Here is a 139,212-nt window from a genome sequence, read left to right as displayed (position 1 = left end):
TGTGCTTGTGTTTCGATGTGTGCATGTGTCTTCATGCTTATATGTGCCCTGGTCTATTTGCGTTTCTGTGCTTTTATGTGCTTGTGTTTCGATGTGTGCATGTGTGTTCATGCTTATATGTGCCCTGGTGTATTTGCGTGTCTGTGTCTCTACTGGCCAGCCAAAGTGAGAACTCAGAGCACACACGCTTCCTGGGAACTCATTGCTCAACGCACACGGACCCGACCGTCACCCTTCACCGAGGCAGAGGGGCTGCCACTTACAATCCCTACCCGGCCTGCTAAGGCGAGGGCTGCAGGAAGCAAACCCTGCATGTTGCAGTATTTGTAGGTGGCGCGCTGGGCGCACTCGGTGAACAGAAGAAAGTGCTTCGACAACACAAGAGTTTGGGAAGCACAATTGCATTTCCTACTTCCTGTACATTTCAGCAGGGAACCATCAGGCCACGACAAAGGCCAAGTAAACAATTACTATTAACCTCTCAGTCAAGCAGTACAACATATTACCGGTCCCACTTCAAAGCCATTTAAATGGAGTCTTTCTCCGCGCCCTAGACGTCTCGCAACCAGCCCACGTGATCAATGACACTAATGGCCTTACACATGTGCATTTTCTGCTTTAATTTCCTTTAAAGCAATAGCCTGTGGGGTCTCTAGTGATTACAGAACGGTCGGAGACCAGTATGAATGCCAAGCCCGCCTTGCGTCTGCAAAGCAAGGCGCCGATTGCATGTTAGATTATAGCCATGCATAGCCAACGGAGGCACAGGTGCCAAGAATACTTTCTGCACGCGGTGCTGTTTGCAGCCGACGCCAGCAACATGCCTATGTGAGAGGGTGGCCCCCTCGCTGCCCTGCCCATCAGGTTACCAAAGCAGGCTTGCTTTCTGTTTGCGAGCACAACACGGCATGCGCGCGCGCAGAAGGGGCCCGGCTGACAGGAAACTCGCGGGCGCGTGACAGCTCTTAAATAGTGCAGTTCACAAAGCATCTACCCATGCCGGGCAAAGCAGCCCGCTGAAGGCAGACTTAGGTGGAACATCACAGTAACATTAGTTTTAAGACCCAGACACTGGTCACTAAGAATGGCTGTACAGCCCAAGACTTTAGTGCTCCTGGCCATACAGGTGCTCTCCCAACCCCGACACCGTATACCAATGACGCAAACGTCTCTAGAAGGGTGGCCGCGGGTTTTACAACTCAGTGACTTACAAACGAATCACTCCTGTTGCAAACTGTGCCCTATCGAGTGCACGGCCACCTCAAGTCTCATTTCCTCTGGGAGAATGCAATAACGCTGACCTCGCTAAAAAGTCTCTGGATGGCCGTCACCTTCCGACCCTACATAGAATCCCATAGACCCGTAACGCTCACAAGTTACAACTAGGCATTGAAACCATGAACCTAGAGCATACATTTCGCCAGGTGAACTTCCACTACAGGCGCCTCGTTCACCAGTTCATTCATTGCATTGTATGGGCGTGCACTTTGGCCAATTAAGATTCAGGGACTCACTGTAAAGAATGGAAGAGAAAGTTTAGTGTTTAGCTCCTCTGGTCTTGGGAGGCAGCAGAGGGTTAGCAGGGACCAAACATTCAACTTGCATTACTCTCCTCCAAAGTAAGGCACTCGCTGTGAAATATACAGGTAGGCAGTGCAATGTACTGAAAACTCAATGCGTCCACTTGCAAAAAGTAACAATGGTATTCAGCACCTGTGCTTCCAACATCTCTTACTACCTGAACCGCATCCACAACTGTGTGAATCCTCAATATAGACTGCAAAATATATTTATATATTATTGATAGACTATCGAGCAACAAAACATCAAAGGTTAAGTGTATATATATAGATTTTCTATACCCAACTGAACGTTAGTGTTCCTTGACAATATATGTTTAAACTGTTGAGGTAGGTTTATTTACACCGAGGCGGGATATGAAGTTTTTTAATTTAAAAGTGCTCGCATTTACATTGCGAGAACAGAACCTGATGCCATTAAAGCGTTTTCTCACTGCCTGCCTGTTTATCACCGCCGCGCGCCTCTCTGCAGACTCCCCCTGCATTCCAGAGAGGCGCGCGACGCGATCCGGTCAGCCCTGGAATGCTGTGGAGACAAGACCTGGCCGCGCGCACAACGTTATCCTATGGGGAAACGCTGCGCGCGGCCAGGTCTTGTCTCACTTCGGTGTTCTCAGACTGCTGAGACGTCGACAATAGTTCTCTGGCGAGAACGCGCTTTTCAGCGCGTTATAGCCGAGACCTAAAAAGGCTACTATGGCAACGGTCAGTACATTGGAACACCTTCCCCATAGTGTGCTGGCGAGATCAACTCGGGCTATGGTTACATCTTGGGTGGAGGTACAGGGAGAATATGTAGAAGAGATGTACAGAGCTACCATCTGGGCATATCCAAATACTTTTCTTTTGCATTATAGATTGGAATTGTTTCTGAATGATACTGTACATTTTGGTGCCTCAGTGCTGAAATCTGCAATGAAGTAATTGCACATTCAAATAATATTTGTTTGAGCAACTTAAATTGTGTCTGTCTCCTTTCTGACTTCGGTATATCCTCACGAGTAAGGACTATGTTGATGAGGATGAGACGTAGGGGTAATGAACCCATTACCTGTAATCTTCATTACCCGTAGCCTGGTTTCCCTTATCATAGTATATCCACTTCTTCCCTCCCAGTTCCTGCGACACAATTTATAACTGGCTAACTAACAAGAAGTGCCTGCGGTGGTAGGGATCTTTATATACCAAGCATGTTTTGCGTGCTTCAAGCAAGCTTAGGTAGTGACCCCATGGTAGGCGGGTTGGCATCACTAGTACTAGTAGGCCTATGACGAGGATGACTATCCTTAGGGTTATGAGGCAGTGCTTAATTTATAAAAGAATAAGTGCCAGGGCCCTCGCCAGAAGGCCGCTGCTGCTTGCTCCACCAATTTACCCTGCCAACGACAGTACCAACACGTCTACTTAGCATCACACTCCTACACTCCTACTCAGACTATTACACACCCTTAAATCTGCAAGAATGGTTTGGGCAGCGGTTATTAATCATTTTAATGTAAACTGAATTAATAAACAACTGTTGTTGTGCTCATCTCTAAATTAGACAGACAGCGCCAGCATGTGGCAGACTGTCATAAGTGCCGGTGTTAATAATTATTTGCTGATGCAGAGCACCGGAAACTACTGGCTCAAATTAAGCTCTGTTATGAGGATTACTGGTAAGTAACAGGTTCATTCTGTTGTTACTTTAACCCCCTCCACCCACTTCCTTACCTCTCTCCACTTATTCCTCTCCCCATCTTTCCTCATACTAGGGTTGCCACCGACTAGTATTTTACCAATTTGGCCAGTATTTTTCTGTTAAGGCCCATAAAAAACAAGTAAAATCAGCAAAAGCACATGTTTTCCCTTTTGAAATATGAAACTAGAACAGCAAACACAAGAAATCTCTTCAAGTGTATTTTAGTGCTGTCTACCCCATTCCTAAATAGACAGATTAAGAAAGACAGCATCAGATTTTTCACATGTTCTTAATGTAGTTTCAACTCTTGGCCCTTCCATAATCTCAAAATGTGAAAAAATCACAGTATTTGTTTGGAGTTTGCCTCCCTGTCATCTTTTTTCACTTTATTGCTCTGTTCTATCTGTTTCCTTTTCCACTCCCTTCATTCTTTTATATTTTTTATAATATCTTTCCCCGCCAATGCCCACATAACCTGTGTCTACACACTGCAGCAGGAAATGCCTGTGCGTCATTCAGGATTGTGTGTGCTTTCTAGAGCAGTGTGCCAAGAGGTGTTTTTAATACCCTACAAAGTTATAATTAGGGCTCCCTGTTTTTGGTTTTTACTGATTTTTACAGACAAATACAGACAGAAAACATTGTGTTTCCTGTCTCTATTTATTTCTAAAAGTGGAACAACACAGATAATTTGTTTTTGTTTTGAGGGACTCTCAATGCAGAGATTAATGACTTTCAGGCCAGTAGCTGTACATTTTGGCAGCATCAGGAGTTAAAAAGCTCAATGAGATTTACTTAAATTACTGCATATCACAGCATGTATTTGTGCAAGAATGCTAATTTTTAAATGTGGGTTTATTATTTTATTAATTTTGACTGTGTAATGTAACCCGGCAGGCAACAAAGTAGGAGTGCACGTTTATCCGTTAAATACATGTGGAAATATATCATTTATCACCTCATCTGTTCAAAACATGCGAAATAAATATGGATAAATACCAATGAGATGGCATAATTTTTATATAGATAATTACAGCTGGAAATATTAAAAAAAGACGTACCATAAGACCTGGAGTCCTAGTTATAATTAGGGCTCCGATTCTATGTATTTGTTTTTTTTATACTTTTTTTGTACAAATTTCATCTGCAGTTATACATGTTTACTTTGTTTCATGTAAAAAAAGAAGGTGCAACTGGTGTTTTTCCACAACTATTAAAGGCTCAACATCCACTCACTCATGGATGCCTCCTTTCTTTTTCTGTAGGAAGACATATATAATGCATCACTCATATGCAATTCACTTGTGAAAATATCAGCATTGTAGTACGAACATGTGCATGTTCGCAGTTGCGTACCTCTTCAGTTCAATACCTCTTCCCTTTTAATATCCTTCCACCCCACCCCCCTGTTGGTCTAAACAGCCATTGGCCTGTCAGTCGTTATTGACATAATTTCAAGTCACTGATATGGTGATCTATTTGAATTTTTTTTCTTCTATATTTCAAAATAAATACACAGATAGTAATAGATGGTTTTCTGCCTGTATTTATCTGTAAAAATCTCTGAAATCTGGGAGCCTTAGAGGTGATATATTTGGGGAGAGGATGTAGCCTAATGGCTAGGGCTGTCTACCTCAAATCTGGGGAACCGGGTTCGAGTCTCAGCAAGGACACTCAACATCCTGTGATTCTGGGCAAATCACTTAATCTCCCCGTGCCTAACAAAAATGAATGTGTCCTCATGCAACGCAACTGGTGCTCCTGTAAAGCGCTCTGATACCCGATTTCAACCCTCTAAAGTACCTATCAGATAAGAGAGGTGACTCTTTGTGAACTTACCGTCAGATCACGTTATATGGTTGGGATAAAAGTGACAGTAAAGGGTGTGCGACAAAACAAGGCATCAGGAAGACAAACAATAAGTGCATTAAGACAATTAAAATCCTGTCGCATAAATACGTACACAAGGACCAATTGTTGAATAACAGCTTTTTATTCCAAATAATCTCTTTTTTACATAAGCATGTCATTTAGCTCTATGCTAGCCAAAAATATAAGTGCTATTTTTACATTATTAAACTATTAAGCCAGATCCCAAACTATATTCGCTGAGCCTGTCGCTTTTAGCGAGGTCAGTTTGCAGAAGCTATAACCCATATCATTTAGTTCGTTATCCAATTAGAGCAAAATAGGTGGTGTCTGATTTTACAATTAGGCATGCTATAACCTTAACAAACAGTGTATTAACAGTGAGGTGCCTAGAAGGCACATCAAAGTATTTGGGTACATAGTAAACACAAATGATACAGCTTTATATTTAAGAGACAATGATCTGAGAATAATTCGTCACAGTTTTGATACACATCTTTGATTTCCATGATTACAGTTAATACATCTTTAGTATTTGCCAGTTCAATACTTCATAAAAATACTCCAAGCCATTTCCCGGTAATACTGGGACACCCTTTGGGGCACATGTTTGCACTTTATATATTCCCTCATTCATTCATAGGAGGCAGCCAACACGTATTTCGTGGAAAACTTCTACATTGTCTAAGCCTGTAATTCACCTACACAAAAAAATTGTATAATGTTTAAGCCTGTACATAAAAGGTTTCAGCTCCACAGCATGGGTAGTGCCAGGGCATTTATGGCAGTCCTAATTATGCGAAAATGTTTCCACAAATGTCTTGCTGGTTTGTAACACTAACTCAATGGTCCTCAGTTTATTCTTTATAAGAAAGACAAAGAATAAAATGTGTTGTGACGCGCGCACAGGCCGTTTGCATCAGGATGCTACCGGCACATGCATCATTCAGTAGGTGCCTACAAGCTTGATGATGTATTTGCTGGTACGCTTGCCTGCTGAATGATGCAAGTGCACTATTATTTTTTTATTTACTTACCAAGATGGCGGACCCCACTTGGTGCAGTAAATTTAAAAATATGTTTTTTAATTGTGCTAAAGCGTTTTGGGCAATTGGAACAGCCAAGTAGCAAAAGGAGCTGCTAGGCGCTTCGAGAAATGTAGAAAACATACATATTAAAAGGACCCGGAGGGATAGGAAGACAATGGAGAAGCGGTTGCGGAGAAACAATAGGGAGTGGGTGCGGGATAAAATAAAACTGAAGTTGGGTGAAAAGGGATAAAGAAGGGGAAAAGCAGCATACAAGGTAGAGAGCAACACAGAGCGCGGGGGAATCTGGCAGAGAGAAGAACACTAGAGCAGCACACAAGGCAGAGAACAAAATGGAGCGTGGGGGACGGTTATTGGTGGAGGAGAAGCACATGAGGGAGAGAGCTGGAAAATAGATGTAGCCTCATGAAAAAGAAAAATGTAGTTCCTTAAATGTGAGCAGTGGAAGGATGCAGGTCAGCCAATCAAACGCATAGTAAAGAGGGTATGCTCCAAGGAAGGGGCTAACACAAGAAGAGTAAGGAAAGCCATCGAGTGACATTAAAGTTAGCCAATGGAAGCTATATAGGGGCGGGCTCTAAGCCCTGTGGAAGTTTTTGGGATAGTCCGCAGGCCTAATTTTATTTATTTATTTATTAAGCTCATAAAGCGCGCAGCTACCCCCAACGGGGGGTGTCCCGGCGCTACGGACAGAGCGCAGTAATGAGTATCTTAGTAAGGCTAAGGGTTCGAGAACAGCCAAGGTTTTAAATTGCACCGAAACAGGCATTCAGATTCAATCATACGAAGAGATAGTGGCAGGCTATTCCATGATTTAGCAGTAATAACTGCAAAAGCTCTGCCCCCCATTCTGGAGCGACGAAAAAGGGGGCGTAGGAGACATAGATGATTTGATCTAAGTGATCGATTGGACTGGACAAGCTTGAGTCTGGCTCTGAGATATGCAGGCCCTTGACCTTTTATCGCTCTAAATCTCAGGACCAGGGTTTTGAACTGTATGCGGCTAGTCACAGGCAACCAGTGTAGCTTCTCAGATGGGGGAGATTGAGTGACGATAGGGGATATTACATATCAGCCTAGCCGCTGCATTCTGTACAACTTGCAGACGGTTAATCAAATAGGCCGAAGCTCCCACATACAGACTGTTTGCATAGTTCAAGTGTGATGTTATAAGAGCGTGAATGACGGTCCTACGTGTGTCCATAGGCAGAAAAGGGAGACATTTACGTTCTTAAGATGAGTTGTATATCTAGACACAGGAGGGCGCTCATGGCTTAGAAATGCATAATGTTCCACCACATTTGACTACAATTCTGGGTGCCACTATAATTCCCCCTCCATGACATGCGATGATATATATAATAACTCTGCACAGCACACATATTGTCAAGTGATGTTGTGCCTAAAGATTGCAAACCAGCAGTGCAATTTCTAAATTAACGGCATTCAATTTTCGGATGGATGGAACACAGAGTTAGCTCTAATCTGAACAATGTTTTCGTTAAAATATTTTAGTGGCATTAAAAACTCAATGTATTCACCCCAGCCCCACCCCCACACACACATACACACACACACATGCACACACATGCAACACACATGCCACTCATAAAGAACAGGCCAGGGGGTGAAACATATATTTCACCTGTAGCAAGAAAATACCCTGACAAGTGGGGGCCCAACTGTAGGCAAAGCATCACCCGGAAGCGCAGTCGGAACATCACTCGTGTCTCTGTAACCAGTCCTGCTTTCAATGGTTACATCACAGATGTGGCCTTAGCGCTTTGAGCCGCTTTGATGGCAGTCTGGGCGCGTTACAAACATACGTCACCAGACTCAGCATGAATGCACCAAGGAGGGCGGGTGCTCAGAAGTCCCCTTGCAGGGCAGCGATGGGTGGTCCTCCTCCCTGCCACCCGCCCCTCCCCTCCCCCCCCCCCCCTCAGTGATGCCCCCAGGGCTTGGCACACACCGGCGGGCTCCAGGCGCTGGCCTCCCCGTAGCCGATGAAGTCTTTGGCGTTCACCTGCACCGCGTGCACCTTCCTCGGCCAGACGCCCTTGATGACCACCGAGGTCTGCTCGTAGGGCCCCCGCTGCGGAGAGAGAAGGAGAGCGTTTACCACAGGCAGCAGGAACACTGGTATTGATTAAGTAACAACAGAGGGGTAATATTCAAGGAAGCGGGAGCTATTGTACCGGAGTAAGGAAAAAGCAAATTACCCAAAATGATGCAAAATGATGCAAAAAAAGAAAATCATATTTGTTCTATGATTTTAAATGCGAGGTTAGTTCATTCATATAAACCTCGAGATAAAATAATGCGGTTGACGTTAATTATGTGGCAAATCTGGTGCACTGCCAACCAGCTATTACACATAGAAAGATGCCATAACTCTACAAACCTTTGTTCATTTTTAACTTATTACATGCCCCTTCTGAGGCCAGAAATCAGTGGTACAAAGAAAATACCACTACTTGCCTGTAATAATTTGTTACAGACAAGGAGTGAAGTTACAGAAGCCCACTGCAGTGAGCCCCGCAGCATGGTAACAGAAAAAGGAACCCGTGCGAGGGCTTTGCTCACATCAAGCACACGGAGAGCAGGTACTGCAAACCTATAGGGTGATCTGGGGCTGAACTAAATTTGTAAATTAAAAAAAAACATAAATGCCGGTCATTGCAGCTTGCACCACTCATTGCCCCTGCCAGCACTGCCAGTGACAGTACTAACGCAACCTCTGCCATCACACACCTACACGTCTAACAAGTGAGTCAACTCCAGGCCCCCAAAGATATTACAATGGACTGGGCGACAGATATCAGTCATTTTTTCATGCAAATTGAATAAACAAATGTTGTGTGCTAATTTCTAACTCGGACAAACAGCGCCACCACGTGGCAGACAGTAATAAGTGCAGGTGTTGGGAATTCAAACCTGCCAATGTTTCAGATTGTTGTTTATGTGTGACATTTTCATAATTTCTATGTAATTATGAGTGACATTTAATGACTATGAATGGCACTTTCTCGTTAACAAATCAAGCAATGAAGGCGAGGGAAATATAAAAATATCAGAAATGGCAACCATTTGAGCAACAAGAAACTCTAAGGGCCAGATGTAGGTAGGCTTTTACCGGTCGGTAACGGCCGAATTCGGCCGTTACCGACGGTAAATGGAATCTGAGATGTAGGGGGCAGATATTTACAGAATCGGTAAATTTACCGATCGGTAAATTTACCGATTCTGTAAATTACCGAATCGGTATTTTTACCGATTCGGTAATTTTGAGATGTAGGTTAAATGTTAAATGTTAAATGTTGTATACTTGTAAAGCGCACAGCTGCCCCAGCAAAGGGGCGTCCCGGCGCTGTATACCGCTGGGGAACCCGTCCTGGCTTTCCCTGTGGGATGGTCCCTACTGGGAATCCCCAAGGTGGAGCCAGGCATCCCCGGCGTTGGTGGGGCCGTTGTGGAGATTAGGCAAGCTAATGCCCAGAGTTGCCGAGTGGGACCCCAGGTTAGAGTAGGCACCGAGGCGAGAATTGTCGAGTCCGCTGACCCTGGTCCACAACCCTGCCGCGTCGGGAATTGAACCCTGGTCCCGGGCCGACTTCTGCTCCCGGGTCTGCTGCCTCTAACCAGTGAGCCACACCACTCCACTGGGACTCTACTGAGTCCCACAAGCCTTACCGAATCGGTATTTTACCATCAAATTCAATTTGATGTTAAAATACCGATTCCGGTGTGCATGCACATGTGTGCATGCACACCTGTGCCATATGACAGGCAGACCTGCCCTTAGGGCAGGTATGCCTGCCACAGGGCACCCAAACCTGTTTTGGGGGTGCTAGAGGGTGTCAAAGTGACACCCCCTGCACCCTTGTGAAATTCGGGACTTTTACCGATTCGGTAAATCCACATCTGGATTTACCTACATCTCCCTCCTTATATTTTACCGATTCATAAATACCGAATCGGTAAAATTCGGTATTTATGAGTCGGTAAAATATATTTACCTACATCTGGCCCTCAGATCTTAAAACTGCTGCAAAGCACAAGCAATAGAAGGGCACCTCAGTGCCTGCTTTGCCAGGCATGAGATACTGCAGGACACAGCGAGGTGCCGCCCTCAGGATCTACATGAGGTCATTGTCTCTGCTGTGGGTCCAGATAAATGTTTATTTTTATAACGCACTTCACTGAGAGAAACAAGGAGGGCACATGAATCACTCACTCTGAGCCGGACGGGGTGACTCTGGTTCATTGAGCAATTTAAAAATTCACAGTGCAATACATTCCCAAATATTTGCGGCCTATTATCGGTGAGTTGAGTTGCACTGCACTGCAGCAGCTGCTAACATTTATTAACTTTATAACGGATGGCCTGTGTGCACAGAACAGTACATACAGAGAATGGTCCCAGTGTAAGAATGACTGTGTTTTAAAGAACCAAGAACATCATACACAGCTACACACAGAATCGTAGTATTCTTAATAAACAGTGTTATTTAATCACACTGAGCAACCTGTATTTTATAACATTTGATAACACAATATTCAATGCAGTGGCCCAGGGGGGAAGGGTGAGGATGTAGTGGATGAAGCGAGGATAAGGTAGTGAATGGAACAGTGGGCAATTCACATACTTAGTCATTTCTCAGGAAGGGGCTCATAAAAAAGCCAAGTAAACCACATTACATCCAGATATTTACATAGCCATAGTTATAGATAAAGCCACAGTGATCAATCGCTGTTGGTCAGACTGGCTAGTGTGGTAGATGTCAACGTTTCGACCCCAGGAAAGTGGAGATAAGTATGTCCCTTACGATGGGGTCTTCCACAGGACAGGAGTGTGGGAGGGTGTAGTAACCATGACTGGTTGAGGTATTTCAAGTTGATTTATTGTAAGATGTTAAGTAGCCTGGAACAAACCCCACCAGGAGCAGCCATGTTAAGTAGCTTGGAACAAACCCCACCAGGAGCAGCCAGCAGGCAGCTCAGCCCCATCATAACTGTGGTTTATCTTCAATCAGCACCCAACATTCCATGGTGCATCACAGTGCATAGGCATTCCACTAGAAGGCATGAAGTAGGTAAAGGCATGCATAGGAATATGCAACAAGTAGAATATAACAGAGGGGAGACTAGGGGCGAGTTACCATCAGTAGCCCAAATGATGGGCCTGAGGAGAAAACAGGGCGTGTAGGCTCCAAATCGGTGTCAGCGAGCAAAATACTATTGGTTTGTGCTGGCTTTTATGTAGTCTGTCAGGGTGTTGTTCTTTGTTTCTTTCATGAGGCGGTGGTACTGGTTGAGTGCTAGCTTGAAGGTGGTGTCGTCGCTTGTCTTTTTGCTGGTGCGCAACTTCCTTTCTGGTTGCTGAGAGTTGTATTTGGTGGATTTCAGCTCCAAGGTGAACCAGCTGGCTCTTCTGGAAGGTCCTTTGGGTTGGGCTGGCTTGGTGGGTGTGATTGTGTTGGAGCATTCTGTGATCCACTGGGAGAAGTTCTTCGCAGCCTGTTCTGGGTTGGATGTTGTCTCTGGGAGTTGAGTTCATTGTTCCAATGGTCTTCTGATATCTTTTTCCAGTTTCTGCACATGGAGCTAGAGAGCATGATGCTAGTGTTGGTAGGTCCTGAGATGGTGAAGTGGACACTGTAGTGGTCAGTCCGGTGAGCTGTGAGACGTGGTTGTACTTGACTCTGTCACTGGAAATGGAGTAGAGCGTGTGTCCTACAATTTTGGTGGGGTTGATGACAAGTTGCTTGAGGCCAATGTTGCTCATGCTTTCCAGGAGCTCGGTTGTGCTGGTGTCACTGGGGTCACTGAGGTGAAGTTAAGATCCACAAGGAAGATGTAATGCTCGGAGTCAATGGTGATCAGGGCGATGAGGTCAGGGATGGCGTTGCAGTAGCTGGGGCGTGGTCCTGGTGGTCTGTATGCGACAGGTGCGTCTGATGGTGCTTTTTATGTCTGTGTGGAGTTGGAAGTTGAGATGCTCCATTAGCAGGGTTAAGTCGTCTGTGGAAGTTGTGCAGCGGATGGTGTCCTTGTATATGATGGCAATTCCACCTCCATGTTTGTTGGTCTGGTCCCGGTGTGTTGTCTTGTAGCCTTTGGGTGTGGTGATGTCTGGCGTGGAGGCAGGGTTCAGCCAGGTCTCTGTGAGGAAGATGATGTCTGCGGTGAGGGATGAGATCATATCCCAGATATATGTAGTGTTTCTGATGAGCGACTGTGCATTGAGTAGAATGCACTGGAATTGTGCTTTGGTGGTCTTGGTCGGCGTGATGGATGCAGTCGGGTTTGTGGTGTCTGTGGCATTGTTGGTTACTGCTGTGTTGCAGGTGAAGCAGCAGTGCTGGCAGGAAAATGGTCCTCTGGTGGTGCATAGGGATGTGCAGCAGCAGTGGTAGTTGTCGATGTGCCTGGGATCCAGGGCTTTGAGGTCTGCGGCAGTGTAGCTGTGCGGGGTGGAGGAATCAGAATTCCTGGTGTTGGGAGCAGTCCAGACGCCGACTGGCTTGCCTTTGGTGCAGCGGTGATACGCCTGCTGCTGCTGCAGTCTCCATTAAGTAGGTCTTGGGATGGGATCAGGGCGGTAGGTGGCGGGAGTGGTAAAACGGGTGCGAAAGGAGCGGGCGCCACAGAGGCTCAAAAAAGCAGTGCAGTACAGGGGGAAAACAGAGGTTTCATAAAAGCACAAATATGGCTAAACAGTTGCTAATACACGAGATAATAATACAAATACAGGCTGTGGCGCGGAACAGGAAAAGAAAAGTTATTCAGGGCAGAACAATGTGGCTAAAAATAACGCGCTAAAATCCACTGCAGACAGTTACACGGATACAAGCAGCGGCATGGTACAGGAAAGTAAAGTTGATTAGAGCAGAACAAGATGCAGCTAAAATAACTTGCTAAATTCACTAGGAATGGGATACAATGTGCAGGCAGCGTGGAGCACAGAGCCGAACGCTGACAGCAGAATGCATGGCATGGTCAGGAGACCAGCAGCGCAGTGGGAGCTGATCCGAAATGAAGGCAATTAAGTGCCAGTACCGAGCACCGGAAACCACTGGCTCAAATTAAACACTGAATCTAGCTCAATGGGGCTGGCAATGCTAGGAGGCCCATTCTGAACAGTGGAATCAGACCCCATTCTAAGCTTTTAGGAAATAACCTGTGTTTCTGCACTTATATTCGCAAGTTTATGCCCGATATTGCACCAAAAAGTGAAGTGTCTGGGTTAAAAATATTATATGTGTGGTATCCCCTGAGAATTGTAAGCCTAGTGGGGCCAGTAACCACCATTTTTAGGTCTAACTTGAGAGCACAGCTGTCTTTCTTACCTAATGCTCTTGGCTGGTTGATGCACCATTCCACCTTCCAGGAAGTGCGTCTATTTCAGTGCATGAGGAACTATTTTACATCCGAAAAGTACACTCCATCATCACATTGTTTGTCATATTCAAATATTTATCTTTTACACGCGTTCTACAAAAATCTGTCATTTTTTGCTACTTTTTCACTGGCAAAGCCAATTGGGCAAGTTTTAGTTTGATAAAGCGAACTTGTGCAGGCAACACATATAAACTACTGTGAATGGCTCTGTTTACATACGTTAGCACTTTAAAGCCAGACCTTTTGCCTTTGTTTATATTGGTAATAGGAGATAACCAATATGGGGTATTAACCAAAAACAAACTGGCTTATGCATATGTGACCTTAAGAACCAGAATTTCAAGGGTCTGTCCCTCAATCTACTTATATAAGTGTGCACCCTGAATATAGAAACCACAATATTGATTGGACACACATAGTATTGGGGACAGAATATCGAAAAAGAAATTATCAACAGGTAAGTAAGTCTAGATTTTCTATATCTAACTTCACATATATGGACCTATGTGGTGCATGAATCTTCAAGGTACGTAGATGTGGAGTTAGGAATAAGAATTCTATACACCCCTACATGCACTTTCCTTTCAATATGTTGTCACTCAATATCCTGTCCTCGATATTGTTGTACTACAATGTTGTTAGTGTTAATATAGTCATGTTGTACAATCCATATATTTTCAGCTAGACTGGACCAGTATCCTATTATCACCATGCACAATAAGGAGGCAGATACATTTGAATAGAAAGTTAACATTTCACTGTCAAAAGACCCCATTTGAAAGAGTTGAGAGCTGTTTATCTTTAATGTTTTTGATGGTTTGGTTCAGAAGTAAAACTGGATATAGGAACAGAAAAAAACATATTAACATATTTTTGACAGTCTGATAAGATGACAGTAGGTGTTTTGGATGACCCAGTGCAACAGCAACAATGTAAGTAACAGAGGGTCCCTGAAAACAAACATTCTGAGCACCATGTATTGTACGGAATAAAGTACCCCCAGGTTTATATATCATGATTATATACCATTCGGGGTACTTTTATCCTGTATGTAAGGACATTCTAAATCCATGTATATTGGCATTAAGTGGGTACCAAGGTGTTATTAAAAACAGAGAAGTTTCAATATCGGTCCACTAGGTGGAGTATTTACAAGACATTGGTTTTCTCCTATTTGCATATTTGTTGAGCATCAGTACAGATTTCATGTTAAATTATGTATCAGAGTCTTTTCAAATAAAAAATGTTGACCATTCTTTCCAACCTATTGACATGCTGCTTTCTGTAGTTTGTACTACTCGTGTACGACAAAATGCTATTCACTAACCTACGACCAGAGACAATTGCGTCTCCTATGTTTTCTGTGCAGAGCCCTCCACCAAGACGGCAGAGCTCTCTGCACGCGTTAATATGTGCTTTAGTAGTACATTTGGGAGGGACCATGGGCAGTGGTGGGAAAATGGGGAATATCTACGACTAAATGGGAAGGCATTAGGGAAAAACATACACTGACAAAAGAGAAAGATAGCTATTCACAGTCCACACTTCCAACGTTGCTGCAGCCTTAAAGTAGCCAAAAGAAGCTCAAGCGTGCTCCAGCCAGCCCTGGAGTATGCAAAGCATCATACATGGCAACTCACAGGAACCACAAAACAATCCATAAAATATAACGGAGACAGTTAAATAAAATAATACACCATATGAACTAATTTTAAATCATTTAAATTCTTCACAAATTATGACATTTGTAATCAATTAAATTATTTGAAAATATATATATACATATATATATATGGTTCAAAACAAAAGTTCACCTGACGCCGCACCACGCCTCCCGGGTGTACTCCTACGCGGTGGTGAGTCACGTCACATAGCCAAAAACGATCCAGCCATTCGTGGATAAACTTAGAGGCACTCAGCTGGGAGGTTTTAAAAGTGAACGTTTATTTGGCAGACAGCAAGAAACAAACTGACAGATGTGTTTCGGCAACGCCTTCTTCAATGTCAGTTACCATAACAAACAAAATTGCTAAATTGGTACATATGTATATATCTTTCAAATTTGATTATATGTGAATGCAATACGAGATCCCGCTATATGACCATTGCGGAACAGGTGGCGAAATCTACATGCATTCCTATTTATACATGCATTCCAAGATGGCCGACACAGATACAAATGCTTATATCCCACATGGTTAGACCTCTTCACTTTCCATTGTGCATCGTTATGTTTGCTTTTCCGGTATGCATAAATATGATTTTGTTTGTTATGGTAACTGACATTGAAGAAGGCGTTGCCGAAATGTGTCTGCCGAATAAACTTTCACCTTTAAAACCTCAAAACCTCCCCGCTGAGTGCCTCCAAGTTTATCCAAGAGTAGGTGGATTGTTTTTGGACACACACACACATATATCTCTCTCTCTCTCTCTCTCTCTCTCTCTCTCTCTCTCTCAATATATATATATGTATATATATATATATATATATATATATATATATATATATATATATATATATATATATATATACACATTATTTGAACATATATCTCTACAAACATAAAACATAACATTAAGGAAGGAACTCTGGGTAGGTTCAGGAGAGGAGCAGCTCCTTCATATGGAGCCCCTCATAAAACCAGCGACACTCTTGAACCTACACGCCTCGAATGTCTGTTTCTCTAGAAGAGTTTTGAGACATAGGATTAACACAGTACCATCCACTCCAAGCTAGAGAGGGACAAAGCCTTTTCCCTTTTTTACAGCAAAGTCTTTAAGCATAGGATTAGCACAATGCCATCCTTGCAGAGCTGAAAACAAATGGTCATAATATTGAGCACACAGTAATTATATCATGAACCATTTGAGGTGAATAATTGTGAATGATTATGGATATTGGCACAGTATTTCACATAAGATTGAAGAAACATTTTACCGATATAATGTTTGCGGCGGAGAATGTGAAGTATTTCTTCTATTTCCAGTATTGAACTTGAATTTAAAGAGCTTACAAAATGGCGATATGTTTGGATTGATAAAGGCTGTCTAATCAGCCGAAACATGTTTCCTATGACTTACAGCCATTTTTCTCTGCTGCTGAAAGACTAAAAACAAATGAATTTCGTTTTTACCCTGTTCAACTTGGTGCATTAAAGATATGGACAGCTTCTGATCTTCGAGTGCGGGCTTTCTTATATATATCAAAGATTGGTCAAAAGCCTCCTTTTCAGCCTTATGACAGTACAATACCTCCAACTATGTTCAAGCAAGGAATCCCCTCCGATTCGAAGAAGAAAAACTGGCACTTGAAGATGAATTCATTATAGTGTTTAATCCACCCTCCACAAGCAGATCTTTAATATCCTTTCTACTATTTTTTTAATAGTTTTCTCCCTATGACATGAAGTGGGCCCTTGTATGATAAGGACAGTGATTTGAGAGCCTGTAATCAGAGTAATAAAGATGACTAGTAAGTAACAAGGATTAGCAACTATCTCCCCTCGGTTTGGACACATTAGATACCAATCGATGGGATACCGACACATTAATGGGATACCGACACATCGATGGGATACCAACACATTGATAGGGTAACAACACATCGATGGGATACCAACACATCAAAGGGATACCGACACATCGATGGGATACTGACACATCGATGGGATACTGACACATCAATGGGGGTATACAGCCTTTACAACGAAACTTTTACAACGACATACCATTACAACGCAACTTTTACAACGCAAACTATTACAACGCATTGCTCTGGGGGGCGCTCTAGGATAGGGAATAGGTTAATTTACTATCCAATAACCTTCCCTACTATCCACGGGGACTGGAGTTGGAATAGTAAATTAAACTATTCACTATCCAGCGCCTAAAAGCATTATGCGTTGTAAAAGTATGCGTTGTAAAAACTGTGTTATAAAGGCATGCGTTGTAAAAGCATGCGTTGTAACATCATACATCCATCAATGGGATACCAACACATTAATGGGATACTGAAACATCAATGGGATGCCGACACCTTGATGGGTTATCGACACATTGATGGGATACCGACACATCAATGGGATACCGAAACATCGATGGGATACTGACACATCGAAGGGATACAACACATTAATGGGATGCTGACACATAAATGAAATACTGACCCATCAATGGGATACTGACACATTGATAGGATATTGACACAGGTCTCTAAGGTTCTCTTTCACATTACAGTGGCCTGCAAGGTACTTACCAACTTGAAGGCGCTGGCTCCCGCCCACTTGTAGCGAATCATGTACTTCAGTGGGAAATACTGGGGGAGTGGCCAGGTCTTAGGCGGATCCCAGAACACATGGAGTTTCTTGGTTTCTCCGGGGACAGGTGACACACTCACGTTCTCAGGAGGATCCGGCTTTACTGCAAAGTCCAAGCAAAAGGGAGAGAGTAAAGGCCACGCTACGGACAGTGTTATCTATGGAAATCATTGTGCAAGCCGATGAGAAGCTAGCAGAATAACTGTGCAAATGTGGAAAATCACAGTAAGAGGCTAGTGTAAGTGCATCACAAATGCAACACATTCACAGCAGAATTCTAGAAAAACCACACAGCTAATGTGACAAATTTATAGCATTTTACTCAAAAAAGCACAGTGAGATCCCAAATCAGAGTGCAAGAGTGTCTTATGTGTTAAATTTAGTCTGTTCGTGTAGCACTAATCTTACCTTAAGGTCACCTCAAAGTGCCACAACGGGCTCCTCCTTGGCCCCGTCTTTCTATCTTCTCTTTGCCTCTTGAGGCAGCTTTAACTAGGAACCCTAGAACAAAATGCTACCCACAAAAGGAATCCCTAACCATTGCCTGCCCATACTACGAACCCCTAACTTCCTGCAAGCAGAAATACTATGCCCCCCCACTCGTAGAAGTCACGGTGTCGATAGCTCTTACTTATCTCCTCCACGACGAAGGGGTGCAGGACGCTTGCAGCTCCAAGGGGGTTCACGGCGGTCACGTTCAGCACGTATGGCGTGAGGGAGAAGACCTCAAAGTCACTTATAGTGCAGCTGTGGGGTCGGAGAGGTGACTGGACGCACTCTTCATGGGCATCCTTGGACTCCAGTCCTTGCCTGAAAAACAAGTGCGAGAACACCAAATGACCCTCCTGCTCAGGGACAGCAGACCAATCTGTTTTATAAGATTTGGTTTTCTTCCACCCATCATGGCCATGGTCGTACATGATCCTGACAAAAAACAAACTGGTAGAGATGTTTTCTGTTGAAACATCCTTTACAAACCCATTGCCACAAAGTTTTCAAAATGATTAACATTCTCAAATTATTGAAGCCTATCTGGAAATTTTCTTTATTACTTTTTTCCTTCCCACTTTGGGCCTTATTTCGATGTTGGCGTACAGGTTACTCTGTCACAACAGTGACGAGGATTCAGTCCGCCGAAATATAAATCCCATTACAGCCTACAGGATTTATATTTTGGCAGACGGGATATCCGTCACTGGTGTGACAGAGTAACCCGTCCACCAACATATAAATCAGACCCTTTGTCAGTAATCTTGCTTATGGGATTTCCACCAGTTTCAATCTTTCTTTTCGATCCACTCCTCTCCACTTTTTTCCTCTATCTATGATCCAAGCTTGGTACAAGCCTCCAACGTCTTTCCATTTATGCCATCTTCAAACCACTAGCAGCAGACAGTAAGCACTGATCATCCATAAACATCTTCCTTTTCACTAATTTCCTGTCCCATAGTCCCTTTTCTCTTTTGTTTCTAGTTCCTGCATGGGTTGGTCTCTACAAAAAGCAAATGCTGCCCTGGATCTTCCATCACCTACTCTGCTTACCCTACTTCTGCCCCCAATGACCCATACTATGGCTCTGAAAATAGCCCCCAAACCCACTTACTATGGCTCCAAGCAATGCTACTGTAGCTTCACGCCATTGATGGGACACCTGTATGTAGTATATAGGAAAGGGTTTAACCCAAACTAAGTCGAAAGGACCTGGGTATCTGAGCGTTAGAAATAAAGGGGTCCCAGACTGGGAAAAGAATTAGAATCATCAAAAGAACAACTTTAAATTAATCATAATACACGAAATGAATCTCAGTAGTATGGTTGTTTATTCACAACATACCAAAAACCTACAATTGGTTATAACAATGTTAAGTCTAAGACAATCATTAGATTATTGTACCATAGTTGTGCCCACGCGCGCAAAAGGGGAAAGGGGTGGTGGGGAAGTGATGGTGTTGTGCAGGAAAAATTGTAACTAGTGCAAGAGAAACATTCATGAGTCGAAAAATAGAATTGCATTTCATTCTATATATAATCACAATTTCATTCAAAATGGCTCCCCCTCCGGGGGCCACACAAGGCTGCTTAGGCAAGTCAGAAAAAACAAATTTGGAAAAAACAATCTTCTGGTAAACTGAATTAATCTTGCTTACTAGAAGATTGTTTTGGCCCCTGGAGGGGGAGCCATTTTGAATGAAATTGTGATTATATATAGTATGAAATGCAATTCTATTTTTCGACTCATGAATGTTTCTCTTGCACTAGTTACAATTTTTCCTGCACAACACCATCACTTCCCCACCACCCCTTTCCCCTTTTGCGCGCGTGGGCACAACTATGGTACTATAATCTAATGATTGTCTTAGACTTAACATTGTTGTTCTTTTGATGATTCTAATTCTTTTCCCATTCTGGGACCCTTTTATTGATGGGACACCAACACATCAATGGAATACTAACACATCGATGGGATACCGACACATTGATGGGAAACCGACATGTCAATGGGATGCCGACACATCGTTGGGAAACTGACACATCGATGGGATACTGACACATCAATGGGATACCAACACATTAATGAGATACCGACACATCGATGGGATACCAACACATCGATGTGATACTGACACATCGATGGGATACCAACACATCGATAGGATACTGACACATCGATGGGATACTGACACATCGATGGGATACCGACACATCAATGGGATACCAACACATTAATGAGATACCGACACATCGATGGGATACCAACACATCGATGGGATACTGACACATCGATAGGATACTGACACATCGATGGGATACTGACACATCGATGAGATACCGATACATCAATGGAATACCAACACATTAATGAGATACCGACACATCGATGGGATACCAACACATCGATGGGATACTGACACATTCATGGGATACCAACACATCGATAGGATACTGACACATCGATGGGATACTGACACATCGGTGAGATACCGACACATCAATGGTATACCAACACATTAATGAGATACCGACACATCGATGGGCTACCAACACATCGATGGGATACTGACACATCGATAGGATACCAACACATCGATGGGATACCGACACATTGATAGAATACTGACACATCGATGGGAAACTGACACATTGATGGGATACCGACACATCTATGGGATACCGACACCGCATAGAGAATGGTATACATTCTCGAAGTGGAAGTTCTCCTTGAGAAACTGTTTGCAAAGTGATCCGAAGTACACCATAGATCCAGATATTTAGGCACCTAAGTGACAATTTAGGTGCATGAAAAGTTTAGTGAATTGTTGTCCATCGAACCTGCAATTCGGACAGCACATTTGTGAAAGGTGAACCCGCTATTTGAAGCCACGATCTACCTTTCACTGCAGACTGAACCCGGCCTGAGTCAAAGGGATACAGACTCCCTCAGCAGGCGGGTGCAGGGAGTAGCTGCACCCACCTGCAGAAGTATGGCTGGTGTGGTACCAGCGACACACGTGTCTTCATCTGATCAACTGTGCGTCACCTGTATGTGGTGCACTGTGAGCGCACCTACTGATGGCTAGTTTACCATTGCACTCATGCGTGTGATATGACATAGGCACAAAGGCAAAGCATTCCCATATTTACATGGGACAAGGCCCTCATACGAATGAGGGCACACTAAATGTGCACACGTGCGATTCATAATATAGAAAGGGACACACAAATACCTTTGGCACCTTACGTAATCCCAAAATGCCCCGGGCCACAAAAACTGAACATACACGATGTTGCGCCTAGGGGCACTTTGTATAATCTGGCCTCAGACCCTTAAGATCACCCACTTAAGACAGATTCTTTGCCCGACTGGTGAAATACAAACCCATTGTACCAAAATACTCCATATTCAAAGCCCTTCTTTGTGGAACTCACTTACTTTCCCACTTGGTCTGAAGACATTTTTGTAAACTTCAGGGAGTTTCTGAAGATGCATGTGTTCCCACAGGTGTGTGGACTGCAGCACATCTGACAAAATGGCTGCTTTGACACCACTGTTATTTTCAGGCAGGTTTCTATCCTTCTATAAGCCCCATAGAAGCCCCCCATCCCTGGAAAGTGCCATGAAGTTACCATTGGTGTGTATGTGCTTGCGAATAGTAAAACCAATACTAAAATATAAAATAGCGTAGCTTCTCATTGCAAGGCATGACATAAGGTAACGTCGCAAAACATGTAAAGCTTAGATCAGTGGTTGTATGTAAGAATATTGATACAAAAACATTGTCTGACATAAATATTGTGGTTTAATGACCATTTACAAATGATCACTCTATTGGGTGTAGAGTTTCTACTATTAACTCCCTTAGGGCAAATTGTTTGCAAACAACACTTACGAGACAATATTTTTGCCAGTCAATATTTAGGGCATGACGTTCCACTACTATAGCCTTAAGAAAGTAACAGCAATACACAGCACACGATTTTGCAGCGTAGCTCAGTGTAATATAGTGGCCGCAGTGGTTTCGTGCCTGCTCCTTACCAGTACGTGACGAGGAAGGACGTGTTGAGCAGTGGATTCCGCGCCAGTCTCCAGGAGCAGTGCACCGTCTCTGGGTATCCAACTGCCCAACATTGGGCAACTGGCCTCTCAGGGGGGTCTGACAAGGGAACAAGAAACTGCAGTTACCAATAGAGCCCCCTTGGGCAGACACTTGGGTGGGCAAATGGGTCAAAAGGAAGAGGTAGGCTAGTGAAACACAGGATCAGCGACAAGGCCATAGCCCTCAGCAGCAAAATGTAAGACCTGTGAGAATCTGTAATATGGACTAGATTTGTAAATAATTTTCGCTTCAACCTTATGTGACCAAGGTTGATGAATTTTGCATTTCCATCATCTGTCAAAAGGCAATGTAACTAAACTGTGTTCTGTCATTTAGAATTGCTTAAAAAGTTTACAAATTCAGGCCACACTTAGACCTCGGCTGGTGGCCCTTCAGTTCTGCAGTCCAATGACTTCTGTCTCAGCTCGAAAAGAACCACCCTTGGAAGCTGGAAAGTCGATATCAAAGTTTGCAGAACAGAGGCCATGTTGTTTCAGCCCCACTCAGCAAACTTTTTTATTTTCAGAAGCAAGCCTTCAAACTTAGGATTTGTTTATGAAGAATAACTCAAATGTCCCTAGCACACTGGGCATTTTCTCTCAGTGCTTGGGTGTCATCTGTATTGTTTCCTGTTCTGAACCGTCAGGTTTTGACCAGTGCCCTGAGCAGGAAACATGTATATCAGAAGGACCTCTGCAATAGGGCAGGCCTTCCAATGTTCACTGACTGACAGCCCTGTGGCTGACAGGCTGCAAGTCCAGTGTTTGCAATGATGGGCCAATTGTGGCTCCATTGCTGGAAAATGGCTTTTCTGCCATGTCTAAATGAGGCAGGCGGGCAGCAGGCAGCGCCAAACTATTAATCAGGCCCTTAATTCCTACAGGAGACCGAATTAACACAAGTGAATTGTAATCAATAGTTAAGAATTGTCCTCTAACCAGAGCCAAGCACTTGACTTCCCCAGAGAAGCAGCAAAGAGAGTAAAATGCCTGAACTTGTTAATGACCCTTTGCACATCTTGTATTTGTGCTGGAAGTTTCATAGCCATGGCCTGTCTGGCCATCCTCCCATTCTGGCATTAATGACGTTATTGATGATGTAATTTGTGATGTCATCTGTGAAGTCATGTGCAAAGAATGCAAGATTGTGTTTGCTTAGCTAACTATAACTGGTGAATTTAAACGTTTTCCTTTTAACTTTTGAGGATTCAGTTATATAAATATAAATAGACAAGTTAACATGCGGGCTTAAGGAGAGACAGGTATATAGGGTCTGATTAAGATGTTGGTGGATGGGATACTCTGTCACAAATGTGACGGATATCCTGTCAGTCGTATTACAAGTTCTATAGGATATAATGGAATTGTAATTTGATGGACGTAACAGACCGAGCAACCATGTCCTCCAAGATCGCAATCAGGCCCATAAAGGAAAGAAAGACTCAAGCATGGATGAGTGAATGGATGAATGCATGAATGGATGGATATAGCAAATCTTCCCAGGGATTCTAATTAGGGACACCTCAAGATTGAGGAAGAGCATTTGATAGTTCGGAAGATGGCTGCATTACGGACAGTTAAGGGAGACGCCATGCGCATGCAGACTCTCAACGAGTCTTCCTTACAGCCCAGCTGCAGACGTGTTCGCTCCAAGGCTTCGCCGGTGCCTGGTCGGTGGCAGCTGTACTCTCCTCCTTGAGAATGCTGGGCTCTCAGCACAGTCAGCAGCGCGCCGCTGATCTTCAGCACACGGTCGTCCCGGGCTATGGCGGAGCCATTGACTCTCCATTCGACGGGAGTATGGGGGTCAAAATCCAGGCAGTGCAAGCGAACGTCTTTACCGACCTTAGCATACCTGTGCTCGAGGTGACCTGGAACACGAGAGGAAAGAACACTTTACACAATAAGATGTACAGTTTTCATGCTTAAAGAGCCAAGAAAAATGCAATCAATCTGATTCACACTCATAGCATATTTGAAGGATTATCCCATTATGAGTTCTGAGAGACTCACTAGAATGGGGTCATTGGGGCTTTTGGGGTCTTGGTAGCCAGCCTTCTGTGAAAGCAACCCACCCTGGCCCGCAGCCTACCGGGGAAATGCCAGGGTGCCAGAATGGCCAGCCCGGCCCTGGGGCACAACTCTGTGGTTTCAAGACAAAGTAACTGATCACCAGCCACAAAAGTCACAACTCACAAAAACATTTTAAACACAAAAACCCACAATCTGAAAACATCAAATGACATTCCAACCCACAGGAAACAGTATGGTTTATGGTATGAAAAGACAGAATGACGTTATCCAATCAAATGGCCACCAGGGTACTAGTGGTCATTTACAAAGGGAAGATGGACACAGGCACATAGGAGACCTTGTGACGAAGCACCTTGGACAAAAACATGACCCAGCAGTTCCCAGTAGCGACTGGAGAAGTGAGTTTTAGGGATGTGGTTAAGACAAGTCTTTACACTGTAATATCTCAGGAATGTAAACCTCGAAGGATAACTCAACACGATTCCTGACCCTCCATGGGTGATGGGACACTACTCAAGGTATAGGGTGAAACTATATGGGATGCGATGGACAGGGCCTGCTTCATCGCTGGTGGCTCCCGGCGAGCTTCGGGGCTCCTTCTTCAGATTCCCTCACGACCACCTTCAAATCTAATCCAAAAACATTTATAGCGTGCGCGGCTACTTGATAGAGTGAGCCGGCGCTAATGGATCGGTGAGATGAGGGATCTACAGGGGAGAGTCAGATCACCTTATTAACCCCTTCCACACTCATGACGAGCTGGGCTCGTCATGAAGTAGCCTCCTCGCACGCTCATGACGAGCCCAGCTCGTCATGAATAATGGGAATCATCAAATCTCAGCACAGGAGGGGAATATGCTGAGCATCCATGGGGTTAAAAAGCCAGGTCTTCAACTGACTTCTAAAAGACTCCATGTCATTAATGGCTCTGAGAGACAAGGGCAAAGAATTCCAGCCTCTGGTAGCCATAGCAGAAAAGGAAGACTCGCCCCATCTTTTCTTCTTTGTCGTGGGCACTACTATCAGCAAAACCTCCGTAGAGCGCAGTGTTCTTGTAAGCTGGGGGTAGCGTCTTGGACACATAGTTAGGTCGAAGCCCATAAAAAGCTTTGTGGGCTGAGGTCAGCCCCTTAAATCTCACTTTTGCCTTGACCGGCAACCAATGCAAATCTTTAAGCTGGGCATTCACCGCTCTACAACTGGGAATCTTGAGTAAAAGCCGAGCAGCAGCGTTCTGCACCACCTGCTGTCTTTTCAACAAGTACTCCGGGAGATCCCGGTAAAGTGCATTCACATAGTCCAGCCGGGACGTTATCAAAGAATGCCTCACCATCCTTCGACAGGAAGCAGGGAACATGTACAGGAACTTACTCAACATCCTGAGGAGGCCAAAACATGTCCCAACCACACTCTCAACTAGAGATTTGAAAGTGAGATTATTATCAAGTTTTACTCCTAAATATCACACTACAGTGGAAGGAGTCGGAGGAGAGGGGGATGAGTTGGGCCAGATCTCCCTTCCCAATCGAGGAGGGGGGGGAACCAAAAACCAACACCTCTGTGTTGCTAGTTTTACATTGGAGATTGTTCCGAGACATCCAATTAAACACTGCAGAAAAACACGACTTACATTTAACTTGGGTAGTTGAAACGCCACCCTGCCATGTTAACATTAACTGTGAATCATCTGCAAAGGAAATAATCTGCACCCCAAAAGACTCCACCAAGGCTGCCAGTGGGGTAAGGTAGATATTAAACAGTTTTGGGCTCAATGCCGAGCCCTGACGAACTACATACTTCAAGAATTTGGGCTCAGATGGGAACGGTGTTATCCACACCGATTGAGATCTATCCGAGAGGAAAGAACGTAGCCACATCAGAGCAGTGCCACCTATCCCGATATCCTGCAAGCGTTGCAACAGGATAGAATGGGAAACTGTATCGAATGCAGCCGAAATGTCCAGCAGCAGTAAGGCCACCTGCTTTCCACTATCCACAGCAAGTTTAATAACATCAGAGACTTCAACTAAAGCTGATTCTGTGCTGAAACCCGGACGAAAACCAGAGTGTGATGAATGAAGCAGCTGATTGACCCCCCAGATATCTGGAGAGCTTCGAATTTATCCGTTTCTCAAGAATTTTTTAGAAAGCCGGCAGCAAAGAGATCCGTCTATAATTGGCCAAGATGGATTTATCTGCCGATGGCTTCTTCAACAGCGGTATCGGCTTAGCTCTCTGCCAGCACTTTGGGACAATAGCCTGTCATAAAGGTTCATTTAATAATTTATTTAGTGCAGGATTGATGGCCTCCGCGTGATTAGCTAGAATTTGAGGAGGACATGGATCCTTGGGGGACCCGATTTGTAGACTCTACGGGCGTGCAATGAGTCTTCTAAAGAAAAAGGGGAGAACTCCAGCAGCGAGCAACAGGAGGGGGGAGCTGTCGGGACTAGATCCGGGGTCTCCAAACGTTTCTGTACTGAGAGCTATTTATGTTCAATGAAACGCACTAAGAGCTACTAATGCTTATTTTGTTACATAATCTCCATTCTTTTATACGTATATTAATTCAACCAAGCAAAAGCTTTCTAATTTAATAAGCTGGGCTGCACACAGGTGAGCTACTCAGAGTTAGCTTGAGAGCTACAATAGCTCACGAGCTACTGGTTGGAGACCCCTGCACTAGATGCTGAGGGGTTGTTATCAGACCAACTAAATGGCTTCTTATTGATCTCGGTAACAACCTCTTGTCCCGAAACTTGGGCTATGTTTTCTGAGCCCAAACCACGCGATGCCTCCACAATATTACAGATGTTCTTCTAAAAAATGTCACATAGTTGAGGGCAGAGCTTAGGCGAAGCTTCTAATGTCTGAGCGAGAGTGAACGGATTCGTAATTTTTTTTTAATTTTGCAAACCTCTCTAAACTAATTTTTGGACCCCAGGTTTTCGCTGGCGAAAGAATTTGCTTTTGCTATATTTATTCCTCTGTGATAAGAGGAATGTTCTTTCTTATAGGCTCCTTATCCACTGGTTGATAATGTTTACGCCAAGTTCTTTTGAGCTTTTTGCACTCTTGTCTCATGGCTTTAAGTTCATCATTAAACCAGGGAGATGACGGTCTTCTCCATCCGCTGGAGCCTATGCCATAGTGTGCGACCTGGTCGGCTTGTTGATGAGCCAGCCACTAAGTGCCAGTGTGTCTTATTCACCTTTCAATAGTGCCCCTCGCCTCTCCTTAGCCCCTCTCTCACATTTACCTATCATCCCAATGTAGAGTGTCAGAGTGCTGTACACCACAAATCAAATATATTCAGAGACAATGAGTGACACAAGTGTGTAACTCGATATATAGTAGATGTTACTTAAGACAATGAGGACTACAAGGTGTGAGGGTCACATGTCCATCATACTGGTAGGAAGCATCTGTGAGGAGTGCCTGGCCTGGAAGAGTGAAGGGACAGATGTGCTGGAAAAGGAGAGAGAACAAAGCACCATGTCAACTGGGTATGGGGCTGGTGCTCTCTTCTCTAGTGTTGAGGTACCTTAGGTTGCCTTGTGTCAATGCACACACCCTTGCACCATAGTGCACGGGTGTGTGTGTGTGTGTGTGGTATCAAGCATAGGTTTTATACAGGAGAGCGGTGAGTGTCAGCACTGGACAGGGGTGACTGTCAGCAGTGAGCAGAGAGTGTCAGCATGGCAGATGGGTGAGTGTCATCAGTGGGCAGAGAGTGTTAGCACTGGAGTGGGGTAAGAATCGGCAGTGGGACAAGAGTGTCAGCACTGTAGAGGGGGGAGTGTTAGCAGTGAGAAACGAATAAGTGTGAGCACTGGTGAGGGGTAATGTCAGCAGTGGGCAGAAAGTGTTAGCACTGCAGAGGGATGAGTGTCACCAGCAGGTAGTGGGTAGGTGCCACCTCTGCAGAAGAGGTAAGTGTCAGCATTGGGCAGAGGGTGCCAGCACTGGAGAGAGGTGAGTGCTGGCAGTGGGCAGAGAGTGGCAGCACTGCAGAGGGGTGAGTGTCAGCAGTGGGCAGAGAGTGTCAGCACTGCAGAGCAGTGAGTGTCAGAAGTGGGTAGTGGGTAAGTGCAATCTAAATAAACAAAAATAGAATCCACTGGGGATTAGAAAAGTGGTCCCTACTGTGGTGGGGAGCACTTCGTGTTGTTTAAATACCCCTCACACACCAAAAGGGCCCTTGATGTCATTCTACCATCATTGGGGTCTTCGCACCCCTCTACGGGATGCGGCGTGCTGCGACCAAACGAATACGCGGGAGCACTTTATAGTGTTGACTATGTGTGGTGGTGTGTGAGGTACTAAATGTGAGTAGTGAGGTGAGGGTGATATTAAAAAATACCTGGCTACGGGTTGAACAAAAATTTAATAAAGCCCCGGCTGATATTGTTAAAAACGTGCTAGGCGAGGTAGTGACTGTATAATTATGTACAGTTACCTCTTAAGTGCGTCGACATGGACATGTTTCGGAGTATCCAACTCCTTCTTCAGGACGGGAAAGCACTCAAATTCCCTCCTTACTCACATCAAATATTTATTTAAAAGTGTATTATACAAATATACCTCGTCCACTAACCAGCCTTTGCTCGACATCATTTCGAGCGCAGCGTTTTTCCTCCCGCCCACCGCGCATGCGCGAGCGGAACACTTCTCTTTCGCGCATGCGCGCTGCCTTTCTGCGGATTTTAATGCGCAAAAGCTCATGAGGCAAAGTAACCTAAAACAATAAGTAAGATAACCCTTTTACATCCAGGTTATGTTTATCATCACCATTTCAAAATCCATTATCACTTAAGTGTTATATGTGTGTCTGTTGTTTGCTTATTTGTCATTATTTACAGGAATGGAGGCTCACATTTAATCCTCTATATATACTATATGTATTAGCATATTTTCTTATCTAGATCGTTGCTACCTGCCTGGATATCTATGCCTTCTACAAAGGTAGATATTGATTCAATATTTTGTTTTCTCCTCCAGGTCTGAATTCTTTCGCCAACTGGGCGATAGGACTTTTTCACTTATATACATATTAGGCACATTTACACCTAAATATATATATATATTTTTGTATAATACACTTTTAAATAAATATTTGATTTTTGTTCAACCCTTGGCCAGGTATTTTTTAATATCACCCTCACCTCACTACTCACATTTAGTACCTCACACACCACCACACATAGTCAACACTATAAAGTGCTCCAGCGTATTCGTTTGGTCGCAGCACGCCGCATCCCGTAGAGGGGTGCGAAGACCCCAATGATGGTAGAATGACACCAAGGGCCCTTTTGGTGTGTGAGGGGTATTTAAACAACACGAAGTGCTCCCCACCACAGTAGGGACCACTTTTCTAATCCCCAGTGGATTCTATTTTTGTTTATTTAGAGTCTCTCTCTCTCCCCCCTTGTTACAAATATGTCCTAGACAGCGTACAGCTGTGGGAGTTTTTTCTGGACACACATAGTCAAACACTAGTGACATCATAATGGAAGATGAACATGGTCTCACGTTTGGAGAAGACGAAATTGATAGAATTTTGACAGCGGTAAATCCCTTTGAGGGATTAAGTAACAACGACCCGGGATCTGCGGGTGCAGACTGGGATGAATTTAGTAATTTACGAAAGGTACAGATCAGGACAGCACTGCATGGCCTTCTCATGACGGAGTACTTAAGGCATAAAATAGCTCCACAGGGACTCATAGTAAAAAATGAGCCTTTTATTTTCCAAGATGATTTGGTTTTCAAAAAAGCCTGGTCCCTGGTTTCCTGGCATTGCACACGAGACTGGTTGGTCCTTATTGTGCAAACAGCGGCTAGGAAAGCTCAGGAACTCAAAATTGATATTCAGAAAATTGAGGTTCAGCTGAAGACCTATATAACCCCAACTGCCTTAAAAAAGAGGTTAGAAGAGCTGAACAAGGAGATGACAGATTTTGAGACATCACTCAAACAAAATAAATTTAATAAACTTAAAAAAGATAAAGATAGGTTCACCCCCGAAGGGACCTACCCATATACCAAAGCTGACTATGTTTCAAAAGATATCAGTGATACAGACAGTACAGGCTCTGGGAATAGTACCTCTAGTTCAAATTCAAACAAAGGCCAACATATGAACTACAAAAGAGGAGGGTACAGACAACAGCGGGCACAATACCCACGACAGAGAGGATGGAGAGGCTATCAAGGCCCCCCCCAATTTCTCTCTTTCCCGAACCAACCACAATACTCGCAGTATCACTATGGACCACCACCAATGGGACCAATGGGCGCAATGTATCCACAATGGGTGCCTGACCAATCAACAATGGTCCTCAACCAACAACAACATTTTTTAGAATGGGGCCAGGGATCCAAGAGAGGCAGGAACAGGAGGGGATCGAATGTGACATGGCAACCCTTAGAGGAAACCGACCCGAGGGTCCACACAAGGAGCATGACGGGATCGTTGCCCAACCAAGCATCCACCAGCAGAGGGGGAACCTAGTGATCAACATCACTCCATGGCCTTTAACTGAACTCCAGAATGAAGTTCTTAATAAAGGGCTGGGCTATGTACCAACGAGCAAAACCGATTTTTTCCGCTTGAATACGGAAATACAGCAATTCATTAGAAGTATCAAACTCAGGGCTTTTTTTCAAAATCAGAAATAAGTTCCTGAAAGATCAGACACTGGTCTAAGACCAAAATCAACATTTACTCCCCCTGATCATACACTACCGGTGGAGGTATTAGCCTTTGAAAAAGCTCTAATGACAGAACTAAGTAAAATAAGTACAATGACCCAGCAAACTTTCCAGAATATGAGCAAGCTGGAAACAGAGGCTATAAGAGAACTATCACAGAAAAGGGACATAACAATCAAACCAGCAGACAAAGGGGGAGCAATAGTCTTGCAGACCTCCACAGCCTACGATCAAGAATGTAGACGTCTCTTGTCTGACGAGAGGAACTATCATATCCTACCGAATGATCCAACTGAACAAATACGGATAAACATAGGAGCGATGGTTGAAGAGGCTCTGGCTCATGACTGGCTCTCTAAGAAAGAGGGAGAGTTTCTAATACAGAAGAATCCTCGCACCCCTTATTTCTACAGCATACCCAAGATTCACAAGAGTCTAACAAAACCACCTGGAAGACCTATAGTATCAGGTATCTCATCCATTTTAGAGCCCCTGTCAAAATTTGCAGATGCCTTCCTGAGACCGCTGGTGCAAAGAACAGATACGTATCTGAAAGACACGAAATCTGTACTCCAACTTCTACAAGACCTCCCTTTCAACCCAGACAATCAAATGTTGCTGAGTTTGGACGTGGAGAGTCTGTATACCAGTCTACCTCACCATGAGACCCTACTCATTATCGAGGAGGTATTATACTCCACCCCATGGAGGTATCAGACACCACGTCCGGTTGTCATGGAATGTATTTCCACAGCCCTAACTAAAAACTTCTTTGAATATGAAGGCACCTTGTATTTACAATGCCATGGTACCAGTATGGGCAGTACTTTCGCGCCGAGCCTGGCGGGCCTATATGTACATCATTTGGAAACAACAAAAATTCTGAACCCAGTTAACCCGTTCAAAAACCATATACAACTGTGGAAAAGATATATAGACGATGTCTTGGTTATCTGGGAAGGAGGAATTGAGACAGTAGGTCCCTTTCTAGTTTGGCTAAACCAACAGAACGCCTATCTGAAGTTCACCCATACAATGTCTAAAGAAAGCATGGTTTTTCTGGATCTAAACATCTACCATGAGGCAGGTACTCTTAAAACGGAAACACACTTTAAACCTACAGCCAGGAACTGCCTCCTGCGTTTCGACAGTTTCCACCCTCGCCACCTACGCGAGAATTTGCCATATGGGCAATTTCTCCGCTTGAGGCGAAACTGTAGTGATATCAGCAGATACAAGGCACAAGCACAAGACCTGAAAAAGAAACTGCAGCAAAGACACTATCCTAACAAAGTGATAGATAAGGCCATGAAGAGGGCTAGGAACAATAACAGGGAGGCCCTACTGGAGGATAAGATCATTAAAAATGAAACATTGGAAAGGCCAGTCTGTGTGACCACTTTCAGCGCACAATCGAACATGGTTTCGAAACTTGTGAACAGACACTGGAGAACCCTGACTAGTGGCACACTCAATCTTGAAAAACCTTTGTTTGCCCATAGACGAGGAAAAAGCCTTAAAGACACTCTGGTGCACTCCAGACCCCGTCCCGAAACAAACAAACAACCAAGACTACAGGGTATACATGGACATTACCCCTGCGGAAACTGTAGCAGTTGCCATTTGACCAAAAAGAGTCTTTCACTAACCTTCAGGAATGGGAGCGTGTGGGAACAGAGAAAATTCACAAATTGCAATAGCAAGAATGTGGTATATCTGATCACGTGCCCCTGTGGTTTAGAGTACGTGGGCATGACCACCAGATCAATAAAGGTGAGGATAAATGAACATAAAAGTAATGTGAGATGTCGAAAAACCACCACAAAAATGGCAGCCCATTTTCTAGACAGACAACACTGCGTTAATGAACTGGCCTGGACGGTCATTGAACAATTGATATCTTAGGTTGGTTTATTTGAAAAAGAGCAACGTTGGGTGTTTCGTCTAGGTACCCATGTGGTCGGACTCAACGATGCCATACCATGGTCCCAACTAACATGATACATACCTTTTTTCTGATCTGGCATGGCTTATTCTCTTTAAGCCTTTATACATTATTATGCCAAGGTTCGATTGAAAACACCAGTATGCCTAAGTTTCTTTGAAAACTCCTGATCCCCCAGCAACAACTACTAACTTTTCTTTTACATACTGCTCTGGTAGACAAGTGTTTTTACCATGCAGAAATTTCATTGAAAATACCCTTATGTGCCTAAATCTCTTTAAAAAGTCCTGATACCCCTACCTTTTGTATCATGCCTAAGTTCCTTAGGAAGCATTATTTTGTCTAAATTTCCATTGAAAACTTCTGTTCCCCAACTTTTCGTTTATATAGTGTCCTGGCATACAAATATACCTCGTCCACTAACCAGCCATTGCTCGACATCATTTCGAGCGCAGCGTTTTTCCTCCCGCCCACCGCGCATGCGAGAGCGGAACACTTCTCTTTCGCGCATGCGCGCTGCGTTTCTGCGGATGTGAGCATGCGCTAACAATAAGTTAATACTCCTTACGACTCACCGGATCGGCACACCCATATCTGGGCATTTCCGACCGGTAATTGATTGTTTTTACCGCGCATTTAAACAATTAGGGATGATATATAAGTGCGACTGCCTCCAGGGCCATCACAATCGTCGGAGCAGCGCTGAGGGGCAGAAGGAGAACAGTTTCTTCAGAGACCGTGAGTTATACTATGGGGGCATTGGGTAACCAGAATTGTCTGAAGGTGTGGAATGGATACTAAAATCTGACTCTCCTCATACCTACAGATCGCTGATTCCTAGCCAGATGGGATGCCCCAATATATATAAATATTTTTAATGCGCAAAAGCTCATGAGGCAAAGTAACCTAAAACAATAAGTAAGATAACCCTTTTACATCCAGGTTATGTTTATCATCACCATTTCAAAATCCATTATCACTTAAGTGTTATATGTGTGTCTGTTGTTTGTTTATTTGTCATTATTTACAGGAATGGAGGCTCACATTTAATCCTCTATATATACCATATGTATTAGCATATTTTCTTATCTAGATCGTTGCTACCTGCCTGGATATCTATGCCTTCTACAAAGGTAGATATTGATTCAATATTTTGTTTTCTCCTCCAGGTCTGAATTCTTTCGCCAACTGGGCGATAGGACTTTTTCACTTATATACATATTAGGCACATTTACACCTAAATTAATATATATATTTTTGTATAATACACTTTTAAATAAATATTTGATGTGAGTAAGGAGGGAATTTTAGTGCTTTCCCGTCCTGAAGAAGGAGTTGGATACTCCGAAACATGTCCATGTCGACGCACTTAAGAGGTAACTGTACATAATTATACAGTCTCTACCTCGCCTAGCACGTTTTTAACAATATCAGCCGGGGCTTTATTCAATTTTTGTTCAACCCTTGGCCAGGTATTTTTTAATATCACCCTCACCTCACTACTCACATTTAGTACCTCACACACCACCACACATAGTCAACACTATAAAGTGCTCCCACGTATTCGTTTGGTCGCAGCACGCCGCATCCCGTAGAGGGGTGCGAAGACCCCAATGATGGTGTGTGAGGGGTATTTAAACAACACAAAGTGCTCCCCACCACAGTAGGGACCACTTTTCTAATCCCCAGTGGATTCTATTTTTGTTTATTTAGATTGCCTAGGGAGAATGAATCCACTATAGTCTCTCTCTCTCCCCCCTTGTTACAAATATAGTGGGTAAGTGCAACACTGGAGTGAGGTGAGTGTCAGCACTGCAGAGGGGCGAGTGTCAGAAGCGGGTAGTGGGTAAGTGTCAGCACTGGAGAGGAGTGAGTGTCGGCAGTGGGCAGAGGATGTCAGCACTGGAGAGAGGTGAGTATTGGCAGTGGGCAGAGAGTGTCAGCACTGCAGAGGGGTGAGTGTCAGAAGCGGGTAGTGGGTAAGTGTCAGCACTGGAGAGGAGTGAGTGTCGGCAGTGGGCAGAGGATGTCAGCACTGGAGAGAGGTGAGTGTTGGCAGTGGGCGGAGAGTGTCAGCACTGCAGAGGGGTGAGTGTCAGCAGTGGGCAGAGAGTGTCAGCACTGCAGAGGGGTGAGTGTCAGCAGTGGGCAGAGAGTGTCAGCCCTGCAGAGGGGTGAGAGTCAGATGCGGGTAGTGGGTAAGTGTCAGCACTGGAGAGGGGTGAGTGTTGGCAGTGGGCAGAGAGTGTCAGCACTGCAGATGGATGAGTGTCAGCAGTGGGCAGAGAGTGTCAGCACTGCAGAGGGATGAGTGTCAGCAGTGGGCAGAGAGTGTCAGCACTGCAGAGGGGTGAGAGTCAGAAGCGGGTAGTGGGTAAGTGCAACACTGGATATGGTTGAGTGTCAACAGTGGGAAGTGGGTAAGTGTCAGCACTGGACGGGGGTGAGTGTCAGCAGTGGGCAAAGGATGTCAGCATTGGAGAGAGGTGAGTGTCAACAGTGGGCAGAGGGTGTCAGCACTGGAGAGGGGTGAGTGTCAGCAGTGAGCAGTGGGTAAGTACAACACTGGAGAGGGGTGAGTGTCAGCAGTGGGCAGAGATGTCAGCACTGGAGGGGGTGAGTGTTAGCAGTGGACAGATGGTGTCAGCAGTGGGCAGAGGGTGTCAGCACTGCAGAGGGGTGAGTGTCAGCAGCAGGCAGTGTGTAAGTGTAAGAACTGAAGAGGGATGGGTGTCAGAATTGGGCAGAGACTGTTAGCACTGGAGGGGGTGAGTGTCAGCAGTGGACAGAGGGTGTCAGCAGTGGGCAGAGGGTGTCAGCACTGCAGAGGGGTGAGTGTCCGCAGTGGGTTGCGGGTAAGTGTCAGCACTGGAGGGGGTGAGTATCAGCAGTGGGCAGAGGGTGTCAGTACTGGAGAGGGGTGAGTGTCAGCAGTGGGTAGCGGGTAAGTGTCAGCACTAGAGAGGGGTGAGTGTCAGCAGTGGGCAGAGAGTATCAGCACTGAAGGGAGTGAGTGTCAGCAGTGGACAGTGTGTAGTAAGGTTCAGCACTGGAGAGGGCTAAGTGACTGCAGTGAGTAGCGATTAAGTGTCGACATTGGAAAGGGGTGAGTGTCAGCAGAGAGTATCAGCAGTTGAAGGGGTGAGTGTCAGCAGTAGGCAGTGTGTACGTATCAGCACTGGAGGGGGTGAGTGTCAGCAGCGGGTGAGTGTCAGCACTACAGAGGGGTGTGTGCCGGCAGTGGGCAGAGTGTGTCAGCACTGCAGAGGAATGAGTTCCAGCAGTGGAGAATGGATGAATGTCAGCCCTGGACGATGGATGAGTGCCCACATGAAAGCGTACGTGAGTATCAGCTATGGAAGGGCCAGCATGGGAGAGAGGGTGTGCCAGCAGTAGCGAGTAAATGAGTGCCGGCAGAGTAGAGGAGTGTCAGAAGTGGAGGGTGGTGGAGTGCCAACACTGGAGAGTGGATGAGTGCCAGCAGAGTAGAGGAGTGAGTGGCAGAAGTGGAGGTGGTGGAGTGCCAGCCCTGGAGAGTGGCTGAGTGCCAGCAGAGTAGAGGAGTGAGTGGCAGAAGTGGAGGTGGTGGAGTGCCAGCCCTGGAGAGTGGCTGAGTGCCAGCAGAGTAGAGGAGTGAGTGGCAGAAGTGGAGGTGGTGGAGTGTCAACACTGGAGAGTGGATGAGTGCCAGCAGAGTAGAGGAGTGAGTGGCAGAAGTGGAGGTGGTGGAGTGTCAACACTGGAGAGTGGATGAGTGCCAGCAGAGTAGAGGAGTGAGTGGCAGAAGTGGAGGTGGTGGAGTGCCAGCCCTGGAGAGTGGATGAGTGCCGGCAGAGTAGAGGAGTGAGTGGCAGAAGTGGAGGTGGTGGAGTGCCAGCCCTGGAGAGTGGATGAGTGCCGGCAGAGTAGAGGAGTGAGTGGCAGAAGTGGAGGTGGTGGAGTGCCAGCCCTGGAGAGTGGATGAGTGCCAGCAGAGTAGAGGAGTGAGTGGCAGAAGTGGAGGTGGTGGAGTGCCAGCCCTGGAGAGTGGATGAGTGCCAGCAGAGTAGAGGAGTGAGTGGCAGAAGTGGAGGTGGTGGAGTGCCAGCCCTGGAGAGTGGATGAGTGCCAGCAGAGTAGAGGAGTGAGTGGCAGAAGTGGAGGTGGTGGAGTGCCAGCCTTGGAGAGTGGATGAGTGCCGGCAGAGTAGAGGAGTGAGTGGCAGAAGTGGAGGTGGTGGAGTGTCAACACTGGAGAGTGGATGGGTGCCAGCAGAGTAGGTGAGTGGCAGAAGTGGAGGTGGTGGAGTGCCAGCCCTGGAGAGTGGATGAGTGCCAGCAGAGTAGAGGAGTGAGTGGCAGAAGTGGAGGTGGTGGAGTGCCAGCCCTGGAGAGTGGCTGAGTGCCAGCAGAGTAGAGGAGTGAGTGGCAGAAGTGGAGGTGGTGGAGTGTCAACACTGGAGAGTGGCTGAGTGCCAGTAGAGTAGAGGAGTGGCAGAAGTGGAGGTGGTGGAGTGCCAGCCCTGGAGAGTGGCTGAGTGCCAGCAGAGTAGAGGAGTGAGTGGCAGAAGTTGAGGTGGTGGAGTGTCAACACTGGAGAGTGGATGAGTGCCAGCAGAGTAGAGGAGTGGCAGAAGTGGAGGTGGTGGAGTGCCAGCCCTGGAGAGTGGCTGAGTGCCAGCAGAGTAGAGGAGTGAGTGGCAGAAGTGGAGGTGGTGGAGTGCCAGTCCTGGAGAGTGCCTGAGTGCAAGCAGAGTAGAGGAGTGAGTGGCAGAAGTGGAGGTGGTGGAGTGCCAGCCCTGGAGAGTGGCTGAGTGCCAGCAGAGTAGAGGAGTGAGTGGCAGAAGTGGAGGTGGTGGAGTGCCAGCCCTGGAGAGTGGCTGAGTGCCAGCAGAGTAGAGGAGTGAGTGGCAGAAGTGGAGGTGGTGGAGTGCCAGCCCTGGAGAGTGGCTGAGTGCCAGCAGAGTAGAGGAGTGAGTGGCAGAAGTGGAGGTGGTGGAGTGCCAGCCCTGGAGAGTGGCTGAGTGCCAGCAGAGTAGAGGAGTGAGTGGCAGAAGTGGAGGTGGTGGAGTGCCAGCCCTGGAGAGTGGCTGAGTGCCAGCAGAGTAGAGGAGTGAGTGGCAGAAGTGGAGGTGGTGGAGTGCCAGCCCTGGAGAGTGGCTGAGTGCCAGCAGAGTAGAGGAGTGAGTGGCAGAAGTGGAGGTGGTGGAGTGCCAGCCCTGAAGAGTGGATGAGTGCCAGCAGAGTAGAGGAGTGAGTGGCAGAAGTGGAGGTGGTGGAGTGCTAGCCCTGGAGAGTGGCTGAGTGCCAGCAGAGTAGAGGAGTGAGTGGCAGAAGTGGAGGTGGTGGAGTGCCAGCCCTGGAGAGTGGATGAGTGCCAGCAGAGTAGAGGAGTGAGTGGCAGAAGTGGAGGTGGTGGAGTGCCAGCCCTGGAGAGTGGCTGAGTGCCAGCAGAGTAGAGGAGTGAGTGGCAGAAGTGGAGGTGGTGGAGTGTCAACACTGGAGAGTGGATGAGTGCCAGCAGAGTAGAGGAGTGGCAGAAGTGGAGGTGGTGGAGTGCCAGCCCTGGAGAGTGGCTGAGTGCCAGCAGAGTAGAGGAGTGAGTGGCAGAAGTGGAGGTGGTGGAGTGTCAACACTGGAGAGTGGATGAGTGCCAGCAGAGTAGAGGAGTGGCAGAAGTGGAGGTGGTGGAGTGCCAGCCCTGGAGAGTGGCTGAGTGCCAGCAGAGTAGAGGAGTGAGTGGCAGAAGTGGAGGTGGTGGAGTGCCAGCCCTGGAGAGTGGCTGAGTGCCAGCAGAGTAGAGGAGTGGCAGAAGTGGAGGTGGTGGAGTGCCAGCCCTGGAGAGTGGCTGAGTGCCAGCAGAGTAGAGGAGTGAGTGGCAGAAGTGGAGGTGGTGGAGTGCCAGCCCTGGAGAGTGGCTGAGTGCCAGCAGAGTAGAGGAGTGAGTGGCAGAAGTGGAGGTGGTGGAGTGCCAGCCCTGGAGAGTGGCTGAGTGCCAGCAGAGTAGAGGAGTGAGTGTCAGAAGTGGAGGTGGTGGAGTGTCAACACTGGAGAGTGGATGAGTGCCAGCAGAGTAGAGGAGTGAGTGGCAGAAGTAGAGGTGGTGGAGTGCCAGCCCTGGAGAGTGGCTGCGTGCCAGCAGAGTAGAGGAGTGAGTGGCAGAAGTGGGGGTGGTGGAGTGCCAGCCCTGGAGAGTGGCTGAGTGCCAGCAGAGTAGAGGAGTGAGTGTCAGAAGTGGAGGTGGTGGAGTGTCAACACTGGAAAGTGGATGAGTGCCAGCAGAGTAGAGGAGTGAGTGGCAGAAGTAGAGGTGGTGGAGTGCCAGCCCTGGAGAGTGGCTGCGTGCCAGCAGAGTAGAGGAGTGAGTGGCAGAAGTGGGGGTGGTGGAGTGCCAACACTGGAGAGTGGATGAGTGCCAGCAGAGTAGAGGAGTGAGTGGCAGAAGTGGAGGTGGTGGAGTGCCAGCCCTGGAGAGTGGCTGAGTGCCAGCAGAGTAGAGGAGTGAGTGGCAGAAGTGGAGGTGGTGGAGTGCCAGCCCTGGAGAGTGGATGAGTGCCAGCAGAGTAGGTGAGTGGCAGAAGTGGAGGGTGGCGGAGTGCCAGCACTGGAGAGTGGATGAGTGCCAGCAGAGTAGGTGAGTGGCAGAAGTGGAGGGTGGCGGAGTGCCAGCACTGGAGAGTGGATGAGTGCCAGCAGAGTAGGTGAGTGGCAGAAGTGGAGGGTGGCGGAGTGCCAGCACTGGAGAGTGGATGAGTGCCAGCAGAGTAGGTGAGTGGCAGAAGTGGAGGGTGGCGGAGTGCCAGCACTGGAGAGTGGATGAGTGCCAGCAGAGTAGGTGAGTGGCAGAAGTGGAGGGTGGCGGAGTGCCAGCACTGGAGAGTGGATGAGTGCCAGCAGAGTAGGTGAGTGGCAGAAGTGGAGGGTGGCGGAGTGCCAGCACTGGAGAGTGGATGAGTGCCAGCAGAGTAGATGAGTGGCAGAAGTGGAGGGTGGCGGAGTGCCAGCACTGGAGAGTGGATGAGTGCCAGCAGAGTAGATGAGTGGCAGAAGTGGAGGGTGGCGGAGTGCCAGCACTGGAGAGTGGATGAGTGCCAGCAGAGTAGATGAGTGGCAGAAGTGGAGGGTGGCGGAGTGCCAGCACTGGAGAGTGGATGAGTGCCAGCAGAGTAGGTGAGTGAGTGGCAGAAGTTGAGATAGGCTGAGTGCCAACACGGTAGGGTGGTGATTGAGTGCCTCCACTTGAGAGTGGCTGAGTGCCTGGAATGGAGGTCGAGTGAGTGCCGCTTTAACTAAACAGGCCAGTGCCCCCAGGAGCACAATGACCCATCTTTACTTACCTTCTTTCTCGTCGGGTCCGGGCTCGTGAGCACTGGTGTGAGGGGCGACCCCAAGGATAGTGATGAACAGCAGCGCCCTCACCATCTTTGTGCTTCTTCCCCCAGAGGTCACCACTGTTCACTCTCTTGCACTGGGGTGAAACCAGAGTACGCGTCTCACTGGGGGCGTCGATCCTCACCCTGCTGCTTCTGAGGTGATTAGTGAGTCCGTTTGGCCTGACTCACACGACCAGCACTTCTGTCAGGCACCGGCTGGTGTCTGTTGCACAAGAGGGCAGAACCGCCGGCCAGTGCCTCTTTCACTAGTGCCCAGCTCCACCGCCGAGCGCCTGTTTCACGGTCTTGTGTCTCTTGCACGAGTGTCCACCAGGGTCACCGCTCTCTCCCTCTCTTGCACAGGGTCCAGCAGCACCACCCGCTGTCTCTTGCACGAGTGTCGGGCGCCACCATCAGCTGTCTTTGCACGAGCGCATCGCTTCACTAAAGTGCACCCTACAAGATGCTGAAGATGGTTACTTCTGTACCTTAGGAGTTCGGAGCTTCTTCAGCTGACACTTTTCACCACTCTTATGGTGACTGTTGCTGTGTAATATATATCCAAGGCTTCTTGCACAAGTGATATCCGTGCACGGCGCCTAGCTTGCAATAGAGATGCTGCTCCTCGAACGCTGGCATCAGCTTCTTGGCGCTTTAATCACGCGCTTCTTGGCGGCTCGTCCAGCCTGGGAGACATCTCTGAATGAGGGAATTATTGAACTGACACCGGCTCTTTAACTAGAAACCTGACCTCGGGGCCCAACTTCCCCAGCGCACGAACCCGGGAAATGGCGGCCGGGCTTTCCCGCAGGCTCGTGATGTTCTCACAGCCACTGCCAATAACACAGAAAACCAGAATCTAGGCGCCTTCTCTTCCCTCCTCCAGAGCTGCAAGGAAGCCGCCGCGCGTGGTAAACACGACCTTCGTGTGCTGAGGTTACCCAATGTGATTTGTAGCAGAGAGAGAATGTGCAAGATCACACGGCGCGTTTCCTCTTTGGGAAGCCACCGTTGGGGCAGTGCACAGCAGCGAGCTGCCCCTGTTGCAAGCAAGGGCAATGCTGGCACATCCATGCCCGAGAAGCTGAACCAGTTCATGTTTTTTCTTTGCATTCTGGGACTTGTAGTGCTGATTTTATAATGGGATAAATTATCCTCCAAGTCCCACATTTTAAGAAAAAACCTGGACTGGAGCAGCTAGGCATGAATGGACCGGGGAAACCTAGCAGGGCTTCCTCCCCACACCCCCATCCAATGCCAGGACAGTCAAACACCACCATCATTTGGGTGCATTCGCCAGCGACTGAAAATAATTCCATTCGGGACAGATCCCAGCAAACCATTGCAACCTCATATAAATATTTGCACTTCAGGATTAACTTCTAAATGGGCAAAACCCTACAGGAAGCTCTGAATCCATCAAGGTGCCCGAAAGAACCAGAATCCTGCGGATTTTCGATCTACTGTTCTAGAAGTAGTTTTGATTGAGTTTCTATTAATCTCAAAGGTGCCAAACCAGGTCCCTGTCCTGAGGAAACCCCAGAAATTGAAATGTTTTTGGGTTCAATTCCCAAGCTGCAGGGACAGAGAAGGCGCTATCTCCAGATGGGCCCGTCCTCCTCTTGGGAACCTCCAGTAAATATTTGTCCTTTGGAGATAGCGCTCAGGAGGGCGTGCAGGGACGAAATTTGGCTCTCAAAAATTGAATAAAGGGATGGACAAGGTGTGCCCCCGGAATATCGAGCCAGGAATCTTGATAGCACCAAATATCGCATCACTATATTGAAGGACAAAGTATTGAAAGGTAAGTATGTACAGATTTTCTATACCTAACTCGGAGGATGTACATTGACGATATATATATCTTGAAGATGCGTAAGAACAGTAAATCTATATGTCCTCTATATGCCCTTACCTTTCAATATTTTGTCCCACAGTCTTCGGTCACGATATTAGTCTATCACGATATTCCTCGCCTTGATAGTCCATAGTACAATCGATCGACGAGGGCCTTTGACGGCCCGGCTAGGGCTCCGGCATGATCCTTCTGACCTCCCCTCTTTGACTCAACATGTCAAGAGGTGGCTCTCTCCTGCCCTAGGGGTGGCCACATTGGCAATTCTGCGACTCCGGAAATCAACTCTAATTCCCACATTATAGACCTGGTGGACAAGATGTACGACATGGCATGCTTTGAGTGCCTTATTAACCCCTTCGATGCTTGTGACGGAACCCTTCCGTCATGCCTCACGGTTGGGCTGGTTCCGCACCGACCACACCCGCGAATGAAATGTTCAGCACCGGGGGAGAATCGGCGCCGCAGGCAAGGTGTTAATAAGCGAAAGACAAATTGCAGATGTTTGAGGCTGTTTCCTAAAGGATTAAAGAGCCAAACACACCCATAAATATTTAATGCCTCTACGGTGTGCCTCGTCCTGCTTCATGTTCCATGCAGACCCCTATATTCCATTCCCAGGCCCCATCCTCTTGAGGTTCCCCAGACTTTGATTCCTATTGTTGTTGGTTTCCATTAAAGGAAAGAGTGGGGGGACAGAAGGACATCTTATTTTACCTCCATTGTGGGAGCGGATGTCCTTCTCCCTTCCCCTTTTGTTGATTGTGTTCTTTTCTTCCCCCCGTTTAAGTTGTTAAGTAGTATTTATTGCCTACTTGCCCCTTTCCCATGTCTGCTCTTGGAGATTTATACTCAGCTGTTCTTGGTATTTCTCCTAGTTTTCTGCGGATCCTCCATGGAGGCCTGGTCTACAGATGGATGATGGGTTTCCATTCTACCCTGTCGGTTTCCTCTACCCTGCCTGGCGATTCGACTATGTATCTTTTAAAGTGTCACTCTTGTTATAGTACGGGAAAAACTCAATAGAGAATTGAAAGTCTAATTGACTCCGTGGTGGACAACCATAACAACATTATCACCCCAAATGATGGTAAATCACAGACTCAGATCTACGCTGATCATGACCTCATGAGGAGACCAACACGCAGGAGCGAAAAGACCGTCCCTCTTTTTCCAAGTGGACGATACCACTCCTTTCAAAACCTCCAAAAGGTGACAAGAGAAACCAGGGAGTTTACCTGTCGTTCATGCTCTCTAGGACGCGGAGTAAGATTAGTCTCTTGCTTTCGAATTATGAAGACTTAGTTCAGTCTTGATATTCAGTTCTTCTTTTACTGGAAATTCTGAAATGACGCATCCAAAACAAACGGTAAGATCACAACTCACCCAAGTGAGGCTGTAAAACACTGCTCGGGAAACTCTCACGGCTTAAGTCTCTCTTACTCAACTTTAAAAAGAACCCTGAGAGTTTCTTCCTCATAACACCAGTCTGGTTTCCAGTCAGCCAAAAAACCAATAAGTACCCACCAGACACAAGTTCCTTTGCCCCGTCACCAATGAACAATCCACCACATATCCGTACAATGCTAATTACAGCAAGGGGGCTAGAGCAGATTAAAATACCATGAAATGAATATCACCCACAAAAACCTTATTTAAATGATTTCAAATCCCCCAGAGACCCAGATACTCACTTTACTAAAAGTATGAACAACGTCTAACAAAAACTTAAGATAGAATCAGTCTACCCTGATACAAATCAACACCAAATTCACAGAAACAATACACGTGGGACTCTGAAATGTATGTGTGTGACTGCAGATTGTTGCAACATACATAAATGAAATGAGAGATACCCGGATTTTAAATTCCTGGACTTTCTAATGCTCACAAAAATATGGCTTAACAACCCTGCCCAACCTTTAAATGGCTTGTGGTTACAATCGGGGTACTTCATCCTTAGATTGGACAGAGGCAATAGGACAAGGAGTGAGGCTTATATTTAGAGATATTATAATACAAGATTGTTCAAGAGCTAAACTGTAAACACTTTGAATGACCATTAAGATAAATTATTCCCAACATCACAATTTCCATCATCTGGAATATTTATTTTTTATCGTCTGGGCTGAAACACCATCTTTCTCCAAGACCGCATGGAGTTATTCTCTCTGGATACCCGGAAGGCTCACAAATGTTCTGCTTGGAGATGTTAACATTCAGTGGCGCGACAAATCCAAGGCAGCAGCTAAGTCTGCCTACCTACAGGAGGACGATCTGCCACAACTCTCTATCCCCCACAAACACACCATAAGGTGCCATTGGAAGACCTCATCGTAGCCAAAGAACACCAAATAACGGGTCCTGATGCCATCCGAACACGGATCGCGCTTCACTCACTTACAAAACTACCCCCCTGCCTCTGACACGGATCTTCGCTGCTGAGACAGAATTACTTGACCACAGAATCCGATATGCACCTTTATCCTTAAGGGTACCTATCTTCATTCCATGTCCTGACAAGGACCTGAATTTTGCGGATCTCCTTACCTTGGCGAGATTCTACGTCCTAACACGGACCTTAATTTTTGGGGATACCATTATTTTACCTGGACAAGATTGCAAAACCCTTCAATCGCCCTGAAGAAGCCCACGTTTGGGCGAAACGCGTTGGCTGTACATTTATGAAAACCCAGCATTCCTGCTATAAAGACACACAAAGGCTACAATTAACGACATGGACTCATTCTTTCAAACCAGAGACATTGTAACTTACTGTCTATACATGTTGCCTCTCATACCCCCTGTATGAAAGCTACACATAATCCTATGAAATTTTGATTGTAATAAAAATCACAATTTCTCCTTGGATTTGTGCATCAAGATTTTCTTTATGATTTTTTGTTTGGAAATACAGTGCCTCTCGAGAGACAGCCCTTAAGTTAGAAGTCTCCCACATTACCCTTTTCTGAAATACCATTTGACAATGTTTTTAAAAATGTGTTAAATTAATATTAATGCTGTCAATTATATGAAACCTTAAAAGCCAATTTCTCTCTATGTTAACTTTCTTCATTCATATCAAAAGATCAACTCCAGGTACACACAAACAATATTTAATGTAAAATATCAAAAAGGCACACAGTGATAATACAATTCATAAAAATGACATCACGTGAAAATGAAACAAGTTGGTAATTTGGAACTTATTCCATCTCATTGGATATACCTGCAGTTAATCCAAATCTTAGCTACTGGAGTGACAAGACATCCACATTGCAATATGGTTTAGTCCAGTCAAAGATGGCTCCAGGGTTCAGAATCCAGGTTTTCCAACTTTGGGATCATAAACATTTTCACCTGGCTCCGAGTCGCGCGGGCCCCTTGGGAAACCCCTCTGCAGTGTCATGGTTATTAAATTTGAAATACAGACCTGAAGTCTTGGATTCTTTCCTTATAGAAGTTTCTCTTGAGGAATTTTCAAGAAACACCCCTTTGACAAAACTCCCCTGTCTTTTCCCCAAAAGGTTTACTGCCAACCTGAACCATCTGAGTCTCTCTCCTCTAGCCAGCTCCCTTTACAGATGCATTTGAGGAGAGACAGAGCACAAAGTAAAGGCAAAAGTGACCCCCATGTAGCAGACAGAGCCCAAACAGTAGTGTATTTTATTTCTGCCGCTGTATTGTGGCTGGGCCTTCTTCTAGTTGAAATTCGGCTAGTTATACGTTTTCCTTTTTTCAAGGCAATTTGTACTTTTTAGTCCCTCTAACTCATGGTCACTCATACCTACATCCCTCCACCTTAATCAATGGACTTCTCCGTCCTCTTGGTCCATCCCTCCCCTATATTGTTTCTTGTTGATCCGCATGAGGCGCTACTTACACCCCTCCAGCATCACTCCCGTATGACCAACTGTTATCTCCACCTCAAACGTTCCCGGTCACATCATTTCATCAGCTCTACCATGCCTGGATGTGAGTATCTTTTGTTTGCCTATCACTTCAGCTTGACTTTAGAATGATGAGCCCCCCCTGTCCACTTCTCTGACTCACAAAGCCATGAAATCCCTACACATTTCTTTGGAGTTTCACCTGCTCAGGAAACAACCTTTACAACGCAGTCATTTCATCGCACTACACTTACAACGCAGTCATTACATTGCAACATCCTTTACAACGCATGTCATTACAACGCATACCATTACAATGCATGACACTACATCGCATGTCACTACAACGCAGGCATTACAACACATACCATTACAACGCATAGTACCCGTAAACTATCCAACACTTACCCTACTGTTGCCCCCCCTGTAGTTAGAATAGTAATTTTTACGCCTACACTATCCAACACTTACCCTGCTGTTGCACCCCCTGGAGTTAGAATAGTAATTTTTTCGCCTACACTATCCAACACTTACCTTAAATGCAATGTAATGGTATGCGTTGTATGGTATGCGTTGTAACGTCATACATTTCACCTATTCACCGCCCCCACTTTGCCCGTGCTTTCGGAACCCGTCAAATACCTACTAAACCTTGTTGATCACCCAACTCCCTACACCTCACTCCTCTCTTCATGCCCCTCGACTACTATTCCACACCTCCCCTCTATTCCTAAATTGAGCCTTTATTTCACTAACTTCTGACTCGAAACCGATGGATGATCAATTAAAAATCATAACCACGTACAGGATAATCTCAACCTGAGCGTCTCTTTGATACTATAACTGCCTTGAGAAAGATCCAGTCTTTATTCATAAAGCAATCCTGATAGGATATGACTCCCGTCCAAAATGGGAAGAACAAAAGAGAGAGCGGGCTCGTCACCTCCCACATGTCCGCACTCAGTGCTTACATTCCCGGCAACACCAACTCTAAATGTGAATCCCTTCTTCAAAGGATCTATTTCTTCTTCAGTCACAATCTCATTCTTACTAAATTACTGACCCCCATTTCTAATCCTGAATTCACTTACTCTTTCTGTGACTATGGACCTGATTTCAATCTTGCCAATGGGTTGCTCCGTCGCAACAGTGATGGATATCCTGTCAGCCGAAATATAAATCTCATTATATCGTATGGGATTCACTTTTCGGCGGACAGGATATCCATCATCATTGTGACGGAGTGACCGACCCGCCAAGATCCCCATGTGTCCTTAGTTCTCGACCACCCCTCACGGATCATACTTGGCAATTTCTATGCCAGGATCGACTTCCCAGACTGTGGCAATACAAGATTTATCCTTGCTGCTCTAGAATCCCTTTATCTCCATCAACGCTTCTCTGGAGCACTGCACATCATCGGATCTAACCCAAATGCCATCTTACTTACCCATTAGCCCTTCACACTCCCTCAGACTTACCTCAACGCCCTACATTTTACCATCCTAATACATACAAGAAAACATACAGAAAGCAATAATCCCACTGGCGGCCTGACTGAGGCTTAAAGGCACTCTGAGTTCCTCCAGTCTAGAAGAACTCTTGAATACTTTGCAACAGCTGTGCAAGAACTTGTCTCAGCGGATCACATAGTCTCAAATTTCTGCTATAGGATCTCAGGTACCTTCAACTTCTTGATATTGCTTGAATACTTGTGGAACTGAATGCACAGTTGAGGTCATAAATAGTTTAGAAAATAAATCTACACACGGCAATTGAGGAATTAGACCCAGAAACACAATCTGTTGCAGAAAAACTATTGTACAAACTTTAATCCACACTAAATTGAACATCAATCTTGAATGCGAAGAAAAAGTATTTCCTGTCTGACTCCCCTGCTCTGGGGGTTTGTTCTGAGAAAGATAAAGAAATACCCAGTCGGCTGCACCGACATGGCAGCCTGCAAGGGCTTCATTTTGCCGAAAGTGCATCCGCCTGTCCAGCAAGTGTACTTATGGCAAAATTGTGCCCACTTAGCAGGAGGGAATTTTTAAGTCTGGTAGATAGTCTGCTACCAGGTGTTTGGAAGCCTGGTAACCTGGTGGTATCACTGTCCAACTCTTGATGGGGATGAGTTTGCCTAAGTTCCTTTTGACCAGGTCTCCTAGGCTTGGCAAAGAGTTCTCCAAAATGGGGACAGGTACCTTGCAGCTTTTCAGTACTCCGCTTCCAGCTTTTAAGTTCAATCGGTGCTTCCCTGGAGAAGTCTGTGCTGCATGACATTGAGGAATCAAACACCCAAAACACTGCCAAGAGCCAACAACTGTATGTTGTCATGGTTGCGTTCACTGATGGCTGTTCCCACCCTAAGAGGTTCATAGGTTGCCTCAGGAGCATTAACACATAGGCGAGTTCTTGCTCACACTACCAGATGCCGCAGCTGGGGTGAGACAAAGATCTACCCCACGAGTGAGGGCACACCTTGGTTTAGTGTCCCCACGCATATTTCCAACGAGGGTTGTACAACTCTTGTCTGCATAATACGCAAATTTGATCCTGAACGCAGAACATCTCCCACATGTGTGAATACTGAGAAGAGTGTGCCTCTGCATATACCACTACATAGTTGATGCAGACATGAGGCCTCCAGTCACGCAGAGCTCCATCTGTGCCATCCAAGCCCCTCCATTCAATCGAAGGCCATGTGAAGACCCCTTGTCGTAATCAGTTTGGAGCATCAGTTCTTCTGGAGCGTCATAGGAGCAGTCTCCGGAAGGGTGGAAGATCTCAGCTTCACTCAGGGAGATCCAAGCCGTGAGGCGGTAAAGGGCGCTCACCGCCTGTTGTCCTGAAGCCGGCGCATCTTCAGGATCTGCATCAACACATTCTGTGCATCTTCATCCATGTGTCCCTGTGGGAACGCAGACCACGGTCAACGCAAACTGGGGGCAGGGAAAAGTGTTGGCACAACCGCATGACTGTACATAGACATGCACATGTGGACAAACATACACAGACACAGGAACTCTTGGGGAACATCCATTACGACGCGGTGTTTACACCGCGCTACCATTACAACGCAGGTATGACAACGCAAGTCATTACAACGACTTGCGCTGGATAGCGCTAGAGGCTAAGGAATAGTAGATTTACTATTCCAACACCTTCCCTACTGTTGCGTAGGCTGGAGTTGGAATAGTAAATCATACTATTCCTAAGTCCAGCACCTACAGCTCAAGTCGTTGTAACGACTTGCGTTGTCATACCTGCGTTGTAATGGTAGCGCGGTGTAAACACCGCGTCGTATTGACATACATCCGGAACTCATGCACAACAGCTTCATATTCTGCTTGCCGCAGCCATTCTTCTTCATGCCAGGAGTATTCATGAGAGTCTCTGGGGTGTGCTTTTTCAATACAACAAATTCTGATAAAAGCACAAAGGCAGGCATAGTAACTTAGTAACCTGTGCATAGAAACACAATTGTACAACAAATACTACTTGAGGCAGACACACGATCCTGACCGACATGTGCTTATTAGGTACTAAGCATAACTTCTAGTAAAACAAACACAAATGCTTATACACAAAACCCACAATCAGAGACATATACTGTATGATGCATTTATCTTTAAAAAAGAAAAACAGGATGTGTGGACGCGTATATTTCATGGGCACGCAACAGTCTCATGCTCACATACAACCAATATCTAGGCTGGACTAGGCCAGTTCACTTTACGTGAGGGCTAATAAGGCTATAATCCTATGTTTGCAAAGGGCTCAAAATGCGGCTGCTGGAACCCTACTTGGCCTTCCAAAAACTTGCTCTACGACCAACGCCATTCGCAAACTACATTGGCTGCCGGTGGCGAAACTCATTGAGTTTAAGGCTCTCTGCATTGCCTATAAAATCTTGAATCTTTCTTCCCCAGATATCCTGGCGAGCCTGCTCTCACCCTCCATACCTACTCGCCAGTTATGTTCCATGGGCCAGCATTTGGCGGTTGTCCCTCGGGTGAGGAGGGAGCGAGCAGGAGGATGCTCGTTCCACGTCCTGGCGGCAAAACTCTGAAACTTCTTCCCGGTGCACGTCCGCACCATCACCAACTACATGGTATTTCACAAAGCCATTAAGATTCATCTTTTTCCTGTACTATAGGTTCTTTTCCTCTCAGTATCCCCCCCACTACTGCTACAGTTAGCGCTGGGACACCCCTTTCCTGGGGCAGCTATGTGCTCTATAAAACTTGTAACATAACATAACAGTCTCATGCTCACACACAATCAATAGACCGTACAACATATATCCGATAGACGTTGAAACAGTGCTCATGGACAGAGCTACGAAACACCACCTCCTACAGAAAAGGTAACTCAATAATCAGTTCAGAGTAGTCAGACTGGCCCATTCCTTTCTACTGGTGACCTTTTACCTGAAGAGGGACATTTGATCGGAGAGAACAGAGACTGACCTGGATGGCGCTTAGTAGGTAGGTCCGGTACAATGCAATGCGCGAACGGTGCTGCCTTTCTGTCTCCTACAAAAATGAAGCAATTTATTATAAACCAGTCAGAGTCCTGAGAAGTATCAACCAATCCCTGAACTGGACAGAACCGACCAATCACTAAGTAGGATATCACTGTTTCCTGTATGAACAGATCAATATAGACCAATTAGGGTCAATGATTATTGCAGATGATGTACAGGGCATATCTCCCCTATTAAAATGCAGCTTATTACAGCTATTCCGGGATCAGAATTTAACAATGGGCTGATGGATGGGGTCTATTTATGAAAGTATTTTAAAATGTTAGGCTTGTATGATGTTGCAAATATATACAACGGAGAAAACAGTTTCCGAGAAATGGTATGCCCGTAAAAGATGGCCCTGCATGGGTGTTGCCACCTAAGCATTGCATGTGTTGGCTGCAGGAAATAACCTCAAAATGGCCCCACCAAGGCAACTTTAAAGTATTAGCATTAAATCAAAATTATTGAGGCCTCAAGTACCCAGAGCTATCCAGCCAGGTATCCCAGGACTTACATTCTTGTGATGACCATGCAAGTGTGTGATGATGGAGGTGGACAGGTAAATACTCAGGGCTCAGGTACACAGAGGGGTTCACCAAGATGTGGGATGATGAGGCAGATAAAAGTAGCTTATGACTCAAGTACTGATGAGGTTTACGTAGATGTGGAATAATCAAGCGGCACAAAGAGTTACTCAGGACTCAGCGACTTCAAGAGGTCTACCGAGATGTGAGACGATAAGGCGATATCAGTAACTCAAGACTCAACCACTTCGAGAGGTCGAGTCAGGTTCATGGTCAAGAAGGTGTTCAATTAAAAAAAGATCCAGAAAAATGGCATAGACTGCTAAAACAATGACCACCAACAGCTGATAGTAAAATCTCAGATATAGTCAATTGCTCTGTTGTGGGGTTTCAACTATGTGAGTGATGCATGGAAAAATCTACTATGTGACATTGTAGCATAACAGTCCCCAATTGGGTAGTTATATACGTTACATTATCCTCTGTGTGCATTTTATCTTGGGTGGCCGTAAATACATTGTGATTTAGACGATCCTTTATTGGAGTTCTAATTGTATTGTCTGTAGTGGGACCCTGGAGACATCAAAGACCTGAGAAGGGCTCAAATGGGGTGAGGGATCAGCTTGTGTGCTTTGAGTTGAGTTAAGATATCTCCGGCTAGAAACAAATATGTTCAATTTTCATGGTGGAGAAAATATCACTCTTTAATAGTTATAAGATTTCTTCTTTCTTCATGTATTTGCAAAGAGCTTGACATAAAACATTTCTGTATCCGACTTTAATTTTTCCATTCTAATCTGGTGGTCATTCCATTGACATCTTAAGGGCGAATGGTTGAGTTGTCATTGTTATGATGTTACAGTTAGGGCTACATATTTTAATGTGATGATATTGCAAGCTCTGCATTAGTCTGCCCTGACTACATGTTTTGGACTCTAGCTATGGTGCCCTCTTAAGTAGCTTTTAATTCTAAGTTCTTCATCTGCATCCTCCTATAAAGGCTTCTGGTGATTTCACTAGTCAATAATGCGATCTACACATCGCACACGCAGAAGTAGTCGCTACTTACTGTCAGTTGTTGCTGCATGGCTTTCAGCTTGCTTTGCAGTGCATCTAGCTCCTGCTGGGTTTGGTGCTGCTTCTGGTATTGACCTGGTTTGGGGAGGACCCCTCCCTGGCTGGAGAGCTGTGAAAGGCTGTTGAGGGCCTCCTTCAGCTTGAAGACTTCCTTGGATAACTCTGTGATCTGAAAGGAGTATAAAGAAGAGGTTTGATTACAAGCTCAAGCGGTCAGACGAAGCAGTCGGAGGAATCTCATGTTTTCAAGGTTGAGGGTGGGAGAGATAGAAGTAAAGGCAAGAAATGGTGATATGGGGACCCGGATACGCAGAAATATCCTTACCTTGCGATCCTTTTCCTTGACCACATTGGCTGAGGCCTCAATGTGACCGTGCAGCTCCTGGACTCTTTGTGACTCTGACTTGAGGGTTTCTAGCTGCTTCTGGACCGTGGCCAGCTGCGCCTCGGCAGATTGACGCTCGCTCTTCATGAACAGCGCCTCCCTCTGCACCTGGAATACCTCTGTGCAGGTCTTCTCGTGCTTTACCGTCAGGTCATTCAGCTTCAGGTTCAACGTGTTGACCTCGGCTTCCAGGGTGCAGCGGATCTGCTCGTGCTCTAGCTCCGCCTCCGTCCTCCGACTGTTGGCTTCCAGCTCCTTCTGAAGCCGCTGCACGTCCTGGTCCTTTGCTGCCAACTTCTGCTCCACCTCTTTCACCCTGGCTTTCGCCTCTTGAAGTGCCGCCTCCAGAGATTCCTTTGCCCGTACTTGCTCTGAAAGCTGAGTAACTTCCTGTTTGTACGCATCGGATGTTCTTTGCAGCAAGCTCACTTCCTGCTTGCCCCGACTGTGCATTTCCTCAAGCTCGAGCACCTTCTTGTTGGCCTCAGCCAGGGACCCTTGGAGTTTCTCCTCTGTCTCCTTGTGGTCCTCTTTGGAAGCAGAGGAGGAACTCAGCTGCTCCTTCAGTCTGCTCACCTCATCCTGAGCCTTCTCATAGTCAGTTTGTAGCTGCTCAAGCTGTTCTTTGACTATCGCGTGTTGGACCCTAAGGTCGTTCAGCTGTGTCTGGACCTCCTGAAATTCTTCTGTTCCAACTTGAGTTTCAGCTGAGCCTTCTGGAGATCCAGCATCCTTTTCCTTGACTGATGACTGAAGGTTTTTTAGCTCCTCCTTGGCCTTCCTGTACTTCTCAAGCAGTGAGGCCTTCTCTTTGGAGACCTCTTCCAAGGATTTGCTGAGAGAGATCCTCATCTTCTCCTGCTCTTCGAGAGAAAGACTCTCAGCAGTACCCCCTTCTTCTGATTTTGTCCTGCTTTCTAGTTCCTTTATTTTCTCTTCCTTTTGTCTCAGATCCTCTACGGCCTTTTGCAAATCTCCTTTCACCTTCTCCAGCTCATCCTGGTGGATCACCAAGCCCTCCTTCTCCTCCACGGAGAGAATTCCCAGCTGTATCTGCTCTTGCAGCCGGCCAACCTCTGCCAAAGCATCTGCGTGTTTCGCTTGGAGGTCAGTCAGGTTTCTGGTTAATTCTTCCTCCTTTCCCACACTATTTTCTTTGACTGTTTCTGTTTCTGAAGTTGTGGGCTCCTTTCCTCCTTCCGCAGAATGTTCAGCCAATGACTGGGCATGGGCTTCTTCCAAAGCGCGTATCTTCTCTTCATAGTCCGCTTTGAGCTGTTCGTACGCTTCCGCAGGCACTAGCTTGCAAGACTCTTCCCCCTCACTCTCCAGTGTCTTGGTCGCAGCTTGCGCCTCGGCGTACTGCTCCTTCAGCCGGTCAAACTCGGTCTTGAGAGAGTCGTAGAGGATGATAGGAATAAAGTCAGCCGAGGCATCCATGTCGGTGTCATCCTTCTCATAACCCTCCAAAATCTGTTGAGATAAAAATACAGTGAAAATGCTGATGATGTGCTCTTCATAAGATTGCACAAAATGCACAAGATTTTTGCTAATACATCAGCTTTTTTTATCATGAACAAGGAAATTCTTAAAAAGTTGATAAATCTAAGTTGGGACACATTTTCTTTTGGTGACTTATGGACAGTGTTAGGAAAAGGAGGGGTAGGGGTTCAGCTATGACTTTTTGAGTAAAACATAACAACAAAAACATGGTGACCCTCAGGTTGGATACAAATCCCTAGAGGAGATGCTCAAACATTAAAAGTGCTCATGTTGGATGGAGGGAGATGTGGACAGAGGTGGCTCAAGTTGTACATTTCATGAAGATGACTTGGTTTAGAGCTCATAACTTCATTGAGACTTTTACATCCAGAATGCATCGCAGCAGAATTTCTCTAATCCAGTGATACTCAAAGTACGGCCACCTGTGGCCCTGCCGACCTTCACAAGCAGCCCCCTGGTCAACAGCAGCACTGAGCTGTTGTTTACTCGACTCACCATTAACAGCAAAAATGCTTAATAAAGAGGGAAGCATTTATTTAAATGTTAAGCAAAATTAAAGAAAGGAAGTAACTAAGGTGTCTCGCACCACTTAATGTTAGGAACTCCTTCATTTTTATAGGCATCTTGCAAAAAACCTGTGAAAATATGATAGTATCTATAAAATGCCAAAAGTGTATAGTGTATTTCATTAACATGCAGACCCGTTTTTCCTTAGTACATGAGATTATATCAGTGCACTGAGAAGTATAATTTTAAAAGTGATAGTTTTCAAACATAAATTTAGAAACACATTCTTCACCACATCCTGACAACAATGCCAATAGTGAACAAAGAGGCAAGTCAGTTGTTATGTGCACCCTTTGGGTGGCCTGGGTTCCCATTCGACATGAATAATTCTATAGTTTATTAAATTAAACACAGGAGAAGGTTTTGTACAGCGCACATCCTGAAGTCATGTATTTCAAGGTTCTTTTTATGTGATAATGAAGGAAAAGGAGGGAAAGTGAAATTAAAAAATTGCCTTGGATCACACCATTTGGGAAAGAGGGAAGCCATGATTAATCCCAGGTTTTCTGGTTTCACATTGTGCAGTTCAGCCACCAGATATTTATTTTCTGCTCCCCCTATACCCACCATACCACTAACACCACCGCCCCCAAGCAAACAGCAATTCACACATCCCTCGCCCTACCACCACCCTGCTGGGATCAAGGTGGCCCTCGCTCACATCACAAACCAAACATTTTGGTTCCTGGGTAAATGTTTGCGTGTATGCATGCTCTAATCCATGTATGAATCTATGTAACACGTTAGTAGAGCATGTTACCAGTATTGGGGCATCTGTAGGATTCAAGCTTCACCCTTCCTTTAGAAAGATACATTAATTGTTGTTGTTCAAAGTGTATGTTTACTTTAGTTTGAAAGTAAAATGGCTCAAACATGGCTCGACTGAGGCAACATTTGTCATGGTTCTGTCCTTAACGTTTGATGCTGGGCAGAAGATGAGTGTGCTTGATGGGTGACGGTTCTGAAAGGCAGAGCTGTGTCTATTGTTTGTCTCTTGCAGGTCCAACTATGAAACAGAGGCAGCTGGCAGTGGTTGTGTTCTGGTGAGTGTCCACTAGATAGGTAGGTTCTCCTACTGTAATATTTGAGGAAGGTTTATGACAGTGATGCAAGCCAGACATGTGACTGAATACATCCTTGCTCTGGTGGCCACTTGCGGGCACCAGCAGGATGTATGACGATACATCGCGTTCTATTACAACGCGGTATATTACATCGCGGTCCTGACAACACAAGTCGTTACATCGACTTGCGCTGGAGGGTGCTGGACTTAGGGACAGTGTGAATTACTATTCCAACTCCAGTCTACGTACAGTAGGGAAGGTGTTGGAATAGTAATTTACACTATTCCTTAGTCTAGAGCACCCTCCAGTGCAAGTCGATATAACGACTTGCGTAGTCAAAACTGTGATGTAACATACCGCGTTGTAACTGATGCTTGGTAAAGGATGTTTCCCGCACCAGCATGCCTACAATTTTAGTGATTTTCAACTGGGCCAATGGCCCTCTCCTTTCAGCCTCTGAACGAGGGATAGTTCAGAGCTGGTTAAAAGCTGTGGATGGTTTGTAACACCTCAAGTGGGGGTTACCTGAATCTTTTCCTGCAGATCTTTATTTTCGGCTGTGAGGGTCTCCACCTGAGTCTGGAGCACCCCCAGCAGCTCTTCGGAGGACCCGGTCAGCGTCTTCTTTGACAGCAGCATCTCTGCCCCTGAAATCAGGAAAGTTGAGGTGAAGTCTTGACAGCAGCCATAAGGTCATCAACAACTACTCCCTCCAGTCTTTCACCCAGAACTAGAAAGATGCCTACAACACTTGGATGCAATTGGAAGCCATTGGTACCATCAAACCCCCGGGTAACTCTACTCTCCCTCTCCTCTTAGAGAAGGATCTCAAATATCAGCGTAACAGAGACTCTTCGAAAGGGGTGGTGCCTTGAGGACCCGTCTGGATACTGAGCCATGCTTCGGAGACAATGGGCAATAATGGGACACGAGATGGAGACGTACATGATTGGAGATGATAGAGATGGAGACGTACATGATGGGCGATGATGGAGATGGAGACGTACAGGATGGGAGATGATAGAGATGAAGACGTACATGATGGGAGATGATGGAGATGGAGACGTACATGATGGGAGATGATGGAGATGGAGACGTACAGGATGGGAGATGGTGGAGATGGAGACGTACATGATGGGAGATGATAGAGATGAAGACGTACATGTTGGAAGATGATGGAGGTGGAGACGTACATGTTGGGAGATGATGGAGGTGGAGACGTATATGTTGGGAGATGATGGAGGTGGAGGTGTAGATGATTGGAGATGATAGAGATGGAGACGTAGATGATGGGAGATGATAGAGATGGAGACGTACATGTTGGGAGATGATGGAGATGGAGACGTACAGGATGGGAGATGGTGGAGATAGAGACGTACATGTTGGGAGATGATGGAGGTGGAGGTGTAGATGATTGGAGATGATAGAGATGGAGACGTAGATGATGGGAGATGATAGAGATGGAGACGTACATGTTGGGAGATGATGGAGGTGGAGACGTACATGTTGGGAGATGATGGAGGTGGAGGTGTAGATGATGGGAGATGATAGAGATGGAGACGTAGATGATGGGAGATGATAGAGATGGAGACGTACATGTTGGGAGATGATGGAGGTGGAGGTGTAGATGATGGGAGATGATGGAGATGGAGGTGTAGATGATGGGAGATGACCCAGATGGAGACGTAGATGATGGGAGATGATGGAGGTGGAGATGTAGGTGTCGGTGTTTTAAAGTGAGATGGAAACAAGGATGGTGATGGAGGTGTAGATGAATATGACGATGGTGAGGATGATGATGATGAGGATACAGACGTGAGGTACATGAGAGAGGAATGATTTAGGTGGGCATGGGGACGCATGGAGTTTCAGATTGGGGATGACTGGAAAAAATGAGGACGTGAAAGAGATAGGAATGGAGCTAACACCTCATGCACAAAACACACTTTAGGAACATGATGATATACAGGAACTTACCAGGGAAATCCAGCAGCTCTTCCTCCCCGCCAGCATCTGCAGAATTGTGGTTTTCGTTCTAGAGAGTGAAACAGAAAGGATTGGCCTTTTTAGGGTTCCTGACCTTTGTGTCTTCTTTCATTGTGGACCAGTTCACATACAGCTCTACTTTATGTGGGCCAGAGCCTCACAAACCGATCCTTAGCTTCTCTGGCTTCCACCCAAGCCTCACAGGGTTCACATTTCCATTTGTCGTCTACTTGGAAATCATCCTAGAATCATGCAGTTTGTCACCAGAGTTGTACCTCCAGCTCAAGGCTTCATTTGCTGTCTGCTATTTATGCAGTCCCTGGGTGGTCTACAACTTTTCCCTTGCTATATATTTTATAGTTATCTATCCATTGCATTGCTAACTCCTGAGGCGAAAAGCCGGGAGGTGTTCTACTGCCTATTTTAACTTGTATACTGTGTATTTGTTTTTAAAAATACTTGCTGAATTTGCACACTATCCTCGACTCTTTGACTCCCCATAGCAGCTGAATACTAGCTGTTTGGGAAACAGAATCCACTTGTTTCTTGGCGCCATTGACCGCCGAGGGAGACGATAGCCAACCCATCTCTTGCTGGCCACGCCCCCTCCGCAGAGATAAACAGGGCGCGCTGATCTCGAGCGCTGCTCCATTGCATTGCTAACTCCTGAGGCGAAAAGCCGGGAGGTGTTCTACTGCCTATTTTAACTTGTATACTGTGTATTTGTTTTTAAAAATACTTGCTGAATTTGCACACTATCCTCGACTCTTTGACTCCCCATAGCAGCTGAATACTAGCTGTTTGGGAAACTGGAGAAAACGAAGGTTTTTAAACAGTTGTAGTTGGGTGCACTGCCAGTTTACATACATTTGATTTTGATCCTGTAGGTATCCTAGGTGCTACAGTAAGAAACCAATCCGATCCAAAACCAGGAGGGGCAGGGGACGGAGACACAGAGGACTACAGAAGGAAGCTGAGATCAGGGGCCAACAGGAAGTAGATGGTGCAAATACTAGGGAGGTGCAGGTGATCAACCTTTCTAAAATAAACCTCACTCCAGATATGGTTTCCCTTTTAAGCAAAGGACTTAGTTTTAACCCATATGCAACGGGGGATATTTGTAAACTGAAAATCGATTTGTTTAAATTTGTAAGGAACCTTAAACTTAAAAAGCATTTTTCAGGCATGGAGAAAAAGGACAGAGGGGTTTTCAATTCACCTGTAACTAGCACCACTGATTCTTTATCAATAAATGATGTGCATGCAACTCATCTTCTCTTATCATTGACTGACATGGAGGATTCTCCTCTAGAGATGGATAGACTGCTAGAGGAGTTGGATATAGAATCTGATTTTAGTATTGTTAGTGGACTAAAGTCCAAGTCCAAATGGATCCCTACACTACCTGGTGGCAATGCAATAGACAATTTTTACAAGCGTGTGTTAGAGGATCTTGACAAACTGAACCGTCTACGCAAGGACAGAATGTTCAAATATAAGGATAACCTCAGCAATGGACAAAGAGTAGCGCTTAACACACTCATGAACGACAACACTATCATCATACGAGAGGCAGATAAGGGAGGGAACGTAGTGATTATGGATCGCATAGACTATCAAAAAGAAATTAGTCAACAATTACAAGACGAAGTATGCTACGAACGCCTCACTTATAACCCCATTGGTCCCTTAACAATAGAAATCAACTCTCAGTTGTTAAAGTGGAAGCAATCAGGTTTATTAAACGAGGAAGAATACCTATATTTGAAAGTTTTTAGACCCACATATCCATGGCTATACACCTTACCAAAGATTCACAAGGAACTCCCATTTCCACCAGGGAGACCTATTGTTTCTGGCATGGGGGGCCCAACGGAAAGGATAGCAGAATACGTGGATCTTTATCTGGGTCCGCTAGTTAAAAACTTGCCGTCCTACATACAGGATTCTAAACATATCCTAAGTACCCTAGCAGATATGGAATGGCAAGAGGATTTTCTTTTAGTAACAATGGATGTGGTGTCACTATACACCAGTATTAACACAGAGCTGGGTATACGGGCTATTAACAAAATTCTATGCAACAGACCAGCTACACTATGGAAATATACTGAGATGCTATCAATAATGATAGAATTGGTCCTTAAAAACAACTATTTCATGTGTGACAAGAACTGGTACCGACAAAAACAAGGTGTAGCCATGGGCTCCAAGATATCACCCTCGTTTGCGAACCTATTCATGGGGGCACTAGAAGCAGACCTGATTTGGGGCACTAAGGGCGCTCAATATATCGACTCCATAATATTTTGGGGTCGATATATTGACGACTGCATCCTCATTTGGTCAGGCTCAGAGGAGCAATTACAAAATTTCTTCAAATATCTGAATGACAATACATGGAAGATCAACTTCACTATGAAGTGGAGCAAAACGAATATAGAATTCTTAGATATTGAGTTCTATATTTCTTCCAACTGTCTGCACAGTAGATTGTTCAGAAAGTCGACAGCGTGCAACGCAATCTTGCATGCATCGAGTTCACACCCCTTACACCAGATTAACGCCATACCCTTTGGCGAATTTATTCGGGCAAGAAGGAACTGTAGTGAGGACTGTGAATTCAAGAGATGCATTGCCAGCATGAAAGAAAGATTTCAAACAAGGGGTTATACATATAACACCATTAGAAAAGCGGAAAAAAGGATTAAAAGAGTGAGGAGAATAGACACCCTCACCACTAGACAGAAGCTTAACTCAGATAACAAAGAATGCATAAGAATGGTCACGGATTTCAATTCACTTCACTTGGACTTAAGGAAAAGTCTAACAAAACATTGGAGTTTATTGAAATCCGAAAAAACACTGACCGAGTACATTACAGAGAGACCACAAATCTCGTTTAGAAGAGGAAATACATTACGAAACAAGTTGAGTCCCACAGTACCCCGTGACATGAGGAGTACTGACTGGCTGACACAACGAGGTTTGGGCTTTCACAAATGCGGGTTCTGCAGTATGTGTAAATGGGCGAAACATGGGACAACCAATTTCACAGGCCCAGATGACATATGTTACACCATCAAGAACAATATTAATTGCACAACTAAATTTGTCATTTACATTATTGAGTGTGAATGTGGCAAGTACTACGTAGGAAGCACAATTAGGCCATTGAAAGAAAGAATGATGGAACATATAAGAGCGATTGTAAATTGTGACCCTAAATATCCAGTGGCTTTGCATGTAGCCTCATGCCAAAAAGAACAACGGAACAAAAATGTAAAATTCTTTGGAATTGAAACCATACCATTGGCAGTAAGAGGTGGGAATCGGGAATTGAAATTAAGACGTACTGAAGCGATTTGGATTATGCGTTTGAAATCGGTACAGTCAGGATTAAATTATGACCAAGAGATGCAATTTTTTCTGGGTGACTAGTAATAGGTACTGTTTATACCACATAGTCTGAATAATGTTTATAAATACTGTAATCTACTGCAGACCTGAATGAGTTCGTCTACATTTAAATCTTTCCGAATGCTGGTATGTTTTTCTCCTGTACATATGAATACTAGTATGAGACCTTAAAGTAACAACTTAAGATACTGCAGAAAATGTCAGATGCTAAACAGTCACAGTATGATTGGGCTTTTCACACATTTAGGAAGTCAGAATTATTCACGGTGTCCACTTCACCATCAACAATCATCTTTGAAATTAAAGTCACACTATATGTTGGCACTATTCAAGAATCCTTGATATCCGAATTCCCCAGATATCACATACTTTCTCAAATTGGAGCGTTTATATATATATTATATCCTTTATAAATACGCGATTGGTACTTTTTTCATTATTAGGTTTACGATCCACTCATCGCGATTCTCCGTTCTAAATATCAAGAAATACGATATGTTTCTATTATACAGAGTTTCTTCGTATATGATATAAAGCTTTTTAATAATTAACATTTCATCTCTACCACACGGGTAATTCACTATATGTAAGTCCGTGCAACATGGTCGACAAAGACTAATACTTTACGCGCTCTAGTCTCTGGAACACGTCACGTTCCAGTACGCATATACGTCGGTTTACACAGAATCACGTGTCCAAACAGGAACTGAGCTCGGAGGAGGTGAACCCGCCATACGCGCAGGAGAAGCCGAACACGGGTGAGTTAGGTGTGCGACCCTCTTCAAATTTGGAGGTACAACTAGTATATTATTTGTAATCTAAAAATATCATTACTCGTTCCCCTCCAGCGTCGAGTACATCGTAATCTTGGAACCGCAACTGGTATCCTTGCACTGAATAAAAAAGGAGTAGGTAAATCTTGCATAACAATTGTATAGCGATGACTTACGCTACTATGACTTGTTTGACCATGCTGATTTATAACATATCTGTTATTTCTCTTAACAGTAATAATCTCTTGATAACGACTATCATAAATACGAACAACTATATCGGGTCACCTCGGAGCCCATTATCATATGTCCTGACTCTATACTCATGTAAGTGGATTAGCAGCATTGAGTATTGTGTACTACGCTAGAAAGTGGTAATGCGCTAGATCGAATGTTATGGTTGGAACATAGGACGGTGAATTACCCATTAATATTTAATCAATTTTGGGTTGTAATTACCAGGACTCCAGTGAGATTTTATTGTGACGTCTGAATACACAGAAAATAGCTGTCTTCCTCTACTTGGATAACAACATAGATTATTTTACTTTGTTATAGAAACAGAGATATTGATCGCTGCTGGACGCACTCGAACCAGTAGTACTAGTCACGGGCCCGGCTGGGTCGGAATTATCACCAGCTGAGCGGTAAGCCGTTATACAATTAGTGGCGAACAGTCTCATTTGGTGGCATTTTGCCTGAATATTACCGAAAATTTTGGTTAGTGATGAGATTTTTTCGGTTTTTTCTTTCTTTTCTTGAATATATGCAGACCTTCTGACGTCGATACGGCCTTCTAGGTATGCTCTCACAATGACACTTGTCTCTCACTATTTTCACAAAATGACTAGCATGGAGGATGTAAGAGCCGGACACGATTAGGACACTTCCGCCAAAATATAGAGCATGTGTCATTGCTTGCCTACAAGATATACAATGGTGTTCTCGTCCCTGCACATGTCCATTACAATCACTATCACATATAGTCACGTCATTAAGGATAATCGGTAATATACACCGGAACTCCGACACGGATGTGTTGTGGTGGCACGAGCGATACAAATCTTAGGAAATGATACATTCACTGTATGTCCACTGCAGGAGGAAGTTGTATTGCATGTGACATAACGGCCAGATATTATGGCCTTGTATATAAATGTATTTGCTCAAAAAACATGCTAGACGCTACATATTTGTTTGTTTCAGCCCTGATGAATCGCGAAGGCGATGAAACACGTGTCGGCTGGCTGTAATCTCCATTAAAGACTCCAAGATTCACTCATCTTTTGGATATCTTGTTACTTCTGTCAGAATTGGTGTTTGAATAATGTTGATTATAACTGAATAATTGTTTTACTCACATTAGAGTGCTTCGGCAACCTGTAAAGTAACTAGCTGTTTGGGAAACAGAGTCCACTCGTTTCTTGGCGCCATTGACCGCCGAGGGAGACGATAGCCACGCCCATCTCTTGCGGGCCACGCCCCCTCCGCAGAGATAAACAGGGAGCGCTGATCTCGAGCGCTGCTCCATTGCATTGCTAACTCCTGAGGCGAAAAGCCGGGAGGTGTTCTACTGCCTATTTTAACTTGTATACTGTGTATTTGTTTTTAAAAATACTTGCTGAATTTGCACACTATCCTCGACTCTTTGACTCCCCATAGCAGGTGAATACTAGCTGTTTGGGAAACAGAATCCACTCGTTTCTTGGCGCCATTGACCGCCGAGGGAGACGATAGCCACGCCCATCTCTTGCTGGCCACGCCCCCTCCGCAGAGATAAACAGGGCGCGCTGATCTCGAGCGCTGCTCCATTGCATTGCTAACTCATGAGGCGAAAAGCCGGGAGGTGTTCTACTGCCTATTTTAACTTGTATACTGTGTATTTGTTTTTAAAAATACTTGCTGAATTTGCACACTATCCTCGACTCTTTGACTCCCCATAGCAGCTGAATACTAGCTGTTTGGGAAACAGAATCCACTCGTTTCTTGGCGCCATTGACCGCCGAGGGAGACGATAGCCACGCCCATCTCTTGCTGGCCACGACCCCTCCTCCGTCACTTGCTACCACTATAACTCATGTGTCAACACCGGAAGCGCAGCGGACGAGCGCAGCGGGCACGCCGATTGTGCGCCGAAGGCGCGCTTAAGGCAAGCTCGTCTGCGCTCGTCCGCGACGAGGACGCGCCTAGCGCCACAAATCCTGCTCGTTTCAGCTTGCAATCCCCCTGCTACACCCTGGACACACTGCTCAATTTACGAGGGTACGCGCACGAAGGTAAGCTCACCTTTGAAGAGACTGCTTCTCCCTTAACTGACTTCACCCACAAGGGCCTAATCGTAGGAGGCCTCCTGAACGTCAGATCTCTACCGAAGCATGCCACCGAAATTAATCTTCTTATAGATTCACACCATTTAGATGTACTTTTTCTTACCGAGACTTGGACACACGCCAACTGTGAGACCGATCTAGCCTCTGCCTGCCCCTTAAACTTTAACATTCTTCATCTCCCCAGACCCAAAGGCCGCGGTGGCGGAGTTGGTGTCATCTTCCGAGCCTCGTGGCAAATGAACACCATTGACATAGATCCTGTACCCGGGATCGAGCTCTTTGGTCTGACTATAAATTGCCACCCAGGAGGCACCTTTACGGTGATCATCTGCTACCGACCGCCTGGGGCTTTTTCCCTCTCGCAACAGCAAGTGCTCCTCACGACCATCACAAATATGGCAACCTCCCATAACAAACTTATTATTCTAGGAGATTTTAATCTCTGGCCAAACGGCAGCCTAGACACAGGTTTAGACAACCTTTTGCTGTCTTGTGACAGCGTGGGCCTTTACCAATTGATAAAGGACCCCACTCACTCCGCAGGCAACCGTCTTGACCTCATTTTTTCGAGTCCGGGCCTAACTCAAGTAGGCGACATTCTGCCTATAAGCTGGACAGATCACTCGCTCATTAAACTCTACATCAGCAACGCCACAATAAGAAAGCCCAAGAATCACTCACCACCACAATTTTCTTATCGAAACTGGAAAGCTTTAGAAAAACTTAGCACCTCCACCAAAGTTTTCGAAGTACAGGATAGTTTCTCTCCTACTAGCTCGGTGGAAAATAATTACAGATCCCTCAGCTCGAGAATTACTTCCATCGCGGACTCGGTTGCCCCTCTAAAATACTGTAAACCCAAAGGTAGAGCACCTGCTCCCTGGTACAATGAGTCCCTCAAAACCCTCAAATCAGCCTGTAAACAGGCTGAGAGAAAGTGGAGGCAAGGTTACTGCAACAACAACAAAGCCCTCTGGAAAAAGTCACTCCATGATTATAAATCCGCCATTGCAGAGAGTAAGGCGAATTACTACTGCTCCACTATAGCCAACGCGGCCAACAGTCCTAAAAGTATATTTCAGATCCTGGATAACATCATACATCCTGACTGTGTCAAAAACTCCATTCCCCCATCTCAGACCCTTTGTGATAATCTCGCTCAGTTTTTTACCGATAAAATTGAGACTATCATCAATAATCTGGCAACGCCCCCGTTACACCTCCACCCCACCCCTCCCGAAGCTGGCTCCACCAATCCTGATTCTCCAAGGTTAGCTTGCCCTCCTATGAATAAGCTCCTGGATTTCCCCCCTATCTCTCAAGTAGAATTTGAGAAAGTAGCATTGGGCATCACCTCGGGATCTCCCCTCGACCCTCTGCCTCCGAAAATCTGGAAAGCATGTGGGCACGAATTATTTCACACTCTACGGATGATTTGCAATCAATCTCTCAGCTGTGGTTTCGTCCCCATTCCCTGGAAGCAAGCGCTCATCACTCCGCTACTAAAGAAACCCACGCTGAATCCAGAATGTTTGTCCAATTTCCGCCCCATATCACTTCTGCCATTCCCGGTGAAGGTACTCGAACGTTGGGTCAGCAACTGCCTCTCAAACCACCTCGAGCAGCACCACGTCTTGGACGAATTCCAATTTGGGTTTCGCCCAGCCCATGGCACTGAAACTGCTGTGCTCACTGCCATGGAGGAGCTTCGAATGCGTGCAGACAGGGGCCAAACCGTGGCCTTGATTTTATTAGACCTGTCTGCCGCATTCGATACTGTCAATCATGGGACTTTGCTTGAGAGGTTGAGAGAGGCAGGGATCGACGGCACGGCCCTGCTTTGGTTTCATTCATATCTTAGTGACAGAAAACAGGCTGTATCCCTTCCCCCATTCCAATCGGTTTTCTCCCCTGTCCCTCACGGTGTTCCTCAGGGCTCCTCCATTAGTCCGATTCTTTTTAATGTTTACTTGAAACCACTGGTCACGTTAATCAAATCGCACAATATGACCACAGTAAACTATGCGGACGACACTCAGCTCTTGCTCTCTTGGGAGGGCGAAGACTCCATCCCCTTAGAAGCCTTCCACAACTGTCTAAGAGACACCGCAGGCTGGTTGCACCGGAACTCCCTCCAGTTCAACTCCTCGAAAACCGAGGTTCTGTTCTGCCCTGCGAGCCGCATTCCCCGCCCTCTGCCTGCTGAGTTCTGGCCCCCGGAAAATTCTAACAACCCACCACCTGTTACCAGTGTTCGCAATTTGGGCGTCATGCTGAATCACCAACTGAGCATGGAAACGCAGGTCTCAAGAACAGTTGCTACCTGCTCAGCCCTTATGCGCTCACTGCGCAAAGTTCTGCCTCTTCTACCACCTTCTGCCCGAGCATTGATAGTCAGGTGCACTATTCTTAGTCGCCTTGACTACTGTAATGCCCTCCTGTTTGAATCCCCTGCGACACTGCTGGACAGACTCCAACGAGTTCAGTCGGCAGCAGCCAAACTGGCTCTTGGTTGGACCAGGAGATCCTCTGCCACCGCTGCCTTGGCCGAGCTGCACTGGCTGCCGTTGAAGCAGCGTATTGCCTTCAAAGCCCTTTGCTTGGTCTTTAAGGCACTACACGGTGCAGGACCCAGACCTCTTCAACGTCTGTTCTCGTGGTACATCCCCACCAGAACACTTAGGTCTACAACCGCTTGCCTTGTGAAAGTCCCCAGATGTAAGAAGGCCAGGATCGGAGGTAGATCTTTCAGAGTAGCTGCAGCCAAGCTGTGGAACAGTCTGCCTGCCGATATCCGCCAAATTACTCATCTTCTACCCTTCAGGAAACGAATCAAAACCTGGCTCTTCCCTCTACCCCTCTAAGCCTGCCAGCCATAGTTCAACCCCCCCGTCTATAAACCCAGGAGTAGCTACCAGCGCCAGGATACCTGCCAGGTGACAGCCGCTCTTTATAAATATTTTAAATAAATAATATATTGAATGATCAACATTATATTAGCTAAAACATTTAACAAGAATGCCTTCTGTTCTTTCTCTTTCTAACATCATGTATTAGTTCCTTCTGTTATGCCTGAAAGCAAAACTAGATTTAAATACACTACACACCACACAAATACACTCACAAATCAATTATTTTAAATTTTAGGAACATTTACATGAAGCTACCATAAAACTCCCATGGGTGACTACAAATATTTGTACATTTCCAAACATTTTCTCAGGTCTCACAAGTACCATGTTTATCTCAGACTTGATATGTGACTTTCTTCCTGGATGCTAAGGTTGTCATTTCCTGAAGTAATTTCTCAATGTGCAATTTCTCTCCGTTCTGAATGATCACTAATTCAGGTCAGTCTGGCGCAGATCTGACTGGGACAACTGTCTGTTTCCCCTAATACGGACTCCCCACATAAACCGCTTCCTCTTTCCCAACAGATACTGCCCTCTTTTGGATGTTGGTATCCACTCCGTGGTTTACAGTCACAATTGTTGCTGCAATCTATTGAATCGAGGCATTACAATTTCGAGGGGGGTGCCCTTTGCATGAGCCCTCCTTCTTCTGAACTGAAATGAGTCAACCCACATTGCGCCGTTGCGACACTGCAAATTGTCTATGATTTTGCCCATCGTGGCTTTTCAATGCCAAACACCATTGTACATCAGGCCTACATCTACTTAGCTGGCTTTGTAGTAGGTCAGGGGGTGCAGTAACTAGTATAGGAAGGTATGCGAATTCTGGCATAGACGAAGTGATGCAAACAGTTCAAGTGAGCAACTTTTCTGCTTGTTTCCAGGTATATGCCCTTCTCTAGTTACAGACCAATGAAGTGATTTGTAGCAGATCACACACGTAATTTCAGGTGTCAGAGCCAGGATTAAATGCTAGGACTCCATGTGCCAAGCCACTAGAAGACTGATGATTAGAAGGAGTGATTGTCATCAGCCTTCTATCGCTACCCCTATTCATGTAGACTGGTCTGACCACCTCCTCATCCCATTCTCTCTTCACCTATCACACCATAACTCTCGGCCAACTTAAGAGGGATACTTCCTGGTTCCGTGACACTAAAAATTTTGACCTCGGTACCCTCTGTGATTCAGCTTTGCTATCACTTCCAAAGCTAGACCCGAACCTGGATGTTAACAAACTCACCTCCCAATGCCTCACAGTCCTTGCAGTCGAAATCAATAACGTCGCTCCTCTTCAAAGCAAAAAGAAAAGGCCCACTCCCTCAGCACCTTGGTTCAACAAATCCCTCTATGAAGAAAGGAAGTACCTAAGAATCCTGGAGAAACAATGGAGACAAGCGCCCCCACCGATAAGTTGGCCACGCTTCGTTCAGCAAGATCCAAGTACTGCAAGCACATCTTCCTTGGACAAGAATCGCACTTCAGAACCCTCCTCGACTCAGCCAAAAATAGTCCCAAAATACTATTTGATCTAATCAAGAATCCAAACTGCTCTCCCCCAACCTCCAAGTTGGAGGATTCTACAAAGAAAGCAGTGGAATTCGCTATATTCTTTGACAAAATAGTGAAATTACTTGTGGATCAGGTCGTTCATACTACCCCTCCAGAGGAGCGCAAATCCATAGCCATTTGGCAGAACTTTGACCCCATCTCTGAAGATGCCCTCCTCAAATGCATCCTCGAAACAAACCCCTCCAACCATTCTTTTGACCCCATCCCTAGTGCCATTGCCATCGACTTCTATACTCATTCTCTTTCCTATTGGACCACTCTGGTCAACCTCTCCCTCTGTCAAGGCTCTCTTCCTGTTTCCTTCAAAACTGGTGAGGTTACCCCTCTGCTTAAAAAACCCACTGCTGATGCGAACGACCTCAACAACTTCCGTTCCATCACTAACCTACCTTTTCTTGCAAAAATCACAGAAAGATGTGTAGCAAACAACTCTCCCGTCATATAAAGGACAATGATCTTCTAGACAATTTCCAGTCTGGCTTTATTCAAAACTGCAGCACTGAAACAGCCCTGCTGCAAGTGATTGATGACGAGCTGTGGATACTCGATTCAGGGGAGTCTTGTCTTCTAATTCTCCTTGACCTTTCTGCAGCCTTTGACACTGTCAATCACAACACACTCCTTAACACTCTTCAACAAAGAATGGGCATGGAGGGCACTGTGCTTAACTGGTTTGCTTCCTTCCTCTCTGATAGATACCAAATGATCAAAATAGTGAACAGTCTTTCATCTCCTTTGGCGGTAGGTCAAGGTGTTCCCCAAGGCTCTATACTTGCACCCACTTTGTTCAACCTCTATTTGGAACCATTGGGAAATCTCCTAAGTAAATCCGGGATCCTCTATCATCTCTATGCGGACAACACTCAAATCTACCTTAAGGTTGCCTCCACTCACGATCTCTCCATCCTAAACTCTACTCTCGACTCCATTCAAAAACGGATGTTAACTCCAACTTATTCTGAATCCCTCCATAACTGAATTCCTCCTCCTCTCCTCCTCACTTTCTCCTCCTCCAGTTCAATCATGGATGGATCAGGTTAATCTACTTAACAATAAACCCATCATTGTCGACAGCGCAAAATTCCTTGGTGTCATACTCGACAAAAAACTCAATCTACTCTCCCACATCAATTCCATTGCAAAGTCTGCTCGATACCAACTGCGCCTTCTTTGGGGGATTTGTCGCTTCTTCCCGGAGCAAGACCTTAAAACCCTGGTCCAATCACTGGTTCTCTCTAGATTGGACTACTGCAATTCTCTTCTTACTGGCCTCCCCAAATCCCACCTGTCCCCCCTTAAATCTGTTCTCCATTCAGCAGCTCGTTTCATATATGGGGCCATAAGAAGCGACCACATCACACCCATTTTATCCACCCTCCGTTGGCTTCCCATTGAGGCAAGATCGATCCACAAGACTGCCTGTATCACCCACAAAACCTTGCACTCCTCCTCTACTCGCTACCTGGCGAATAAACTGAAACTCTCTGGAGGCTCTAGACCATCACGTAATGCAGAAAATGTATTGCTTGAACCTCCCACTTTCAAAAAGGCCCAATCCTTTTCAGGCAACGCGGTGAGAATCTGGAACTCACTTCCGCCTCAGCTCCAGACCAGCACCTCTTCCTGGTCCTTCAAAACTGACCTTAAAGTTCTCCTTCTTCAAAGACACTTCCAAATCTAATTCACGCCCTCTCTATTCCCTGAAGGAAGTTTTTCCACTATAGGAAATTCTGTTCTCCATGCCTATAGAAGTGCCTTCTCAGTGTGTTCTTGTGTATTGAGTGTCTGCCATGTATTGCAGTTTTATACCTCTACTTGCATCTTGTACGCTTATGTAATTTGCACACATGTCACTTTTTCCTCTTGTAACGTATCGTTTGCTACCTTTTCTTGTATTTTGTTTGCTTTTGATACATGCACAGTTGTCACCTTTGCCTCATGTAATGTAACGTTTGCTTTTGTAACATGTCCATTTGTAATTTTCTCCTGATGTAACACTACTATTCCTATTGTGAAGCGATCTGACACCTTCGGGTAAAGTCTGCGCTATATAAAAACGCACAAAATAAAATAAAACAATAAAAAAAAAAACTTCTGGAATTTCTATTGGCTCCTTCTGCAATTGGGGTCTATTCAAATCTAACTTTCTCCCCTAGGTAGATTCCACCATGTCTTAGTGACATGGGGGAGTTTTCTTCCTCGCCTCCTGGTACAGCCATTGCTGTAAATGTACTTAAGGGATCTTGTCTATTGTAATATCCAACCCCTTTGTCGTGAGAAGCTTTCTACTGAAAAGCTCAGCATTAAGTCGTGTAGAAAGGCTGAAACACATGTGAAAATGATCAATTAATCAGAAATGTATTTAACATGCAACAATGTGGTTATGATAACATAGGGCCCGTGAACCGTTGTAATTATAGATTGTTGAGAAAACAACGTAATCAATTCTCTTTCCAAATCTGGAAGCCGGGATGACTTCTGAGGAAGCAGGTTCTAAAGCCTATCTTTAAAAAAAAAGTTGAACTTGCAATCTAGGGTTTTCGGGTGGATATTCCATCCCTTGGTATGGGAGCTGTACACCATCATCTACACCTTCAGTGGTATGTCGGCCATATTTAAAAATGGCTACCATGAAAGCATGAGATGAAATGGCAAGATCCGGCAGTGGAATGAACCACTTAATTACAGCACCACTATGCAAAAGGGTTGCGTTTACAAGGTCAATTGCAGACATAGGAATATACATCAAATTTAGAGGACATTGCTGGTAGGCATCTTTCAAATGTCCCTATCATGCTGGGAGGTTTTTACCCAATTTCTGAGGTACACTTGAATGCCAATTTTCTGAAAGACCATCTTGCACTTCACGGGGGTCTTTCATGGTGGTAATGCCACCTAAAAAGGTGTTGGACCACTCGCCCATATTTGGGAGATCATTTCATGATCACAAGTGGTAGTGGCAACCCCACCTCATGATTGTCCTAATGTTGGAGGAGAAGTTTCCGCCACTGAGTTCTACACCTTACGGTCCACTCATATTATCGAGGGCAGATGGAACACTGTTTGATTTTTAGCAGACGTCTCTATCTCACCCTCCCCTCAAGCAATTCGAAGACCAGCGAGTCTTCAACCAGAGTTAAAAGTTATACTGCGTTTGTTCAGTCTTGGAGGAAACAAGAATCTCATCTCTTGGCTCCAACATCCTCCAAATAGATGAGCTAATCGGATTAACAGAGATCTTCCACAGGAAACTTGACTCGTGTAGGTCTGCAAAGTCCCAAATGTATGTCCACCTAAATTTAAATGGATGTGTGGATTTCTCCCAAATATTTCTGAACTTGCTCCTGCCCTTTATTTATGACCTCCCAGCGCGTAGACAGTCACATTCTACTGTACCTTAAGATGGCTATGCAGTGCCTCCATCTCTTGTCTGAGTTGCTCTTTCTCTTGGTCTTTCTCTGCCAGCTGTTGTTGGAGAACGCGTATCTGTAGGGTGAGGAGAGGGAGGGACTGGTTATACAGGGTTCCACTTTGACAATTGCTTCCATGGTACAAGAATTCCTACCCTCGTCGCCGTACTCTGAAGTCATGCCGCACCGCATGTGCAAGAGGTGAAACAACCACAGGAACACCTCATTCAAGGCACTATGGACATGATGTTTGGAAATACTTCCACCCCAAGACCACCAGCTGGCGATGAGGAAGTATTTACCTGTTCTTCGCAGAGGCGGGTGGTGCCCTCTTCTACATTAAGTCGCTGCAAAGGGGGAAGAGAAAGGTGATCATTTATGAGCAGAATGATCGACTGAAATCAAACACATCACAATAAACCAAACTTGACAATCAATATCACACAAATATTAATGGCATACGAGACTTCTATGCAACTCACACAATTTAAGCTTTAGGAGTGAAATGTATGATTCTTGTGTTCATCAACCCTACACGATACATGTCCCGAAGTAGTCACCCAGACCCTCCACTATCCTTCATTCTAGGCGCAAACACAAATAATTGTCTTTGTCTCCATCCAGGTGTCTCTGTTCTGTGTATTCTCCTTCCGACACCTTTTGTTTGCCTTTTCGTAGCCAATATTTCAAATTTAAGTGCGGCAGAACTGAATTCCTCTTAAGTCTCAGTTTTTTTAGTAGATATTGAGGTTCTATGTTCTCTGCCCTCGACGTGCTTAGAGCACTGATAACCTTCACAGCCCTTTTCATGGCCTGTGAACATTTCATGTACTTTTGTTATATTATGTTAGGCAGATTTGTACAGCACACTATTTACCCAGTAAGGTACTCGGCTGCTATGCAGGTGTGATTCTAGACACACGTAGGGCCTAGTGGGAGCACTCGAAAGGCCAGGTCTTCAGTTGCTTGCAGAATTCAAGAAGTGAGAAGGAGGTTCATATGTGTAGCGGTGGGTCATTCCAAGTTTTAGGAGCGATATAGGAGAAGGCTCGACCACTGGATCTGGTTTCCCGTACGCGTGGGATCTGTGCAAGTAGGAGTCCAGACGAGTGGAGGTGTCTGGATGGCTTGGGAAAGCAGATACAATTGTTGAGGTATGCATGTCCAATGTTTGTACTGTCTTGAAAGTTTTGGTGAGGAGTTTTAAATGTGCTAGTTTGTGAATCAGGAACCAGTGAGCTCCTTCAAGTGTGGTGTGATGTGAGTGTGGCGTGGGGTGGGAGTTAGAGATTAATATTGGCCGTCGAGTTATGCAATGTGATGCAGTGCTGTTTAGGTGAGGAGTCCCAGTGCCCAAGCATTCCATTGTGTGTGCCTCCGCCTCCTTGAACCGGCCAAAAGGAATTGATATTCCCAAACCTACAAACTTTCCTGAGGACGCTCGACAACTCCTTGTCTCTGTGGTGTATATGCTGGGTAATGGACTACACAGAGCAAAATGGTTCATTCTGATTTACAGATATTTTCTAGGGGTCTGCTAAAATGTATATTTGTTCTTTAAAAAAATTCAAAATTTCATTTGGATTGATCTAGGTGATGAATTTCCTCTTTTTCTCATCTACATTTACAGATGCTTTCTGGTTAGTGACTCTGCTGCCTCGCTATAATTAAGGGTCTGGATGACAGGTTTTATTCATGTTTATTAGGCCTACACTGGTTGGTATCTGTACCGTCCTCTTAGGCCCGAATGCTGGATGATGATTATTCCACTCTCTATGGTCTGTGTCTTGGACGGTCATTTTTACTCTCTATGATTTGTATTCTGTATTTGTGCTATAACCCTCTCTATGATCTGTATCTTAGATGGTGATTAGTCCCCACTCTATGATCTCTGTCTTGGATGGGGATTGCTCTCCTCTATGATCCGTGTCTAAGATAGTGTTTGCTCCACTCTCTATGATCTATAACGTAGATGGAGATTAGTCCGCACTCTATGATCTCTTTCATCGATGGGTATTTGTCTAATCTCTATGATCAGTGTCCTAGATAGTGTTTGCTCCACTCTCTATGATCTATAACGTAGATGGAGATTAGTCCGCACTCTATGATCTCTTTCATCGATGGGTATTTGTCTAATCTCTATGATCAGTGTCCTAGATAGTGTTTGCTCCACTCTCTATGATCTATAACGTAGATGGAGATTAGTCCGCACTCTTTGATCTCTATTTTGGATAAGGATTGCTCTCCTCTCTATGATCAGTGTCCTAGATGGTGTTTGCTCCACTCTCTATGATCTGTATCATTGATGGTAAGCAGTCCCTACTCTATGAACTCCATGATCTCTAGCTTGGGTGTTGATTTCTCTCCGCAGTTCTATCCTGTTTGATGACTGACCCCCTCTCTATAATTTATATCTGCGGGGGTGAGTACCCCCCTCTCAAGGAACTCTAACATTTTCAGACTCACTTCCTTCTTCTGCTTCTTCAGCATCTGCTCCTGGCTCTGGATCTTCTGCAGGAGCTCTGTGCGTTCTTGCCTCAGGCGCACAACTTCCTCGCTTACCTCCTTGTCCTCCTGCAACAGGTGAAAAAAGACTAATGATGGCACAGATTTCTTAGTTCGTTCTGCACACCCTCATCTGTATAACACCAGGGAATAATCCTGGATTGGCCCATTCTGCCCCCGGAAGCCGTATTACCTTTGCAGACTTCTTAGCATCTCCCTTTCTCTTGTTGGGTTTGGAGGTGCTCTTAACTGGGGGCGGTGCAGGAGCCGGGGGCGGTACCGGAGCCAGGGTTGGAGCTGGAGCTTGGCTTGGCGTCTGCGGTCTGCTCTAGAAAAGCAGAAAACAAAAGGTTTCAGAGGCAACTCACAAGGGGGCTAGAAAGAGCCTTCCTATAGGAATCCAAGAGATGGTTACAAGAAACCCAAGTATCACAGGCAGCAGGGTCAGTCTGAAGACTGTGTCGTGGAGTTGTTAGTGGGTTTTGAAAATGCGAGTGCGGTGTAGGCTGGAGATGCAATTCTCAGTAGAGGTGGGAGCGACACCATTTGATAAATATTGGAAAGAGTGTTTGTAGGTGTGAGTCTGAGTGAGTTATGAAGGTGTGAGTGCTGAGTGATAACTTTTGATGAGGTGAATTGTGTATTAGTGCATGTGTGGTGTAGTTGGGAGTATGTTATATAATGCAGCTGTGAATCTAAGCATGTGGTGAAGGTTTTTTTGTGTTGTGTTTGGTGTAGACATGCAGTGAAGTGTAATGTGGTGGGTGGTAAAGTTGTGCATTGCTACAAACAGAGTGCCAGGGCAACAGCTATCTGTCGGTCTACTTTATGCCTCACAGCATTTAGAAGGCTTTGCTCTAGTGCAAGTGAAAATGTGCCCTCCTGCCTTAGGGCAAGATGTAGTGTATGTGTTAAATATACCCACCCCAGTCCTTGGCAAGGCCAAGGAGGGAAGAATAGAACCCTACCGCTTAACCCGCATGTGCAAGGCAGGGGCACATGTTCAGAACATGCCTCCCTCGCTGCTCTGCCAGACTTCAGAGGGTTCCTTTTCTTAAACAGCCTGGTCTTATAGTCCTGGGATGTATAATAGTCCCTGATGCATTTGTATTTGAGACTCACTGTCATTGCAAGCCTTGAAAAAGACCCAGGCCTGCGGGCCATGACAGGACGAAACACGTGATGGATAGAGATCTCTGAACGACCTCTTTTCTACAATAATTTGCTATATATGATATTGAAATTACTCAACTTTTGGATATGTAATAATACAATATGATACTTACTGTTCTGGCACCCCTATTTCAATTCATACATTACTTACTTACATAGATATCAAATTACAAATCAGGTGCACCCCACAACAAATCTATAGTCTATATAACTTAAACATGTAAAGGTACCAATGTATATCTTAGGATTCTGGGCCTTCACATGTATGACAGCCCCGGGGTTCAACATGCATTCAGGGTGACAGGATGGTACAGCACTTCTGATCTGCTGCACCATTTGTCTGTAACTAAAACTTATTAGAAGCAACTGGATATTTCAGAAGAATCTAATACCCTGTCTTTTTTTTGCTCTTTTCCATTAGCTGTTCTTCTCCACCATTCATTCTGAGGTTCTTCAAGAGAAGAAAGGACATTATGCTGTAAGTACAACCTACATGGCACAACAATTTACAAACAAGTTCTCCCAAGATGAACCGCGCAAGGCCCTCTTCATACCTGAGGTTTGTTGTGTTCACCCCGCAGCCTCTACATAGAGCAGGGGGCGGGTGGTGTGTGACTCTTATGTTATGTTATTTATATTTGTAGAGCGCACGGTTACCCGGAGGTGTCCTGGTGCTAGTAGCTCAACTCTACTGAGAATGACAGAGGCTGTGCTGTAGCTCTCTGGTGCAAGTCTGTTAAGACATAGGTCTCACTGTGGAGTGGTTGGACCTTACCTGGCCCGGGGCACCGGGCGGTGGAGGCGCTCTTCTCTTTCGCGGGGTGGTGCTCGTCTCTTGGGTGGCGGGTGGTGGAGGGCTGGGTGCTGGCAACTACAGAAAAACAGAATCCGTAAAGGGTTGGCATGCCGTGCTTCTCCCTGAGGTCACTTCTCTACGCTTACTCTGGAAAAGCGCTTTGACACCTTTGGGTCATGTTTGCGTTATATAAAATGCATAAATAAATAAATAACCCTTTCCGCATTTGTCACCTGCCGCACGCCGCCCTTCCCCCTCCCCTAAGCCCCTGTTCCTCATGCTGCCCTTCTCCGTGCCATCCTTTCCTTGTGCCTCCTTCCACACTGTGATGTGTTCTGCATTGATTTTTCTAAAGCCCTTAAAACTGTGCATCTGACATGCCTTCTTTTATGCCCTGAAGGCCTCATAGATTTATCGCATGCATATTTCTATGTATTATGATTAGTGTTGTATAACTCTTTTTTTTTTTAGTTTTCCCCGAATCGGCTATCAGACCTCTGTACATAGCACAAGTTGCGTTACGTGAGGACACAAGATTTGCCCAGAATCACAGGATGTTCAGCGTCATTGCCGAGACTCGAACCCGGTTCCTCAGATTCGAGGTCGAGCGCCCTAGCCCTTAGGCCGACTCCTCTCCCAAGTTCCAGGTAAAATCTGCATTACACAGGCGCAATCTCGTATAATTTTTATAATTTCACATTACGCTTGTACGCAAAATTCCTCAAATTTCCATGTTGTGTAATTACATGCTGCTCACAGAACAAATTTAGTGTAAGTGCACAGGACTGAGTAGCTGCTGTACCCAACACTTGAGTGTTTTTGTGTTTTTTTTATAGCACAAAATGCACCCTTTGGTCAAAAAGAGACAGAAAGGCGCCTTTCACTTTAAAATATAAAACCAAACGCTGATTTTGAATTTCATGTAAAGACGCCAAATGTTTCTGTAATTCTGTATAATTACGCAAAAGCAAATTACACAATTTTCACACACCACTAACAACATGTTCTATACTCATGCTGAGTTTTAACAGCGTGTTTTACTTTTCATATTCATAGACGCATATGTTGGATAGTGTTTTAATATCAATATAGAGAGAGACTGCATTGATAAAATGTGGAAATCATTCTCATTGGTGTTCTCTCATCCTACATCACCGGTAGTGCCTGATTTGTAAAAAAAAACACAAGTGCAAGGGCCCTGTCAGGAGGTAACTGCAGCTTTTATCCATTTCTATTGTAAATTAAATTAATAAACAACTGGCGCCGTGCTCGTCTCTAATTTGAAGAAACAGCGGCATCGTGTGGTGGACTGTCGTAAGTACCAGTGTTCATCTGGGGAAGTTTTTTTTTATCAAAGCAGCAAATTGAGAACATTCTGCCTTGGAGCCAGGGTTAAATGCAAACTGAATTAATTTAGTGTATTATGTTATCTGCATACATAATATTTACTGTTTGCTCATTTATAATCACTCCATGTATTTTATGAACTATTATAGTAGTTGTACATATGTTATGCACTAGGTTGTCTCCAAATGAAGCCTCATAAAAATTATGCATCATATTTTGTGCGTGTGTCTGCTGCATTGGTGAAGGGACAGTGAGCCCAGTAAACTCATGGGCCTCTGAGAGGTGCTGGTTTGTTTCTGTTGCGTTGAAACCCCAAACTCTCTCTGGGTACGTTCAGCAGAGACCCAAGGCCACCACGGGTGCATTTTCCCCACTCATGTTGGTAGACCTGTGCTTGACTCAGGGTCAAGGGAAATCCACTGTGTATGGCAAGGATTGACCCTTGACCCCAAACACCATGTCCCCTCCCCCATGGTATCCTCCCAGATGCCACCATGCCACCATTCCAAAGCTGTGCATCTCTGCCCTCCCTGGTCCATCCTTCCTTGAACCGCGTATCCCCATGCTGTCCTCCCCCTTCCAGTGCCCTCTTTTCTCATTATGCCAAAACACCCAACCACCTCTCATACTGGAGCAATTATACTCAATTTGCATCTAAGCAGCATCAGAAGCAATGCACTAGATTGCCCATCTGCCAGGTGTGACTGGTCTATGCAATTGGGTGTTTTCTTCAATGTCCTTGCTTGTGTTTGTTTACAAGGGAAAACAACATTACACTTCCCAGAAGAATAGCAAGGGGAGCCTGATAAACTCACACCTGAAAGTGGACACTTTGAGGTATTTGGCAATGAGTTACTCCCTGAGGTTGGCCCTTACTCTGAAATCAGTGCTCAGACTTTGAGCCCCATCACTGTGAGAGGGGTGGGGGGGGGGGGTTTACCTGAGTAGATATCTCCTGTTTCTCATCTTCCTCCACTGTGCAGGGCCAAAAGAGACAAAAATGACATGTTAAAGGATTATTTCAGATTCACATTAGTTGATCAGATGTGGCAGTGTGCCTGAACAGGAAAATTAAACTTCAAGGCACTAGAAGGACCAAGATGTACAGCACGTGCTAAGAACTCACTTCTTTAAACTTCACCAGTGCACTGAAAGTGTGGATGATACATGACTTCTAGCTTTTAACATGTTGTATGGAGCAAATCTCAAATGTGTCCTCTGGATGAGCTCAACCCTTGGCTCTCTGCAGGACCAAGCACTCAAAAAGACCCAGTCATTAAAAAGTTGCATCAATAATCCACAGAGGGATAATTTTGAAAAGCTGAAGCACTGTGCTCATTAATGACAACGCCTACTCTAAACTTTCTGTAACTCAAACTTTATCACAGCAGCTTATATGTGTAAATCACAGCTGGACTCATGAGGCACAATATGGACGAGGGTAAGTAAGCCCAAAATAGACTCTAAAGGCAGCACCGAGGACCACAGACACAGAGAGATACAGGGTCCCAGGACTCTTGTCACAGGTGTTCACTTGGGAAAAGTAGCAGGCCTGGTGTGGCAGGGGCTTTTGTTTTCACTTCAGTGCAATACAAGACATTGCACTTTACACTGGGATGCACAAAGCAGATAAACTACAAGATGTGATACACCCACCACCTACAAACAGGAGTGCACTGTGGGCTCATACTTCAGAGGGGTTTTTGTTTTGGCACAAACTCCCTGGCAGGTCAGACTTGGGAAGAAGGTAAGTAGCCCTTTCACTGGCACAGAGTGTGACATTGATGATGGGGGCTGATTATTGCAGAGTCAAATTGTCCATGTCCTCAGTGTCGTGGTGTGGTGCCTACAAGGTTGCAATGCAAAACATGAAGTGCCCAACACATAGTGAATATTCTCAAGTGGTTTGTAAAAGAGATGCTGTAGAAAGGAATTTTCTAGCAAGAGAAGTGGGCTAGTTGGTTGAGAGAATTTTAGAGCCTAAAAAAAAAAGATTTAACCAAGATATGCATGCTCCAGAATGAATCTGGGATACTCAAATATTATCTTAACTAGAGAGTTTCAAAATAAAATCCTGGGTGTCTTTCAGAGTCAGAGATCATAGCTGATACACAGCAAATTTAATAATTGACAATTGAAGGAAAACTGTGGAGGAAACTTGGAGCTCAGTGGATGCGGAACATCTCTCAGAAATTGACGGTTGTCCCTTCTGCCGAATTTAGACTGTAAATAAACAACAAAAGAGTGCCAAAATAGGGAAAAGGGAGGCAGGAGGTGAAGTCACTCTTGGTTAAAAGATCCCTCACTCACCAACCTAGTTGGTGACATGCTTCATCATTGGGTTCCCGGCACCAGAGAGGCCGAATATCTCCCTGCGATGCCTGAATACAGCGGAGCGGGATTTTTTTGTTTTGTGGGGTGAATTTGCCAAATCAATGTGAGTGATTTTTTAAAAAGAGTCGAAGCCTTCTCCAAAAAACTTTAATGGTGGAGGGTCCGGGACTGGTTAAAAACAGGTGATGGATGTGTGATCACTGGTTTAATTTGCCAGGAAACATCCTAGTATGGTGAAAGTTTGTGGTCAACATGTTTCAGCCTCTCAATTCATTAGGTGAGGCATTCGTCAGGATCAAGAACTACACACCACAGCGGTATGCACTTGCTAAGGTGCACCCTGACCTGTGGTGTTAGTAGAACCGCACACACCTCACGGTTCAGCAAAGAACTCCAGAGAATGTCTGAAGTTTATGATGATTTAAAGTTACTGTGAACTTTACAACATGGATCCTGGTGGGAAGCGATGGTTACTAGTGCCTCAAGTTCCTTCACCATGCGCCCGCTCAGCACCTAGGGATTCCATTCCGGAACACCTGCATGTTGACTAGTTAGACTGCACACATGGGTGATATTAACCGATATGATCATACATTCTAAATAGGGTGTATAGGACAACCACCAGTATTTAGCAAATGTCTTGTATCAGTCAAACCTTTACACAACATTTAACCCTATACATAGTAAGAAGGTTGTATCTGAATATGAAAGAGAATGCTATATTGTTTTCTCCCACTGTATAATCCAGTTATACCAGTGTTTCAGAGATCCGCGTCATACAGAATAGAATGAACATATTTTTCAATGCACACCCATCTGGTTTGCACATGAAAGAGAGTAAAGTTGATGAACTCCACGAAAATTAAGGTTTGTGGGCTTCTGAAAAATCTTCTGGCCAATGAGAAAAAGGTCAGAGTCCTGTTGGATTATTTATGGTTCATGGGCACTAGCCTACAGTGGAGAATTATTTCTGATATTAAGTAGGAGACAAGAATAATAATGGAAGCTAAAAAGGGAGAAGGCAGCTACAAGCACACAAAGTCAAAATTGCATTTGGTCAGCCAACTGGTGTACCAATGTCAATGGGAAATCATCTTCAGGAATGGACAGAAAAAATAAATTAAATTAAAATAAAATAAAATAAAAAATATATAAATAAGAAAATAAAATCAATAAGAAGATAACATAAATTAAAATAAGAAAAAGACAAAGTAATGGACAGAAAAAGACAAAGGAAGGATGGGACAGAAATATTAATGATACTGAATACATTTAATGTAATACCTTATAATTAGTTGGGCAGCGGTAGAAAGGATTTTTAGCAATTTTAATGAGAACACAGATACTTTAGATACAATAACAATTGTGCATCAGTGAGGAATGTCCTATCAAGCTGTCCTTTAATATATGTCCCAGTGATCACACGCGCACCTCTACTGAGAGGCCACGGATAGTATGGGCAGCAGAAAGAGAGGCCTCTGTGTCCTGCATGTCACTCACCGCTGGCCCAGGAGCGGCGCTGGGAGGCCTCCTGCAGGAAGTGCTGGATGAGGGAGTTTCCGGTGGCCATGCTGTAGTGCACAGCATCGTGCCCCAGCCCGTCCACGATGCTCACCCGGGCCCCGCCGTGCACCAGCACCTCCACGGTCTCCACGCTGTCGTTCTCACAGGCCAGCATCAGGGCAGTCCTGCAGACAGACAGACAGCAATGAGGGATTGGGAGGGTGGATAGAGTGAGACAGAGAGGAACAGAAAAAGATGGGAGAAAAGAGTGTGTCAATTAGAAAGAGAGGATAAGATAGAGATTGACTGGGGAGACTGGGATAGCAGCAAGGGAGAGAAGAGGAGAGAGGACTTCTAATAAAGATAAGAAGGACAACATGGAGAAGAGATGACAGGTGGTGACTGAGCCCAGGCAAAGGATATTGGAGGATTTGAGACCACAGTCAGAGGCAGAGAAACCTGAGGAGACAGGGAACCTCAGAGGGCGACTGAGAGGGCGCCCCCACCAAAGGGGAAGAGAGGGGGGGCGTACACAGTCTTGGATAAATAATTAAAGGTTCTCAGGAGAGCAGTCACATTCTCTATTCGCACAAGGGAAAGAAAGTAAGAGCAAGACAGGCATTGAGGAATATTCCTGAATAATATGAACCAAGTTAGTTAGGAGGTAAAGGAAGAAAGAAGTAATGCAGATGAATAAACACATGGGTAACGCGTGTGTTTATATAGATAGACAGACAGACAGACAGACAGACAGACAGACAGATAGACAGACAGACAGACAGACAGACAGACAGACAGACAGACAGACAGATAGATAGATAGATAGATAGATAGATAGATAGATAGATAGATAGATAGATAGATAGATGATAGATAGATAGATAGATAGATAGATGATAGATAGATAGATAGATAGATAGATAGATGATAGATAGATAGATAGATAGATAGATAGATAGATAGATGATAGATAGATAGATAGATAGATAGATAGATAGATAGATGATAGATAGATAGATAGATAGATAGATAGATAGATAGATAGATAGATAGATAGATAGATATATAGATACATAGATAGATAGATAGATAGATAGATAGATAGATAGATAGATAGATAGATAGATAGATAGATAGATAGAATGTTTTCCATCTCACAGCTTAGAACTTACTGTTGACATAATCAACAGACCAGGGGCTTCATTACAAGGTCCCCCTGATGGCACCATTGAGTCTGCCCCTGGAGTAACCTAGTTACTAGGGTTAATCATAACCCCTGGGAGTGGAGTTAACGGGGGATCACCGGAAGAACCCTGAATTTCTTCTGAGAAATCAAGAATGGCTGAGGGAGTCTGTTATTTTCTGTCTGAGTCCCCTGATATTTCCGTATTTTCCAATGCAGTTTTACTCACCAGTTTTAGCTGCTTTCAGCATCCAATGTCCCAGGGTACAATGTACCAGCTCAAACACAAAAATATAGTGTTTCCTAAACCTTGAGAATAACCAATATACTGTCAATAATCAATAGAGGACTCCAGTGCTGGATTGGAATTGGGCTACAAATTCTAAAATGTTCTTTGTGCCAGTAGCAAAAGTCATCAAAGCAATACTTTTCTGCCAAACCCATAGATAACTCCCATTGCATTAGAATTTGTCTTGACTTGAAGCTCTATACCATAGCAGAATTAACTGAGCTGTGACGTGATAGACCAATGTTTGACCAAGTGACGTGGGACAGCGGACTCACCTTCCCTGCTGGTCCCTCGCGTTGACGCTGGAGCCTCGGTGCAGCAGGTACTGGCACAGCTCCGAGTGGCTCATTTGAGCTGCAAGGATCAAAGCAGTGGAACCTTCCTGAAGGTGAAAAGAGAGGAGGGTGAGGGAGAAGCCAGACTTACCAACAAGGGGTGTCAACGATTGGTCATTTATCAGATCAAGGTGGCGCGTTCTTACCCGGTCTTTCACATTGAGCGGAGCCTTGAATTCGCAAAGGGTGTCCATACAGGCCATGCACCCGCTCACTGCTGGCGAGAAAGAGAGAGAGATAGTGTGAACATGTGAGGAGGAACTAGAGGATGAATTTGAGGCCAACCAAGAGAAATATCATATGAATATGGTATAAAAGGAAGGAAGGAAGGAAGGAAGAGGAAAACAAGGGCCTCATTTAGCAGAGGGCGCTGAATAGCTTCTGACGTCTGGAGGAGAGTACGAAGTAGAATTCTCTGGCTGAATTTCCTCCACCATAGGTATTTCATCGAAGATCAATTTACGCCTCTAGATTCTGCTCCGTATCCAAAATTTCCTTTCTGAATTGAAGGATTTGCAGATCCCTCCAAACTTTAGATGATGCACATTGTGTTAGGGTACCAGCCCAGAACAAGAGTGTGGAAAATGTGCCTGGGCACTCTCCCTCACAGTCTAATCCAGGAGTGTTTTTTCTAGTGAGTGAAGTGTAAAATGTTGATATTGCTTTTTTGTGACTAACATGGACAACATAATCTATGTAGATGACTCTTCATAATAAAATTGTGCTACTCGTTGTACAGATGTAACGCATTTCAACCAAAGGGATTTAAAAAAATCAGACAAGTCAGATAAAAGAAAATTAAATAACATAGTGGAAGAAATAAAGGCAAAAAGGAAGTTTCAAGGTAGACTGAAATTATGGAGAATTTGCCTTTACAATGAACAAGGGGAAAATACTGTGTAATAAGCTAAAGGAAAAAGGGTGAATCTTTGATTAATGCCCACCACATTTGCAGTCAAAAACAGTTCTACGCAGAGTGAGAAATGTTGATAGAATTGCAAAATGCGTTATTTCAAATCCCTTTGTACACTTTTTGTTGGAGGGACTGGCTAAATAAGTTTTTCCTTAGCTTGAGAAAGTGCAAGGTGAACCTAATTTTCAAAGGGCTTTGTCTTAAGGAACTGCTAAAGATGTCTTAAAACTATCCTCCTTGGTTTAAGACAGTCTTACCACTGTATGTTCTGCCTTAAGTCAATCTTACCACTGTCTTAAGGAAGGGAAAGCCTTTTGTAAATCAGGCCATGGTTCTCAAGTGGACTGTGAAGTAACCCCTCACGCTTTGTGGGATAAGATTTAGTGGGGCCATTCTGTGCATATCGTCACAAAAGATCTCAAAATCCAAGCGGACATCATACATGTAAGGAACATTGCCTATTTACCTGCATGGTGTAAAGCTGTCCGACCATTGCTGTCAGCGAAATCCACAGGGCATGGTTCCTGTGAAGCAAGAAACAAAGACCTCCAATGTTTGGTTAGCAATTATTGTTTAGATATTGTCAACTTCGTAAAAGTACTAACCGAGTAGGGAGACATCAAATCCATAAACGTTGACGACAGCTGTGACCCTGATCCAGCTTGATGTCCAAATTGTGCATTCTGTGTGTTGATGCTTGGCAGTGTTAGTTTATTCAGTTTTTACAGTGTTAGGATGATGTTAGCACTGAAAAGCTCAACTTAAGTCATGGTGGGATAAATACTTGACAGGCTTTCAGGATATCCACATATCACCTAAATTGAACCAATTTCAACCACAAGTAGCTATCTCTAAAGCTGAAATGGACCCAGACGACCTGGCTATATAGCTGTAAAGAGGTGCTATGAGAATTTACAATGTCTATTGTACATGTATGTATATATTTAAGTAATTATGTGTAAGTTAATTTCGTTACTAAACGTAAACAATGTAGAATAGAATTGTTTAACAATTAAACTGTTGCATGAACCACCTGCAAGACATGTTACACACAAAATGAACTGCTGTACAAAATTCACCTGTTCTTTCAGAATTCGTATTAGCATAAAAAAAACATGGTATGAATTTCCTCTGGTTAAACGTTCTCCTTTCTCTGCCCTGCAGCATCCTTCAAGCTTGGTTGCCTTCCAGAAAATACACTTATGCTTCCTCCTTGCAGTGGGCAGGCTACTATCCTTCAATGGGTACTTACTCATAAGTTGGCAAGAAGTAAACACATGCTCTCATTTCTATATTGCACTGCTCAATTACCCGTAAATCTCCTATGTTTTACATGGCATGTCCTTAACCCCTTCGACGCTCATGACGAGCCCAGCTCGTCATGGAGTTTCCATTGACTTCAATGGAAATTACATTCAAAGCCATAAAACACCTTAGCATCCAAGTGGTTAAGGTCGTACATGGACCATACAAGCACCCAATATTAAAAGACACATTTCTGATTAAGTATGCAATTTGTCAAAATATAGTCATGGTATGTTCAGAGCTTAGAGCTGCTTTCTTAATCCCTCTTTGAGGCCACCCTTTTCCGGGTAACAGCATTTACAACACTGTCATTACACCGCAGTACTATTACAATGAAGTCGTTACAGTGACCACGTTGTTAGTACGCAATGCATTTACATCGCAAGTCATTACAACGACTTGCTTTAGGGGGCGCTGCCGTATTGGTAATGAATTCCATCACCTTCGTTACTGTTGCGCAAACTGGAGTAGGAATAGTAAATAATACTATTCCTAAGTCCAGCGTGCCCCCTACTGCAAGTCATTGTAATGACTTGCAATGTAATGCATCGTGCAGGGGCGTAACACAGGCCCCCGCAGCCCCTGCAGTGCGGGGGGGCCTCAAGCTCCAGGGGCCACATCAGCACAGCACTCTGGCTGCAGGGCTCCTGATTGAGCCCGGAGGGGGGCCCCCGAGCTGCCTTGCAGGGAGGCCCCCTCAAGGTTCGTTACGCCAGTGGCATCGTGTACTAACAATGCGGTCATTGTAACAACCGCGTTGTAAAAGCAGGCGATGTAATACATCATGTTGTAATGTGCTGTATTGCCTTTTTCATCTCACTTTTCATTTTTAACAATTCTCTTAGGAGGAGACTTTTAAAGATCCCTTCGGCAACAAGACTGGACACCTCAAGCTTAGTTGCCACTCTGCAGTCAAACTCATGCTCCCCACATAAATGGCATCGCAAAAGGCAAAAATATATTCCCTGGAGACATCATTTTGAACTGTCTGCCAGTGCAATGAGGCATGATTAAAAAATGTCCTTCTGTTTGTTCCAATGTAATTGTACTAAAACGGCTGTTCTTCCTCTTTGCAAGGTGCATGTTTCTACAAAGATGTTGAACCCCAGTGTTCATGAAGGTAGCTGCTTTATTTGTAGTAAACTACAGCTAAGGATAAGTGTCTGCCTAGGTGTCCCACCAGTAGCAGGGTACCACCCTGCTCATCCCCCAGCTGTTCTTAAGATCCACTCAAACCCATGAATTTTATAATGTATTTTTGTAAACAGTTTTTATTAACCATGTACAATAAAGAGTATCACACAGACATGACCTGCCCAACCCCCCATGAAGAACTGATACTGCAGACTGGCCAGCAGCAGCAGCAGGCCATGCAGGGAATGTAAGAAACAGATCACAAAAACACCTCCTTCCTTCAAAGTGAAGACATCAACAGAGACATGTAGAAGCAGAACCCAGCAGTTTCATCTTGACTTGGCGCTTCTTATTAAAGCTACTCTGCATTTTATCCTCAGCGGGGGCTCTATTCTTAGCCCTAGATGTGACATCTAAGGTTTCAGAATTTTAGAGTTTAACTGCACTTCTTTAGTTTGTTTCCTCTGATTTTCAGTTATCTCTTTCCTGGAATTTGTTTCAATCACTTAAGTTATATTGATTATTTACAGCAGGATTCCTCATCAGGGTTTGTACCACCGAGGGTCTTCCAGCATCCAATGGTACTGAGGAGGGGGTATCAGACATTGGAGGACAATGATAAACCTGTGTCCCTTGAGATGACCTTGAAATAGGTTCCATAAAACCATCTGCCCACCTACAATGACAACCAAAAATGTTTTTGTGCATCCAGAACTTCTCCATTTTGGCCCAACGCCAGCGCATTGTCTTTTACAGTCGTTGACAGGGATTGCAAACATCTTAAGTTGAGGGCATGGCTGCAATCGCTTCCAGGCTAGAAGAGTGCTGATCAGGAAGATCACAGCTGGGATTTACATCTGGATTTACCACTAGAGGAAGCATGACCGGCTCTCTTTCTGGGGTGGTTGAGATTGACCCTCCTTCTGGGTAACGTCCATTGAGGTAGTTCACCCCATGCATGATCCATGAATAGCAAGGCCCTCTTCTTTCACCGCGGTACCAGGATTCTTTAGGGCATGTATGTTCTTCTGAAATAATTGCTCCAGTGTTAGGACACGGAACATGGCAAAGAACAAACAGCGTTGCATCCACGGTAACCGGACTACAATCCCCATACAAAACCCCGGCGGGAACTACGCTACCCATCATGCTGCGCGCGGCGCATGCGCGAGGCTTGCACGCGGAAGTGCCGGCATAAAACGGACCGGGATGTAGAGACGGCCGTCGGATATTTCGAGTCCGCCGTGGAGTCCGTGCTTCAACTCAGGTGAGCGGTACCTCTGGAGAGAGTTCTCTCACATCTTGGTCTACGCGCAACCAGACGCCGGCATACCCTGTCCCCGCTCGAGGGTTCGAGCATTACCTTCGCGCATTTGAAGCGCCAGCACGCCCAGTCCCCGCTCGAGGGTTCGAGCATTACCTTCGCGCATTTGAAGCGCCAGCACGCCCAGTCCCCGCTCGAGGGTTTGAGCATTACCTTTGCGCATTTGAAGCGCCAGCACGCCCAGTCCCCGCTCAAGGGTTCGAGCATTACCTTCGCGCATTTGAAGCGCCAGCACGCCCTGTCCCGGCTCGAGGGTTCGAGCATTTCAAAACTTCACGCGTTTGAAGCGCCAGCACGCCCAGTCCCCGCTCGAGGGTTCGAGCACTGAATAGCGCATTGAAGCGCCATCGCACTCAGTCCCCGCTCGAGGGTATTCGAGTGACTTGAACTCGAACACGCAGAGCGACAGTCCCCGTTCGAGGGTTATCGAACAAGGGGGCTCTGCCTTTTGATTTCCCTTACTACTTCTTTTTGCCCTCTGTTGGGAGATGTCGGGACCGGCATCTATGCAGAGGACGAACTAGAGAGTGCGCTTTCCCCTACCCCCAATATCACAGTTCGAGTGGCATTGTCGGCCACTGCTTAGCACGGTGTCCTCTGTTGGGTGGCTGTCGGGACCGACAGTCGTGCAGAGGACGGTTGGACGCCCTTAACATCGGCTTCTCCCCACCTCTCTGGCCCTACGGCGTTGCTGTATTCATGTTCTCCTTTGTATGATTAAACAAACTAGTGTATCACCACAATATTGCGTTGTTACTGAGTTTCTGGTCCTACGGCTGTACCCACCTCAACCCCGGGGTACTCAGGGGGTTACATCCAGGGAGCTCTGAGAATACCCAGCTGCTTAAAGGTTACTCGCATTGCAGCACCCGCTTTCCTGCGTGCTTAGTCCAAGACACACAGCTCGTGTTGCCCTTCAATTGTTGGATTTTTGCCAATATCAAGGATTTCAGCACAATGGTTACAGACCACATAGTCCACACATGGGCCCCTGAATCTGTAGGATAGGGGCTACTTTGGTGTGGAAGTGCAGGAAGTTTGGCTGTGTAGGCTCAGGACAAGTGAGGGCCATGATGCTCCCTATCAATCCTTCACGGTTGCGTCCAGTCCCAGTATCTTTCCGATTTCAGTTTCCGGAGCATGGATGGCTGGCTCATGGTCCTTGTTCCTTTCACAACCTCTGTAGACTTTTATCTCTGTTGCCAATTTGTTCCTCCTTGTTGTTTATTTACTTCTAGTACCATATATGGCTTTAATAAATCCTGCAAGTTCCACCCACCTCTACTTTCTGGATAGAAATGTAATTGTCTTGTTTATTTTTCATGGCTTGCTTACGCTCAGTGCTCAGTTTGAGCCAAGGGTTGCAGGTGAGGCCCACCGACACACGTTCTTAGGGACCACAACTTGTGTTTCATCATCAAACTTTTACCCAGTGCAGGAGACAAAAAGGCAGAAAATGGAGAAAGAAGGATGAGAAATATGGGAAAACAGAGACCAACTGAGAAAGTGGTGATGAAACAGATCCTACTACAGTGCAATAAAGGGGCAGACAGTATAGGGTGGAGGAAGACAGAGGAGGCATCATGATGTGGAATCAAGACCAGGCAGCCTCGGCATTCATGAGATAAAGAGACAGGAAGCGTAGGGGGTGGAAGAAAGTGGCATGAGGTGGAATCAAGACCAGGCAGCCTCAGTATTCGGCATCACAGACATTCGTCAGTGTCGACTGATGGCTCCTGAAAAACACTTCAGGTACCAGCATTTATTATTTTACAAATTAAGCACTACTTACACCCCCTATCCACTCGGCCTGTTTTTGGGGCCAAGACTAGTGCACCTCCCTAACCTGATGCCCTTCCCATCTCCAGCCATCCTGAGCTTGCCCTTTCTGTGTCTTCTTTGTTTGGCTTGTCTGTCTTCTCCCTCTCCCTTAATTGCTCCTCACTTCTGAGCTCCCTATTTTTAAAACAGTGACAGCCTCTTAATGTTATTCTACTGCTTTCATCTTCAAACTACAAATCGAACACCTTACCCCCGGCACTACTTTCCTGTTCACTAATATCACTTCCTTTGCTTGTCTCCCTAACTCGGTTTCGGGCAATCTCCCTCCTGCGAGTTCACATCTAGGTGTGACTGAAGGTTTTTAGCTTGCGCAGTATTATGAAGTGCCCGATAGTCAGCCCTCCTGAGGGTTGCCAGGTTTCATGGCTGCTTTCAACAGTGTACATGTGTTTTCTGCATTGCATGATCCTTTTAATCAACCAAGGGAATAATATTACCTAAATACCTTCTATTCTGAATTTTCAACTTGGAAGTGATACATAACATTTGGGGGGAGGATGTAGCCTTACTCCTAGAGCAGTGAACCTCAAAGCTGGGGAACCGGGTTCGAGTCTCGGCAACGGTGCTCAAAATCCTGGGATTCTGGGCAAATCACGTAATCTCCCTGTGTCTAACAAAAAACAAGTATTGCCATAGCCAATAGGTCTCGCCTTTGGGACCTTTTAAGTGTTTAGTTATCCAGCACAATATCCTTGGTGCAACAACATCATGTGTTGCATGGCTAAACACTTGTAAGGTCCGAAAAGGGAGGCCTATTGGCTATGCCAATGCTTGTTTTACTTGAGAGTTGAAAATTCTGAAATTTCTGCATGCAACCATGACGTATCACAGACGGGATTTAACCTTCTGGATTAAGTCATCCTTCTTCATCTTAATTTCAAGATGTCCTTGTGGGCTGGGAGACACGTTTACCTATGTGGTTTACAATTTTTCAATCTACCAAGCACACAGAGAAAGGTCACCTCTAGGGTCTAAAACCTGGGTCAATGAACCACCTGGATAGTCCTCTCTCCTCTCCCCACTGGATCGCGTAGTTAGACGATATAAGAGACGCTTTTTATGCTGTTTGGCTTTGCAGAGGATATTGGGATGTGCATGGCTTGCGGCTACACATGCTCTGAATCGTCCGGAAGTGCCCCCACATCAGTCCTGTATTTCAGTAGGCAGCACTTTGAATGGTTGTACGCGTAATGGGAAAAGTAAAGGTCACACATGCAAAATGTGGTTAAAAGTGCCTTGTCTGTGCGTGGGCAGATTTTAATATGCATCACGTTTGCAAAATAATGATAACTGCGTGGAAAGGTCTTTAAATAGAATGCCTCTCTCAGGAAGACACACTCAATGGCCAATAGGGTGGTTTCTAACGGAACGAATAATGTTTTCCACCCATTTGCCCGACTCAGAATGCCTCGCACCCACCGGTCTGTCCGGCTATAGGGGGCTGCATTCATTCCTCTCTCGCTGGCCTCGGATACGGTTTAAAATTCAGCTTTGGTTCAGTGGGCATCAAAAGGCAAAGCCTGGCGCATTACTGCAGCATAAGGTCACGGGGCTGAAGCGAGTAGGGAGGCCCGCGTATGTAAAGGCAGATTGTCACTGGATCGCATGTATTTGTGGATCGAATATAAATAACAGAGACGTACTGTGCTATAATATTTTGCCTCTGACTCCTCGGTTCGTGGACTGGATTGCAGATGTAACAGGAAGCATATGTTAACAACACTCCTCCAAAAAATACCAGATTTTTAGACCTTGGAAATGCTACAAAACGTATGAAAAATTATTTTAAGATGAAGCCTTTTTTCTTAAATTTAACAATACGGCTACAGAGGCTGTGTAGCCTCAGCATTATCTTAGTATAACGTGGGCCCCTTATAAAGTGAAGCATAACAAACATTAAAAAAACAAGCGAGGACCGGAAACTGCTAGGGGTGGGTCTTGGTTTGAGGTTAAGTTGGAAGTCGCAAGAAGTAAAGTAAACAAGTGGGAGGGGTGCGGCGGTGCATGTGCGCACTGGCAAACACACGAGTGGTGCACGCACAGCTGCGCCAAAAGTTAAAGTAATCACGCTGAAAGCTAGCAGCTGTGCAAGTTCACGCTCACGTGAACGTAAGCTTTAGGCCAGCGGTGGGTAGCACTTTGAATCCCACTTACTAAAAGTCGAGCAAGCAGCGCATGCGCTGCTCTAGGCTCGACCTAATATTTAATGTGTCCATCTGTAACGAAACTGGTACTCATGTAAAGTGCCTCTGGTCTATTTCACGCTATATAAAACTCCCCCAAAATATTTTTAAATAAACATGAGGGATACGTTTTTGACACATCAAATTCTGCTTGTTTTGTCTTTTTGAAAGGCCTTTTCTCCCCAAAAATGTCAGCCGATTTGATCCACCCCAGTGCGTAATTAGAAGCAAAAAATAAATTCCAGGGGCCTCGCCAGGAAGCCACTGAAGCTTGAACCGCACATTGCCCCTGCCAGCGCTGACAATGACAGTAGCAACACACTCCTACAAGTGTGACAAATCGGACCATTCCGGGCCCCCAACGCTAAACGAATGGTTTGAGTGGCGGGAAGTAGTCATTTTCTAATGTATATTGAATTAATAATTAACTGTTGTTGTGGTAATCTCTAAATTAGCCAGACAGCGCCACTTTGTGGCAGACTGTCACCAGCGCCATTGTTGACCATTAAGTGCAGAAGGCAATCACTGGAAACCACCAGCTCAAATTAAGCACTGCTCCACCCGAATCTATCAGGGAAAAACAGAGTGATTGATATTTAGCACACAAGTTGTCATTTTGATCCCTATGAAAACTCCTCTTTACACAGGGATCAGAATGTATTGTGGAACTGGTAATCAGGGCCTATGGGGTTATTTAGAGTTATGGAACATCTGCCGAAAAGCAGGCTATTTCCCTCTCCCCCAGATGCGGTTCATCTGCCTCATTTAGAGATCGGGCGGCTTGTTTTCTGACAGTGGAGGCTCAGAGGACTGCACGACCACCTGCCACAGGCCTGCCGGATCATCCAGGCGAGAGGAGGCATCTCATGACAGGCCAGTCCTCCAAGGGCTGAATGCTGAGCCTGCTGTTTCATGCAAGGTATATTTTATGCATAAGCATTCTGTTAGGGTTAAAGAAGGGTATGCGTGACTCAAACGCTGCAACAAACACAAGCAAAAAACAAAGTTGTCGTTTTTTTAATTGGAAAAAATCTTCGCAGTACTTTTCGGACATCGTGTAACAACCTTTCGCAGTGTAGCTCGCCTCTACTTAGATTGCATCCAAAAAATACAGGATCTACGTTTCTCTTATTTTGTCGAAAGCAATTTTGCTTGTTACAATTTTCTCCTAATTTATATTCCGAATTCTCAAATTTTATGCCTTGCAGTTAAGTTTCTCAGCATTTAATTTCATTTTTCGGTTTTTGTCTGGGAGTTGCTATTGGGGGCTGTGAATGTTTTTGTGAAATTCTCATACTCCTGATGAACTTGCAATTTCACTCATTCCCAGCTTGAATTTTAGTCAAATTGACATTTACTCTAAATAAAGATGGGAGAGAAGGAAAGGTCAGCACCATGGTTTGCAAGTAACTTAATGTCCTTAAAAAAACGATAAAGTCCTTGAAAAGAACTAGAGGAGCAATTATGATAACAACCAAAAATACTCTTATAGAATAGCCACCAGACACTATTACCAAGATTTTAAAATAGAGCTGGCAGCATATTATGAAACCTCAATTTTGAAAACAGCCAGTGGGCCCAGGGAGCTTATTCGCCAAGTTAAATCACTCACTACTCTGAAAGTTGAAAACTCGCTGCCCACCCCTACTACAGCACCCTGTAATGAAACAGCAGCCTATTTTCAGGATAAAGTGGCAGATGTTTACTGTAACTTACTTACTTCGGGATCAAGGTCGCGCTATATAAAACTTTATAAATAAAATAAAAAGAGTACTTCTCTCTCTAGCTTCCCCCCTTCCGTCATGATGGAGTCGCTCCCTGACCTTCTGGAAACAGTCAAATCTGGCTCCCAAATGGACCCGAAACCACCACACATTCTCCACCCAGGAGCACAAGCAATCTTGCCCACAATAGTGGAGCTCCTTAATCTATAGCTCTCTTGACGGGAATAGTTCCCCGGGCGTGGAAACATGCAGTGGTTAAGCCTCTGCTTAAGAAGCCCAATCTGGATATGTCGTGCCCGGGAAACTATAGACCGATCTCCCTGCTTCCAGCAATGGGGAAGATACTTGAACGACATGTCAATCAAAAATTGTCCCAGGTTGCGGAGGACTCCTCACTCCTCAATTCAACTTAACCCGGCTTCAGACCTCAACACAGCATGGAGCCCGCATTGCTAATGACCACAGTGGAGTTGAAATTGTTGCTTGACAAGGGAGGCTCAGCAGCTATCATACTCCTTGACCTGAGTGCCGCATTCGACACAGACGACCATGTAACACTGGTAAAAAGGTTGAGAGACTCAGGAATAAAAAACGCGGCCCTCTTCGTTCCTGAAGGATAGGTCCTTCCAAACAGGGGAGACCTGCCTGCTATTCTGATCACTTTACATTAAAATGTGGCGTCCCACCGGGCTCCTCGGTGAGCCCAACATTGTTCAACATTTATCTAAATCCGCTAGCAGATACTGTCAAGGAATTTGGATTGTTGATCGTGTCTTACGCCGACGACAGTCAACTGGTTGTTTTACTGTCCCCAGAGACAGGACACATTCAACAACATCTAGCCCCGTGCCTGGAGAAAGTTGAATGGGGGATGGCAAATCGTTCACTCAAGCTGAATGGAGAAAAAGTGGAGGTGATGGTACTAGGAAATAAACCAACCCCTCACATGAACATTGCATGGTGAGAATGTCTATGACCCCTCCCCATCCCCATCTCCCCCATAAAGAGCCTAGGAATGTGGCTAGGCAGTGCCTTAACCATGGAACCACAGGCAAAAAAACGTACAGCATCCTGTTTTGGGATGATCTGAACCCTATGAAAAATCCTTGACATTCTACCTACTACCTCCAGGAGAATAGTAGTGCAGGCCCTTATATTGTCCTGTCTTGATTTTGCAAACTCCCTCTATCTGGGCGCCCCTCAATATGTTATCAAAAGACTGCACTTGATCTAGAATGTGGCATCCAAATTGATTCTTAACTTGCCCAAATAGGACTCAGCAAAAAATGCTCTTGCTACTCTTAACTGGCTCCCACTAAAAGAAAGAATCAACTTTAAGACATTATGTCTAGCTCACAGAGCAACAAATTGGAGGGGCACTTCTCTGGTCATGGACCTTCTAGCCCACTACACTCCTTCTAGGATTTTAAGGTCCTCAAAAGTGCAACTGTTGAAAGTGACTAGAATTCAAAGGAGAGATGGGGCGGCAGGTCGTTCTCATACCCGGCTCCAAAACTATGGAACTCTAAGCCGGGTGAACTCAGAAACAAACGAATGAGTTTTGCTTCAGGAGAATGCTCAAAACATGGCTACATCCTCAATAGCCAACTTCTCAGTATTGCTCCGCCTTGCAAGGGCGAAGCTTCACTCAGTGCTGGGAAGCCTTTGGGTAGCCATGCGCTCTACAAATCCGCATAACATAACATAACTTTAACATTTACCGACTTGTGTTTTTTTCTCTGAGTTCACTTGGTACAGATTTTCATATAACTCTGTCCCCCAAGAATAATCTCTACCTTTAGGCATTTTTATACCCAAAGTAACACCCCATCTCTCTCTGCCTACCTGCAGCAGTCTGCTTACACATTGAGGGTGGCCATATCTTGCTGCAAGGTGCAGTGCAGTGTGTCCTAAGAAAAACACAGGATAGAAAGTCAAGAACATTACTTTTCTGTCCCTTAATAAGGCAACAGTAAATAAGAGGTACCTTCCATCTTTACTATCATTCATTCCTAGAGCTTCTTTAGAGATCTCAAGTGATCTTTCCACTGAGGGTGAAAATAATATTGAAGCTACATTAGAATGCAACCTTTGACCTCACACGCCCAGGAACAGTTCCTTAGGTGAGTAGGAAGTTCAAGATGTACAACTTTGTCAAAATTCAACTGTGTTATAGCTCATAAACTTAAACTTGAGGGAATTGTAGTCTGGCGGAGAGGGTACTCCGTCACAAACGTAAAGGTGTTCCTTGTCCTATAAACTCCTCATCCCTCTGCCTTATTTAGAGACAGACATATCATAAGGTTTTTGTTGCCGAAGCCCACGTTAGCTCTATCACCAGAAAGCTTTCTACGACTCAAGGATAGAGGCTGTCGGATGTAATGCATTACACTGCCCACTCTATTTAGGGTGGGCAATGTAATACTTTTTTCCTGCCCATCACTGCCAGAAAATCTTGCGGTAAGGGACAGAAAAAAGATATGAATGACCCTCACACTCTAGGAGAAATCTCCCAGGATGTGGGGGGCATTCCTTTTTTCATAAACATACTTCTGCTTTGGTAGTGTTGTTTCTGAGAAACAAAACCTTTTGAAAAGTTTGGTGAATGACCATCAAAATCAGAGGCGGCGCCCATTAAACCTTTTGTAACTTGAATGAAACCTGTGTGATTGGTTTCTTTCAATGTACATCGATGACCTCTGGGCTTTCGTTCATCTCTACTTTTGACGGGTGGTCGTCTATCAGGAGGGCAGTGGTAATGTCCTCCTCAACTCTGACAGACGGCGCACCATCTGTTAAACTATAAATCAGGCCCAAACTAATTTTAAGGTTTGTAAGGCCTCATGATGAGTGACCTATTTAATTGCTATATATATATCTATATGAGGTAGCTCCTGTTTGGGATGCTTCTAAGGGTGGACTGCAGCCTTGCTGCTGCTCCATCATAAATACTTGAATCCAGTGGTCTTTCTGAGACTGTAGGTGGTGCAGTGGCCGCGTTACCTGCGCTATCTTTAGCCATCACGTCGGCCCCATTGGCTATCATCACCTCTAGGCACTCCACATTCCCTCTCATGGCAGCCAAGTGCAGCCTAGAAGAAAAGAACATGGCAAAAATCAACAGAAGATCCTTTTTCACACTCATCCACATTGTGGTACCCTTGAAGGAACCTCCTGGACAAAGCGTACACATGACAGCCGCAAAAGGCGACAATGCTTGGTGATGCCAACCACTGCTGGTGGAGGAAGATGTGTGGTGCGATAATTCATGCCCTCAGTTATAGACAAACTCTAGTGAATGCTGGGTATGTGGGTCAGCAGGCCTTGTCTTGGGTAAGGGCTCAAAAAGATCCTGTGGCGGCATTGGTGTAGCAACAAGCTGGGGTGGATTTCTTTTAGCTCCTGTTTGAATGAATGAGGGGGTTGCAAGACCTCAGGTCAGGGGGATGTCAAGTGAGTTCTAGAGAAGTAGAGCTGGGAGGGAATATGGCTTAGTTTTGGATCTGTTCATGGTGTGAGGATTTGGTGGTGGTGAGATGGTGGCAGGTTTAGCGAAGAATGTGAGGTGTGTGATTGCAAGGCTAAGACAAAGATAGAGCTCACATGGAACATCACTCAGACTGGTCACCTCACCTTGCGACAAGTGGTGTCCTTTAAGGGATGGTCCTCCTACTTCAGTGAACCTGCAGGGACACACGTTTTGCACCTTGGTTCGCCAGAGGCAGAATGTGAATGTCAACCAGCATGGTGGGGAGGTTACACGGGCACAGTTGCCAAAGATGTGGACTATGCATGTGGACTTGGACAGTGTATTGTCGAAGCTTAGAGACAGAAAGTTGGAATAATCTGAGAAACAGTGCAGCAATTGTGGCCTTGGTGGAAAGGGATTATAGAAGGTGGAAATATTTTCAGACATAAATTAAGTTTCAACTGGTTAGAGATAAAGGCACCCACAGTCCGCACACAGTGTGGGAAAGGCAGTTTCTAGAAAGCTGCGGTATGTCAAATACATATAGGGAGATAAATGTATTTGTTGATTTTTGCCGGTAGATGCTTAATATCTTAAACTTTGCTTATAATTTTCAGAGAGTATAAACAGCACACACATATGACCTGAACATTATAAATCTCATATGCCAACTCAATCCCAAACAGACCTCCCCACACTCCCAACAACATCTCCAGAACCTCTTCAGTCCAAAACAATTGTCCAATGCGACACGCATATGGATAGTACTCTGGTGGAGACGTAATGCTGGGCATCTTTTCTCTTCCACACAGAAGTAATAGTATGAAAAGACATGAAGGCCTGGAAAGAGGGCAACTATATGTGAGATACTTCTGTCTCTGCAGATGCAATACCAACAGCCTGGGCACCAGGTGGAAGGGTTTATTCTGAGACATCATGAAAGGTCCTTCGTCTCTCCAGCCAGCTCCAACACATAACTGTTGAGTCTGGCTACACATAAGCCCAAGACGCCTAGCCCCCGCCACACGTACACCAACACACACATAAACCCACACAAAAACATGCCCACATACACATGCATTCAGAACAGGACATATCTATCTCACTTACAGCTGCAGAGTCCCAGTATCAGAGTTGATACTAGTAGTTTTAAGCTGCTGATCCACTTCCAGAAGGTGTTAGACACAGTCCGCCTGCATCACAGGCCAGGACACCGTCATCCAACTCAACCACAGATCCATTGCCAGATTCTAGAGCACTTGAATATCTCCTGATACACACCACACAAGCATGTCCTAATACATCATTCTCAATATCCTTAGACGCACACCTCATGCTTCTCAGGTTTTGGATCTGGCACTCAATCAGTGTTGTTCATTACTTTGACATCAAATGTAGAGTTGACTACATTACCCCACAGGTTTCCTTAGGCACACCTGATCTCCTACAGTCCCTTACACTAAATATTTGCCTTCCTATAGTGTAAAAACATCATGCAGGCAATCCAGCCTTTCATAAGCTGCCACAGAGACCTATGGAACCTACCTCCATGAAAATCTTGAACCAATCTACTGAAGAAGTACAGCTTACTTCCTAATCCCCTTTATTGCTCTCCTGGTACGTCTACTGATGAGGAAGGCTTTTATCTCTTCAGTAAAAGCTACACCAGGAGAGCTATAAAAGGGAGAAGGAAGAAGGCTTTTACACCTTTGGTAGAAGTTCTACCAGGAGAGTTATAATGGGGAGAAGGAAGAAGGATTTTACCTCTTCTGTAGAAGTTAAACCAGGAGAGTTAAAATGGGGAGAAGGAAGGTGGCTTTTACCTCTTCGGTAGAAATTGTACCAGGAGCACAATAAAGGGGAGAAGGAAGAAGGCGTTTACCTCTTTGGTAGAAGTTACACCAGGAGAGTTATAAAGGGGAGAAGGAAGAAGGCGTTTACCTCTTTGGTAGAAGTTACACCAGGAGAGTTATAAAGGGGAGAAGGAAGAAGGCTTTTACATCTTTATTAGAAGTTATACCAGGAGAGTTATAAAGGGGAGAAGGAAGAAGGCGTTTACCTCTTTGGTAGAAGTTACACCAGGAGAGTTATAAAGGGGAGAAGGAAGAAGGCTTTTACATCTTTAGTAGAAGTTATACCAGGAGAGTTATAAAGGGGAGAAGGAAGAAGGCTTTTACATCTTTAGTAGAAGTTATACCAGGAGAGTTATAAAGGGGAGAAGGAAGAAGGCGTTTACCTCTTTGGTAGAAGTTACACCAGGAGAGTTATAAAGGGGAGAAGGAAGAAGGCGTTTACCTCTTTGGTAGAAGTTACACCAGGAGGGTTATAAAGGGGAGAAGGAAGAAGGCTTTTACATCTTTAGTAGAAGTTATACCAGGAGAGTTATAAAGGGGAGAAGGAAGAAGGCGTTTACCTCTTTGGTAGAAGTTACACCAGGAGAGTTATAAAGGGGAGAAGGAAGAAGGCGTTTACCTCTTTGGTAGAAGTTATACCAGGAGAGTTATAAAGGGGAGAAGGAAGAAGGCGTTTACCTCTTCGGTAGAAATTGTACCAGGAGCACAATAAAGGGGAGAAGGAAGAAGGCTTTTACATCTTTGGTAGAAGTGATACCAGGAGAGTTATAAAGGGGAGAAGGAAGAAGGCGTTTACCTCTTTGGTTGAAGTTACACCAGGTGAGTTATAAAGGGGAGAAGGAAGAAGGCTTTTACATCTTTATTAGAAGTTATACCAGGAGAGTTATAAAGGGGAGAAGGAAGAAGGCATTTACCTCTTTGGTAGAAGTTACACCAGGAGAGTTATAAAGGGGAGAAGGAAGAAGGCGTTTACCTCTTTGGTAGAAGTTACACCAGGAGGGTTATAAAGGGGAGAAGGAAGAAGGCTTTTACATCTTTAGTAGAAGTTATACCAGGAGAGTTATAAAGGGGAGAAGGAAGAAGGCGTTTACCTCTTTGGTAGAAGTTATACCAGGAGAGTTATAAAGGGGAGAAGGAAGAAGGCGTTTACCTCTTTGGTAGAAGTTACACCAGGAGGGTTATAAAGGGGAGAAGGAAGAAGGCTTTTACATCTTTGGTAGAAGTTATACCAGGAGAGTTATAAAGGGGAGAAGGAAGAAGGCGTTTACCTCTTTGGTAGAAGTTATACCAGGAGAGTTATAAAGGGGAGAAGGAAGAAGGCGTTTACCTCTTTGGTAGAAGTTATACCAGGAGAGTTATATAGGGGAGAAGGAAGAAGGCGTTTACCTCTTTGGTAGAAGTTACACCAGGAGGGTTATAAAGGGGAGAAGGAAGAAGGCGTTTACCTCTTTTGTAGAAGTTATACGAGGAGAGTTATAAAGGGGAGAAGGAAGAAGGCGTTTACCTCTTTGGTAGAAGTTATACCAGGAGAGTTATAAAGGGGAGAAGGAAGAAGGCGTTTACCTCTTTGGTAGAAGTTACACCAGGAGGGTTATAAAGGGGAGAAGGAAGAAGGCTTTTACATCTTTGGTAGAAGTTATACCAGGAGAGTTATAAAGGGGAGAAGGAAGAAGGCGTTTACCTCTTTGGTAGAAGTTATACCAGGAGAGTTATAAAGGGGAGAAGGAAGAAGGCGCTTACCTCTTTGGTAGAAGTTATACCAGGAGAGTTATAAAGGGGAGAAGGAAGAAGGCATTTACCTCTTTGGTAGAAGTTACACCAGGAGAGTTATAAAGGGGAGAAGGAAGAAGGCTTTTACCTCTTCGGTAGACGTTATACCAGGAGAGGTATAAAGGGGAGAAGGAAGAAGGCTTTTACATCTTTAGTAGAAGTTATACCAGGAGAGTTATAAAGGGGAGAAGGAAGAAGGCGTTTACCTCTTTGGTAGAAGTTACACCAGGAGAGTTATAAAGGGGAGAAGGAAGAAGGCGTTTACCTCTTTGGTAGAAGTTACACCAGGAGGGTTATAAAGGGGAGAAGGAAGAAGGCTTTTACATCTTTAGTAGAAGTTATACCAGGAGAGTTATAAAGGGGAGAAGGAAGAAGGCGTTTACCTCTTTGGTAGAAGTTATACCAGGAGAGTTATAAAGGGGAGAAGGAAGAAGGCGTTTACCTCTTCGGTAGAAATTGTACCAAGAGCACAATAAAGGGGAGAAGGAAGAAGGCTTTTACATCTTTAGTAGAAGTTATACCAGGAGAGTTATAAAGGGGAGAAGGAAGAAGGCGTTTACCTCTTTGGTAGAAGTTACACCAGGAGGGTTATAAAGGGGAGAAGGAAGAAGGCTTTTACATCTTTAGTAGAAGTTATACCAGGAGAGTTATAAAGGGGAGAAGGAAGAAGGCGTTTACCTCTTTGGTAGAAGTTACACCAGGAGAGTTATAAAGGGGAGAAGGAAGAAGGTGTTTACCTCTTTGGTAGAAGTTACACCAGGAGGGTTATAAAGGGGAGAAGGAAGAAGGCGTTTACCTCTTTGGTAGAAGTTACACCAGGAGAGTTATAAAGGGGAGAAGGAAGAAGGCGTTTACCTCTTTGGTAGAAGTTACACCAGGAGGGTTATAAAGGGGAGAAGGAAGAAGGCGTTTACCTCTTTGGTAGAAGTTATACCAGGAGAGTTATAAAGGGGAGAAGGAAGAAGGCGTTTACCTCTTCGGTAGAAATTGTACCAGGAGCACAATAAAGGGGAGAAGGAAGAAGGCTTTTACATCTTTGGTAGAAGTTATACCAGGAGATTTATAAAGGGGAGAAGGAAGAAGGCGTTTACCTCTTTGGTTGAAGTTACACCAGGAGAGTTATAAAGGGGAGAAGGAAGAAGGCTTTTACATCTTTATTAGAAGTTATACCAGGAGAGTTATAAAGGGGAGAAGGAAGAAGGCGTTTACCTCTTTGGTAGAAGTTACACCAGGAGAGTTATAAAGGGGAGAAGGAAGAAGGCGTTTACCTCTTTGGTAGAAGTTACACCAGGAGGGTTATAAAGGGGAGAAGGAAGAAGGCTTTTACATCTTTAGTAGAAGTTATACCAGGAGAGTTATAAAGGGGAGAAGGAAGAAGGCGTTTACCTCTTTGGTAGAAGTTATACCAGGAGAGTTATAAAGGGGAGAAGGAAGAAGGCGTTTACCTCTTTGGTAGAAGTTACACCAGGAGGGTTATAAAGGGGAGAAGGAAGAAGGCTTTTACATCTTTGGTAGAAGTTATACCAGGAGAGTTATAAAGGGGAGAAGGAAGAAGGCGTTTACCTCTTTGGTAGAAGTTATACCAGGAGAGTTATAAAGGGGAGAAGGAAGAAGGCATTTACCTCTTTGGTAGAAGTTACACCAGGAGGGTTATAAAGGGGAGAAGGAAGAAGGCGTTTACCTCTTTGGTAGAAGTTATACCAGGAGAGTTATAAAGGGGAGAAGGAAGAAGGCGTTTACCTCTTTGGTAGAAGTTACACCAGGAGAGTTATAAAGGGGAGAAGGAAGAAGGCTTTTACATCTTTGGTAGAAGTTACACCAGGAGGGTTATAAAGGGGAGAAGGAAGAAGGCTTTTACATCTTTAGTAGAAGTTATACCAGGAGAGTTATAAAGGGGAGAAGGAAGAAGGTGTTTACCTCTTTGGTAGAAGTTATACCAGGAGAGTTATAAAGGGGAGAAGGAAGAAGGCGTTTACCTCTTTGGTAGAAGTTACACCAGGAGGGTTATAAAGGGGAGAAGGAAGAAGGCGTTTACCTCTTTGGTAGAAGTTATACCAGGAGAGTTATAAAGGGGAGAAGGAAGAAGGCGTTTACCTCTTTGGTAGAAGTTATACCAGGAGAGTTATAAAGGGGAGAAGGAAGAAGGCATTTACCTCTTTGGTAGAAGTTACACCAGGAGGGTTATAAAGGGGAGAAGGAAGAAGGCGTTTACCTCTTTGGTAGAAGTTATACCAGGAGAGTTATAAAGGGGAGAAGGAAGAAGGCGTTTACCTCTTTGGTAGAAGTTATACCAGGAGAGTTATAAAGGGGAGAAGGAAGAAGGCTTTTACATCTTTGGTAGAAGTTACACCAGGAGGGTTATAAAGGGGAGAAGGAAGAAGGCTTTTACATCTTTAGTAGAAGTTATACCAGGAGAGTTATAAAGGGGAGAAGGAAGAAGGCTTTTACATCTTTGGTAGAAGTTATACCAGGAGAGTTATAAAGGGGAGAAGGAAGAAGGCTTTTACATCTTTAGTAGAAGTTATACCAGGAGAGTTATAAAGGGGAGAAGGAAGAAGGCGTTTACCTCTTTGGTAGAAGTTATACCAGGAGAGTTATAAAGGGGAGAAGGAAGAAGGCGTTTACCTCTTTGGTAGAAGTTACACCAGGAGGGTTATAAAGGGGAGAAGGAAGAAGGCTTTTACATCTTTGGTAGAAGTTATACCAGGAGAGTTATAAAGGGGAGAAGGAAGAAGGCGTTTACCTCTTTGGTAGAAGTTATACCAGGAGAGTTATAAAGGGGAGAAGGAAGAAGGCATTTACCTCTTTGGTAGAAGTTACACCAGGAGGGTTATAAAAGGGAGAAGGAAGAAGGCGTTTACCTCTTTGGTAGAAGTTATACCAGGAGAGTTATAAAGGGGAGAAGGAAGAAGGCGTTTACATCTTTGGTAGAAGTTACACCAGGAGGGTTATAAAGGGGAGAAGGAAGAAGGCTTTTACATCTTTAGTAGAAGTTATACCAGGAGAGTTATAAAGGGGAGAAGGAAGAAGGCGTTTACCTCTTTGGTAGAAGTTATACCAGGAGAGTTATAAAGGGGAGAAGGAAGAAGGCATTTACCTCTTTGGTAGAAGTTACACCAGGAGAGTTATAAAGGGGAGAAGGAAGAAGGCTTTTACCTCTTCGGTAGACGTTATACCAGGAGAGGTATAAAGGGGAGAAGGAAGAAGGCTTTTACATCTTTAGTAGAAGTTATACCAGGAGAGTTATAAAGGGGAGAAGGAAGAAGGCGTTTACCTCTTTGGTAGAAGTTACACCAGGAGAGTTATAAAGGGGAGAAGGAAGAAGGCGTTTACCTCTTTGGTAGAAGTTACACCAGGAGGGTTATAAAGGGGAGAAGGAAGAAGGCTTTTACATCTTTAGTAGAAGTTATACCAGGAGAGTTATAAAGGGGAGAAGGAAGAAGGCGTTTACCTCTTTGGTAGAAGTTATACCAGGAGAGTTATAAAGGGGAGAAGGAAGAAGGCGTTTACCTCTTCGGTAGAAATTGTACCAAGAGCACAATAAAGGGGAGAAGGAAGAAGGCTTTTACATCTTTAGTAGAAGTTATACCAGGAGAGTTATAAAGGGGAGAAGGAAGAAGGCGTTTACCTCTTTGGTAGAAGTTACACCAGGAGGGTTATAAAGGGGAGAAGGAAGAAGGCTTTTACATCTTTAGTAGAAGTTATACCAGGAGAGTTATAAAGGGGAGAAGGAAGAAGGCGTTTACCTCTTTGGTAGAAGTTACACCAGGAGAGTTATAAAGGGGAGAAGGAAGAAGGTGTTTACCTCTTTGGTAGAAGTTACACCAGGAGGGTTATAAAGGGGAGAAGGAAGAAGGCGTTTACCTCTTTGGTAGAAGTTACACCAGGAGAGTTATAAAGGGGAGAAGGAAGAAGGCGTTTACCTCTTTGGTAGAAGTTACACCAGGAGGGTTATAAAGGGGAGAAGGAAGAAGGCGTTTACCTCTTTGGTAGAAGTTATACCAGGAGAGTTATAAAGGGGAGAAGGAAGAAGGCGTTTACCTCTTCGGTAGAAATTGTACCAGGAGCACAATAAAGGGGAGAAGGAAGAAGGCTTTTACATCTTTGGTAGAAGTTATACCAGGAGATTTATAAAGGGGAGAAGGAAGAAGGCGTTTACCTCTTTGGTTGAAGTTACACCAGGAGAGTTATAAAGGGGAGAAGGAAGAAGGCTTTTACATCTTTATTAGAAGTTATACCAGGAGAGTTATAAAGGGGAGAAGGAAGAAGGCGTTTACCTCTTTGGTAGAAGTTACACCAGGAGAGTTATAAAGGGGAGAAGGAAGAAGGCGTTTACCTCTTTGGTAGAAGTTACACCAGGAGGGTTATAAAGGGGAGAAGGAAGAAGGCTTTTACATCTTTAGTAGAAGTTATACCAGGAGAGTTATAAAGGGGAGAAGGAAGAAGGCGTTCACCTCTTTGGTAGAAGTTATACCAGGAGAGTTATAAAGGGGAGAAGGAAGAAGGCGTTTACCTCTTTGGTAGAAGTTACACCAGGAGGGTTATAAAGGGGAGAAGGAAGAAGGCTTTTACATCTTTGGTAGAAGTTATACCAGGAGAGTTATAAAGGGGAGAAGGAAGAAGGCGTTTACCTCTTTGGTAGAAGTTATACCAGGAGAGTTATAAAGGGGAGAAGGAAGAAGGCATTTACCTCTTTGGTAGAAGTTACACCAGGAGGGTTATAAAGGGGAGAAGAAAGAAGGCGTTTACCTCTTTGGTAGAAGTTATACCAGGAGAGTTATAAAGGGGAGAAGGAAGAAGGCGTTTACCTCTTTGGTAGAAGTTACACCAGGAGAGTTATAAAGGGGAGAAGGAAGAAGGCTTTTACATCTTTGGTAGAAGTTACACCAGGAGGGTTATAAAGGGGAGAAGGAAGAAGGCTTTTACATCTTTAGTAGAAGTTATACCAGGAGAGTTATAAAGGGGAGAAGGAAGAAGGTGTTTACCTCTTTGGTAGAAGTTATACCAGGAGAGTTATAAAGGGGAGAAGGAAGAAGGCGTTTACCTCTTTGGTAGAAGTTACACCAGGAGGGTTATAAAGGGGAGAAGGAAGAAGGCGTTTACCTCTTTGGTAGAAGTTATACCAGGAGAGTTATAAAGGGGAGAAGGAAGAAGGCGTTTACCTCTTTGGTAGAAGTTATACCAGGAGAGTTATAAAGGGGAGAAGGAAGAAGGCATTTACCTCTTTGGTAGAAGTTACACCAGGAGGGTTATAAAGGGGAGAAGGAAGAAGGCGTTTACCTCTTTGGTAGAAGTTATACCAGGAGAGTTATAAAGGGGAGAAGGAAGAAGGCGTTTACCTCTTTGGTAGAAGTTATACCAGGAGAGTTATAAAGGGGAGAAGGAAGAAGGCTTTTACATCTTTGGTAGAAGTTACACCAGGAGGGTTATAAAGGGGAGAAGGAAGAAGGCTTTTACATCTTTAGTAGAAGTTATACCAGGAGAGTTATAAAGGGGAGAAGGAAGAAGGCTTTTACATCTTTGGTAGAAGTTATACCAGGAGAGTTATAAAGGGGAGAAGGAAGAAGGCTTTTACATCTTTAGTAGAAGTTATACCAGGAGAGTTATAAAGGGGAGAAGGAAGAAGGCGTTTACCTCTTTGGTAGAAGTTATACCAGGAGAGTTATAAAGGGGAGAAGGAAGAAGGCGTTTACCTCTTTGGTAGAAGTTACACCAGGAGGGTTATAAAGGGGAGAAGGAAGAAGGCTTTTACATCTTTAGTAGAAGTTATACCAGGAGAGTTATAAAGGGGAGAAGGAAGAAGGCGTTTACCTCTTTGGTAGAAGTTATACCAGGAGAGTTATAAAGGGGAGAAGGAAGAAGGCGTTTACCTCTTTGGTAGAAGTTACACCAGGAGGGTTATAAAGGGGAGAAGGAAGAAGGCTTTTACATCTTTGGTAGAAGTTATACCAGGAGAGTTATAAAGGGGAGAAGGAAGAAGGCGTTTACCTCTTTGGTAGAAGTTATACCAGGAGAGTTATAAAGGGGAGAAGGAAGAAGGCATTTACCTCTTTGGTAGAAGTTACACCAGGAGGGTTATAAAAGGGAGAAGGAAGAAGGCGTTTACCTCTTTGGTAGAAGTTATACCAGGAGAGTTATAAAGGGGAGAAGGAAGAAGGCGTTTACATCTTTGGTAGAAGTTACACCAGGAGGGTTATAAAGGGGAGAAGGAAGAAGGCTTTTACATCTTTAGTAGAAGTTATACCAGGAGAGTTATAAAGGGGAGAAGGAAGAAGGCGTTTACCTCTTTGGTAGAAGTTACACCAGGAGGGTTATAAAGGGGAGAAGGAAGAAGGCTTTTACATCTTTGGTAGAAGTTATACCAGGAGAGTTATAAAGGGGAGAAGGAAGAAGGCGTTTACCTCTTTGGTAGAAGTTATACCAGGAGAGTTATAAAGGGGAGAAGGAAGAAGGCATTTACCTCTTTGGTAGAAGTTACACCAGGAGGGTTATAAAAGGGAGAAGGAAGAAGGCGTTTACCTCTTTGGTAGAAGTTATACCAGGAGAGTTATAAAGGGGAGAAGGAAGAAGGCTTTTACATCTTTGGTAGAAGTTACACCAGGAGGGTTATAAAGGGGAGAAGGAAGAAGGCTTTTACATCTTTGGTAGAAGTTATACCAGGAGAGTTATAAAGGGGAGAAGGAAGAAGGCGTTTACCTCTCCGGCGGAAGCTATAAGAGGAGAGCAATAAAGGGGAGAAGGAAGAAGGTTTTTACCTCTTCAGTAGAAATGGTTCTTGAGGACAATAAAAAGGCGGGTGGAGATCGCTGTAGCTTCTTCTTTAGAAGTTATACCAGAGAAGTGACATATGGGTGAAGAGGAGAAACATCTACTACATCTGAAGAAGTTATAGAAGGAAAGCTGAATTCCAGAGTAAAGAGGAAGAGTTTTACCTCTCTGCAGAAGTCATATCAGGGAGGGATGATGGGACTGATCAGGAACTCTTCTAAATGTTGGTAAGAGCCATGCTTGTGATTGAGAACATGTTTACTTTTACCACTTCTGTGCTAAAGGAAGTGAACTTACGCGGCCTTTCCTTCAAAGTCCAGCTTGGTGGGCACCAGGCTCTTCTTGCGGAGTAGAGATGCCACTCGGGCAGGGTCATTGTACTCCACGGCCTGCAGTAGCTTCTCATCATACTTGGTCCAGTCCTGGCTCTATAAACCAACAGAGAGACTCATATTTACAAGTCAGATCGGACACCTCCTCAAGTAGATAAAGGAAAAGGTAAAACACTGAGGGGGAGGCAGAGATTCAGAAAGCTGGCAGGAGAGATAAAAGGAAGGAGGAGAGATGGTCTGTCGGGGCTCAGGGCAGAAGACGTATAATGTTTGTTGAGGAAAGTGAGACCAGGAGGGAAATGGGGTATGAAGGTTTAGTGGGTTGTTAGGGTGCTAAAGGGAAATACTGACAACATAAGAGCTCTTAGCACAGCAAAACTTGCAGGAAGAAGGAGCCCGTCTATTTAACTCAGAAAGAACCATTTTTGTGGGAGCTAAGGTTCGTCCTCAGACTTTGATCCATGGCATGAGAAAGGGGAAGACAATGATAGGAACCCAGTGACAAAGAGACGAAGGGAGAAAGCATTGATGGAAAAGAACTTTCAAGAGACAGGAAGTTTGGGGTGGTGGAAGAAAGAGGCATGAGGTGGAATCAAGACCAGGCAGCCTCGGTATTCATGAGATAAAGAGACAGGGAGTGTAGGGGGTGGAAGAAAGAGGAATGGGTGGAATCAAGACCAGGCAGCCTCGGTATTCATGAGATAAAGAGACAGGAAGTGTAAGGGGTGGAAGAAAGAGGTATGAGGTGGAATCAAGACCAGGCAGCCTCGGTATTCATGAGATAAAGAGACAGGAAGGGGAGGATGGTGAAAGAAAGAGGCACGAGGTGGAATCAAGACCAGGCAGCCTCGGTATTCATGAGATAAAGGGACAGGAAGTGTAGCGGGTGGAAGAAAGAGGCATGAGGTGGAATCAAGACGAGGCAGCCTTGGTATTCATGAGATAAAGGGACAGGAAGTGTAGGGGGTGGAAGAAAGAGGCATGAGGTGGAATCAAGACCCGGCAGCCTCAGCATTCACGAGATAAAGAGACAGGAAGTGTAGGGGGTGGAAGAAAGAGGCATGAGTTGGAATCAACACTCTAAATTGGAGGGGGCCTCTATTAGGAAGTTTACATAAATGCTTGGGTAGGACTTGTATTAACAAGTACACATCAACCCTGGTACACCTCACACTCCATAAATGGTGGATTACAATCAATGAGGTAACACAGACCTCTTTATCGTGAGCTGTATTAACAAATATATATCAACCTTGGGCCTGGGCTTGCATTGCCAAGTGTACATCATTTGTTAAACACTTTTCGCTCAACAAATGAAGCATTTTAACTGATGAGGAAAAATGCTTTTTGGGAAAAGAGCAAGTAGGTTCTGGATAACTATAAAGGAAATAGAGAACTATTGATGGAAGTATGGCAGTATGAGACAGTTTTTAACTTGTTATTATATGATTTACCATATGTGAATTGTGTGTGGAAGAATTCTAAACAATCGTCCTGAAGAAGGTGGTTTACAACAAGACATACCACTGAAACATGTCAATGAATATTGAGAACTTACTTCTCCTATCACATATTGTGTCCTATGCAAATGTTAAATGATGAGAAGTTGTATGGTGTTTGCATTTTAATTGAGAGTAATAAATTGTATATTTTTTATAAGGGTGAGGTTTGTTTTTTGCATAATAGGCACATCAGTCTAAGTTAACAATTTATGTAGTGTATCCGTTTCTTGATCTGAAGGGAGATTTGTATTTCAGTCTCTGTTGAGTCAGGAATAGTCTGCTTGGTATTGGCCAGCCCCAGCGTTTTAACATTTAGCAGCCTCGGCTGCAGGTTCATATGACATTTGCTTATTGCTTATTGCTTTTACTTATTGCTTATTGCTTTTTGCTACTTATTGCTTTTTTTTGTTTTTACAAATTAAGCACTGGAAGAGATGACGATGGATAAGGAGGTCTTGGAGACAAAGAAGGGTAGCAATTCATATTTATTGGGAACTGTTATGAGTGTGGGGTTGCAGCGACCACACATAATTAAAAAAATATGCTAATCCCAAACAACTTACATGGCCATTTAAGAAACGGTGGAACTTACAAGTGCAAAAACATCCAAATTGCAAAATACATTTTTTAAGAGTATCTGGTGTGTTACTGATGAAGCAAAGCTTCGCATATTTTGCGACTTGCCGAATTCATGAACCTCGTCTATGTGTAATCCAGTAATAAGTTGTACGTCTTACTAACGTTTATTCTGTGTTTAAACGAAGTTGTCCGACGCTTGCCTATGTGTTTTACTAAAATAATTAACTCGAGTATTTTAAAATGGCCGCTGCTTGGAAGTAAGTGTCTGCGCATGCGTCAGTCACACTCACGTGTCCTGATGTGTTTGCAGAGTTGGAGGGAAATAGATGCGCATGCGTAATACATAGCTTTGCCAGTAACGTGGTACTGCTCGTGCCACTGCTCTTGTGTCTGTTTATATGTAGCTAACATTTAGGTTGCATAAGTATATTTTATAGTGATAAGTTGAAAGTACAAACCCTGTGATGTGTTTTCATAATGTTATTTCTATGTATTAATTTGTTCTCGCTTACTTTTCATGTACCGCGGGGAATGGGGGTCTGACTGAACTGAATGCCATCTTGGAGGGCCTTTCTGCGCATGCTCCTCCATCTGGGGAACTGACAGCCTTGACTGGTGGAACTTGGCCAGCTGGCAGAGATGGGCAAGATGCTCCTGAGAACTGACCTGAAAACCCAGGAAAATGGAGCCATGTGTCCCTACTCGGCAACAATGTTAATTGTCAATTGTATTTCTCTGCAGTTTCTCATGGGAACCCCAATCTTGCTAGGCGGTACCCAGAGATGCAAATTAGGCATCCAAATAGTGTGTTATGATTGGTGTGTTACCCAAAACCTACCTTAGGACCAATCCAAATTGAGGGATTCTGACACTTTGCAACATTGGGGGGTGGTACACCGTCCCCAAACTGTATATCTACCCTGGGTTCACCTAGGGAAATTGTCCGACTTGTCTGGTTTAGCTGACCTGTCACTGACCCATCATACTCAATAGGTGACTGAAGATACAGAGCGCTGCGGAGCACTCTGTCCGAAATTGACCATAGACTAAGGTTCTACTGAACCTTAAAGTGCTGGCGAAGCACTTTGCTGGGAGTTCGCTGATCCAATCGGGGTCTTGATCGATAGCTGCAGAGAGGGTGGAGCGCAGGCGTTGCTTCCAAACTGCGGGTGTGGTCCTGTCCTGAGCGGTCCTGTCCTGAGGGTTTGCTGTCCTGTCCTGAGGGTCCTGTCCTGATTCCTAATCTGAGGGTATCCTGTCCTGTCCTGGGTGTCCATTCTGCACCTGCTGTCCATTGAGGGGTATCCTTCCTTGAGGGTTTCCTGTTCTTAACTGACCCGTGGCCAGGGTTTGGTTTTCACACCAGTCTAGGTAAATATTGCTCTAAACTCTTTAAACTTGCACCTTTCTATTTTTCTGTCTTTGCTTCAATAAAGAGACACCTTTGCACATGTTGATTTTTCCATGCTTTTTGCCGCAGCTATTGAAACGTAAAGTCAATTGCATATTTTCTTAACTTGTTCCTATGTTATCCTACCTTTTAGAAATCATATTTTGCATTGCAGTTTGTCATTTTCTGATATGGTCTAGAACGGCCTTACTTAAACTGTCTAAAGAATCTTTACCCTGAAAGCATAGCGTTTCTTGTTGCATCTCATATTAGTATTTTCATGATTACCCTGACTTTATTTCTCTATAGTTATGTACTTTTCATTATCTTGGTTATTGATTGCCTTATTCTTGTAAACTTAAATGCTCAACGAAAACGAACTTTAGATAAAGCTTTTAAAACTTTCAGTTGTCCGTGGTCATTTACAAACAGTATTGAATGTCATTTTGGGTTGGTATTTTGCTGCCTTTCCTTTTACAGCTAGCTCCCTGATCCGTTGAGGTCATAGGTACCCGTGTCGGTGGATGGTAAGTCGGGTACGCTGAGTAATAACAGTAGGGAAACACACACAAATTGGTAGAGCCCGTGAAGTCGCCCGATCAATGTATATGGTAAATTGAAAGTATATGGGCCCTGAAGCCGGAAACGGCGAAATTATTGGCTGGGTGACCTCGCGCGCTCTATCAGTTTTCCTGGCTAGCAGAGGATGGTTAGGGACTAGTTGAAGGTTAGGCAGGATTAGTCAGACTAGTTAAGTCGGTAGCTGCTAGTATATTAATGCTGCTATAAGAGCGGCTGTTCCGAGGGACCCGATCACTCTCTTGTGAATACGCTGCTGAAACTCATGAATTGTTTTATCATTGTTATTCTTGTTCTTATATTGTTATATGTATTAATCCATGCGTTTGTAAACCGTGTCAGTCAGTGTTGTCCGAACTCCCCGGGGAATTGAAAAGGCAAGTGGTGAATAGAATCCATTGTCTTGAGGTCACAGGCTTAAGGAAAGTTAGGTGCAGGTTAGGATAACCGGGAAGCACTAACTAGGGTTTTTCTGAATACGTGTGTGAATAAATGTCAGTAACGAGGTTCATTGGCAAAATTCCCATAGTGGCGTAACCTAGTAAGGGTCACATCGGAAGAGTAGCAGGTTCCTCGGAGCTTGGGTGAAAGCAGAGGGGTCTGCTGGGAAACCTTAGACTCGGATATATCCCGGAAGAGTGGATGAGTTTAGGGGAATAACAGGTTCACCGATGCTAGAGTGAAGGGTAGGCGGAAGAGATCTGCCCGCAGCGCGTGAAAAGTAAATGGAAGTAGTTTACTTGCAGTAAAACAACGCTGTCCTGTCTAGACACTTGAGCACTGTGGCGAATGTGTATTCATTGTTAAATAACCAAGCACTAGTACTTTAGAAAGAAAGAAAGTTTCCGTTACCTTGTGAAGGGAGGGAGTCAGCCGCGAAGCGTCTCTGACGTCACTCCGTGCCGCGCTGGGATTGGTAGAAGCAGCGGGCGGGTAGCGGGGCTGGAATTGTAAAGGAGGGGTTAAGCGCCGGAGCGTGAGGACCGTCTCACGAAGGGGCCGCGCACCCATTGGCCGAGATTCTTTGAACGCGTGCACCTCATTGGTCGCACGGAACTACAAGGCGCAGTCTGATTGGAGGTGACTTTGTAAACAGAGTTAAGCGTAGAAATCGTATGTGGCACTCGTATTGTCCAGAGACTAGACCCGATCCAAGAAACCAAGGGTTTGAAAGGGATCAGTGGAAAGCCAATAGATACGATATTATGTACGGAGCTAAGAGAAAGATGTCCCTTGTAAATAGGGTAAAGAATTATTTCAAAACGGACAAACCAATTAAGTCCAGAGAGGGCGTTATTGTCCCGCCACCGAATACTCCCGCCTCGTTCATGATGTTTGACCGAGGGTACAATACCTGTGTGTGGTTGGAAAATTGGGTAAAGTACACAAAAGATGACGGAATATTGGCTTTTCCGTTAGACGGTACTTTCAATGGCAGGATTTTATTTAATTTGAGAACCCGCATGAATGAATTGCATCCCAGACCGAGACTAACGCAGTATGAGGCATTAGAGGAATGGGAGATTGAGGCTTTCGAAAGAGAGAAACCCCGAATGGACAAAGGTCTGACCAAGTGGTACCCAAGGCTGAAACAAGAGACCAGGGATAAAAGGATGAAACAGTGGAGGCAGAGCTCGATTGTTGAGGGTCTGTTTCCCATGATGCCAGCAGGTACCCCTTCTGCGGGAGAGAAAAAGACAGAAAAGAGTAAGCATTGGGGAGCGCTTGGAGAGTCAGACGATGAATTGTTAGATGACATCTTTACGAGAAGTCCGCCCCCTTATGATGAGGGAACCCGACTTTCCAGTACAGGAGGGAATCCCCAGCGTCCATCTATTAAGGAGGAGGACAGATCCCTAAGTAGGGGGGGAGGTGGTCAAGTATTGCCCTATTTTGAGAATCCTGGACCCGCGGAGGTACGAGATATATATCCTAGAGTGCCCGTGAGCCCGGAGGAAAAATATTCCCGTGAAAGAGCCTTTTTCCCCGGACCTCTTTATGAAAACGAAGAAAAGCCATTAAGTTCAGGAATGCCCTTTTTGCAGCCTCCATATGGGGAGGAGCGCAGGTCATTTGGCACAGGAACTTTGTTCCCAAAACCAAATTATGGTGGGGGACCAAGTGAAACGCATCCTACTGCCCCGAGTCTTACCCCTCACCTGACCCCACAGATGATACCTGACCGGACATTAGGAAGAGTACTAGATGAAAGGGAGCAAGAGGCCCTAGCTAGACAGAGGACAGAAATAATTCAGAAAATCTCCCAGTTAAATACCAGTCCTGAGGCTTTGACTATTCCGGTAACAATCGGACCAGTGGTTCCGTTGTATGGGAATAATCAAGGAAGTCCAAACCCTCCAGTTATGAACCCAATCATGGCCCCGCCGAGGCAGGAGCCCCTACTGATAGACGATCAGTGGAGTGAGTGCGAGTCCGAAGTTGCGTTTTTGGACCTGCCAAACAAACAGACCGGGAAGGGAGTGCAGAAGAGGCATAATCCTTTTAATGCGAAAGAAATTAAATTAGAATCAACGTCCGGTACTAGGAGTGTTTCTTTGGTAACTCCGGAAGAAATTGAGAATTGGAGTCGTGAATTAGAAAAACAGACTCCGCAAACGAAATCTTTAGACCTCTACAAGCTGAGGGTAGAAATAGAGGAATTGATGGCAGGAAATGTGGGATTAGACAGATTAAACACCTATTCTGAAGAAGAGTTGCTGTTTATGTGTAAAAGCCTTACCAGAAGTACTAGGGTGCTCCACGAAAAGTTGACAGACACTGCAGCTAGTATGGGGGTAGATATTTCAAGATCCAAGCCCTTGCAAAAACCTTACAGAGCTGAATTCTCAGACAAAGATATAGAGAACTTGAATGTGTCAGGGAAAAAGTTGCAGATTAAAGAGTTGATTGCAGTTTTGCAGAAATGGGGAGATGTGGAAAAATGGAGAAGCAGGTGGGCACGAAAGAAAGATGAGGCTCGATCCAGACAAGCCACCCCTGAGTTCCCTTTGAGAGAAGTAGACAAGCCTGAAACATTATGCCCCATGCGTGAAGTGCCAGGTGGGAGGTATGTGCACGTTCCATGGTCCAGACAGGATATTGTGTCTTTTACTAACGATTTCCCGAAATTACGCGAGAAGCCAGTTGACTGGTACCGGCAAGTGGAAAGGTTCGTAAAAGTGCAAAAATGCCTGTGGAAAGACCTGGATGGATTTTTCGACATTGTGGTCCCGTTAGATCTATGGACCGAGTGTAAAATTGCCATAGGCTGGCCTAGTGAGGAGTACCCGAGGGACTCTAGCACAGGGGAGCCGTCGATTGAAGTGATGAAAAAATACGAACAAGTAATGCTGCATTTGAAAAATAAGGTGCCAGCAAAGGAAACTGATTGGACCAGGATAGATAGAACCACGCAGGAGAGAGACGAGACAGTGCACTCCTATTATGAAAGGCTGTTGCAGGTGTTTAAAACATACAGTGGTATAGATAACATCGAGATGAAGGATATGACGCATTTCATTTACAGGTTTGTAAACGGTTTAAGACCCGAAATTTGCCAGTGGATAAAGGATAATAAAATCTGTTGGCATACCAAAAAGGTAGACGAGGTTCTGCGGTACGCAAAGTACTGCAAGGACGAGATGGCAGAAAAGAAAAAGGCTCTCAAGGAAAAGGTCATGTGGGCTCAGGTGAAGCTCGCAGAACAGCAGGAAAAACAGTTGAGTAACATGGTCAAAAACACTCAGAACCAAAGTCCTGGGGGTGGGGGAGGAAGTAAGCCCCGGCCCAAAATGAGCAGGGAGGAGGCTATGAAGAAATTTCCCTGTCACCAGTGCGGAGAAATTGGACACTGGCGTAACGAGTGTCCTTATTTACCTGACGATAACCCCAAAACACCTGATTTAACTCCACAGACGCAGAAAGAAAGACCAAGAAAGACTCAACCACAGGTAAAAACGGTTCAGGTGCCCCGAGCTCCTAAGCAAGTACATAGGGGAAAAGGCGCAGAGGGTGATGAGATAGAAGTCTGGGAAAGCAATGAGAACAGAAATGCAGCAACTTCGCAGTATCTGTTGAATGATACCTTCCTTTGTGATGACCAGTACTGACGGGGCCTGAGAGGGGAGGACGAGGAGTGCGTACTTGGCGCCTCCTTGCCGGTAGACCAGTCCGGACCATACATTGAAGGAAAGGTTGACGGAAATGATGTCACTTTTCTGTTGGACACTGGCGCTACCCGTTCTACTGTGAGAACAGTGGACGTTCCAAACCTACCCCTCTCGGGAGAAGCCATCCAAGTAGTGGGTGTATCTAATCAATTGATTAGTACTCCTGTTACCAAGCCCATGGAGATCTCAATTGGAAACTTTAAGGAAATGCATAGATTTGTCGTTTGCGACACCAGTCCAGTGAATTTACTGGGACGTGATTTGCTGTGCAAAATGAACTGTACCATCTTTTGCACACCAAAGGGTGTTGAAATTCAGACCCCAGATGAAGACGGCATTTATAAATTAATGTTAATCAGACCTGACTCAGAAATTAAACGAATGACCATGCAAGATTTGCCCAAAGAACTCCAAGAAGCAGTGAAGCCAGAGGTATGGGACTTTACTGGGAAAGATGTAGGGTTAATGAAAAACGTGGACCCCATCCAGATAGCAATCAAGGACAATGCAGTATACCCCAATACTAAACCCTACAGGATGAATGCAGAAGTGAGAGCAGGTGTCACTCTGGAAATACAGAAATTGCTAGAAGGAAACATCATACAGGAAGTAATGAGTAGCCCATGTAACTCACCGATTATGGGCATCAAGAAGCCTAGTGGCAAGTACAGAGTAGTGCAGGACCTACGAAAAGTCAACAAGATAGTAGTCCCCTGCTGCCCTATTGTCCCGAACCCAGCAGTGATTCTGTATCAGATTCCCTGGGATGCTGAGTGGTTCACTGTGATAGACCTGTGTCATGCATTCTTTTCCATTCCCTTGCATCCAGATAGCAAATTTCTTTTCTCATTTGCCTTCAATGGTCACGTGTATGTCTGGAACAGGGTCCCTCAAGGGTACACAGAGAGCCCCTCTATCTTTAATCAGATCTTGGAAAAGTGTTTGGAAACTTTGGTCTTACCTGGAAACTCTGTCCTAGTGCAATACATAGACGACCTCTTGGTGGCGTCTAAAAGTCATAGGGATTGTGTGATTGACACCATTGCCCTCCTGAATCATCTGAGTGAGAAAGGACATAAAGTGGCCCCTGACAAATTACAGTTCTGTGCAAAATCAGTGAAATATCTGGGGCACCAGATAGAGAAAGGGGTCAGGAAAGTGACGTCAGAAAGAGTGAGAATAATACAAAAGATGCAGTTACCCCGTACTCAGAAAGAGATCAGAATGTTCCTGGGTGTGATAGGATACTGCAGGCAGTGGATTCTGGGATTTGCAGTCCTAGCTAGGCCCTTGATAAAAATGACCAAGAGAGGAACACCAGATGTTGTAGAATGGGATGATGAAAGCTTAACAGCCTTCACCAAACTGCGAGATTGTCTGTGTACAGCCCCTGCATTGGGAATGCCAGACTATTCCAAAGAATTTGCCCTATTCTGTGACACTCGTGATAATTGTGCGTTGTCAGTCCTGACACAAGATCATGGCACAACGAGAAGGCCTGTGGCATATTTCTCTGCCACCCTGGATCCAGTGGCTGCTGGATTACCAGGTTGTCTGAAAGCAGTAGCTGCTACCTGCGCAAGTTTAGAGCAGAGTGAGTCCATTGTCATGGGACATCCGGTAACTGTGTATGTCCCACATGGAGTGGTAATTTTACTGACCAGAACAAAAACTCAGTATCTCACCCCTAGTCGGCTGACTAAATACGAGAGGATTCTTGTGGGTGCTGCAAATGTAAACATTGTTAGGTGCAGTATTCTGAACCCTGCCACCTTACTGCCCGACCCAATGGATATGGAAGGTGGGGTGGATGATGAGCAGGATTGCATTGATTTAACAGAATTCAATACCAAGCCACGTCCAGACATTAAAGAAACACCATTGCCTGTGCATGACAAGGAATTATTTGTGGATGGTTCATGTCTGAGACATGAACAAGGAGGCCTGAGTGCTGCCTATGCGGTAGTCTCCTTAACCAAAATTGAAGAAGCAGGTTATCTATATCACATAAAGTCTGCACAAGTAGCTGAATTGATTGCTATGATAAAAGCTTGCCAAATTGGGAAGAACCTACGCATAACAGTGTATACTGACAGTCAGTACTGTTATGGGGTTGTGCATGACTTTGGCCAGTTGTGGCTACAGAGGGAGTTCCTGACTTCATCAGGTACCCCAATTCGAAATGGAAAAGTTGTTCAAGACCTTTTAGAGGCAATCCAGTTACCAAAGGAACTGGCAGTGGTGAAGTGTGTTGCTCATAAGAAGAGCATGGACACTGTATCACTGGGAAATGATTTTGCTGATCGAGTGGCCCAATGGTGCGCCAGAGATCGGTATATTGTAAATCCAAAACGAGGGGGGCCAGGAACCAGCTGCCAACTTCAGGTGTTTGAAGAAGTGCCTACATGGGATGAAGTGAAAGAGTGGCAGCAGGCGGCACCTTGGCAAGAGAGAGAGAAGTGGAAGGAAGATGGGTGTAGACCAAGACGTGTGGATGGTGTCATCTTGGGCCCAACTGGTATGCCTGTGTTACCTAGACACTTACTTAGCACAATGGCAAGATTGATACATGAAGGATCACACATTGGTAGGGACGCCATGATTCTAGTGTTCCAACAGACTTGGTACAGTAAAAAGTTCAGGAAAGTAGCAGAGTCCCTCTGCCAGAGGTGCCTGTCATGTCAAAAGATGAACCCAGGGAAGAAGACTGTGGTGGAACTGGGGAAAATTGGGAGGTCCGGGGGTCCCTTTGTGAGAATACAGGTTGATTTCATCACCATGCCCCGTTGTGAAGGGAAGCGATATGTCCTTGTCATGGTCTGTTTATTTTCAAAGTGGGTGGAAGCTTTCCCTACTCCCCAAAATGACGCAAAAACAGTAGCTAAGTGTTTATTGAAAGAACTGATACCTAGGTTCGGGGTTCCAGTCACTATTGAATCAGACCAAGGCTCACATTTTCATAATGAAGTGATCGACGAACTCTGTAAGGCCTTTGGAATTTCACAAAAGCTTCACTGTGCCTACCGTCCAGAGGCTTCTGGAGTAGTGGAACAAATAAATGGAACTATCAAAAACAGACTAGCAAAACTGTGTGATGCATCTAAATTGACCTGGGTGAAGGCCCTGCCCCTGGTCCTGATGGGACTCAGAAGTGTTCCTGACCGCAAGACAGGCCTAAGTCCCCATGAAATCATTATGGGAAGAGTGATGAGACAAGCATGGGTGCCAGGAAGCAAACTGTTGAGTATTACTGATGATTTGGTGCTTGAATACTGCAAGAGATTGGGTGACCAAGTGCGTTCTATCTCTCGCCAGATCGGAGAAGACGCCATCCTCAATCCAACGACTCCCCTCCACAAACTGGTCCCGGGGGACTGGGTGAAGATAAAGAAACATACTCGGAAGAGCTGCCTGGAGCCAAGGTGGGGAGAGAAACGTCAGGTGATCCTGGTAACTACCACAGCAGTAAAGTGTGCAGGGGTTCCACGCTGGGTACACGCCAGCCACACCCAGAAGGTATTACCAGACGAGGAGCCTGAAGAAGAAGGGCGTCCAGCAGAGGACTCTGCAGGAGCCAGACCAGAAGTAGCTGACGACGTACAGCCCAGTACCAGTCGAGCTGCAGAATCAGCAGATGTTGGCCCAAGAATAGTTGATAACGAACTACCAGGAGCCCAGCCTGCTGAAGGGGTCCAAGAAGCTGAGCCAGAAGTAGCTGAAGACGAGCTGCCGAGCATATGGCCAGAGGAGTGGATACCATTGATTGATCTCACTGAAGACCCCATTCGAACAAGTGAGCGACTTTGGGAAGGTAGAGAGTGGACTAGAGAGGAAAAGCAAGGCACAGGCGAAGAACCTCAGAATCTTGAGATTCACATCAAAACTGAGGAAGGAGAAGGTCAGACAGGGACAGAACAAGTGATTGATACAGAACAAGTGATTGATACAGAACAAGTGAAGGATACAGAGCAAGTGATTGATACTCCTCCACTGACTCCTGATATCGGGAAGGGACAGACTAGACATAGCGTAATAGTTCGAGCAGAAGAAAGTCCAGAGATCGAAGTGCTTGAACAGGATCAGATAGGATTAGAAGAACGTGTTCAGGAAACAGAAACAGAGACATTTGAAAAGCAAAAACAAAATTCTCCTGAACAAGGCCAGAATAGTAACCAGGCAGAAGAAATAGATGCTAGCCCTGGAAATAGTCAGATAGAAGAGGAAGAAACTGAAACAGAATTGCCACAAACTAATGAAAACAAAAGGGCAAGAGAAGAAAACGAAGTCCAAGTACCAACTAAAAGACTCAAGAAAAGAAAGCACATTGAGCCTGGATACATAAAGAAATTGAGACTGAGAATAAAAACGGTAGAAGAAAAACGTGCAGAAGAAAGGAGAAGTGCTCGCATAGCAGGACAACCAGAAGACACTTCCAAAAGAAGGAGTGATCGAATAAAGAGACAAAACAAAAAGTACAAGTCACCTGAATGGACACTTGTGTTGGAAGAATTTGAAGATCTTGATCTAACTGACGAGAGCGACGGAGAACCCGTCCCTGAGTACTCTGCCGAAGAAGAAGACGAGCCACCGTGAATTTGCACAAAGTAAGCTACTGGTGTAAAGACACAAAGAGGGGTCGAGAAACTTCTTCTGAGCCAAAATGTCTGATTCAAACGTGAATGGTAGACCTAGTTGCAGTCGTTGCAAAACATGCTGCAAGGTATGTGTATGTAGTATAGTTATACTGATATTACTCTGGATAGGACTAACAGTTTTCATTCCTTTTGCGGTGAGCAAAAATACTAATATTGTCCCTACTGAAATTGTAAATACTGACAGTGAGGAGCTGACAACACAGAGTGTAGCCAGACATGAGAGAGCACTGAGACAAACAAAACAAGACTTAGAAGCATCAGATGAGGGAGAACTACATTATCATGGAATTAAAAATAAGACGCGCATAAATGTTTTCGCAAACTTGTTAATACACTATGTAGAGACTATGGAAATTGAAGATTGCTATGTCTGCATGAAGCTACCTACCTCTGTGGCTGAAGGCGTGACATACCATCACTTGCCGCTGACATACGGAATCTCCTGTAGCATTTTAGCTAGTTTATTTTACAAAAGAGGACCGTTACAATACTATTACTCTAATAATGATGTGATCTTTTCTGAGCTTCCTATACGTGGGAACTTGAATCCTGTACATACCAAAAGCGACGTAATACGATATATGGGAGACTACTTTCTGACTATTGGTGATATTGACATAGGTGACGCACACAGAGATAACTTGACTTGTTCTTTGCGTGAGCAGGAAAAGATGTTCCTGAACATGGCAGAGAAAAGGAGAATTAAAATACAAAAGAAAGCAAATGACGAAAGTCAGAAAAGACCAAGGTGGGCTGAGAACATGGAAGGCACCTCAACTGGTGGGGCGGGTCCTGCTCTGTTGCTGGATTTTGAAAAGAAAGGCAAGCTATGTCTTCACCGCGAGAAGACTAGCTATTATAATAACATTTTCATTGGTTCCAGTGAATGCGAACATAATTACAAGGTAATTGGAGGTTGGGGTTTCAAAAATGGGTCAGAGCCTGTGTTTCCTGGAATTTATTATATTTGTGGGGACAAGGCTTATTTCAAATTGCCGGATCACTGGTATGGAAGTTGCTATTTTGGCATTGTCTTCCCGAAAATATACCATGAGAATGGAGTTGCTGGAAGCAGTGAAAATACTAATGGCTTAGTGCGTAGTAAAAGAGAAAGCATAGGTGAAATAATGGGTAGTATTTTCAGTGCACTGATACCTGGAGTGGGAGTGGTTCTGAACACTCACAGAATTTGCAAATTGTCCACTATAGTGGATGCGTTGTCTACTGACACAGCTCATGGATTTCTGCTGGTCAATACCGAAATGGTTGCGATCAGATCAATGGTTTTGCAGAACAGACTTGCTCTTGATACCTTATTAGCAAAAGAGGGCGGAGTCTGCCGGATGTTGAAGGCGCAACATTGTTGCACTTATATTCCGGACAAAAGTGTGCAGCTCAAAAGATATGTGAAAAACATTACTAATTTGGAAAGGGAACTCAAACCACTCGAGGTTGACAGTGCCTGGAAGAGACTGGTAGATGGTCTCTCAAATGTAGGTCATTGGTTTGCTAGCATAGGTAAAAGCTTATTGTTTAAGATACTGATGCCAATTGGAATTATAGGTCTTATCCTATTTTTCATATTTGCCTGTTGCAAATGTCGCAAACACACCGGAAAGCATCAAGTGAATGCCAGAGGAGTGAAACGAAGTGTGGATGAGCTTGAATTAGAGGAAATGAATAATCAGATATACAAAAGGGTGAAGAATTCTCACCCTACTAAAGATGAGAAAGAAAAGTTGAGCAAATTGTTGGAAGAGATAGAGATGTATAAGGTGTGAGAAGTTGGCATCTGGTTCCATTTATTTTGTGATGATAGTAAATATCATCAAAGAGGGGATTGATGAAGCAAAGCTTCGCATATTTTGCGACTTGCCGAATTCATGAACCTCGTCTATGTGTAATCCAGTAATAAGTTGTACGTCTTACTAACGTTTATTCTGTGTTTAAACGAAGTTGCCCGACGCTTGCCTATGTGTTTTACTAAAATAATTAACTCGAGTATTTTAAAATGGCCGCTGCTTGGAAGTAAGTGTCTGCGCATGCGTCAGTCACACTCACGTGTCCTGATGTGTTTGCAGAGTTGGAGGGAAATAGATGCGCATGCGTAATACATAGCTTTGCCAGTAACGTGGTACTGCTCGTGCCACTGCTCTTGTGTCTGTTTATATGTAGCTAACATTTAGGTTGCATAAGTATATTTTATAGTGATAAGTTGAAAGTACAAACCCTGTGATGTGTTTTCATAATGTTATTTCTATGTATTAATTTGTTCTCGCTTGCTTTTCATGTACCGCGGGGAATGGGGGTCTGACTGAACTGAATGCCATCTTGGAGGGCCTTTCTGCGCATGCTCCTCCATCTGGGGAACTGACAGCCTTGACTGGTGGAACTTGGCCAGCTGGCAGAGATGGGCAAGATGCTCCTGAGAACTGACCTGAAAACCCAGGAAAATGGAGCCATGTGTCCCTACTCGGCAACAATGTTAATTGTCAATTGTATTTCTCTGCAGTTTCTCATGGGAACCCCAATCTTGCTAGGCGGTACCCAGAGATGCAAATTAGGCATCCAAATAGTGTGTTATGATTGGTGTGTTACCCAAAACCTACCTTAGGACCAATCCAAATTGAGGGATTCTGACACTTTGCAACATTGGGGGGTGGTACACCGTCCCCAAACTGTATATCTACCCTGGGTTCACCTAGGGAAATTGTCCGACTTGTCTGGTTTAGCTGACCTGTCACTGACCCATCATACTCAATAGGTGACTGAAGATACAGAGCGCTGCGGAGCACTCTGTCCGAAATTGACCATAGACTAAGGTTCTACTGAACCTTAAAGTGCTGGCGAAGCACTTTGCTGGGAGTTCGCTGATCCAATCGGGGTCTTGATCGATAGCTGCAGAGAGGGTGGAGCGCAGGCGTTGCTTCCAAACTGCGGGTGTGGTCCTGTCCTGAGCGGTCCTGTCCTGAGGGTTTGCTGTCCTGTCCTGAGGGTCCTGTCCTGATTCCTAATCTGAGGGTATCCTGTCCTGTCCTGGGTGTCCATTCTGCACCTGCTGTCCATTGAGGGGTATCCTTCCTTGAGGGTTTCCTGTTCTTAACTGACCCGTGGCCAGGGTTTGGTTTTCACACCAGTCTAGGTAAATATTGCTCTAAACTCTTTAAACTTGCACCTTTCTATGTTTCTGTCTTTGCTTCAATAAAGAGACACCTTTGCACATGTTGATTTTTCCATGCTTTTTGCCGCAGCTATTGAAACGTAAAGTCAATTGCATATTTTCTTAACTTGTTCCTATGTTATCCTACCTTTTAGAAATCATATTTTGCATTGCAGTTTGTCATTTTCTGATATGGTCTAGAATGGCCTTACTTAAACTGTCTAAAGAATCTTTACCCTGAAAGCATAGCGTTTTTTTGTTGCATCTCATATTAGTATTTTCATGATTACCCTGACTTTATTTCTCTATAGTTATGTACTTTTCATTATCTTGGTTATTGATTGCCTTATTCTTGTAAACTTAAATGCTCAACGAAAACGAACTTTAGATAAAGCTTTTAAAACTTCCAGTTGTCCGTGGTCATTTACAAACAGTATTGAATGTCATTTTGGGTTGGTATTTTGCTGCCTTTCCTTTTACAGCTAGCTCCCTGATCCGTTGAGGTCATAGGTACCCGTGTCGGTGGATGGTAAGTCGGGTACGCTGAGTAATAACAGTAGGGAAACACACACAAATTGGTAGAGCCCGTGAAGTCGCCCGATCAATGTATATGGTAAATTGAAAGTATATGGGCCCTGAAGCGGCGAAATTATTGGCTGGGTTACCTCGCGCGCTCTATCATTACCACGCCCATGTACACACTGCAGTAGACGATAGGGAGTGTGTGTGTGTGTGTGCAGATGGCTTTTCTCAACTGCTTAGCCTATATTATTTACCTTTGGCTTGATATTTTTTACCTTTTGCAAAATAAGGGTGGTTACAGCCTATGCAAAACATGAGTGTGTACAATCTGTGTTCAGGTCTCAATATTTTTGGAAATAGGTTCCTAGGGGCCTCTATGTCACAAGGACACAACTTTTCGGTCCGTTGACTTTCCTTTTACAAGTCACTCTTTTCAGGAGTTTTCAGGCAGAGTCGCGTGTGTCTCATTAAACTAACCCAAGATTCCAGGCCCCAAAGTTCCCAGAATGCATTGGTCTAGGAAATAAAAGCCTAGGCTAGAAACAAGGTGTTCCAATGATGTCCTAACCCCAGATCGTACTAGATGATGTAGGTTTTGAAGTGAAGAACAGAAGAACCATTGTTTGAATGGCCTGGAACCTAAGATGGTAAGAAACTATTGATTATTGGCGTCTGTCCATAGCCCCATCTGTGGATATCTCAGATGGGGTCGTCATTTTTTGGACTGAAATACTACCAATTATTGATTCATGTATTTAGAGTCTTGAGGAGTCAGGAGCTGGTACTTTAATACTATTTTGTTTAAAACCTACAATATTGTATTGATTTTTAGGTCTGGCCCAAAAACAGCTTTCGATGGACTTTGGTCCAGCCTTTTTCAATCCTTTGTTTTCATTCCATTGGTTTTCATTGACATTTTAAACCATTGGTTTCCATTCACATATTAGTTCTGCCCACCACAGCCTTCGGCATGGGGTAGTGACCCGCTTCAGCCATTGGCTCTTCTACGCTATGATTGATGGCATTTTTTCCTGATCACAAGTGCACATCTGCCTAAAAATAAGTTCATTTTAGTGCTGATCCTGAATGGGTTAATACTTTACTTTTTCACTGCTTTTATATGTTCTTTCCATTTATAATCCTATTTGTAGTCATCCTTGTGTTTTAAAAGTTGTCTTCAGTAGCGTGAAATCAACAGTACATTTTCTTTGTGCCAATAAGAATCACATTTTCGTGTAATGTGCATACAAACAAACAAAAAAAGTTTATTTGTCTGCTCTAAGAATTTCTGCATGCTAGTTCTATTTGAATTATATGAGAGGGTATATTTTTTTATTTAACATTTTAATATTTGGAATTTGACCATCATGTTTAGCAGCCGCATGTTTTACTTTTCTTCTTTTTTATTTGTGTGGCTTATGCTTTCTAAAACAAATAAGAAAATAACCACCGCACCAGCGTGCCAAGACTAGACCTATTTGCTTTGACAATGCTTATTAGCACGAAAAAGGCCTTTGTGTGCTGTAATAAATATTTGAGGATAATTCATGTAATGTTGTATTGTTTCCCACAAGACACACTGAGGCAGGTAGGTGTATACCACAGGTTTATTCAAATCACAAATTTGTATATAACGAGCTAAGGGCGCCGAGCGTCTAACTGAGCCGAGCTCCGGTCGCCAACTGCCGTTCCTAGCATTCGCGCCTTCCACTTTCTACCATCTGCGCATGCGCCGCCTCTCCGCTCTAGTCTAATGCGTGCCGCGTCATCGCGTATGCGCGCATAGACTAGAGCGATACCACATATCTCCCCCCTTTAATGAAAACAAGGTTAAGGCGTTCCCCCCCAAAAGGTTGAGTGTCCTCCAACTGTGAAAGTGTCTTGGTGGGGCACCCAGGGGGGGGCAGGAACCCGCTAGTGTCCTTCCATCTCAAAGTCTCTATAACGAGAGGGCACGATAACTGCCCTTCCGCTGCGGGTGTGTCTTACCGGCATGTTCTCTCCCACTTCTGTCTCTCCTCGGGACACCCCAGCTTCTCTCGCATCTGCTCTCTGTTCTGCATTCGCCTGTACATCAGCCCCGTCGGAGATCCTGGCTCCCCGGACTTCCGCTTCACTGTCCTCCCTTGCACCTTCTACGTGGTTGTCTGTGCCGTGCTCCGAGAGGGCTCCGGCCTCCTGGTGATTCATGCAACTCTCTTCCTCCTCGACCTTGGGCCAGACTAATATTTTGTTGACTCTGGCCATGCGGTCTTGCGACCAGACCTTCCCGTCACTGAGGAGAGCCGCCCTACCACGCACCTCCTTGACTTGTAGCGGCTGGCTAAATTTACTTTCGCCTTTCTTTTGCAGAGTGGGGAGTTTGATCCTAACCCACTCCCCTTTTTCCAACGCCGTGTCCTTCGTGCTGCGTCGCTTGTCATAGTGGGCTGCATAAACCTTCTGGGCCTTCTCCAGATTGTGTTGCACCACCGCTGGGGACCACTTGCTGGTGATGGTCTTCTCCCTCCATACTACATTGTCCCGGGTGAAGGGATAACGTCCCCTAAGCACTTGGAACGGACTATACCCCACCACCGAGGGCGTTATCCGGTAGGCCCACAGCATGTTCATCACTTCCACCTCCCAGTCTTTTCCTTGCGATATGGCTGCCTGAATGGAGCCCATGAGCACCCTGTTAAACCTTTCAACCTGGCCGTTGCAAGCTGGATGGTACACAGCCGTGTGTTTCACCTCGATCCCATTCCTCTTCATGTATCTCCTCCACTTGTCCGACACAAATTGCGGTCCATTGTCACTGAGAATGGATTTGGGTATTCCCTCTCTGAGGAACACCGCGGTTAGGAACTTAAGGATCGTCTCCGTGTCCATCGACTCTTGTATGTCCACCTCCGGCCATTTGGAATACTTGTCAATTATCACACAGATGTACTTATTCACACCTCTGCTGTCCAGCACAGGCCCCAGAATGTCAATGGCCACCTCTTCCCAGGGGCCTTGCGGGGTGTCGAACTTCCCCAGAGCTGGTCTGAGTGGGCGGAGCACCTTATCTGCTCCTTGGCACTGTTCGCATTCCCTCACTTGCCTCTCAATATGGGTATCCATTCCTGGCCACCAATACATCTGCTTGACCAGCGCCTTGGTTTTTACAATGCCCAAATGCCCCTCATGGAGCATTTTCAGCAGCCTGGGTATCAATGTCACTGGGGGCACCACTTTCTCTTCTCTGTACAAGAATATCCCCGAGTCACTCAGGGACAATTCTTCTCTTATTTCGTAGAATCGTCGCACTCCCTCCTTGAGCTTCTTCTTGTCCGGCCACCCCACGGTAAGGTGTTTCCTTACTTCCATCTTTTCCTCATCGAGCTCGTAAGCCGCCTGCCATTCCTGTGCACTGATTGACATTTCGTGATCCTCCATGCTGGCAACCATCTCCTCTGTGTCCGGGGTCTCACCCGGCGCCTCCTCCATTGCGGCTGCCCGGCTGAGGTAATCGGCTACCTTGTTCTGCGTTCCTGGAAGATATTCTACATCATATGTATAGTCTAGCAACTTCAAGGTCATTTTCGCTATTCTCGGGGTGGCGGTGTCATGGCCCGATGATGTCAACACTTTGATGAGCGGCTTGTGATCCGTTTGAAGTCTGAATCTCGTGCCCCATATGAACTGACGAAACTTGCTCAACGCCCACGTGACCGCCAGCATCTCCTTTTCAATTACGCTGTACCTTTGTTCCGTCGGGGACAGCGCCCGGGATGCAAAACTGATCGTTTCCTTGGCACCATCTTCCCTTTCTTGCGCCAAGACGGCCCCCAAGCCCTTGTCGCTTGCGTCTGTTGTCACCACAGTTTTGCCGGTGGGGACATACCCTTGCAATGGGATGGCATGGCTGATACAGTCTTTAATGGACTCGAATTCGGATTGGGCTTCTGCGTCCCATTCGAATTTTGCATTGTTTCTGATTAGTTGTCTCATCCTGTACGTTCTAGTGGCAAAATGTCTGACAAACCGGCTGTAATACTCGGCCATCCCGAGGAATGACCGCACTTCCTCTTTGGTAGTTGGGGCCTTGGCTTCCTTTATTGCTTTCACATTTTGCTCCTTCGGTGATATGCCATGGGTCCCTATCTCGTGCCCCAGGTAGGTCACAGAGCGGGACCCTATTCTACACTTGCTCCATTCCGCCGTCAATCCTTTACCTTGCAGCACTCCCAGCACTCGATGAAGTTTCTTATCGTGCTCACTTTTGTCGGAGCCCATCACTAGGATGTCATCTTGGAAGTATTGCACTCCCGAGATGTCCTTAAACAACCTGTGCATAAGCTTTTGGAACACAGCCGCAGCGGATGCTAGGCCGAACGGCATTCTCCTGAATTGGTAGCATCCAAAGGGCGTTATGAAGGCTGTGTACTTCCTACTCGACGGATGCAGTTCTATCTGGTAATACGCAGACGTCAGGTCTATGGTGGAGAAGTGGGTGATGCCCTTTGTCCTAGCCAGCATCTCATCTATTCTAGGGAGCGGGAACCTCTCCACTATGAGGTTTTTGTTGAGCTCCCTTAGGTCCACGCAGAGTCTGACCTTGCCATTTGGCTTCTTGACCACCACCAAGGGCGATAGCCATTCCGCACTGTCCACTGGTTCGATGATGTCTTGCTCTTCTAGCTTCAGTAGTTCTTGGCGCACCGCCTCACTCGTGGACATCGGTATGTTCCGGACCTTATGCACCACTGGTACTGCTCCCTCCTTGAGGACCATCTTGTGCACGAATTTGTCCAGTTTGCCAACCGTGCCCTCAAAGACCTTGGGGTATGCTGCCTTCCAGTCTTCCTCCTTCGAGAGGGGCCATTCGTCTGTTAGCAAAATCTGTTCTTTCCCCCCAGGATTGAGTATGATACCGAGATCACCTGCATCTCTCCATCCCAGTACCGACGGGCCTTTTTCTGCTACATACAGGGTGCACGTGGCTGACCGTCCTCTGAATTCGAACTCCAGGTCCCTGCATCCAACCAGGGGGATGGCATTCTCGGTATACGAGATGGGTCTGATGTCTGGCGGCATTAGGTCAGGTCCTATGACTGGCGCGAAGTCCTCATCCCATATCGACCTTTGTACAATGGTCCAGGGGGACCCTGAATCCACGGCCACATGTACTTTGACGCCCCCGATGAGCATGTCGGTGCGGGGCTTATCTCTTCGCTTCCCGGACACATCCAGCACTTGATCCTCTATGCACAGGACCAGATCATCCTCATCCAAATCGTCTTCCTCACTTACGTTGGCCGTGGCTGCATCGATGCACTTAACAGTGGACTTCGTCCCTTTCTTCCGGCAGACCTTTTCGAAGTGACCAGTCAACCCACAGAACGAGCACCTGGCGCGGAACGCGGGACAACGCCTGTCCTGGGCCGCGTGTGCTGCACTGCCGCATCTGTAGCATGCGAATTTTGTTCCCGGGCCGGAGCGAGCCATCTGTTTCCCAGACCCTCTTATATCCTTCCTCGGGTCTCCGTAATTGCTTTTGGGTTTGCTGGATTGTGGTGCCTCATCAATCTTGTTGATCATCTGTCTCGGCCCACTTTCCCTTTTCGCCGCGTCTGCGCCTCTCTTCGACATTTCCGCCTTCTTGACCATCGCCACAACTTCTTTCAGGGTTGTCTCGTTCATTGCCCATAGCTTGTCTTGAACCGCTCTGCTGGTGGTGTGCATTACAATTTGGTCCTTGATGTATTCATCCTGCAGGTTCCCATACCTACACGTGATCGCTAGCCGGCGAAGGGCTGCCACATAATCGTCAATGGACTCTCCCGCCTCCTGTTTCCGCTGTTGGAAGTTATAGCGGTCTATCGAGACGCAAACCGCTGGGCGGTAATGACTGTCCAGGTCATCCAGGGCATTCACAAAAACATCTGTCTCCGTTGCACCCCTCTCCTTGGGCACCAGGTTCTTAAACACCCTCACCCCTTCCGGGCCTAAGTTGTGGAGCAACAGTCTCTTTTTCCTTTCCGGCGTGTATTCACCTTCACTCTCATCTCCCAGAGCCTCAATGTAATTTAGGAAATAATCTTTCCAGTCTTCCCATTTTAGTTGGGGTTCACCTGGTCTAGGTAGGAACGGGACTGGTGCCATCAGGGCTGACGCTTGATTCGCCATTTTTCCTTCGCCTCTAGGTTCGCCTTCCTGGGCCCTCCGTTGGGTGGGTTCACCAGACGCTCCTGCGCTCTCTGTAGTGTCACCTTGGCCCCTTGGGCTCCCTGGGGTATTGTCCCTCGCACTGTGCGCAGTCTGTGCGCTCTCCCCCCCTTCCTCTGGCTTGGGGGAGTCTCCCTTGGTTGCCAGGTTGCTGCCTGGGGGCTCCTGGAGTCTTGGGCCACACTAACCTGGCTTGTAAGGTTGGTGTTTGGTTTCGTGCCGTGCTGCTGCGCTGCTGCCACGCCCTTTGCTCTTCCTTGCCGGTGATTTGCCTTGCTGACTCTTGAGGGTGGCTGTGGGGGTGTTTGCTGTCGTCCCCTGCACCTGGTGGTGTCCGGGTCCCAGCCTCGTCGCCACTGTAATGTTGTATTGTTTCCCACAAGACACACTGAGGCAGGTAGGTGTATACCACAGGTTTATTCAAATCACAAATTTGTATATAACGAGCTAAGGGCGCCGAGCGTCTAACTGAGCCGAGCTCCGGTCGCCAACTGCCGTTCCTAGCATTCGCGCCTTCCACTTTCTACCATCTGCGCATGCGCCGCCTCTCCGCTCTAGTCTAATGCGTGCCGCGTCATCGCGTATGCGCGCATAGACTAGAGCGATACCACAATTCACACAGCTCTAAGTTCATTTCAAGAATTGCGTCTTGTATTTCCTGGTTTAAGTTTTTATTTCAAGGTGAAAAATACTTACTTTATCTTATTTCCCCAATATTTTAACGAGCCGTGTGAGTGGAATGCTGTCCAGACAACCACGTGTGACGTACAATGAGGGGGACAGTGGAAGATGCTATAAAAGCGGCCACAACGCGGCTATTGTTACACACAGTGATGGCGGCTCCTGCTGCTTCCCTTCCTCGTGCATAATTTACCACCAGGCTGACAGGCTGGTCTGCTGGCGTGCCAGTGTCTGCTCTGGATAGGGTGACCAGGCGTCCCGGATTTGCCCGGACAGTCCCTGTTTTTCACGAGCTGTCCCAGCAGATTTCAGGAAATTAAGCTCATGTCCCTGTTTTTAGAGAGGGTTGACTGAAAACGGTGGCAGGTATCTTTTTATGTTTTGCAAAGCAGGGGTAGTTAGCAGCTGTTATAAGAAAGCAATTTAATTAACAGGCCTGCTACTGGCTTTCATAAATGGCATTTTAGGTCTTACTGCTTCTTTTGTAATTTTCTGCTAAGGAGCACTGTCATTCTGTGCACTGGGTTCAAGTCAAATTGTAGTCCTTCTTCTATTTTTGGGAAATGTCCCCGTTTATGGCTTTAACCTCTTGGACGTGGGTTTATTTCCTGTGCTGTTCGGGAGAAATAACCGGCGGGTGGGATTCGCCAACCGTGACACATGATGGCCGGGAGCCGTCACAAGCATGCAAGGGGTTAAAATTCTGGTCACCCTAGCTCGGGAGGAAACAGGACGCTCTCTGAGGCACCCGAGACACCCCTGAGCGGAAGAGGGTCACAGACGCTGCACACCTGACCACCCGCACCAGGCTCATGTATGCACCAGCTGCCAAAGGGCGTGTCCTTCCCCATCCCGGCCAGGGCTCAAGCAGTCCCATCACACCCGGTGCACGTGTCAGGAGCCACCATTCCCATCTCTCTCAAGATGCACGCCTTGCCCTCAGGGCACCTACCCAGTCTGGGGTTCACTAGCCACAGTGCCCCACCATGCTCATCTGACTCAGGATGCTAAGATTTCAGGCAATGGGTTAATAATATATTTTGAAATTTTAAGAAAACTGCCAAAAACGTTATGTCCCTCTGTGGCAGCATATTGCTCCGCTCCAGTGCTTAATTTGTAAAACAAAAGTAAGTGCCAGGGCCCTTCTCAGGAGGCCACTGCAGCTGCACCACCCCTTGCCCCTGCCAGCGCTGGCATTGACAGTACCAAACCGGCTACTAACCATCACACTCCTACAGGTGTGGCAATTCAGACTATTTCAGGCCCCCAGGGCTATAAGAATGGCTTGGGTGGCAGGGATTAGTCATTCTTATTTTATATTGAATTAAAAAACAACTGTTGTTGTGTTCTTTTCTAATTTTGGTTGACTGTCCTGAGTGAGTGTTGACTGTTAAGTGCTGGTGCCGAGCACCTGAAACCACTGGCACAAATTAAGCACTGCTTGAAGTGTAGAGTCGTCTGAATGTGTAAGGGGTTGGTGTGGAGAGGAGAATAAGAGGGTGCTGATGAACTTGATTTCCGATTTACTCGCCTCAGCTTTCTTGAACTTGGACTTGAGGCTCTTCATGGTGGAGGCTGGCGAGCTCTCTGGTTGATGCGCTATCCAGGCTCCCTCGATACTACGCTCTCATCGTCTCCTCGACTCAGTAACTTTGAGAAGCAGCTCAAGGATGTTCACGTGTTGAGAGCCTGAAACACACAACAAAGAATGAGGTCAACCTGCTGTGATCCACCCTACGTCTCACACCTCACTCTGCTGATACCTCCTCCCAAACTCTGCTCTCAGCCCAAGGCCGTTAGTAGGGTGGGGAACTGGGGGAGGGGCATTATTACCCAGGCACTGCGCTTTTTAAGGGCCACGCGCTCCTGATGCAAATGAAGCAAGCATCAGTAGCGGCTGCTACCGGCCCTCCATGCCTCTGACCCTCACCCCTCTGGACACCTCTGACCCTCACCCCTCTGCACACGACCCTCACCCCTCTGCAGGCCTCTGACCCTCACCCCTCTGCAGGCCTCTGACCCTCACCCCTCTGCAGGCCTCTGACCCTCACCCCTCTGCAGGCCTCTGACCCTCACCCCTCTGCAGGCCTCTGACCCTCACCCCTCTGCACGCCTCTGACCCTCACCCCTCTGCACACCTCTGACCCTCACCCCTCTGCACCCGACCCTCACCCCTCTGGACACCTCTAACACTCACCCCTCTGACCCTCACCCCTATGCACACCTCTGACCCTCATCCGTCTGCACACCTCTGACCCTCACCCCTATGCACACCTCTGACCCTCATCCCTCTGCACACCTCTGACCCTCATCCCTCTGCACACCTCTGACCCTCACCCCTATGCACACCTCTGACCCTCATCCCTCTGCACCCCTCTGACCCTCACCCCTCTGCACGCCTCTGACCCTCACCCCTCTGCACGCCTCTGACCCTCACCCCTCTGCACACCTCTGACCTTCACCCCTCTGCACGCCTCTGACCCTCACCCCTCTGCAGGCCTCTGACCCTCACCGCTCTGCAGGCCTCTGACCCTCACCCCTCTGCAGGCCTCTGACCCTCACCCCTCTGCAGGCCTCTGACCCTCACCCCTCTGCACGCCTCTGACCCTCACCCCTCTGCACGCCTCTGACCCTCACCCCTCTGCACACCTCTGACCTTCACCCCTCTGCACGCCTCTGACCCTCACCCCTCTGCACACCTCTGACCCTCACCCCTCTGCACGCCTCTGACCCTCACCCCTCTGCACACCTCTGACCCTCACCCCTCTGCACCCGACCCTCACCCCTCTGGACACCTCTAACACTCACCCCTCTGATCCTCACCCCTATGCACACCTCTGACCCTCATCCGTCTGCACACCTCTGACCCTCACCCCTATGCACACCTCTGACCCTCATCCCTCTGCACACCTCTGACCCTCATCCCTCTGCACACCTCTGACCCTCACCCCTATGCACACCTCTGACCCTCACCCCTCTGCACGCCTCTGACCCTCACCCCTCTGCACGCCTCTGACCCTCACCCCTCTGCACACCTCTGACCTTCACCCCTCTGCACGCCTCTGACCCTCACCCCTCTGCAGGCCTCTGACCCTCACCGCTCTGCAGGCCTCTGACCCTCACCCCTCTGCAGGCCTCTGACCCTCACCCCTCTGCACGCCTCTGACCCTCACCCCTCTGCACGCCTCTGACCCTCACCCCTCTGCACACCTCTGATCTTCACCCCTCTGCACGCCTCTGACCCTCACTCCTCTGCACACCTCTGACCTTCACCCCTCTGCACGCCTCTGACCCTCACCCCTCTGCACACCTCTGACCTTCACCCCTCTGCACGCCTCTGACCCTCACCCATCTGCACACCTCTGACCTTCACCCCTCTGCACGCCTCTGACCCTCACTCCTCTGCACACCTCTGACCCTCACCCCTCTGCACGCCTCTGACCCTCACCCATCTGCACGCCTCTGACCCTCACCCCTCTGCACGCCTCTGACCCTCACACCTATGCACACCTCTGACCCTCACCCCAATGCACACCTCTGACCCTCACCCCTCTGCACACCTCTGACCTTCACCCCTCTGCACGCCTCTGACCCTCACCCCTCTGCACGCCTCTGACCCTCACCGCTCTGCAGGCCTCTGACCCTCACCGCTCTGCAGGCCTCTGACCCTCACCGCTCTGCAGGCCTCTGACCCTCACCCCTCTGCAGGCCTCTGACCCTCACCCCTCTGCAGGCCTCTGACCCTCACCCCTAAGCCCACCTCAGCCTCCCAATAATCCTTTGCCCTTTGACTCCAATATTTGCCCGTCTCTAACTATCTGATCACTCCTTCTTGGACTCATCACCCCAACATATCTTTGTACTTTGTTCTGAAATCTCTCCACCCCTCGCCCTTCATACCTATCTTCCTGAACAGTAATAAACCACTGCCACAACATCTACATGGCCCCCCTCGCAGCCATCGTCAGACTGCACGGACTCAGCATAGTATCCTACGCCGACGACACCCAGCTCATCATCTCCCTCACCAAAGACCCCACCACCACCAGAGTCAACTTAAATTACTCCCTCACACTCCGATGCAGTGTAGCGAGGTCCTAGATGACTCTCATCTCCTGCTGGGCAGCGATGGGTCTCTCTGACAGCCCTCACTGTCCCGCGTTGTGTTCTCTTATGATGGACAGAGCTCTCCCCCATCCTGCCTTTCAGGCTCCTGTCACTTGATCTGAGAGCCCGGCCTGTCTCTCTCTGCAGCCATCCAATGGGCGCTGCCGCCTCTGCTCTGGCCCAGCACCCAGATGGCTCAGTCAGAAGGGATCACATTTCCCAAGCACTCGAGCCGTGGAGGCTTTCCTGCTCACCCGACTGCCCCCAGGAGGAGGCGGGCCCGACTCTCCTGGGATGAGAAAGGGTTCACGTTTCTACAGAGCCCGAGACAGGGGCATCTGAAAGGGCGCAGGTCAGGAAAACCTGACATGTCTTCTCACAGGGCTATTCTCAGCACTTTAAAGGGAAATACAGAAGTGCAGGCACTCCATGCCCACAGTACCTGTCTGCTCCTGAGAAGTGCCTGTAGACTCCCATTATAAGTATTGCACCACTGCTGAGAAGTGCAGGGACTCTCCCTTTATAAGTATTGCACCACTGCTGAGAAGTGCAGGTACTCTCCCATTATAAGTATTGCACAACTGCCGAGAAGTGCAGGTACTCTCCCGTTATAAATATTACACCACTGCCGAGAAGTGCAGGTTCTCTACCGTTATAAATATTGCACCACTGCTGTGAAGTGCAGGTACTCTCCCGTTATAAATATTACACCACTGCCGAGAAGTGCAGGTTCTCTCCCGTTATAAATATTGCACCACTGCTGTGAAGTGCAGGTACTCTCCCGTTATAAATATTGCACCTCGCCTGAGAAGTGCTGGTACTCTCCCATTATAAGTATTGCACCACTGCTGAGAAGTGCAGGTACTCTCCCGTTATAAATATTACACTACTGCCGAGAAGTGCAGGTTCTCTCCCGTTATAAATATTGCACCACTGCTGTGAAGTGCAGGTACTCTCCCGTTATAAATATTGCACCTCGCCTGAGAAGTGCTGGTACTCTCCCATTATAAGTATTGCACCATTGCTCAGAAGTGCAGGTACACTCCCATTATAAGTACTGTACCACTGCTGAGAAGTGCAGGTACTCTCCCATTATAGTATTGCACCACGCCTGGGAAATGCAGGTACTCTCCCATTATAAGAATTGCACCACTGCTGAGAAGTGCAGGTACTCTCCCATTATAAGTATTGCACCACTGCCGAGAAGTACAGGTATTCTCCCATTATAAGTATTGCTCCACTGCTGAAAAGTGCAGGTACTCTCCAGTTATAAATATTGCACCACGCCTGAGAATTGCAGGTACTCTCCCAGTATAAGTATTGCACCACTGCTGAGAAATGTAGGTACACTCCCATTATAAGTATTGCTCCACTGCTGAGAAGTGCAGGTGCTCTCCCATTGTAAGTATTGCACCACTGCTGAGAAGTGCAGGTACTCTCCCATTATAAGTATTGCACCACTGCTGAGAAGTTCAGGTACTCTCCCATTATAAGTATTGCACCACGCCTGAGAAATGCAGGTACTCTCCCGATATAAGTATTGCACCACTGCTGAGAAGTTCAGGTACTCTCCCATTATAAGTATTGCACCACGCCTGAGAAATGTAGGTACTCTCCCGATATAAGTATTGCACCACTGCTGAGAAGTTCAGGTACTCTCCCATTATAAGTATTGCACCACTACTGAGAAGTTCAGGTACTCTCCCATTATAAGTATTGCACCACTGCTGAGAAATTCAGGTACTCTCCCATTATAAGTATTGCACCACTGCTGAGAAGTGCAGGTACTCTCCCATTATAAGTATTGCACCACTGCTGAGAAGTGCAGGGACTCTCCCATTATAAGTATTGCACCACGCCTGAGAAATGCAGGTACTCTCCCGATATAAGTATTGCACCACTGTTGAGAAGTTCAGGTACTCTCCCATTATAAGTATGGCACCACCCCTGAGAAGTGCAGGTCATCTCCCCTTATAAGTATTGCACCACTGCTGAGAAGTGCCGGTACTCTCCCATCATAAGTATTGCACCACTGCTGAGAAGTGCAGGGACTCTCCCATTATAAGTATTGCACCACGCCTGAGAAATGCAGGTACTCTCCCGATATAAGTATTGCACCACTGTTGAGAAGTTCAGGTACTCTCCCATTATAAGTATGGCACCACCCCTGAGAAGTGCAGGTCATCTCCCCTTATAAGTATTGCACCACTGCTGAGAAGTGCCGGTACTCTCCCGTTATAAGTATTGTACCACTGCTTAGAAGTGCAGGTACTCAGTACCTGACAGTGACTACCTGTTTAAAGCACTGCTTGTGTCAGAGTTAGGAACCAGAGATAGGGAGGAAGGGGGCATGAGAGGACAGACAGCAAGTCAGACTGACCTACTGGCAGAGACAGTGGAATTAGGCATCAGGGAAAGACCACATTATGCAGCAGGGTGGAGAACCGGGCCTTATGGGCCTAGCGGTGCAGGGCACGCCTGAGATCTCCGGGTTCACCTGCCTTATCAGACAGAGACACAGGACACTCCGTTAGGCGTAGAAAATCAGGTTTATTAGCTGCAGCTAAGCACAGTTGTCCAAGAAGTTACAGAAAGTAGAATCTTAGGAGACTGCCATACATATTTACAATACCCACTCCCAAAACATACAAAACTGACAAATGAGAAAAGTTCGAAAACAAGCTATCGAGTATCTCGTGCACGCCCTTCTTTCAGACCCCGTGTTCTCCCCTCCCTTAAAGTTAATCAATGCTAGTGCATGTAATTCAATTTGCAGGTGGCAGGATGTATTTTCGAGCCTCAAAGGACAGTTGTGTAACAAGAGATTACACAGAGAGAATAGTTGAGGCCAGTTAAACAAGATAAAATAAAGGAAGAATGGTGGGACCCAAACAGAAAACTAAGACAAGGATCAATCAGTCTTGACATGGATTAACTAACTCGGCCAGTCCCTGACACCGGTTTTATAAACAAGGACAAAGGGTTACTTTTTAACAGGAGAGGCGAGCAGCTGAAAAAGTCAAAAACACTATGTTCGCCGTGTCGCCTGAGTGAGGGCAACACAAAATGGCGGCTGTCACAAAATGGCGGCTGACTACGAAGCGAAGTCGAAAATCACGGAACCTCAAGGGTTGACTAATTTATACGGAAAGAAAAGGCAAATTATGCAGCATAATGCAGCACATTTTGTTACAGCACTGCTTCCATATTTCTTTTCATTTTTACACATGATAATACTGTCTGGGAAACAATTTCATC

The 139,212-nt window shown here is 45.5% G+C and overlaps 2 protein-coding genes across 2 annotated transcripts; both read right to left on the bottom strand.

Moving 5' to 3' along the window:
* Positions 1 to 6,507: 6,507 nt before the first annotated feature.
* On the bottom strand, positions 6,508 to 41,241 carry EBI3 (Epstein-Barr virus induced 3). The gene is made up of 6 exons (XM_078669078.1): positions 40,502 to 41,241; positions 24,119 to 24,364; positions 22,434 to 22,551; positions 18,531 to 18,709; positions 17,839 to 18,002; positions 6,508 to 8,274 (listed from the first exon to the last, which is right to left on the bottom strand). Exons 1-6 carry the CDS (start codon positions 40,584 to 40,586, stop codon positions 8,122 to 8,124), a joined length of 945 nt encoding a protein of 314 aa, XP_078525204.1. The 5' UTR covers positions 40,587 to 41,241; the 3' UTR covers positions 6,508 to 8,121.
* Positions 41,242 to 48,196: 6,955 nt separating this feature from the next.
* ANKRD24 (ankyrin repeat domain 24) lies at positions 48,197 to 133,414 on the bottom strand. The gene is made up of 21 exons (XM_078668932.1): positions 133,379 to 133,414; positions 130,129 to 130,311; positions 108,384 to 108,514; positions 97,230 to 97,318; positions 96,072 to 96,136; positions 85,181 to 85,238; positions 83,948 to 84,018; positions 83,742 to 83,848; positions 81,992 to 82,179; positions 79,098 to 79,132; positions 76,790 to 76,885; positions 75,035 to 75,169; positions 74,803 to 74,910; positions 72,639 to 72,683; positions 72,323 to 72,412; positions 57,911 to 57,968; positions 56,459 to 56,580; positions 52,740 to 54,272; positions 52,407 to 52,583; positions 50,755 to 50,820; positions 48,197 to 49,193 (listed from the first exon to the last, which is right to left on the bottom strand). Exons 1-21 carry the CDS (start codon positions 133,412 to 133,414, stop codon positions 49,116 to 49,118), a joined length of 3,471 nt encoding a protein of 1,156 aa, XP_078525058.1. The 3' UTR covers positions 48,197 to 49,115.
* Positions 133,415 to 139,212: the final 5,798 nt, after the last annotated feature.

This window comes from Lissotriton helveticus, chromosome 12 (genome assembly GCF_964261635.1).
Source record: "Lissotriton helveticus chromosome 12, aLisHel1.1, whole genome shotgun sequence".
Classification (NCBI taxonomy): Eukaryota; Metazoa; Chordata; class Amphibia; order Caudata; family Salamandridae; genus Lissotriton; species Lissotriton helveticus.
Note: the sequence above shows the minus strand (reverse complement) of the source record. Positions and strands in the feature narration are given on the sequence as shown.

Bases quoted from the DNA above. Each gene is read 5' to 3' on its own strand.
- ANKRD24 (XM_078668932.1), bottom strand. From the start codon at position 133,414: ATGAAGAGCCTCAAGTCCAAGTTCAAGAAAGCTGAG. The intron at 108,515-130,128 runs GTACATGTGGCC...GTTGGTTTATAG, and splicing joins TGCTCATCGGGGGCGTCAAA to AGCCAGGACTGGACCAAGTA. The intron at 49,194-50,754 runs GTCAGTCTCTGT...GCGTTCCCACAG, and splicing joins ACCTACTAAGCGCCATCCAG to GGACACATGGATGAAGATGC.
- EBI3 (XM_078669078.1), bottom strand. From the start codon at position 40,586: ATGGTGAGGGCGCTGCTGTTCATCACTATCCTTGGGGTCGCCCCTCAC. The intron at 24,365-40,501 runs GTAAGTAAAGAT...CTCGTGTTCCAG, and splicing joins CGGACCCGACGAGAAAGAAG to GTCACCTCGAGCACAGGTAT. The intron at 22,552-24,118 runs GTAAGGAAGACT...TTCCCTTGTCAG, and splicing joins AACACGTCTGCAGCTGGGCT to ACCCCCCTGAGAGGCCAGTT.